This window comes from Lemur catta, chromosome 14, assembly GCF_020740605.2.
Source record: "Lemur catta isolate mLemCat1 chromosome 14, mLemCat1.pri, whole genome shotgun sequence".
NCBI lineage: Eukaryota > Metazoa > Chordata > Mammalia > Primates > Lemuridae > Lemur > Lemur catta.
Window position 1 is genome coordinate 68,241,792 of NC_059141.1, and position 142,931 is coordinate 68,384,722.

At 50.6% G+C, this 142,931-nt stretch overlaps 2 protein-coding genes across 8 annotated transcripts; both read right to left on the bottom strand.

Annotated features, from left to right (window-relative positions):
* Positions 1–1,773: 1,773 nt before the first annotated feature.
* CSGALNACT2 (chondroitin sulfate N-acetylgalactosaminyltransferase 2) lies at positions 1,774–45,606 on the bottom strand. 7 transcript variants are annotated; one of them, XM_045568184.1, is made up of 9 exons: positions 45,484–45,568; positions 40,506–40,603; positions 32,478–33,404; positions 29,781–29,997; positions 28,305–28,406; positions 24,914–25,092; positions 22,307–22,401; positions 11,139–11,220; positions 1,774–3,866 (listed from the first exon to the last, which is right to left on the bottom strand). In XM_045568184.1, the coding sequence occupies exons 3-9, from the start codon at positions 33,136–33,138 to the stop codon at positions 3,574–3,576; spliced, it is 1,629 nt and encodes a 542-aa protein (XP_045424140.1). In that variant the 5' UTR covers positions 33,139–33,404; positions 40,506–40,603; positions 45,484–45,568; the 3' UTR covers positions 1,774–3,573. The 7 variants fall into 7 exon arrangements, with proteins under 7 accessions (XP_045424140.1, XP_045424141.1, XP_045424142.1 ...); XM_045568185.1 differs by lacking the exon at positions 40,506–40,603 and having other exon boundaries at positions 45,484–45,606; XM_045568186.1 differs by lacking the exon at positions 22,307–22,401.
* A 13,777-nt stretch (positions 45,607–59,383) lies between these two features.
* RET (ret proto-oncogene) lies at positions 59,384–87,949 on the bottom strand. Its single transcript, XM_045567935.1, has 20 exons — positions 87,944–87,949; positions 87,288–87,408; positions 84,013–84,276; positions 82,197–82,484; positions 79,973–80,214; positions 78,891–79,086; positions 77,411–77,610; positions 75,299–75,557; positions 74,493–74,618; positions 73,772–73,882; positions 73,097–73,216; positions 72,021–72,277; positions 69,694–69,841; positions 67,964–68,071; positions 66,861–67,075; positions 66,213–66,335; positions 64,422–64,492; positions 62,964–63,101; positions 61,886–61,985; positions 59,384–60,297 (listed from the first exon to the last, which is right to left on the bottom strand). Exons 1-20 carry the CDS (start codon positions 87,947–87,949, stop codon positions 60,118–60,120), a joined length of 3,273 nt encoding a protein of 1,090 aa, XP_045423891.1. The 3' UTR covers positions 59,384–60,117.
* Between the last annotated feature and the right edge of the window lie 54,982 nt (positions 87,950–142,931).

The window sequence follows — 142,931 nt, forward strand, 5'->3', positions numbered from 1 at the left end:
TTCTATTTTAAAGAGAATTAATAAAGAAAAAAGATTGTCACATTAAAGTTAACTTTTATTCATCAAAGAGCACCATCAAGAATGGGAAAAAGACAAGCCACATCTTGGCAGAAGATATCTGCAAACATTTAACCAATAAGAATTGGTATCCAGAATATGTGAGGAATTCCTATGAACTGGTAAAAATGGGCAAAAAGACTAGAAATGCAAATTATAACTACAATTCATGCCTAAAGCCCACTAAATTGGCAAGAATTAATAAGCCTGACAAAATTAAGTATTGCCAAGGATGCAAAGTAAACTCTCACCCAGTGCTGGAAGATGATCCACTTGGAAAGTTAAACATGCACACAACATTTTAGCTCAGCATTTTTACTCCTAGAAAAATTCTGGCACACTTACAAGAGACATACACAGTGGTGTTCATGACAACACTGCTTCTAATAGCAAAAGCAAACAACAAAAAACTACAAATAACCAAAATAGCTACCAAGAATAGAATAACAACAACAAAAAACTACAAACAACCAAAATAGCTACCAGCAGTAGAATTAATAAATATCATAGTATATTCATACTGAAGGGGTTAAAATATGCTATTCTGGCATATTGACTATTTATGTTAAAGACACCTGAGAAACAGCAGGTGCAAAAAAAAAAACTCACTTTGATCTTTGTGCTGTTTCTTAAGAACAGAAGAGGAATGCCCATGTGAAAGATACTCACTCTACTAGGAGAGGCAACATCCTTATCGTCAATGATGAGAAGTTGAGACCAAGAAAATATTGCCCAGACTCTGTTACAGTAACTCTTATTTTTTAAGCCTCCCCACATAATTTAGTCATATTTTTAGTTTACTATTCTTTGTCCAATTCAGTATATAAGTAACTGACTCTAAAGGCTTCTTTGAGTCTTTATTTCTTTTAGAGGGCTCTGTATCAATAAAATTTGTATTAAATAAATCTGTATGCTCTTCTCCTGTTAATCAATCCTATGCCAACTGAATTCTCAGACCCGGCCGGGACCCTAAGAAGATGGAGGGGAGTTTTTCTATCCCTACAATACAATGGAATGAACTGATTTTGAGATTAACATAGGTGATCCTCAAAAATAACACTAAATGAAAGAGAATATATAATGATATAATAATGTATAAAAATTCAAAAACAGCTAAAACCAAACAGTATCTTAGGTAGAGATACATACACACTTGAGAAAACTATGAAGAAAAGCAAGTGAAAAATTATCACAAAAATCAGATAGTGACTACCATGGACAGAATGAGGGTATGTGATGCAGAAGGGGCACATGGGCCTGTCACTGGTAATGTCTCATATTTTAATATGGGCAGTTGGTGCTCTGGTGCATGCTTTATTCTTTAAAGAACACAATTACAGCCAGGCACGATGGCTCACACCTGTAATCCTAGCACTCTGGGAGGCTGAGGCAGGAAGATCACTTGAATTCATGAATTTGAGACCAGCCTGAGCAAGAGCAAGACCCCATCTCTACTAAGAATAGAAAAATGAGCCAGGTGCAGTAACATGCACCTGTAGTCCCAGCTGCTTGGGGTGCTGAGGTCGAAGGATAGCTTGAGCCGAGGCGTATGACACCACTGCACTCCAGCCTGGGTGACAGAGCAAGACTCTGTCTCAAAAATAAAAAAAGAAAGAAAGAAAATGAAAAAGAAAAAAGTACACAATGACATGTTATATACTTTTTCTGTATTTATGGTATTTTACAATATAATGAAATTAATTTATCACATTCTCATTTAACTTTTTGTAATAAAATACTTTATTGGTACCATTTAATGTCAAAAACATAGGAATGTTTGCATTCCTTAGCTTCCAACTTTAAATTAAAAGCTAGTTTAAAAAAAAAAGGAGCAAAATTATCATTTGATTCTCTCAAAAAACAAGCTGCAACTTACCTTTGCAAATAATTAAGTTCTCTCACTTTAAATACTGTAATTCACTGGTCTTCAAAATAAATAATTGTATATAAAAAGAGACAATGGCATGAATTATTTTGCAGAGAACATTTTACATATCTTAAAAAAACCCTAAATACTACCCCAACTTAAAACTTGTAAGAATAATTAGTTAAGAGTTATTATAAAATTGAATTCATGTAGCACCTAGAAATTTGTAATATTTCAGATATTATTTAAAAAAATGTAATGATTTTTCCTCTCTGAATTTCCAGGGGTTTATGTACACACTGAATTCAATATAGGTCCCTTTTAAAAGCCAAAAGTTGAAAACTTTATCCATGTCTTTCATCTTATATCCAATTTCTGGACCTAGCAATTGACCTGATGGTAAAAGGTCCATGTGTGATAAATAATATAGTACAGTCCTATCTGAATATAATTTCTTATTCACCTTGTCTCATTAATATAATTTACATTTCAATTAAAACATTCTATATGCAAGCAATATGTTTCTCTAAAATATTCTGTAATTCAGATTTCCACTCAGACTACCTTCCTCTCCTCCCCTTTTCTCAAATCATAATGATCTGATGGATACCTCATTAAATTGTTTTTTCTCCCCACAGTGAAACTCTTTCAACTCAAAGTATTATAATAATACACATACAGATATAGCATATATTAACATATTAGAAAATAAATGATAATAAATACATATGTATCTATGCTAAATGAGAAAATACAAAGCAAAAAATAAAGAAAACCATGCTATGCTCATTTTTTTTGGACCACCACAGGAATGCCCTGTTGTAGCTGGCTCACATAAACTGATGTTTCCAGACACAACTAGTATCCTGTGCTCCACCATAATTAAATACTCTGTTAAAAATGTTTCCATGTTTTTTTGTTTGTTCAAAACAGTCTACAGCAACTTTGACTGCGAATCCTGAACATGATAATAATGCAATAACACATTCTCTTTTTTAATCAAGCCATCGATTCTATTTTCGACTATTACCCATTTGCTTAAAAACAGACATTCAGGGGTCTAAGCAACATTAAGTTAAGGGGTTTTGATTTCTGCCTTCTTTGATTGAGGATTTCAGATGTGTCATTTAATTATTCCCTGCTTCAGTGAAGAAGGATTTTTCAAGCTATCAACCAAAGCCCTTTATTTAAAAATCAAGCAGGGTGACAGTGGTTGGCAGGTGAAGATACCTGCCCACACACCACGTCCATGACACTCTGTCCCCTCTGCAGGCGTGTGCGGCTCCTGACTCACCATCAGCCCAGTGCATCGCTCCACCCAGACGCAGTCAGGACACTGTGCAACCCCATATGCAGTCAGAACATGGGCACCAGGCAGAAACTTACTCAAAACAACTTTTGGAACAAATACCTGATTTCAATTTGTCAATTATTCCATGGTGCAGTATTCTCACAAAACAGAGGCTTTGTGCTGAAACACTTATTTTTTCTTCTCATATAAAGTTGAAATGCTAAAGTAAAGTAATGCCAGGAAGAATGTGAAAAATAAACACATCTTCTCTGAAGGAGGCACTGCATCTGGAATTGGAATTAAGGCTAAATAAACAGTACTGGTTTGTGGTCCAGACTGTAATGCGTTAATGATTACATCAACCAACAGCTTCACTGTTTGTCCTGTATGCCTGTTTATGAAGGTGCGTCTCTATTTCCTCCCTGAAGACCAGCATTCCCAGGTGGGAGTGAGAGGCCTCATTCATGGCTTTGGACTGAATGCACATGCGGTACTGCTCAGGGGTCAGCTCGTCAGCACAGCGCTTTTCATGCCAGAGGTGGAAAAGACCAGGAACTGGAGTCCGAATCACCATAAGGTCACCATGTAAGTATTTTCGATAAAGATGAACATCTTCTCCACCCCAACCTTTTACTTCCATGTCAAATCCACCTGCAAGATCAACATTGACATTATAAGTAACTGTCTAACAGCCAGAGCACAGAGAAACATCATAAAGATTTACGTTCTGCTTCAGAGGAGATGGCACGGTACAACACAAAGACACCTGTGGAGGAGTGACTTCCCAGTTTGAAGTCCAGTTACAGGCCGACATCTAGACTCTAGGAGCTCAAGGTCAGTCATCAAGCATAGCAAAATGAGATTAAATATTTGAAAACACTTTGTAAATTTCAAAGATCTACAGAATATCTATAGAAAGTCAAATAAAGGAGAAGAAAATATAAATCACCTATAATCTCACCACCATTAATATTTTATTGTATTTTCTTTCTATCCTTCTAGACACAAAGTTTTCTGGGTTACAGAAAACTTACCAGAGGGGAAATCAGAAGAATGCGCCATGCTTGAGATATAAAATTGAGAATGGGCACACAGATGATTTATACCCACGGGAATGAATGAAATTATTGAAGAAGTTTAGAAGGAAAACAGGGCTTAGATCTAAACACTAAGAAATACCAGTTTATAGAAGTTAAACAGAGGCAAAGAAAGATAAGTCAGCAAAAGAGACTGAGAAGTGACCCCAGATGATGGAGAAAATTCTGGAGAAGGTGCCATCACAGTAGTCAAGTGAAAAAAGTGTCTTGAGGAAGAAGTTGTAAGCTGTATCCTACTCAATTAAGAACTTAAAAAGAACTAAGTGGCCCTGGCAGCATAGATGTTACTTACAATCTTACCTAGAACAGTTCTAGCGGGGCCATGGGGCAGAAGGCTAACTAGATGACATGACAGGCGAGGCAGAGGGAGACCACTTCAAACTGGGTGCAAGCTGAGCAACTAACTTTTAAAAGAAGCATGGAGAACACAAACCATTTGGAGTTTTTTAAAGAGCCAGAAAAAAGATTCTTAAAATCTGGAAAAAAATAATTATTTAATTAAGAGCTAGGCTTCTAAATTATGTCTCCTGTCAAATAATTCTGTCCCACTTAATTTCACATTCACAGGATGGACAGTAATCCTAAGATCTCCAAAAAGTATTAAACAATCAGAGCTAAATGCTACGTCTGATTCCTCTCAGCTCTTATTCCCTACAGATATGAACAAGCTCTTCAAATATCAGAGATGGTGTAGGTACTTTAAAAAAAATGGGAGACTCACAGTTTTTGGTCTGGCATGTGAGAAGCTTCGAAGTCATCACTCTATCCTAACAAGTAAAAAGCTGAAAAATCAACAGGTCCTCTTAGATCCCTCAGAGAATTGAGGTCACAGGGCAAACTGTCGCCCTCAAAATTGGAGAGACAGACAGGTAGATATAAAGAATCGTAACTTACTGGAGCAGAAATCTCTGTGGGAACCAATCAGGGTAGGAAAACCTGAATTGTAATTGACAAATTGCTGGAAGCTCAGTGTAGGCAAGTCTGAGAGTTAAGAACTCCAGGGGGACCCAGTCATATTGAGAGCCCTCACACTCTTGTGAGTTTTGCCTCCAGGAGCTCTGTCAGGCTCTCAGTAGTGAAGATTAGGGAAAAAAATGCCCTAATACTTCCAGCAGCAGGGAGGGGGAGGAAAGGCAATCATTTTGAAATATGCCAGAGCATTCATTCCTTATAATAAGGCCTGATCTCAGAAGAAGCTATTTAACTAGAGCCTAACTTGCTGGGTTTCATCACAGCCTAACTGACCTAGAGGAAGGGAAATATCCAGCTCCAGCCCCTCCTAGCCATCCTGTCCAGGAGGGAAAGAGAGGGGACAGGAGATTGAGAAGAATGTGTGAAGTTCACCCCCAGGGGCGTAGGATCACCAAAAGACTGAGACCTTATCACAGGACTGCAGAACACTTACCCTCCCTTCACGCCTTACCACCACATCATCAAAGGCCTATTTACTGCAGTTCCTTCTACCTAGTATATCGAGTCCAGCTTTCAACAAAAAAAATTACAAGGTAAACTAAAAGGCAAAAAACTCCCCCAAACCCCCAAACAAACAAACAATAAAACACAGCTTAAAGACACAGAGCACCAGACCCAGATTCAGATACAGCAGGGATACTGAATTATAAGGTTGGGAATTTAAAACAACTATGGTAAATATGCTAAGGACTCTAATGGAAAAAGCAGACAACACATGAGTAATATAAGTAGAGAGATAAAAATTCTAAGAAGGAATTAGAAAGATACTACAGATAAAAAACACTGTAAAAGAAATGAATGCAGACACAGTGGGGCTCGTGCCTGTAATCCTAGCACTTTGGGAGGCTGAGAGGGGAGGATGGCTTGAGGCCAGAAGTTCAAGGTTGTAGTGAGCTATGATCACACTACTGCACTCTAGCCTTGGTGACGGGGAGAGAGAGAGAGAGAGAGAGAGAGAGAGAGAGAGAGAGAGAGAGAGAGAGAGAGAGAGAGAGAGAGGGAGGAAGGGAGGGAGAGAAGGAGAGACAGACTCTGTCTCAAAATTAAAAAAGAAAAAAAGGAAATGAATGCTTTTTTTTTTGATGGGTTCATTAGTAGACTAGACTTGGCTAAAGAAAGAATCTCTGAGCTTGAGGATATGACAATAGAAATTTCAAAAACTGAAAAGCAAAGAGGAAAAAAAGACTGAAAAAAAAAAAAAAGAACACAATATTCAAGAACCGTGAGACAACTACAAAAGCTGTAACATTTGTAATGGGAATACCAGCAGGAGAGGAAACAGAAAGGAACAGAAGCTCCAAATGAAAGTCCAAACAGGTGCAGCTCCTTTTCTTCTTACCTAGCCCACACTCACAGGGTGGAGGCTCTACTCCAGGTGCAGCAAGGGGAAAATTTGGGGGGCCCTACTGCACCTACCCAGAGCCCTGCTCAAAAAGCAGGGGTGTTACTCTGCTTTATAAGAAGTGTGCCACTGTCCCTGTCCTCAGCTCCAGAGCAGAAGCTCAGAGATTTTTCCCAAAGAGGCAGTCCATAAGACAAAACTGCTGCAAAGCTCTTCCCAAAGGAAGTGACTTTATTTAATAAAGTGTAGAAAAGTTCAAGCCTCTTGAAAATAATGGAAGCCAGGCACAGAAGCTCACTCCTGTAGTCCCAGCTACTCGGGAATTAAGGTGGGATGATTGCTTGAGGTCAGAGGTTTGAGACCAACCTTGGCAATATAGTGAGACTCCATCTCTAAAAAATAAAAATTAAAAAATTTTTTACAAATTAAAAAAAAAGAAGATAATGGAGATTTTTGGTAGTAAGCAATTAAGAGGAGGCTGGTACCTCCATGAGGGCAACAAGCTTAACAGCGGACCAGCTAGTTTACCAGAGAGAATCAGGCAAAGAGACAGCTAAGAAGAGCCCTCCTGGGGTCTGAACAAACCCCAAAGACTTGCCTCAAAAACTACCCCTGCAAAAGGGCCCAATTTAATTGAGTCAGATTGTGGAGCAATTTATGCCCCGGAGCACTGACAACAACGAGACAGCAACTGGTAAGCAATCAGCAGAGCCTAACAGTTGGGAGTGACACCAACAGAGGCCTGGAGACAGGCAGAGAGAGCCCTGCTAAATCCAGCACCATCCCAGCACAGCTATACACGTCCTGAAGAACATCAGAGGCTTCATACTGTCAGAGGGCAGGGGGAGAAAGAACTGACTAAAATAATACAGTCAAGTCAATAAATAAATGAAGAAAAACAACAAGTCCTAGAGGTAGGGGGGAATCAGAATCCAGAGCTGCCACAACATATTACCTAAAATGTCCAGTTTTCAAAAAAGAAATTATGAGGCATGCAAAGAAACAACGTGTGACCCACACATCACAAAAAAAGCACCAAAAACTGCTTGGGTTAGGAAACAGATGTTGGCTTTAATAGACAAAAATTCCAAAGCAGTCATTATAAATATGGTCAAAGAATTAGAAGAAATCATGCTTAACGAAGTAATGAAAGGTAAGATAACAATGTCTCATCAAATAGAGAATATTAATAAAGAGAAAAATTATATGTAAACAACCAAATGGAAATTATGAAGTTAAAAGGTATAATAACTTAAATAAAAAATTCATTGAGCAGCTCACAGTAGATCTGAATTAACAAAAGAAAGAATCAGAGAACTTGAAGACAGATCAGTAGAGATTATGTAATCAGAAGAACAGAGGGGGGAGAAAAGAATGAAGAAAAATGAACAGAGCTTCAGAGAAATAGAGGATACCATTAAGCATCAGCATACACATAATGACAGTATCAGAAGGAGAAAACAATGAGAAAGGAACAGAAAAAATATTCAAAGGAAAAAAGCTAGCCTCTGTATCCGAGGGTTCTGTAAGGCTGGTGGCAGACACCCCTCCCCTCCCCAATGGAAAAAGAAGCCCACGAGACCTGCCGAGAACAACGCCTGCAAGGCCCAGCTAAGTCAAAGGATGACCACACCTGGATGGTCACCCTGATAAGAGTCTCGGTTCCTAGAGTCCACACGTACCATCAGCCCCTCCTATTTCTCAATACCAGCCCTAAAACTGCAACAAAGAAATTCCTCACTCTTCGTGCCAAAACTCTTCATGCCGAAGAAACCCCATCTCCCAACTCTAAAAACATATATAAGCCCACTCAAAACTTCTTGGGCCTCCCTCTCTCTCTGTCTCTCTCTCTCTCTCTCTCTCTGTCTCTCTCTCTCTGGCCGTGAACCTCACCCAGGAGCCTCGTTGCTTAACCCTTTCAATTCTGCTCGTCTTTCTTTCTCTGGTGCCGGCCAATCCAAAAAACCTTATAGGTTCCACATCTGCAGATTTAACCAACCGTGGATTGATAATGTGTGTGTGGTGGGGGGGAACCCCAAAAAGAAAAAAATAAAATAAAAAATAATACAAATTAAAAAACAATAGAGTAAAACCATTTACATAGTATTTATATTGCATTAGGTATTATAAGTAATCTAGAAATGGTTTAAAGTATTTGGAAAAATGTGCGTAGGTTACATGCAAATACTAAACCATTTTATATAGAAGACTTGATCATCTATGGATTTTTTTTTTATTTCAGCATATTATGGTGGTACGAAAGTTTAGGTTACATATATTGCCCTTGCCCCACCCTTCCCCTATCTATGGCTTTTGATATCCACAGGATGTCCTGGATACAGTCTCCCATGGATACTGAAAGATGACTGTAATGTCTGAAACTTCCCAAATGTGATGAAAAACATTCATGTACATGTATTCAAGAAGCCCCCAAAACTCCAATAACCCAATTAAAATGAGCAGAGGATCTGAACAGACATTTCACCAAAGAAGATATACAAATAGCTAATAAACACATGAAAAGATGCTCAACATCCTTAGTCATCAGAGACATTATAATCAAAACTACAATCATATACCACTTCACCCCACTATAATGGCTAGAAACAAAGACAGATAATAACATTTATTAATGAGGATGTGGAGAAACTGGAACTCTCATACACTGCTGGCAGGAATATAAAATGATGTAGCCACTTTGGAAAACCATGTGGCAATTCCTCAGAAGGTCAGACATAGGGTTACAATGTAATTCAGCAATTCTACTCCTAGGTATATAGCCAAAAAAATTGAAAATCTATGTCATCAGCATATTCATAATAGCCAAAAAGTTGAAACAACCCAAATGTCTATAAACTGACAAACAGATAAACAAAATGTGGTATAACCATACAATGAAACATTTTCAGCTATAAAACGGAATGAAATACCTGATACATGCTACAACATGGATGAACCCTAAAAACATGCTGAGTGAAAGAAGCCAGTCACAAAAGACCCCATATTATATAATTCAGTTTATATTAAATGCCCAGAAAAGACAAATCTATAGGAGGTAGATTACTAGATGCCTAGGTTTGGGGGAAATGGGGTGTGGTAGGAAAGCAGGAGAGACTGCTAACAGGTTATAGGGTTTCTTTGTGGGGTGATAACATTCTAAATTATTTTTTTTGAGACAGAGTCTCACTCTGTTGCCCAGGCTAGAGTGCCATGGCATCAGCCTAGCTCACAGCAACCTCAAACTCCTGGGCTTAAGCGATCCTCCTGCCTCAGCCTCCCGAGTAGCTGGGACGACAGGCATGTGCCACGACACCCGGCTAATTAATTTTTTCTATTTTTAGTAGAGATGGGGTCTGCTTTTGCTCAGGCTGGTCTCGAACTCCTGAGCTCAAGCGGTCCTCCCACCTTGGCCTCCCAGAGTGCTAGGATTACAGGCGTGAGCCACTGTGCCTGGTCATAATGTTCTAAATTTGATTGTGGTGATAGGTGCACAACTCAGTGAACTACACATTTAAAGTTAGTAAATTTCATGATATGTGAACTATATTTCAATAAAGTTATATAAAAAAGAGATAAGGAACTGCAAGTATCCATGGCACTGCAGAAAAAAATGTATAAAAATCTGCTTTTGAGGGATAGTGAACGGTCATTGTTTTACTAAGCAAGAAATCAAGGAAAAGAGAATTAGTTTCATTTAATAGTCTTTTTATCATTATTTCCTGATTTTCCACTCTTCAAACATTATAATGATAAAGACATAAGGCAGGGAGATTTCCAATACAATGGTTGATTGTAAAAATGAATATAATATGAAAATATGTTCTATGACCTCTATGCTGTGGAACGGTAGCCAGCACTAAATCAATCAGGAACCATGGAATTAGGTTTCTGCCTGCTTTATTAAACTGTTCTCTGACACTTTTAGTTTTTGCTGGGTAAGACCGAAGCTGGGGTGGAGAAGTATGCTTAGACCAGATTCTTCAAGGGCCATCTTTTGGCTGAGGGGAATGGACAACTGAGCTGTGACTCCAAGTACCAACTCCAACTTTAATCAGAACTAGAAAGAACACCTCGTTTTTCATTTGTCTTAAATACTGGGATTTTGCATAATAGTTTACTAGACAATTAAAGGAGTTTTCATTTCAAGATAAAAAAAATTAAAGCCCTTAGTCTAATCCAAGATTACTCCCAGCTGTAACCACCCCTGAGCACAACAGTAGAGTTACAGAGAAATCTTTTGTAAGAATACTCCAAACAACTGCAAATATGGGTAACAAGTCAAACAGGTGTTTTTAAAAACAGGTGTTTTGATTTTGAAGGAATTATATTATACTTTTATCTTTATGACCTCATTTTTGCTATTCAAAGACATAAACTCACTTGGCCTTTTATATCTCCAGATTCCTCTTTTCAGCTAACCTCAGACACTCAAATCTGAGACCTTTTAGCAAAATCCCATAAGCTCTACAGTAAATATGTAAAGCCCTATCCTTAAATGTAAGGTATACTTACCAATGGTCAGGAAATCTGATCGATATTGACAAGTCATTCCAAAGCCAAAATCTCGCCAAAAGCCAGAATCCTTTTTGTGAACCTAAAAAAAAAAAAAAAAAAAAATCAATTTAATCCCTTAAGAACTAGAAAATATGTTAATCAACAATGAAACAAATTAAAATATTTTCTACAGGATACTTTTTTCCTGTCATGTATGTGACTCATAAAGGATCACACACACTTATTAAATCCTGACGAAACAAACAAAATTATAGTAATCCACATGAGCAAAGGCTTCTTGTCTCTTTCAACGTAACTGAACTCAAGCTGTACAAAGTGCAAGCTGGGTTACTAATAATCACACAGTGTGGGGCCTGACCTCAAGGGCTTACATTCTAGGACAACAGTTGCACGAGCACATACTGTAACACACCGTGATCAACGCTACAGAGTAGGCCTCATTTAGTGCCTACCTAGCATTCACTCCCCAGTGCCCCTTCCTGATTGGTACGGTTTTGTTCTGGTAATCACCTAGCCCCAGGCAGGGTGGGAAGCTCCTGTCACCAGTAGCTTCAGAGTGGGCCATGAGTATACCAGTGAGATAGTCACACCCCACTTACTACAGGAATTGGTTCACTATCAGGTATTAGAAAAAATTCAGGCCAACAATCTAAAAGAGGAGGGTTGTTGGGAACTTTGGAAAACAAAGTCCCCCCATTCTTCTGGGAGAGCCACTAGAAAGGCCACTTGCTCATAGGGAAGGGGTCAAAAAACCACAACCTCAGGCTAAATCTGGTCTGCTGCCTGCTTTTGTAAATAATTTTACTGGAATATAGTCAAGCTCATTTGTTTACAAATTGTCTATCAGTGCTTTCACAGTACAGTGGCAGAGCTAAGTAGCTGCAATAGGAAGGTGTGGTCCACAAAGATTAACATATTTCCTTTCTAGCTCTTTACAGAAAAAGTTTGCCAACTTCTCATGTAGGATGCAATTATGAAGCTTGGGATTGCCAAAGTCCTTTCCTACCATGAAGAAAACCAGCTTTAAAATGAAGCTATCACCATTGAAATCCAAGTATAGAAAGAAATATTAAAACCAGGGCTTTGACAACACTGAGCCTCCAGAAGCTTAGAAGATGAAGCCTGACAAACTTCCTTTATTTTATTCATACTTTCAACAAGTGTTTAATCTGTTAGATATGGTTGTTGAAACTGAGGCTTAGCAGTGAACAGAGGTGACAAAGTTCCTGCCATCATGGAGCTTTTGTTTTGGTGGGAAAATAGCAAATAAATAAATAAATACACATTTTAGGTAGTGATACATGCTAGGAAGAAAAATGCAGCATGATAAGGGGAGAGCCTGACAGAGGAAAGCCTGTCTTGGACGTAACAGCCACAAAGGCTTCTGAGGAGGCCTCCCCCTCTGAGGAGGCAAACGTTGAGCAGGGAACTGACTGAAGTGAGGGAGTGAGCGATGCAAATATCTGGAGGAGATCACTCCAGGCAAGGGGGGCTGCTGCAAAATGGCTCTAAGGACAAACAGCAAGGAAATGATTGCGGTAAGAACAGAAAACATGAGGCCCTGGGGTCAAGACGGGGCTTATAGTATTTCTTTAAGATAAGTGGTATTACAGCATTTTTGTATGCTTGTGGGAAGGAGTTAGAAGAGGCAAAATGTAGTACAAGAGGGTGAAGACTGGCTGGAGGGCATCCCTGTTAAGGCAAGGGCTGAGCTCTAGTTCATTACAAAGGGACCGGCTGGCATCATGAAGGGATGTGGGCAGCTCTTCCACTGGGGATGGAGAGACACTGAGGCAGTGGGGCTGAACTCACGAGAGAAGAATAAGGAAGTGAACTTCTCACTACTTCTCTTTTCCAAATGAAATAGGAAAGCAAAGCAAGTGGAGAGTGGGAAGTGGTGAGGGGTTGCTGGGAGGGGTGAAGAGAGGTCTGTGTGGCCTGTAGGAGGGAGAGTAGGAGGGCCAGGTAAGGGCAGGACTCCGGGGGGCCCAGGAGCCTCGGCCTGTGGTCGCATCTCTAAAGCAACATCCAGTATGTAGTTGGGCTGTGGTGCTCCTGCCCCGGGGCCTGGTGAGAGTCGCCCTTGATCGGGTTGGGGTTCTATAGAGAACACTGGAAGGAGTGAGGGGCAAATGAGGTGAGTGCACAGCAAAGAAGGTGTGGAAAATGACTAGCCATGGAGTCTGGCCGGGCAGGAGGGAAGTCAGGATGTAGACATGAGGAGGGTGAGAGAAGGCGAGAGAGATGCCTCATCCGAACTGCAGCATTCTGAGACAGCTTCCTGGAGGAATAAAGCTGGAGCTGGGATATGACAGATGAGGAGGACTGAGCCAAGTGGTAGAAGATGTGCTGGGGAAAGTTCAGGCGAAAGAACAGTTTGTGCAAAGACCTGCAGATGGAGGGGAGAGTATGGCAAAGGATGGTGAGCCTTGAGTCAGAAGAGGTATCCACAAGGTAGGCCGGGCCTTGCAAACTGTTCCTGTGAAAGGCCACGTAGTAAATATCTTAGGTTCTGCAGAACATATAGTCATTGCCACAACTATTGAACTCTGACACTGTGATGTGAAAGTAGTCATTGATAATAAATACTTAAATGAACTTGCTGTGTTCCAATAAACTTTATTTATGGACACTGAAATTTGAATTTCATATAGTTTTCATGTGCCATGAAATATTATTCTTTAAAAAATATATATATATATATGTTTTGAGATGGGGTCTTGCTATGTTACCCAGGCTGGAGTGCAGTGGCTGTTCACAGGCATGATCACAGTTCACTGCAGCCTTGACCTTCTGCTCAAGTGATTCTCCTGTTTCTGCCTCCTAAGTCGCTGGGACTACCGGCATGTGCCACCGCACCTGGATAAAATATATTTTTATTCATTAAAATTTTCCCATTCTAAACTCATGGGCCATACAAAATGAGATAGAAGGCCAGATTTGGCCCACAGGCCACAGCTGCTGACCACTGGCCTCAAGGGACATGCAGGGCCACATCACAGACAACTGCATGTACCTGTGGTACTTCTTCCTTTTCTAGAATTTAAAGCTCTTTGAGGGCAGGACTTTTGTGGATTTTAATCATGGCTATATCCCTAGCTCCTAGAATAATACCAGGCACTTAGTAGGTAAATATTCAATAAATGTTTGTTAAATAGATAAATAAATAAATGAACTTATAGGGGCATAATTTTAGTGGCAGAACCAAGGCTAGACTCTAATATTCTCTTTAGTCAAATATAACCCTGGTACAAAATATTAAAGCAAACCATCCACTTTGATATCTCTACCCTATGCCAATTCTGCTTTTATAAATACTGTGACTTTGTAACTTAGTTTCCTAAAAATTATTCAAATATTATCAGACTTAGGGAAAGGAATCGTTGGTTGTGTTTGATTTTTAAAGCAACAAATTTTCACTGAGGAAAGTCGAAGGAAATTAAAATCATCTGTAATCTTGACTGTTAATATTTCATTCCAATGTTTTATCTGTCCTCCTAAGCATGTGGGAGACACAGTTATCCACATGTAACCTACATCCTCAGCCGCTGGCCCCTCACAGAATGCCAGGTTTATGAAGCCAACTAGCAACTTGGCACCTTCCCTCGGATATCTAATAAACAACACATGCATACCATGGCTCAAGTTGAAATCCTGATCTCGCCTCTCCCATTCCTTTCTTTCCCTCATTCACCACATCTAATCTACCAGGAAGCTTTGTCAGCTTTGTCTCCCAATCATATCCAAACTTTTCTCTACAATTACCACCCTGGCCCTAGACACAATCACCTCCCCTTGTCTACTGCAAAAGCCTAACTGGCTGCTTCCAGCCGGCGCCACACACAACCCATTCTCCCTCTAAAGGCTTTCTAACACATTGGCATAAAATCCAAACTCCTTCCAGGGGCGTAACAAGCTCTGCACAACCTGGCCTTTGCCTTCTGTGCTCCAGCCACCTTCGGAAATCCAGTAGCTGTTCCTACTGCCTGGAAGCGCCTTCCCCCAATCACTAGCTGGTTCCTTTCTGTCCTTCGGATGGCTCCTCCAACAGCTCCATCTCACAGAGATCTTTCTGACCAAACATGCCACAGAAACCACCAAATGACTCTCCACAGCTCAGCCTGTTTTAATGATTTGCGTGGCATTTGTTATCTGATTTTAATTTCTGTCTCCTCCTACCAGAATAAAGATCCTTGTGAGCAATAAACATATTTGTCAGGGTCAGGTGCCAGTGGTGAATAGTGACTGGCACTGGATGAACCCTCACTATTTGGTGAATTAATATAACAGAGGCAGTTTGTGCAGTGGAGGCTTTGGAGCCACACTGCCTGGGTGCCTGGCCTGACTCCAGCCAGCTGTGTCCTCATCTGTAAAAAGGGGGTAATAATAGCACCTACATCAGAGGTTGTTAGGAGGATTAAACAAGTTAACATGTAGGCAAAACAGAACAGTACCCTGCATACAGTAAATGGTACATAAAAATATTAGCTCTTATCATTAAAATGTCACCTAAAATATACATACACTATTTCCCATTTTTTAGCTTTACATTTTCCTCTACATTTACATTGCTGTTTGCTTTATTTACATTTCACAAACGTTTTCCTCTTGATACACCATATTCACCACAGTATGACCCATAATTCAATTCATCATTTTACTATTAGAGTTTTGCTTGCTTTTAATGTTATTGATTCATGCATATTGCTACTGTACAGCTCTGATTATTTCTCCAGGAGAAACTGCTGGGAATGAAGATTACTGGATTGGGGGATGAACCTGTTTAGTAATAAAACCCTTGACCCAGAGAGCTGCATCCCCACCAGCAGAGACGGAAGAGCTCCCATTCCCCCAGCCTCACTCGCATGACTGTGCTTTTTTAAAGAAGTCATTTAACAGCAGAAGAAAAGTATTGTACTACTGTCTTAATTTATTCCTAGTAAAGTTGACTATTTGAGTATGTTTATTGTGAATTATTGTCAGTTGTCTTTTGCCCTTTTTTTCTATTGGGTGCATTCCTATTTACTTCTAATATATCTTTTTTTTTTTTTTGAGACAGAGTCTCGCTCTGTTGCCTGGGCTAGAGTGCCGTGGCGTCAGCCTAGCTCACAGCAACCTCAAACTCCTGGGCTCAAGCGATCCTCCTGCCTCAGCCTCCCGAGTAGCTGGGACCACAGGCATGTGCCACCGTGCCTGGCTAATTTTTCTATATATAGTTTTAGCTGTCCATATAATTTCTTTCTATTTAGTAGAGATGGGGTCTCGCTCTTGCTCAGGCTGGTCTCGAACTCCTGAGCTCAAACAATCCGCCTGCCTCGGCCTCCTAGAGTGCTAGGATTACAGGCGTGAGCCACCCCGCCCAGCCTACTTCTAATATATCTTTAAACATCAAAGAGGGCAAGCTTTTGTCTTTTAAGTGAGGAGACTGAAGCTTAGAAAGTTAAGCAATTAGCAAAGGTTTACAAGTGATGAAACTAGAACTTGAAGTGCTTATTTTGCTATGCAACATCCAGAATGAATCAGCATTCAAATGATTCTTCCCCCACAACCCTCCAAACCTTTAACCCTTCTATCTATTTGCCACTTTTTTTTTGTTTGTTCTCAATTAATTTTAACACATAAGCTTTAACTTTTGGAATAATTTTAGATATACAGAGAAGTTCTAAAACAGTAAAGCATTCCGATATACTCCTCACCCAGTTTTAGCTTCCCCTAATGTTATCATCTTACATTGTTGTGGTACATTTGTCAAAACTAAGGAACCATCATTGGTATATTACTATTAACTCAGCTCCAGACTTTATTTGTATTTCACCAGTTTTTCCTTTAATATCCTTTTTTCCGTTCCAGGACCCAGTCCAGGGCACCACATTGCAATCAGCTGCCATGTCTCCTTAGTCTCTTCTTGGCTCTGAAAGTTTCTCAGTCTTCCTTGTTTTTTATGATCGTGACAGTCTCATGGACAGGTATTTTGCAGAATGCCCTTCAATGTGTGCTTGCTGGAGCTTTCCCCATGATTAGATTGAGGTTACGGTTTTTGGAAGGAAGACTGCAGGGCTGAAGTGCCCTTGTTACGTCCTCTCAAGGGTACACGACATCAGTGGTGATGTTAACCTTCACCACTTTGGTTAAGGCAGTGTCTGCTGGGTCTCTCCACCAAAAAGTTTGTTTTTCTCTTTCCATACTCTTTGGAAGTGAATCACCTAGTTCTACCTTGTGGAAAAGGGAATATCTACGTAAATTATCTAGGATTTTACAAGGAACATTTGTTTCTTCTTCCCTATCTACTCTAATTTAGCCTATCCATTCACTTATTATTTATCTATTTATTCACTCGCTCATTTATACCACTATACTCATAGATATTTATCTTATGCTTTGGGTTACAATCCAGGTTAAAGCTATTTATTTTGTTGCTCAGGTTGTTCCAGCTTGGGCATTGGGAGCTCTTTCTGTTGGCTTCAACTCCTAGGCTCAAGTGATCCTCCTGCCTCAGCCTCTTGAGTAGCTGAGACTACAGGCGTGCACCACGATACCCAGATAATTTTTCTATTTTTTTGTAGAGACAGGGTCTCACTAGATTGCTCAGGCTGGTCTCAAACTCCTGACCTGAAGCGATCCTCCCACCTTGGCCTCCTAAAGTGCTGGGATTACAGGCATGGGTCACTGTACCCAGGCCCAGGTTCCTTTTGTATATCTCTTGCTCCAGCCCTAGAATCAACCATTTCTCTAGGGAGCCCTGGCTCCTTTGATTGGAAAATGGTATTAGAAACCAAGATTTGGGAGTGGAGTGTGCTTGGGGACTACTGGGTGTCACTAGTTCTAGGCCCTCTCAGACTAGTAAACTAGGTAATACAGATATGTACACCATATATATACCCTTTGACACCTTAATTCCAAATTGCTATTCATTTCTTTTTAATTATGTCAACATAACTATTTATACTATTACATCAACAAATGTTTAGACTTAAATAAAAGTTTTAAGCCAGACATGGTGGCTCATGCCTGTAATCCTAGCACTCTGGGAGGGCAAGGCAGGAGGATAGCTTGAGGTCAGGAGTTCAAGACCAGCCTCAGCAAGAGTGAGAACCTGTCTCTACTAAAAATAGAAAGAAACTGGCCAGAAAACTAAAAATAGAAAAAATTAGCCAGACGTGGTGGCATAGGCCTGTAGTCCCAGCTACTTGGGAGGCTGAGGCAAGAGGATCACTTGAGCCCAGGAGTTTGAGGTTGCTGTGAGCTAGGCTGACACCACGGCACTCTAGCCCAGGCAACAGAGCGAGACTCTGTCTCAAAAAAAAAAAAAAAAAAAAATAGTAATAATAAATAAATAAAAGTTTTACTGCTTATTTTGTTTACCATTATTTTATTCTTAGGTCTTCCTCTCTCAACATGTTCATTTCTCATTTTGCCAAACTAGATAAACAGGTCTGTGAGAATAAACTTTTGAGTCTTTCTTTAAGGGACAGGGTCTTGCTCTGTTGGCCAAGTTGGAGTGCAGCAGTGCAATCAGAGCTCACTGCAGCCTCCAACTCCTGGGTTCAAGTGATCCTCCTGCCTCGGCCTCCTGAGTCAGCTGGGATTACACGCATGAACTACCACACCCAGCCTGAGTCCTTGAATTTTCAAAAATGTCTATTTTGCCTTCGAATAGTAAGTGAAATATAGATTCTAGAATAAGTTACTTTTCTTTATAATTTTCATGGTACTGATTTATTGTCTAGTACCAATATTATAAAAAAGAAGGTGAATGCCAATCTGAATCCTCTTTTTTTGTGGACAAGCTTGGATTTTGCTATTTTTAGTGTCTTTGGAAGCTATTAGGATTAGCCCGTCACTGCCATTCTCAAACACCAGAAGACTTGTCTTTCCTTGGCTATGCAAAGTTTTCATCCATTTCCTGCTCTATTTCTCTCTTTTCTGGAATTCCCATTAAATAATTTTGGAGCTTCTGGATTGATTATCCATGTCTCAATTTTTCTTTCATATTATCTCTTGGTCTTTATGTGTCCAGTTGGCTTGTTTTCTAGTTTACAAATTTGTTTCAACTGTGACTACTCTGCTACTTATATTTTCTTATTCTTGTATTCTTTATTTTTCTTATATTTTCACAATTTCCAAGTTCTGAAATAAATCTTGCTTTAGCAACAAATCTTGTTTTATGAATTTAATGTTTTTTCTGATCTCCCTAACAATATATTTTAAAGTTATTTTCTATCTGGATTCATATTCTCATGTTAATTTTTCTGCTTATTAATAAATTTGTTGCCTTTCTTTCAATAGTGTTGGTTTTCCACAAATGTTTAGTTTTGCTTAATTGCTACTCATTTTTTTTTTTTTTTGAGACAGAGTCTCGGTCTGTCGCCCTGGGTAGAGTGTAGTGGCATCATCGCAGCTCACAGCAACCTCAAACTCCTGGGCTCAAGCGATCCTCCTGTCTCAACTTCCCGAGTAGCTGGGACTACAGGCGTGTGCCACAACACCTGGCTAATTTTTCTATTTTTAGTAGAGATGGGGTCTCACTCTCGTTTAGGCTGGTCTTGAACTCCTGAACTCAACCAAACCTCCTGCCTTAGCCTCCCAGAGTGCTAGGATTATAGGTGTGAGCCACCTCACCCAGCCAATTGCTGCTCATTTTTGTGTTATAAATCATTGTTGAAAAATCCATGGCTATTAGCTATAATTACAGGGGCCTATCCTGAGTCATAGTAGAGTAGCGGCAGAACATGGTTTCAGGGAGAATGTGCCAACAGTAACTCATCTCTGGAGGCTAGGGACTCCCTATCTACCCTGACCTGGCTCTCTAGCTCCAGGGACTACAAGCACTGCCTGTGATGCCTGCTACTCAGCACACCCCCAAGAAGCACATGTGCTCCATGCTCCCTCCACTCCCTGTCCGCTATGAGCTCAGAGAAAGTAGGCAGCCCCATCTTCACTCACTGTTCTCCTAAACATGTTCTAGATTGCTCTCTCCTCCTGTAATCTTATGCCAACTGTTGCCAACTTACAGAAATTTCTGTAAATTGGCAAACTTATGTCTGCTAACAGCTTCCTCATTTTCCAATACTAATGTACCTTTTTCATTTTAATAATTCATTTTTACCAAGCATATGGGGTGTCAGATAAGGCAGATGTAGGTGCTCAGTTTACCATTTTGATCCTGTTTGTGCCTATATTCCTAATACTGGCCTACAGATAAGATAGAGAGGTGTGTATGGGTGTGTGTGTGGATGTACTATGCCAGATGTTGGTATCAAGCTAATGCTATCCTCATAAAATACATTAAGCAGATCATATGGTATTAATATTACCTGCTCTTTGAAAGTTAGAAAAGCTCTTCAGGCCAGATGTGGTGGCTCATGCCTGTAATCCTAGCACTCTGGGAGGCCGAGGTGGGAGGATTGCTTGAACTCAGAATTTCGAGACCAGCCTGAACAAGAACAAGATCCCGTCTCTACTAAAAATAGAAAAATTAGTCAGGCATCATGGTGCGCACCTGTAGTCCCAGCTACTCAGGGGCTGAGGCAGGGGACTGTTTCAGTCCAGCAGCCTGAGGTTGCTGTGAGCTAGGCTGACACCACAGCACTTTTCGCCCGGGCAACAGAACGAGACTCTGTCTCAAAAAAAAAAAAAAAAACGAAAGAAAGAAAGAAAGAAAAAAGAAAAGCTCTTCAATAAAACATTATATTTTTGTACCTACAAGGTAATTTTGAGTAACTATTCTAATTTTTTAAAAGGCTCTTAATTTTTGCAGAGCTTCCATCTCTTTTCTTTATGAAACACTAATATAAATTTAGCTTGTGTTATTTTATAAAATTTCTTTCCTTTTATTCAGAATTTTTTAAACTTACATATAAAATTGATTTCTCTCAATGTTTTTATATTCTAATTTCCAATGTTATGGAAACTGTACAGATTACCCTGAATCTGATCACTTTATTAAGAAAAGATTTTTTGCACATAAATAATAAGCTCCTATATTTGTCAACCTATTTTTGTTTCATTAATTTCTGCCTTTATCTTTACCTCTTTCCGACTTATTTCCTTGGAGTTCTTTTTCATTTTTTTTAACATCTTAAATTGACTTAGCTCATTTTCATTTTTTCTTAATGTTAACAATACAAGATTATGTAAACTGCAATTTGGTATCCTGGACTGGATTTTGAAACAGAAAAAGGACATCAGTAGAAAAACTGGGGAAAACCTAATAAATCTAAAGTGTAGCTAGCAGTAACTTAACAATGTTAATTTCTTAATTTTGACAAATGTACCACAGTTATATAAGATGTTAGCATTAGGGGAAACTGAGTGAAGTATGGGAACTGTCTGTCCTATCTTTGCTACTTTTCCGCAAATCTAAATTATTCCAAAATAGCAACTTTATTTATATATTTTTAAAAGCTTATGTAAGTACAGTTTTGACAATAACTATAAGTTTTGATATATGGCATTTACATTCCATGACTTTCTAAGTAATTTTCCATAGTATAATATTCCCTCTTATTTTGCAGAGCAGTTTTAATTTCTAGTTGGTAGAGGTTTTTTTTTTTTTTTTGGAGACAGAGTGTCACTCCGTTTGTTGCCCTGGCAAGAGTGCCATGACGTCAGCCTACCTCACAGCAACCTCAAACTCCTGGGCTCAAGCAATCCTTCTGCCTCAGCCTCCCGAGTAGCTGAGACTACAGGTATGCACCACCATGCCCGGCTAATTTTTTCTACTTCTGATAGAGACAGGGTCTTGCTCTTGCTCAGGCTGGTCTCGAACTTCTGAGTTCAAGCAATCTTCCCACCTCGGCCTCCCCGAGTGTTAGGATTACAGGCGTGAGCCACCACATCAAGCCAAGTAGAAATGCACCAAGTAGAATTTTAAAATTACATTTTATTTTCAGTATTACTAAAAATAAGTTGGTAGAAATGACTACAATTTCCACATTCTGGAACATGAGGTTTTTCTTTATGACCTAAAGTCCAGCACCCCCAACTTAATTCTGAAGCAATAAATGTCAAAGTATTTTATTGGGGGCATGAAAATAGACTATGGAGAAGTGTTTACAATAACTACAATTTTTTACTAACACTTTGTTTTCTACTTGTACAACAAACATGAAGTAATCTAGGGAAGATCTCTGGAGCTTTGCATAACTGACAATGTAAAATCTCACCAGTTGCTGCTCCACAGGGGGTGGCACGTCCTGGCTGGCATAAACGATGGCAGGGTTGTAAAGACTGAACACCACAGGGTAAAACACCTTCTTACCTATAAATGAAAATATATGTTTGTACCATACAAAGAAGTTACGAAGGATTGCTCTTTATTGTAATATCTATTAAGGCTTTATTAAAGTCTTTCTATTATCACACAGGATGATTTTATTGTATCAATATTGTATTTTATCAATATTCAGACTACAGAACATCATGTCAATTGATGAATATGATGATTTTAACATATGAGTAGGTCAGGCTATGAAACTACAACCTTGTAAAAGAACAGAGAAGAAAAAAGACTAAAAGGTGCTTATGTGTTTATTCCCTTTGACTTTGGGGAGATATACAAAGGTATTCTCTCAGCTACTCATTAGGGGAGCCATTCAATACTCATTATTTCATCTAATCAGCAGTAATAAATGTAGATTACTTCTGACAATCACCAAAGAAACTTAGAAACTTCTGTTAAATCTACCCTTCAAAATCCAAGGAATACTGTACAGTGAATAGATATGTAAAGAATAATTAAAATAGGGCCAGGCATGGTAGCTCACACCTGTAATCCTAGCACTTTGGGAGGCCAAGGCTGGAGAATTGCTTGAAACCAGGAGGTCAAGACCAACCTGGGCAACATAGTGAGATGTCTCTACAAAAAAATTTTAAAAATGAGCCAGGTGTGGTGATGGTGGTGTTCACCTGAGGCTGCTGTGAGCTATGATCACACCACTGCACTCTAGCCTGGGCGACAGAGTGAAACTCTGTCTCTAAAAAAAAAAAAATACACACACACACAAAAAGCAGATTTGAACCAAGATCTGGAAAAGTTGGGAAAACAAGAATTAAAAATACCTGATGTAATAGTCCTTGCAGAAGACCTTGCCTTGCCATTAGTATTCAAACTGATTGCATTCAAGGGACCTTAAAGGCTAGCCCGCCTCCCCTCAACAAAGAAACCCTTGCTGTGACTGGCTTCAATCAAGTAGGATCACATGAAGTGCTAAGTAACTGTCAGGGAGTGTGGGAGCAACATGGTAGCCTTTCCATTATAAGATCCCTAGCAGATGTTCATTCCATCTTCTTTCAAATCCATTTAGGGAGGGGGAGCTTAATTTCCTGCAGGCAAATCTATTTCTGGATGTAAAATATTTCTTTTACACTGAGCAAATATGTCTCCTTTAACTTCTACATTTTGAATTTAATGCTGTCTAGAGTAACAAAAATAAGCCTAACTCTCATTTACTTGTTAGGCTCTAAGAGAGTTCCTGACAACTATTCCTAACCAAACCGATTAATAAGAAGGCAATCATTTGTATGATATGAATAGTTCTACATAAAAAACATTTACTATGAGATTCTTTTTAAAACTTTATTTAAATTGACAAAATTATATATACTTATGGTGTATAACATGTTTTAATATATATATACACTGTGAAATGATTAAACCAAGCTAATTAACATATCTGTTACCTCACATACTTATTTTGTGGTAAGAACATTTAAAATCTCCTCTTTTAGCAATTTCCAAGTATACAATACATTGTTATTAACTATAGTTACCATGTTGTACAGATTTCCTAAAGTTGGTTTGTTCTTCATCCTGTCGAGACTCTTTAAAACAGAAAACTTCCATTTTTTATTTAAAATAAAATTTGACTTATAAAAATGTCATTTGTTCATTTTTAAAAAAATATCCACAACATAAAGCAAAATATACTAATAGTAAATCATCCCAAAATTCACCGTCTGGAGACCAAGTAGTACCTTTCTCTAGCCCTCCGCGTGAGTACGAGTATGTGCGTGCAAGCATGTGTGTACACGTGTATTCGTGCGTGGGGGCCCGCACTATATGCCCGAGGCTGAGTGCTTCTGGCTCTCACATCTCCACCCCATCTGCTTGGCTCTTCTTCTGACCTTCACTGCTTCCTTCTTATCAATTTCAAGACTTCCTATTCCTTTGCATTTCTTCATTTGGCTTCAAATGTAGTCATTGGAATTTGGCCCCAAGAGAACAAAGGATCTGAACTTCAGAGGGTCAAATTTTCAATTTCCTACTTAATATTCCAGTTAAATCAAACTTAATGTAGTTTAAGAGAAAACATATTAGGGTTTAAGTAAGACTTCTTTTTTTTTTTTTTTTTTTTGAGACAGAGTCTCACTTTGTTGCCTGGGCTAGAGTGAGTGCCATGGCGTCAGCCTAGCTCACAGCAATCTCAGACTCCTGGGCTTAAGCGATCCTCCTGCCTCAGCCTCCCGAGTAGCTGGGACTACAGGCATGCACCACCATGCCAGGCTAATTTTTTCTATATATATTTTTAGTTGGTCAGATAATTTCTTTCTATTTTTAGTAGAGACGGGGTCTCGCTCAGGCTGGTCTCGAACTCCTGACCTCGAGCGATCCACCCGCCTCAGCCTCCCAGAGGGCTAGGATTACAGGCGTGAGCCACCGCGCCTGGCCTAAGTAAGACTTCTTTTCCTTCAAGTTAAATGATTCAAAACATAGAACATGCTGACACTGTTCTAAATTCTATACTCAGCTCATCTACCAATGTTGTACGCACCTGGCTCAGCGTTTAACCGGCAGCTGTTAAGGAATTCGGCTGAGAAATATATATCAACATCACAGAAAAACATCAAGACTTCTCCCTTGTCCCAAGCTCGGGCACCCACATTTAGTCCTCGTCCACGATTAAATTCTTCATTCAGTGAGACCAAGGTGTAATTGTGAAAATCAGACTCACTATGAGGAAAGCACATGCAAAAAATGGTAAGTCCCATTTTAAGTTAACTCTTTTCCTTCAACGCAACTTACAAAATATCTTTTGCACTTCAAATATTTTATTATGTTGGTTCTACATTCACACAGGGGAAGAAAATGATCAGCTTCACAAGTATGATCATCAGGGACAGATATTCACTGCATGCCCACATCTGAGGCAGTATGCTGGTGGTGTGAAGTTCAAAAAGTGTTAAGAAGTGGCCACTGCCCTTTGGGATCTTAAAAACCTATTGGAGAGATAAGAAATACACACATGGAAAAATAGCCATAATGTCTGGTAAGAAAATAATGCACCTAAATGAATGACACACACACAGAGTACTCTTCTCTCAAAAAGCATCATTTGGATCTCTGTACAAACGTCCCCTTATCAGAGGGATCCACCCTGATACCACATGTGGAGTAGCTCCGACTTCCCTCTCTTTAATCTCTACCCTCTTCCTCTGGGTGTTTTCCTTAGCACCACCAGACACATTTGTTCGAGTGTCTCCCCTACTCCATGAGAGCAGGTATCTTGTTTTGTTCATTAGTATGGACACAGTGTCCCTCCAATAGGAGTTCAATAAATATTAGCTGAATGAGTGAATGAATAGCAGTTCTGAGAAAAGAGACTGCTTCTATCTGGAGTAGTTAGAGAAGATGTTGGAACTGGAACTTGAGTTACGCCACGGTTAAAATGCTGAATTCAGTGGCAAGGGCAAAGGTCATTTTAAATCATTATTCTCAAAGGCAAAGTGTTGAGAAAGCATAAAGCATTTTAGAAAACAGAGATCAGAAAAATCAGATTAGAACAAAAGGACCCTAAAATTGGAATAATGAGAGAAGGGTCAGACTGAGGAGTGCCTTCTTCCATGCAAGGTTAAAGAACTGGGTCAGCCACCTAAAGGCAAGGAGTGTCAGCAGGGCTTTTCTGCCAGGGCAGTGGTTCTCAAACGCACAGCATCAATTTCCCCTGGCAACGTGTTAGAGATGAAATTCTCAGGCTCCACCTCAGACCCACTGACTCAGATGCTAGGGGTGGAGCTGCACATTTAAATTTTAGTAAGTCCTCTAGGTGACTCTGACAATAAAGTTGGAGAACGACTCACTGCACTAGGGTACAGCCGAATAAAAAAAGTTAACATTTGAGGAAGATTACTCTTGCAATAGTACAGAACAGGTAAGGGAGAGATGGAAGCAAAGGCTCAAACAGTGCATGATGGACTTCGAGTGCTCTGAGTGTCTAGGACTCACCTCCCCATCATATAGGATATATATCTCCCCGATTTATGGAAGAACTGACTATTACCACCTCATATCCCCAGCACCAAGTGGAGGCACTGATCACAGAATCCCCCTCACTTTCTACCCACCCCGACCACAATAATTTCCTAGAGGTGGGGACCAGGCTTAAACTCGGCCAATCCCAATATCCCCCACCCAACCTGGCCATAGTGATTGGCTCAAGAGTGGGCAAAATGTCCTTCCCTGGGATTTTCTCAACTGGAGCTGGGAGAAAGCTCTTTCCTCTCTGATGGCAAAGCTGAGAAGATGTGAGCCCAGAGCCGCCAACAGTCATATCCCTCACCATTGGAGGAAGCCAATCTGCAACAGGAGAATGATGTCAACATGCAGAGAAAAACAGACAAGAGAATGTTGATGGTATTCAAGTCTCTGATTCCAGTTCCTGAGACGCCAAGGTTGCTTTGATTTTCTTCCCCAAATTTGGTTGTAACAATCCCTTTATTTCTGGTAGGTACCCAAGATTCTTCAATACTGCTCCTATTTCCTTAAGCACACTCAAGGCAGGCTTACACCATTTGCCACAGAGGAGTCTTGACAATAGAGGGACAACTTCAGTAGTAACTAGTGTGAGCGCTTGGTACTTAGTGGGTGATCGAAGGGAAGAGAGGAGGGGAAGAAATGGAGGGAGGGGGAACCAGAGTTAGGGTGGTGGCAGCAGCAAGGAGGAGACAGAGACGAGGTCCTGTGAAGTAAGTAGGAACTGACAAATTAGAGGTAATTCAAGGTAAAGGAGGAGTAAAAGACTTTGGCTCTCAGATGTCACGTCCAGGGTATTGTGAAAATGGTCTCACTCTGAAGTAAAAGGGCTGTCAGGAGGAGCTGGTGTAGGGAAGGGGAAGGGATGAGTCATGTTTATACACCTCAGGGCTGTGAGGGTCCCTGCAGGGCAGAAACTGAGACCGCTCAACTATGCCCAGTCTTCTTCCAACTACCCCAGTCAGACTCCCAAGCAGTGTACCTGGAACACAGCAGACAGGACTCAATGAATGTTAGCTGAATGATTCGAGAAGAATGGCTGGCCAAATCTGGACTCTTAGGGAATGGTTACAACTAGCAGAAAGGTAAAGAACTAAAGGACATAGAGTTGGTGTGGTTAGAGAAGGCAATTAACCTAATAATTTACATTTACAAAATATTTACATTTTATAAACATAACATTTTAAGATGAAAGTACTGGTTAAGTCGTCAATGTAAAAAAGCAATTAAAGAGGATAACAGAGAAAAGGCTGAATTTGGCAGTTAGATTGTACCTCTGGGCCCATCTTTTGAAAGGAAAAGGCTGAGAAGCTAAAGAATTAATAATTAAGTATGAAGGAATTACCAATTTATTCATTCAAACCTCTGAGCACCTACGATCTGCCAGGTACTATATGGGTTGCTTAGTTACAGAACTACTATTCCGGGAAGTTTATCTGTGAAAGGACAGAAACACAACAGTAGCTATTGGGTACTGCAGAATCAGGGGGTTTCTTAAGGATATGGGATACCTAAGCATTGTTTATAGGGGAAGAAGAAGGAGCCTGAGGAAATGAAAGGAAAGAAAGGTGACAAGTAAGAGATAAGCTCAGGAGATGATGATATCAAAGTGAAAGAATTCAATTTAGAAAAAGGGAAAGAAGCAAATATATAGAAGATGAGTGAGCCATAGAGGGAGAGCATCCTGATCATACCAGGCTGCCTGCTAGGCGGCGAAGGGAAGTTGAGTCATGTAGGATTGCATGTGAAATGAGGAACTTAATATCACCACTACTCACATGTTCAGCCAACTTTTAAACAGTAGTTATTCAAAATTATTAACTTTTTTAAGTATCTGAAATTCTCACTCTACTAGTACTGTCTATATATATAAATACAATTAAAGGACTTCACTGTGGACATGGCTCACCAACCTTGTGACAGATTCTAGGATAGACTTGACTTTAGACAGTCCTTCTTTACCAAAATACACCACTGTGAGATGAATCCTCTTGTCCTGATGAATACAAACATCCCTAACAGAATTGAGAAATAAAGTTTGTTCAAGAAAATACATGAGGCACTACTCATTCAAAAAGCAATCAAATGAAGCTTTAACAACAACAAAAAAATGAGGCATTACTGATACAGAATGAAGTCACATGAAATAAACATAAGAGTGGCAATATTTCTGAATTACTGAAGCCACCACACAAAGGCACAAAGTCTATGCCTGAATGAGTACACACCTTGGAAGGTCATGGAAGCAGTTCAACATTTTCGCCATATTTCAAAGCATTTTTGGAATATTTGCTGTGGGATTGCTCTCGGATGCAAATTATTAATACAAGATACTCAAGGAAATAAATTCAATCAGTTCATAGCCAAATAAATAATATTCAAGTTTTGGATCAAGAGTTATTTTGTCCTCAGATTGGCTAATTCCAAAAAGTATATCTACCATTAAGGAATAAATATTAGCCATGACTGAGATTACTTACTGTAAAGAACAATGTGCCTCTGAAAGCAACTCCAAGGAAGGCAATTTAAAAAAATGCTTTAGAAAATAATCTCAAGTGAACTGTTGTAACAGTAAAACTCATTTGGAAGTATGACTTTGAACTAATTTCAATATGAGAATAAAGACTAGAATCATAAAGCATTAAAACTTTAGTATATTAAAGTATTAAAAACATTAAAAATATTACAGTATTAAAAACATGGTATTAAAAATATTAAAGTACTAAGAATTTAATTGTTAAATTAAGAAAGCAATATTTTCCTCAAATAGTTATTCTAATGTGTAGTTATTACCTCTTTAACATTTCAACATTTTAAAATATCCAAATTTAACAACATAAAAAAGAAAAACTTTATACGTTCTCTGCTTCCCAAGATAGAATAACTTTTTCCCATCTTTAGTGGAATGTTTGTATTTCTAAATTTATTTCAATTTTAAAACTCAAATCATTCTCAAGGAGATTTCCTTGGAAGATAGCAATGTTCTATATCTCAATTGGGGTAGTGGTTTGTGAGTGTATACATTTGTCAAAAGTCATGAAACCTATATCCTTAATATACGTAGATATTGTTGTATGTAAATTATTACTCAACAAAGTTGATTTTTAAAAATTTAACCTGTACTAAAATGAATTCACACACAATTATAAAGGCAATCAAATTTAGTTTCTAATAGCTGTCACTCTCAATTTATTTCATAGTTCAAATTATCAATAACACAATGTACTACACATGCTTGAAGAAAAAAGAGAATATCAAAAAATAAAGTTACCCTAAAGCCTATAAAAATTATTCCAAAATCCTAAGTAATTATACTCAGTGAAGATAAATTAAGTAAATCTCCATTTTTTTAGGAGCATGTAGCCAAATCATTAAGCCCTGACAGTTACCTGAAGTTCTGCATAAACTGTGCAAACGCTTCAGTTCTTTCAGCAAGTGGCACAATTATATTAATAATCGATCTGGTAATGTCAATCATCTCGCTCTTCACTTTCATGAGAGGTCCAAAAGGGCGGAAGAGGGTCACATGTCTATATTCCATAAGGTCTGCTTTCTTAAAAAAGAGTTCATACTGTGTGCCCTTATCTCTCTCGGTACGATAATAACCTAAAGAAAAGAGTTAGGAACAAAGATGTCTCCATGTCAATGTTTACAAATTCAATGAGAAGATGGATTTTACTCAAAGATCAAACGTATTAAACCAGACTTGTAGGGTTTTTACCTATTTGTGAAAATATTTATCACCACTGCACAGTCAGTAACAACTATCCTTTAAAAGAAAAGGAGAGGTTGAAAAAAAACGTTCACTGCTCTGCTACATTATTCAATCCATAAAATATGTTCTAAATGACAATTATTCATTTTTACATATGACTTTTTTAAATACTACAGCATATCAACACAGTAACCATATGACAAAGAAATTACTTCTAGCAACATTAAATTATGGACTGAAGAGTCAAAACTTCTATTGTTCAGTTCAGCTTAACAAATCTAGTGCCTTTGTATCAGTCACTGGTGATATAAAGAGGGCCACATGGTCCCAGTTTTGAGGAAGGGCTAGTCTGGTGAGGGTGATAGGAAAATAATAACAGTATAGTTTTACACACACACACACACGTATATATGTTTTTACTGAATAGATATAGATTTAAACATAGTGATTTGTGATACCTTTGTGAGAAAAGAATGGAAGTCTACCAGGCAATTTGATTTTTAAGTGTCACACTCAGGAGAGAGACAGTTAGACCTATAGATGTGTAAGTCACTCAGTTAATATCTGGGTATAAAATGGTGAACAAGATTGACTTGGTTCCAACCCACCTGAGGTTAACAGTCTAACAGGAACAACAAACCAGGAAGTGGGCAACATCACATACTGTGACAAGTGCTATGGGTGTACAGGTGACAAGAGCTATCTCAGACTTGAGGTTGGAGATGACTTCTCAGAAGAAGTGATGCTGAGCTAAAGTCTAGAGGAACAGTAATTACTCAGTTGTTGTTAGTAATCATTTTGGGAGAGGGAGAGCAGTAGCCCAGCACAGGAAAAGTGAAAGACTGAATATGTTCCATGCAGAGAAAAATCCTGACAGTAACAGAATCCAAGAGAGTTATAAGATAAACAGAAGCTGCAGATATAAAACAGGCATAGCTCCCCTTCTTTTTAGGCAGAGCTGATGTGAGGACATTTTATATGTTACTTAGTCATCTTATTTCCTCTGCAGTTTTCAATTCTGCCACAAACTACAAACATAGAGTAAGAAGACAAAAAGCTGAGCTGGCAGAAAAAATAGAAGTTTTGAGAAAAACAATCCTTCAAAAATGGCAGGAAGTGATAGCAGAGAAAAGAACAGACTGCAGGGAAAAGGCAGCTGAAATGCCACAACAAACACAATGCCCCCACCCCCCATGGCCTCCAAAGGCCTCAGTTGCATATACTATGGCACAGCAAGTGATAGCCACGAGGATTTGGAGTCAAAAAACCTACATGTGGTTTACTGTTTATAGAATTATGCAAAAAGAACTTTTAAGAAAGATTTATATCCAAAATGGTTTAAAGTCTGCAATTAAATATCTAGCACGGGGTGTTAAGATGGAGATTAGTAGGGATCTATAATTATTCCTGTTTCTATATATCAATTAATAAATATTATCTTAAATTTATAGCAGTGTTCCTTGACCTCTGAGTCATGTCCCATCTTGATATATAAAAATCCTGGCCGGGCACGGTGGCTCACGCCTGTAATCCTAGCACTCTGGGAGGCCGAGGCGGGCAGATTGTTTGAGCTCAGGAGTTTGAGACCAGCCTGAGCAAGAGCGAGACCCCATCTCTACTAAAAATAGAAATTATATGGACAGCTAAAAACATATATATACATATATATATAAAATTAGCCGGGCATGGTGGTACATGCCTGTAGTCCCAGCTACTCCGGAGGCTGAGGCTGAGGCAGGAGGATTGCTCGAGCCAGGAGTCTGAGGTTGCTGTGAGCTAGGCTGATGCCACGGCACTCTAGCCCAGGCAACAGAGTGAGACTCTGTCTCAAAGAAAAAAAAAAAAAAATCCCATACCCTTTCTGCACTCTGTATTAGAAAAATAGGTTATTTTCTTACTTTTCCAAATGCCAAAAATGCTTTTTAAAATCATGTATACCTCCTTGATGTTTAGACATATATTTCTCCTTCCTCTAAAATGGAAAATAACTATTAGCCTACTAAATTAGTTTTTTTCTTTCCTTTATCAAATTTTGAGCCTTAGTGCATACATTTTTAAAAACAGAAAAAAGGAACATCTAGACAAGAGAGTAATGCAAATCACACACACATGCAAATACAAACAGCCCATAAGAGCCCTTCAACCGTAGTAGTTAGTATTCTTCTATATAAGCTGAGATTTATTCTATTTCCCTGGTCCTTATTCTCTATTTTTATTATGATCTCATTATAACTTTTTCCAGAAAGTCACTTAAAATTCTTGGCAGAATGAAGTGGGTAAAAACTTAAATATGTTAATACAGTGGCTAATTTTACCAGGATACATTTTGTCTTACTAACATAACTATTGGCCAACATACTTTTCACATTACCTTCTACGAAGTCATTTTCATTAAATATCAGTTTCTCTCCAAGGGGACCCTCCTCATCGTCCTGTTCATCATCTTCATCAGGATTATTAATGACCTCCAAGCCAGCTTCAATAACTTCTACCAATTCATCTCGCTTGTCTTTTCTAACTGGCTTTTCTTCAGGATGGCGAGTGAGACCCATTTCCAACTGAAATACTTTCATTAAGGTAAAACTTTCAAAGGGAATGACCCCATACTCACTGGGTAGTTTGGCTCCTATGCTAACTTCAGCTTTGTCAATTTGGGAATGAAGAAACTCTAGAAGATCACTAGGTGCTTGCTCTTTGTTGCCTTGATAGCCTATGCCATTAGCCCCTACATTCTTTCTCTCTTGCAATGATCTCATCTTCTCACTCATTTCTTGTAATTCTTGTTTTAGTTGGGCAATTTGGCGTTTCAGACTGGTTGCCCTGGTTTGATAATGTTCTTCTTGCTCTTGTAGGAGGGCTTGATAATACTCTTTACCATAACTTTCCCCAACAACACCAGGAAGAGATGCATTTCCATCAGTCTGGGGGGCACACTCCAAAAGGTACATAAATAATACCAAAGTGCAGAGCAAAGCAAGGCCCAACAGCAGCCAGTGGGTCCGGGTCTGAAGAATTAATCCTCTTCTAGGCATTCTTATTAATGTGTACTTGCCTAAGAATTAGATAAGCTCTTTGCTTGTTCATACTATTAGCAAAAAGTTATCAAAAATTAAAAACAAAATCAGGATTTCCATAAAAGGTACCAAATGAATCCTGCTGTAGCTTAAAAAATTTCTTTCTTCAGCCGTCATGACTACTTGCAGAAATGAAAAATTAAGTATACTTTCTGTATTGTTACCATGATATACAGAATAAAGAAATCTGATCTATAAAATCCATTATATGAGTGGTGATTTTTCTGAAAGAAACAGATCAGAATCAATCAGAATTTTGTTTCCTTAAGTGTATGTATCAAATTGTTTGCAGCTTCAGTAAACTTACCTATGTGACTACTACATGTAGAGAACCATAAGAGATGCTAATATAATTTAGAATATTCAGTAAATACTGGAGAATTTAAAAATACATCACAAAATACTAAAATATTATATATAATACTTGTAACTAGTATGTCTACACACCAATAACCTGAATCAAAGAAACATTAAATTATGTTCAGCATAGTTTGTGTTACATAGATTCTACTGTTCTCTAATTATTTGAAAATTATATTGCTTATAACTCTTTATTAACATAATATTTCAATTAATGCACTATTTCCCAACTAAAGCATATGACCATTTGGGAACTGAGTTTCTATAAACTGCTTCTGTTATAGTAATAATGGTCTACTGGAGAGAGATATTTTCTTCTAGTTTATTCAGTTCAAGCATTCTACCTCATTAATTTCTACTGCTCAACTCAGCCATTCTAGAAGCCTTAAAATTAAGTGGGGGGAAAAACAATTTCAAAAGGTCACAGACATCTGGAAAACACATTAAGAAAACATTTTTATATCCGAAGTCCTCCAGTACATTATTTGCACATTAGGTCACATAATTCTTTCTACTGTATTATACATCAACAGATTTCCTACAAGTCTGGAAAGTTTTGGGGTCTATATAAAAAAACATGAACATATTAATCACGTTTATCTGCAGAGAAAAAAATTCAAAAAACATTTGTAAATTTACAAAATTACATGCTATCTTTCATGCTACAACCAATTGTGTGAGTTCTTCTGAGTCTCTAAACTGAGGATTCTTAACTCCAGAAATAGAGAAGGTTAAACTTAGGAGAGGGAAGGCAGGGAGGCCTCCACTGCAAAGAGAAGTTCCGTTCTTTATGGTTTTTGAGAAGGACAATGTGATATGACAGCAGGTTTTCAACAGTAGTGGTTTTTTTGGCACAGCAGAATTTATGAAAGATCCCTAGGGAGTATCAATCCCAGCCAACTTCTTAGTGATTAGGAAAGCCTGGGTGTCTTCCGTGGAAAATGCTGCAGTGTGTGTTTTTTTGTGACACGTGTCTGTATAAAATGAAGGATAGATTAAAACTTCTTATGGCTAGTAGACCACAAATAGTGGACTAAACTCCCCTTAGCTATTTATTACTTTAGTAAATCAAATGATAACCAAGTATCTTGAAAAATTTAATTTACTACAAGGGAGTCTTTTACTATGACAGCATCTGTCTTACTAATTATAAATTTTGTTTAAGTCATGTAGAAAAAAACAGGAAAAAATTTTAAGAAAAACTATCTAACTAAAAAATAAGAATGCAAAGCTAATATTAGTTCCAGGACTTAATCATGCCTCAAAACCATAATCATTAGCATAAGAAACAACTTGAATTTCATCATTTAAAAGATAAATTTAGAGGCATCTCTTTTAATTATTTATAAGTTGTTACTAGCCCAATTATTAGAGAAAAGAAAGGCTAGAACTGAAAATGTAGACATAATCTCGTATAAATTATTAATAAAGGTATACTTAACCATATTAAAACTGTCTTGAAGTGAAATGTGATAATAGAACTAACAGTAAGTAGTCTAAGTACCATTACCTTTTATTAATATGGTAACTCATATGTTTTTCTTTATATAAACAATTATTTTTTATTTTTATTTTTATTTATTTATTTATTTTTGAGACAGGGTCTTACTCTGTTGGCCTGGCTGGTGCACAGTGGTACTAATGTAGCTCACTGCAACCCCAACCTCCTGGGCTGAAGCGATCTTCCTCTCTTAGCCTTCAGAGTAGCTAAGACTATAGCCACAGGCCCCCACACCCAGCTATTTTTTTTTATTTTTGTAAAGATGAGGGTCTTGCTGAAATACCTTTCACAACAGCAACAAAGAAAATAAAATATTTAGGAATATATTTAACTAAGGAGGTGAAAGACCTCTACAGGGAGAACTGCAAAACACGGAGGAAAGAAATTGCAGAGGATATAAACAGATGGAAAAACATATCATGCTCATGGATATGCAGAATCAACATTGTTAAAATATCTATACTATCCAAAGTGATTTATAGATTCAATGCAATCCCCATTAACATACCATCATTATTTTTTAGCAGACCTTGAAAAAAATAGTTATACACTTCGTATGGAACCAGAAAAGACCTGAATAGCTAATGCAATCTTACATAATAAGAACAAATCAGGAGGCATCACTTTACCAGACTTCAACCTATACTACAAGGCTATAGTAACCGAAACAGCATGGTACTGGCACAAGAACAGAGACATAGATCTATGGATCAGAACAGAGAACACAGAAATAAAACCATCCTCATATAGCCATCTGATCTTTGACAAAGCAAACAAAAACATACACTGGGCTAAAGAAGCCCCATTCAATAAATGGTGCTGGGAAAATTAGATAGCCACAGGCAGAAGGCTGAAACAGGATCCGCAGCTCTCACAAAAATTAATTCATGATGGATAACAGACTTAAACTGAAGGCATGAAACTGTGAGAATTCTAGAAGAAAATGGTGGAAAAACTCTTATAGATACCGGCCTAGGCAAAGAATTTATGAAGAAAACCCCAAAAGCAATTACAGCAACAAGAAGAAATAAATGGGACCTGATCAAATTAAAAGCTTCTGCACAGCCAGGGACACAATCAATACAGCAAATAGACAACCTACAGAGTGGGAGAAAATATTTGCATGCTATACATCCAATAAAGGGCTGATAACCAGAATCTGTATACAAAGAACTCAAGCAAATCAGCATGAAAAAATCAAACAACCCCATTAAAAAGTGGGCAAAAGACATGAACAGAAATTTTTCAAAAGAAGATAGAGTAATGACCAACAAACACATGAAAAAATGCTCAATGTCTTTAATCATCAAGGAAATGCAAATCAAAACCACAATGAGATATCACCTAACTCCAGTGAGAATGGCTTTTATTAAAAAGTCCCAAAACAACAGATGCTGGTGAGGATGCCGAGAGAAAGGTACACTTACACACTGTTAGTGGGACTGCAAACTAGTACAACCTCTATGGAAAGTAGTATGGAGATACCTCAAAGAACTTAAGGTAGACCTATCATTTGATCCAGCAATCCCACCACTAGGTATTTATCCAAAGGAAATAAAGACATTTTATAAAAAAGATACTTGTATTCCAATGTTTATAGTAGCACAAGTCACAATCTCAAAGATGTGGAATCAACCCAGACGCCCATCAATACATGAGCGGATTAATAAAATGTGGTGTATACATATACATGCTATCGAGCACTACTCAGCCATAAAAAAAACGGTGATCTAGTATCTTTTGTAATTACCTGGATGCAACGGGGGGCCATTTTTCTTAGCGAAGCATCACAAGAATAGAAAAACAAACACCATATGTACTCAATACTAAATTAGAACTAACCAATCAACACATATATGCACATCTGGAAGTAAAACTCAAGGGAAATCAGGTAGGTGGGAGGGGAGAGGAGGAGATGGGTAAATTCACACCTAACAGGTACAATGCACACTAACTGGGTGAAGGATACAGTTATAACTTTGACTCAAACTGTACAAAAGCAAATTATGTAACCAAAACATGTGTACCTCTATAAAATTCTGAAACATAATCAATTAATTAATTAAAAAGATGGGAGTCTTGCTATGTTGCCCAGGCTGGTCTCAAACTCTTGGCTTCAGGCCATCCTCCCCTCTCAGCCTCCCAGTACTGGGATTATAGGCATGAGCCACTGTTCCCAGCTGACAAAGTATTTTAAACTATGAAATGTGATTCATAAATGGGTCACTACTAAAGGTTTACTTTTCAATGAAATAGAATAGAAAATAACAATATCAATTAGCCCAGAGCCCAACCAACCTTCTAAACATAAATGCAGATTTAGTTAAGTGTTCTGAGGTCAGAAAGGGATAATGTGAAAATGAACTGTTAAAAGTTATATAATGCAAAATCAAAGATTTCAGAGTTGAAAGAAACCTTAGAAGCCATCAATTCTAACTCTGTAAAATGACTAAAGTGACTTCCTCTTATACCCAAGATGGACTAACAGAGGTCAGATTTACTCGCATGCTTGAATGAACAAAAAACAAAAACAAATATCCTCCCCGCCAAAACCCTAAAATATGAAACAACAGTTTTTTCAAGATACTCAACATCAGGTAACAAAGAACACTGATCCCCAGAGAAGCAAGAAACAAGTGGTTGCCTAGCTTACTGCCTTAGTTTCTAAGCCATACAGGGAGGGAAAGCTAAGTAGAGCCCAGCAGATTCCCTGAGTTGATACGATGGAGGTGATAGTCTGAGGAAATTAACGCAGCCAGGGTTCAAAGGATATAGTACCAGAGAGGAGAGAGCTGTACAGAGAGAGATCTCCAGAGATCTGAAGAAGACACCCTCTAGGTATTCAGCAGAGCACTGATTAGCGAAGGCTTATGAGGAAACTAACAGGTTAAGGAAAGGACCACACAAAAAATTTAGAGGGTACAGAACCAAGCATTCACACAGGGCCAGGAATAGTGCATGTTTCCACCAGACAGACTGAAAAACCTCAAATTCATGGGACACTGGGTAGAGTACTCAAAAAAAGTGTTGGTTCAGAGTGGGAAATAATTAGCTCTAGACTAAACATGGCTCTGGTCCTGCCAACAAATCGTAAAAGCAAGACCTAAAAGGATCAAATTGTTTCCAAGTAACAGCACAATAATCCTCAAGAATATTAACAGGAATACAAAAATATCCAGTACTCAGGAAAATAAAATTCACAATATCTGACATTCAAACAAAAATTACCAGGCATAAAGAAAAACATGATCCATAATGAGAAAAATGAATAATTAAAACTGACCTAGAACTGACATAGATGTGAGAATTTGCAGATTAATTAAAACAGTCATTTATAACTATATTAAAAAATTCATATTCAAAAGACTAAGTAGAGGCATGAATAACATCAAAAAGATCAAAATTCGCCGGGTGCAGTGGCTCACACCTGTAATCCTAGCACTCTAAGAGGCCGAGGTGGGAGGATTGCTTGAGCTCAGGAGTTTGAGACCAGCCTGAATAAGAGTGAGACCCCGTCTCCACTAAAAACAGAAAAATTAGCCATCGTGGCACATGCCTATAGTACCACCTACTCAGGATTCTGAGGTAGAAGGATCACTTGAGCCCAGGAGTTTGAGGTTGCAGTGAGCTATGATGACACCACTGCACTCTACTCAGGGCAACAGAGCGAGACTCTTGTCTTTAAAAAAAACAAAAAAAAAAAAAAACAAAAAAAAAAAATCCAAATTAAACTTCAGGAAATAAAAATTTCAATGTCTGAGATGAAAAATATACTTAATGAGATTGATAGCAGATTAGATATTTCAGAAAAACATATTACTGAAGACATAGCAATAGAAACTATGAAAAATGTGGAAAGAAGAATGAAAAATATGAACAGAGCTGTGTGATAACTTCAAACAACCTAATAAACATGGGATTAGAGTCCTCAAAGAAGAGGGAGAGGATTAAAAGAAATACTTAAAGAAATAAGGCTGAAAATTTCCCAAATTTGATGAAAACTATAAACACATAAATTTAAGATGCTCAACCAATCCCAAATACAAGAGCCATAAAGAAAATTATAGCAAGGCACATGCTATTTAAATTGCTCAAACCCAATGATAGAAGAATCTTAAAAGTGGCCAGAAGAACAACGTACATCACCTACAAGGAGGAGAAGATTACTCCTTGAAAACAATGCAAGTGAGAAGACAGTAGAGCAGTGTCTTTAAAGAACTGAAAGGAAAAATATGCCAAACTAGAATTCTATATCTAGAAAAGTTATCTTTGAAAAAGGCAAAATAGTTTTTCAGACATAAAAAATGAAAAGAATTCATCACCATCAGATCTGTACTACAAGTCCTTTGGGAAGGGGAACATAACACTAGATAGAACTATGGATCTGCACAGAGCAATGAAGAACTCCAGAAATGTTAACTACATTAGTAACACAAGATTTTTTAAATTATCTAAATCCCTTTTAAAGATAACTGAATGAAATGGAAAAATTCCAATAAAGATACAAACTAACAAAACTGACTTAAGAAGAAACACTAAATATGAATAGACCTATATGAAAAGAGATTGAATTAATAATAAAAAACAAAGTCCAGGCCCCAAAGTAGAGTACTGCATATTACTCTAAAGGTCTCCTGTTAAAATCTTTTCTATTTGCCTTGTGACTTTGAGAGAACCAGAAATGTTAAAAGATAGTTAATTCCACAGCACTGACCCCTTACATAATAATATGACTTTTAAGCAGTTTTTAATCTTTTGATTCCACAAGTTTTGGTACTGCAGTGTGCCAAACTAACCTGCAATAAGAATAACCTCTACCCTCTGAAAAGCACAATCCATTTGGATCAGTCAATCTATCTATTTGTTTAGAGACAGTCTTGCTCTGTTGCCCCAGCTAGAGTGCAGTGGCGTGATCATAGCTCACTGCAACCTCAAACTCCTGGCTCAAGCAATCCTCCTACCCCAGCCTCCTGAGTGTGGGTCTACAGGTGCACACCACCACATCTTGTTAATTTTTCTATTTTTTTGTAGAGGCAGGGTCTTGCTCTTGCTCAGACTGGTCTCAAACTCCTGACCTCAAGCGATCCTCCAGCCTTGGCCTCCCAGAGTGTTAGGATTACCGGCATGAACCACGGTACCCTTCCTGAGTCTATTTAAAGTTATATTTTGTATAATCTTTCCAAATTTTCTGCATAGAATAATATCTTATTGAAGTCTTCAAAAGCTATTAATAAATTTATAATTTTAAGTTCATTTTTTTACACAGCAAAAACAAAGCCACAAAATGATTTGAAAAACAACCACTGTCAGAAAACTAAAACTAAAATATTATGAATCTTGATTACTTAATGAGTATTACAGTGACACACTGATTCTTCAACATGTTATTGATAAGTGGCAAGTAATTAGAAATAAAAGTACTGATCACCAGAAAGCAGCACTTACTCAACAAATACTTGATTACCTGCTGTGTGTCAGGCACTGTGTTGGGTACCAAGGACAAGTAATACCAGATGGATCCTTTTGATAAGGTGTTTCTGGGGAAAAATATACTCCTGGTACCTGGGTTTCAGCAAGACAAATTAATATTCATGATATCATCATAGGTAAAGCAGAAAAATGTGCCAGCCTATGGCACAGTAAAAACAACCTGAAGAGTCAAGAGTAACAGCTATTGAATAGCTATGTAATCTTGGGCACAACACATAACCTTTCTGGGCTTCCTCTATAAAATGAGGCAGTTTCCCTGGATAGCCAATGTTCCTTCCAAGATGTTACGATTCCTTTAATTTACGTTAAACTAACCATACACACAAACTTCTGGAGGGCAAATTTGATTTAAATGCACATGCCCGTTAATACAGCAATTCACAATTCTACTTTTAAGATTCTATACCTCAGAAATATCCACACTAGTATAGTATATAAAGTTGCATGCATAGGATGTTTATTAGTGTTATAGGTAACACCAAAATAAAAATAAAAGCAATTTAAAATCCATCAAGAGGAGAAAGGTTAAATAAACTGCAGACATTTATACAACAGATTTAAAAAGGAATGAGGTAGATCCTTACGTGCTAATGTGGATAATACCTACAAAATGGTGCTAATATGTTGCAAATACTTTGTTTTCTTGTCTATGTAATAGGCTTGGGAACCAGATGGCCTAAATTCAAATATCTGCTCAATCATTTCCTAATTCTTCATCACAGACAAGTTCTTCAATGTATGTAAACTTCAGTTTCCTCACCTGTTAAGTGGGGATAATTACAGAACCTACCTTGGGGTGTAATTTTAACAATTAATCACGTACAACCTGTTAAGCATTAAGTGCTCAGTAAGAGTCAGGTATTATTTCCCATTAAGAAAACTTTTGTGTTGTTGTTAATAGAGTCAAATCTATCACTCTCTTCCTGTATGACTACTCAATTTTAGCTTCCCTACCTGAAGTAATCCTAATATAAGAAATTTTTTTCCTTAAATAGATAGCTAATTCTTACCATTTATTATGCAATTCACGCTCTTGCTACTAATTTGAAATGTTACCTTTATCATAAGCAAAATTCCTATATATGTATAGGTTTATTTCTGGCCTCTAAACCAGAGGTCAGCAAACATTTTAGGTCAGATAGTAAATGTCACAACCAATCAACACTGCCTTTGTGGCATAAAAGCAGCCACAAACAACACGTACGTGAAAGAGCATAGCTGTGTTCCAAGGGACACTGAGATATGAACTTCATATAGTTTTCATGTGTCATAAAGTGTTATTTTCTCCCCTCCACCCCTACATGCATTTAAAAATGTAAAAGCCACTGTTAGGTCACAGGTCATACTAAAATAGGTAGCCAGCCAGAAATGGCAACCCTTGCTCTAAACCCTTAAATTTCTTTTACTACATGTGATAAAAAGATATAAAGGCATATAGTAAAAAGGCTCCCTTTAACCCAGAGGCCCAGTTTCCTTCTCCAGTTTTTGTGTATCTTTCCAAAGCTAATGACACTATATACTGAACTGCCTTAGTATAAATAACTTTGAACATGTTATTTCATTTATAGGATAAGTTCCTGGAAGTGGAACTGTTGTCTGAATTTCCTTATTCACTATAACATGTAATTGGTCGGTATCTATAGCTTCTCTCTTGATAAGTGCCCAGTATGAGTTTACCTACTTCCCAACCAACTTTAAAATCACAGTAAATTTTTGCTCCAGATTATTATAGACTTTAAAATTATGCCTACTCTGGTTTATGAATCCTTCCTTAACACTGCATTAAATTTCTTAGCTATCGTTATCAATGACTTGGGTTAAGAAATAAATTTTATTGTTTTCTTTGATTACTACTAATTGAATTCTACATCTATTTTTCTTGGATTAATTTTTCATTTTGGTATAGTACATCCTGGGTATTCCTAGTGGGTATGGGTGAAGATGGCTTTAGTTTGCCCCCAGTCTGAATGACAGTTTGACTAGACATAAGATTCTAAGTTCAAAATACGTCCCACAAACACTTTTAAAACATTATTCTGTCATCTAACATTTCATATTCCAAATTGGAAATCTATTTTCAAGTCTGATTTCCATTCCTTTATAGGTAACCATATATTTATTTTTGGAAGTTTATGCATTGTGTATTTATCCATGAAGTTCATAAGTTTCACCGGAATTCATCTAGATATATCTTTATCAACATTCTTTTAAGACTCTCAGTATATCTATTCCATTCATAAACTCACATAATTCTGCTCAAAGAAATATCCTTGTTCTCTTGATACAATATTTTAATTGTTTCCATTCTACTGTGAGATGGAAATGGGAAATCTGGCATCTGTGAGTTGGTAGGGGAGGAGAGTGGGAAACAGGAGCTGTCGCACATCTAACATGTCTTTCCACAGCTCTCTGAAAAGACATAGTTCCTGATCATCCCCATTGCACGGATGAAGAAACAAAGACCAGAGAGGGAAGGGTTGATCTATATTTGCCAGTACTTTGTCCCCTGATACTTATTTTTGTCTGGCTTAGGCTGCCCAAGACTTTGCCTTGATATTCCTACCCTCAGGATCTCTGTTATCTCTGTGGTTATTTCTTCTCTTTCAATTTCTATTCCCTCCTGGAACTCCTATTAGATATACATGGGCTCTTCTAGATCTACTTTCCATATCATGGTAATTCTATCCTACTTCCCATGTTTCAATATTCAAGAACTGATTGCTTTTTTTGAAGCAGCCTGTATGTGTTCAAAAGGCATGATACCCTACCAAATATGAGGATACTAATATTTATTTTAAAGCTTTCTTCTGTTTCTTATATGAACTCCATTGCTTCAGGGCCCAGTTCGTGTTTGTTCAATATTGGCTTCTCTTACATGCTACTGATTTCTCATAAGTGTTTAGTGATTTTTGTTGTCTGTTCACAGTACAAATATACTAGTATTTCAGTCCATGTGGAAATCACTATATTCCTGCAGTAAATTCACATTTGTAACTAACCCTATAATTCAGTTTTACATTTATACCTAGTGCTTATGTAGCATGACACTAACAATGTAAGTTCTTTGACTTGTAGTCCCATGATTCTTTAATTCATTTTTAGTCATATCCTTTTGGTATTTCGTTTCCCCTAACAACCACTAACTTGAGCAACACAGTTCTTATGTAAGTGTTACACCAAACTTCAGAGTCAGATGATCACCAGCTCTAACAGACTTGTCTAACAGTTAAACGAGTAACGACAGTCTCACAGAAGGCTGTCCTAGATGTGCAATCCAAAGGGTAAATAATGTGGTAATGAATGAATCACTTAAGTCTTGAACTCATAATAGTTACGCCTTTTACCAACCTTTATCATCATATTAGTTAAAATAACAAAATCTATTATATTAGAAAAAAGACTCATTAGTTAAAATGCAATTTTCTGCCTACCTTATGACTCAGTCATTCTACAGCTGACAGAAATGCATATAGATCCTCACCAAGACATTTACAAAAATGTTCACAGCGTTTTTAATATGCAAAATACATCATATACAAAAATTGGGAACCCAAGTGTCCATCAACAGAATAGTCACAGATCATACAATGGAATATTACACATCATTAAAAAGAAAGAACTACTGATACCATACCATGATATGCATAAATGATACCAAACCACGAAGTATGGGTAAATCCCACAAGCAATATGCTGAGCATACTGTATAATTCCACTAATATGAAGCTCGAAATAGACAAAACTGAAAGCTGATGAGAGAAACCAGAATACAGATTGGACAGCAGGGGTGTAACTGCCTTGGAAGAAGCAGTGGGAAACTCTTGGGATAATGGAAATGCTCCACAGCTATAATTTGATCTATCTGGTGGTCACACAAAGTAATACGTAAAAAATTCATTGAGCTGTACAATTAAGATTTATGCACTTGTTGACTTCATATGTATTTTATACATCAATAAAAAAGTTAAAAAAGAGAAAAATGTAATTTCCAAACTGGAACTAAAACTGTGCCTATTTAGGTCAAAATTCTCTGAGCCATACATATTGGAAATCCAACATCCTTTCTGCATTTTTTTAGTCACATGACAGTTTTAAACAAATGGTAGCAGAATAACGATACAAAATGAATGTTAACATTCAGTCATAAAATATTTGGTTTCTCACTTCCAAGATCGAAGCTACTATTTTAATACATTAAAAAATATTAATTCCACCAGAAATTAAGGCCCAGCTCCTGTGAACCTTGAATGATGGTGAAATTGCACATCTCATCTATATCTCAAAAGCAAGCGAGAAAATGCCTCCAACTTTAACAAGTCAGGGGCTTAGGAAGCTTCAGATTATAGTCAAATTGTCATTCTGTCAACACCATCATCACAAACAGAAGTGTCACTATCGTGTTTTATAAATTACTGCTCAGCCACGTGTTCGGGAATAAAGTAATTTTCGAGATGAATTCTCTGACAGCTGCCAGAGGCTCCCCGTCCCATCTCCTCGGCCCCACAGATTGCTCCACAAACGGGCATCTTTTAAAGGCGTCCGTTCTGCTGTCTGTCAGATAAAGAGGGGCTGCTGTCAGGGAAAACTATTTTAAAGCAATAAAGACTAACTAAAAAGTTTATCCACTGAGGGGAGGAGAGACGGTGGTGAGTTGGCTTAAAAAAAAACAAACACTGACACGCAAACCAACAGTCTCTGGCAGCACCTTTCTCAGAAAAAAACCGCGGCTTTCCCCAAAACCGGAGCGGACTCGAGGGCTCGTCCGTAAGGCGGCCCGTGGGGACGCGGCCCCTGGGGACAGGGCCCCGAAGCGCTCGTCCGCGGGGCGACCCCCAGGGACAGAGCTCCCGCGGGCTCGTCCGCGAGGCTACCCGAGCCCGACGGCCCCCGCAGCCCTGGCCCGCGCCTGCGGTAGCCGCGGACGAGCGAGGCCGGGTGGGCCGGGTACTCACCGCGCTTGCCCGCTCTGCGCTCCGCGGCTGCCGCCTGCTCCCGGCCGCGGGCACGCCCGGGGAGCGCCCTTCGCCGGGGCCGCCGCCGCCCCAGCCGCCCAGCCTCCGGCGCGCAGCCGCGCCCAGAACGGCCGCTTCCGGCGCGCGCGAGGAAGTGAGGCGGCCGCGCGCCCCGCCCCTCCCCAGGCCCCGCCCACCCCGCGCGCGCCCGGTGCCCGGCGTGCGTCCCCCGGAGCCTGGCACGTTCGTACGCTTTAACCACTTCATCTGTTAAAAAATGTGTGTGTGTATCCCCGCACGATCGGTGGAGCCCGCGCCCGCGGGAAAGAGCCCGGCCGCAGGCTGGCCTTGAGGACGCCGCTGCCGCGCGGGCCGGCCCGGGGCCCTGAGCCCGGAGCCCGACGGGCCGAGAGCGCCCGCGTGCGCGCCGAGTTCGGGCCGCCGGGTCCGGGGAGTGCGAGCATGCTCGGCGCGCCGGGCCGGCGGTGGCCTGCGGGCTGGCCTCTCCATGCCTTAGGACCTGGGTGTCCTCACATGTGAAATGACGGAGTTGAGGGGACGTGCTGGAGACTGCCTTCGAGGCCGGGCACTGGACGATTTCAGGGCGTGGGGGGAGGAGAGAAGCCCTTTCCCTCAGCCCCCTGCTCAACCCACGGTCCCAGGGACGTCCCCAAGGCCCCTCGCCGAGGGCTGCCACCCGAATTCAAAACCGCCTCGCTCCCTAACGTGGCAGCGCGTGCTAGAGCCACTCCCCTCCACGCCAGGCACTTTCTCCTATCTTTGCCCTCTCCCGGTTCCTTGCTCTCCCGCGGCGTGTGTTTCCTGCCTTCGTCCCGGCTCCGACGGCCGCCGAGCAGCCCCGCGCCCGCGCTCCACCGTCCCGGGAACAGCGGAGAAAACCCAAACCCCGAGAGGAGGCCGCGGGGGCTCTTCCGGGCCGGATCTGCCCTGAAATCCAAGCAGCAGGGTTAGGGGTAGTTGTCACATGTTTTAAACTATTTGACTCCTCCATTAGACTTGTTTTTAAAGTAACTTAGGTTTCCCCATCAATGGGCTTAAATTGTTAGCTTTTTATCAGTTTTAAAAGTAGTCAAATCAAATACTGAATGTGTGCAGTGTTAATTTGGAGAGAAGGTAATATGTGATTCAAATTCTGTGTTAGCTCTTCGGTGATAGAGTGAGGTTTCTAAAATAAGTATTTCCCAGCAGGGCCGGTGGCCCACGCCTGTAATCCTAGCACTCTGGGAGGTCGAGGCGAGAGGATCGCTTTAGCTCCGGAGTTTGAGACCAGCCTGAGCAAGAGCAAACCTGCTAAAAATAGAAAAAATTACCCGGGCATGGTGGCGCACGCCTGTAGTCCCAGTGGAGGCTGAGGCAGGAGGATTGCTTGAGCCCAGGAGTTTGAGGTTGCTGTGAGCTAGGCTGACGCCATGACATTCTAGCCTGGGCAACAGAGTGAGGCTCTGTCTCAAAAAAAAAAAAAAAAATGCTTCCCTAAAAATTCCCTGGTCAAAGCTAATGAGCAATTTGGCAAATTTAAGCAGCAATGAATGGGACTCCTGTTCCTAGTAAATCCTCCCCTACTTGCCTCCCCAAATCCTGCTCTCCCTATTCTCTCTTATCTTTCTGACCTCTCTCCTTCCACACATTTGTCCACTCCTCCCTTCTCTCCCCCTGTCCAGATCCAACAACCCTCCTAAGACCTGAAAATGCCAGTTGCCTCTGTAAAGACCCTTCCCTCCCATAAGCCCTATGCAGGCAACTGTAGAATTTAAACCTTAGACCCAAGCTGAATTAAGAACCGTAATTAAGGACTTCCCAAACCCAAACAAGATCAGCAACTATGCATAGAATAATCAAAAATATTTTGAGGGGCGTGCAAGCCAGGGTTACCTGACCTATATCAACTTGTACACATATTGATCAGAACCTCAAATGCTAAATCTTGAATGGCAAAAGCAAACTGGACTCACCGGGAAAGAGACCTCTAGGATTCCACTGTCCACAATAAACCTGAGAATCCACAAAAAGGCTCAAAACACAAGGCAAAGTCTCCTAAAAGTCATATCTAAAATATTTCCAATTAAAAGATTGGACCATAACTCAGTCATGCAAACAGAGAAAAGAGGAATCTGTAGGAGATTTTTGGGATAGGTTAGAAAATACATCGCAACATTTGGGAGTCTAGGAAGCAGCCCTTTCATCTCATTTTGTCAAGGAATTAAACTTAAAATTGGAGACTTCATTTGAAAACAGAAATTAGAATGGGAAATAACACCTTTACCTGAACTACAACACATGGCAGACATTTTGAAAGGGATTTAGAACAAAAAGACAGGACCCAAATTAAACTTATGGCCCTGTAGATCAAACAGCTAGGTGTCGGCCCACTCCCCAACCAGGCAGCTACTGACAAGGACACTTGTGGATATGGTAAACAGAAGGGGCACTAGAAAAGAAGATTGTCTCATCTTATGAAAGGAAAACCAAGAGAAAAAGAAAAGACCCTCATTTCAGATCAGTAGGGTGATCTGAGGAAGGGAAAAGTGCCAATATCCTGCAATACCTGTAAGCACTCAAGGGGCATTAACATGTGCACAGACAGTGTGTTAGTTTCCCAGGGATGCTGTAACAAATTGCCACAAACTGTGTGAACTGAAACTATAGAAATTCTCTCACAATTCTGGGTACTAGAAATCTGAAATCAAGGTGTCAGGAGGGCCATGCTCGTCTGAAGGCTCTAGGGAAGGATCGTTCCTGGCCTCTTCCTAGCTCCTGGTGGTTGACAACAGTCCTTGATATTCCTTGGCTTGTCAGTGTATCACTCCAATCTCTGCCTGTCTTCACACAGCGTTCTTACCTGTGTCTTCCCTGTGTCCAAATTTCTCTCTTTTTCTAAGGAAACCAGTCACTGAATTAGGACTCACCCTAATCCCACATGACCTAATTTTAACTTGATTACATCTACGAATACCCTATTTCCAAATAGGCTTAAATTCACAGGTTCCACAGGTGAGGACTTGAACATATGTTTTCAGGGGACACAATTCTACTTATACAGATGGCAGCCTCATCAGTTTCTGGCACTAGGTACAGGCACTACTGTTTCTACATTAAACCCTGCCACCTGTACTCAACCTTTTCCTTGGTGTAAACACACAACACAGGTGGTAAGCCTTGCAGATAACCCACAGATTTCCTCCATTCCCCAGCCCTTAACTGCAAGCCTTGAGCCATTGACTGCAAAACATCCCTACCTGCTCTGTGACACCACCCCTGCAAGTTTAATGGAGAGAGACTTACTTTTCAAATGGAATGTAATAGTAAATGCAGACCGGAGCCTCTGGGGCTATTTGGCAGGTCCCTGAGGACTCCTCCACCCATAAGCAAGCTGAGTCTGCTTTGGACAGACTGTTGCCTTCTCCATTACCTTTGACACGTGCTCCCCCCGATGAGGAGCATAATGCTCTACCTGGTACTCCCATGGGACGCAAAATTCTACTAATATGGGAAAAGTGATTGGAGCAGAACCTATTAAAGATCAGATAGATCCTACCAAATCATTAACCAAATCCCCCAACATCCCTTGAAGCCAGGGCCAGGGAAAGGATTACACCTGCAGCTGAAAGCCTTATATCCAAAGGCCTCCTCACACCCTTGCAACACCCCGTTCTGCCAGTACAGAAACCAAGCGGACAGGAATATCTATTTGTTCAGGACCCAAGAGACATCCGCAGAATTGTTCTCCCTCACTTCCTGGTAGTACCTGCCCCAAATGCCATCGTGCCTTTCATTCCACCAGAAGCCACCTGCTTCATTGCAGTGGCTCTTTGCTTTGCCTTTCTCAGTGTGCTTCTAGACTAGAACAGTCAGTATTTTTTATTGGAGTAAAATATACACAAAATAAAATTTACCATTTAAACCATTTAAAAGTGTACAGATCAGGGTCATTAAGTATATTCACCTTTTTGTGCAATCATCGCCACCATCCATCTCCAGAAGTTTTCATCATTCCAAGCTGAACCTCTGTACTCTCTAAACAACTCTTCATTCTCCCCTCCCCACAGCCCCAAGCAACCTCCGTTCTGCTTCCTGTCTCTATGAATGTGACTACTCCAGGAACCTCATATAAGTGGAATCGTACAGTACCTGTCCTTTTGTGACTGGCTTATTTCACTTGGCATGAAGTCTCCAAGGTTCATCCATGTTGTGGTATCTGTCAAAATTTCCTTCCTTTTTAAGGCTGAATAAAGACAGTCAATACCGTTTTGCCTTCATCTGGGGAGGACAAAATACACTGGGGCACTCGTGCCCTAGGGGGTCACTGAAGGCCTTGCTATTTTTCCCAGGTCTTTAATCAAGACTTAAAAGATCTCAATTTCACTATTCAGTTCTGACGTAATATGTAGATGATCTACTTTGTTCAGAGAAAAAGGATTCTATTTACTTGTTCTCAGCCTTAGCAGAAAAGGGACATAAAGTTTCAAAAGATAAATTACAGTTTTTCTAAGACACAGTCCATTATTTAGGGTATGATCTAACTAAGGCAGGGAAAACTCTTTCCTGATAGAACAGAAACCATCTGTATCTATCCTAAACCCCTTACAAAACAACAGTTGAGAAGATTTCTGAGTCTAAATGGATACTGTAGATAATGGGGGCCACATTGTTCTGAAATTGTGACATCTGTTTATGAATTGACTGAGTTCTCAGTAAGAGATTCTCTCCTCAGAGAACTGAGATGTGAACAGGCTTCCTGGAACCCGCAGAAGGCTCCTCAATGGCTTCCTTCCCTAGACTATGTCACAGCAGAAAGCCTTTTGTCTCTCTGTGAGTGAGTGATCTGGGCAAACTCTTGGAGTTTCATGGGAACCATCTAAACCCATCACTTACTATAGCTTTACCTTTGACCTGAGTGCAAAGGTTAGCCCCTTCTCTTAGGGCATGCTATGGTTTGAATGTCCGCTCCAAAACTTGTGCTGAAACTGAATCCCCAATGTGGCAATATTGAGAGGTGGGGCCTTTAAGAAGCAACTGGATCACGAGGGCTCTGCTCTCTTGAATGGATTAATTCATTCATGGATTAATGGGTTATTATGGGAGTGGGGCTGGTAGCTTTATAAGAGAGAGGCCTGGGCTGGCAGGCTCAGCCCCCTCGCTGTGATATCCTGTGTCACCTCAGGACTCTGCAGAGTCCCCCCAGTAAGAATGCTCTTAGCAGACATGGCCCCTTGACCTTACGTAACTGTAAGACACACCCCTTCTTAGCCTCCATAACTGTAATAAATAAATTTCTTTTCTTTATAAATTACCCAGTTTCAGGTATTCAATTATAAGCAACAGAAAACGGACTAATACAGGCTATTAGCTCTGCTGCAGAATTTGTTGATGCTTCTGCTGAACCACTTGTAGGCTCCCTGCTCAGCCGCACGCTTCCTGGTGCAACACAGACATCACCACTGATGGAGCACACTTTTCAACCAGCTCGTTCATCTCTTACAAGATCCTGTCACTGTACTCTGTTCGTCTCACACTACTGTTCACCACTGCAGCACTGAATCCTGCCACTCTCCCACCCCAACAGCAGGGGAACCGCATGCTTGTCCTATCTCAGGGAACTCTCTGCACCTGCTCAGGTTTATTAGTGACTCCTACTGAGAACCCTGACCTAATACTATTTGTTGATGAATCGTATCTTGAAGCAGAAGCTGGAAGTTACCAGTGTGAGGAGGGAGCTCTGTGGCTGGCGCGTGCTCCAGTGCAGGCTTTGGAAACTGGAAGAAAAGGTGAGTGGCAGCAGGCAGGTGAGACGTGCTCTTTATTGTCGGGGGGGATAGAACAGCGGTGAAAAGCATGGCCGAGAACATGTCGAGGGCTTATATATGGCTCTGAACAATAGTGGCAACATGCCATGGGAAAGCGCGAGTCCATGGGTTCACATAGGAGATAACACCTTGGTTACGCGAGTGTGCTGACTGATGCCTCCCCAGAAGGCCGGCTAGCCAGAGGGCCGGGCCGGAAAAAGCACTGCGGCAGTCATCTTAGTTTGGCCTCAGAAACCTATACAAATGCATTTTCTCTTACAACCAGGCAGGATTTGCTATCACTAACTGAAATAGTCCTTTAGAATACAGTCCTCTACCTCAGCTAAAACCAGTCCGGATGACTGCTTGCATGTACTGCAGCTTGTCAGCTAAGCCAAAGACCAGAAAGCAAACATCTAAACATAGGAAGTACGCTTTTGGAGTAGAACATGACTTTGGGATGCTAGAACCCCCACTAGAATGGACAGCGTTGGGCAACTTTTAGATGCACTTCTGCTCCTTGAGAGGAGACTGTTACAAAGGCGAACATCTTGCAGAACGACATAAGATTCATGCTGAAGGACATGTTCCAGCAGCAAAATATAGAAAGAAATTAGCTGGACAACTAAAAATATATATAGAAAAAATTAGCTGGGCATGGTGGTGCATGCCTGTAGTCCCAGCTACTCGGGAGGCTGAGGCAGGAGGATCGCTTGAGCCCAGGAGTTTGAGGTTGCTGTGAGCTAGGCTGATGCCACGGCACTCACTCTAGCCCGGGCAACAGAGTGAGACTCTGTCTCAAAAAACAAACCAACAACAAAAAACAAAACAACAACAACAAAAACAACAGGATGTGGGGGTAGTGGGCAAGCATTCAAAACATGCCACTACCCTTGATTATTCAGCACTCTACCTGGGGGAATTACTGACTCAGTGTTTACGCAACCAATCAGAGCAGTGTCCTCGTCTCTGGGAATCATTGTAAGAAACTTACCACTAACCCTCCAGAAGTCGTTAACACTGTTCCCCAGGTGGAACACATTATCAGTCTCACCTCACTGGTATGAGTAGGGAAGGACAGTCACATTGCTCAAGATTTCTTTTGGTTAGTGATGGTCTTTGCCATTCCTAATACCGCACCTGGATCAGTGAAACAGGGAAAGGTAAAGCAGGCCACATGTCCCCTTGAGACAAAAGCTATTTGGTTCTCTGAGGTTGGTCCCCATGGCCTATATGGGATTTGTTCTTGGCTCGCATTGGTCAGTTGAAGTTTTTGGTTCAAAGCATCTTACAGGGACTATTAACTGCTCTTGTTTCTGTCATAGTGGTCATGATGCTGTTCCACTGCGTCCTATTCTTGTCAAATGAACACCATCATGTTACAAAAACAGAAAGATCAAGATCTCACCATACAGTTGACCAGGGAGATATGACTAAATAATCTCTGAGTGGTGAGGGTCTGGATCTCTAGCCTTCCTTGAATTGGTCAACCTTTTACAAGCAAAAACTGACCACAAGTGGGGCTGAGAGACTGAACATCCAAACAGACAATGGCCAGTCCATGTACGACCAAAGGACTCAGACCACAGTCTCTGTAGTGAGCAGCCAAGGAAACCAAACCATGATCTCTGCAACAATTACCCCAGAATGGTCAGGACTTGGTCAGTAACTGCCAGCTTCCCTACTTTTTGCCCTCTGTTTCCAACTCAGAACCAACCAGAGAAAGCCAAGGATGTTCCCCAAACCAATCACATAAAGATGCCCTGCTGCTGGTTGGCTGCCTCCAGCTTACTCTGGCCAAGAACCCCCAATCACAGCATCCCTGAAGCCTTCCCTCTGCCCGCCCCCCTTTTACTATGAAGCTCTCCCGCTCCTCTGCCTACCTTTAAGTCTCTGCCAAAAGCAAGTGATGCTGGTTGACTCCCTTATAAAGCAAGTTCAGAATAAATAGTGTCTGCATATTCTCATATGGGTGGCCTTTGTTTATTTCTACAAAGTTAAATATGCTAGGTAAGTTTTGGACATCTCTTTAAAAATACAATTTTCTATGGGCCGGGCACGGTGGCTCACACCTGTAATCCTAGCACTCTGGGAGGCTGAGGCGGGGGGATCGCTTGAGGTCAGGAGTTCGAGACCAGACTGAGGAAGAGCAAGACCCCGTCTCTACTAAAAATAGAAACAAATTAGCTGGCCAACTAAAACATATATAGAAAAAATTAGCCGGGCATGGTGGCACATGCCTGTAGTCCCAGCTACTCGGGAGGCTGAGGCAGGAGGATTGCTTAAGTCCAGGAGTTTGAGGTTGCTGTGAGCTAGGCTGACGCCACGGCACTCACTCTAGCCTGGGCAATAGAGCGAGACTCTGTCTCAAAAAAAAAAAAAAAATACAATTTTCTACAACACGCCACTTTTCTAGTGACTTTCTTGTGAGGCACCAGAATTCTTCTATCTTTGGTGTCATTCCTATTCCTAGAAATCACTTGCTATTACCTCACTTTTCTTTCCAGACACTAATGAAGTCCCCCAAACCCTTGGTGTGCTCCTTTACCCTACGTCTGAGCGATCCAAGAGCTTCAGTTTTTCAGCCCTGTGGCCACAGCGTCTCCAGGAAAATTCTCAAGCTCTTTAAAATTCCCAGAAGAAAAGCACAAAATGCGGAGTAAGTCATGTGTCTTGGTGAGAGAGGGGCCCTAGGACATGGGCCCCCAGGCGCCGCCCAGCTCCCTGTAGTCCCGGGCCACAGTGCCGTGCCTCAGGGTGCAAAGGCAGCCATGTGTTCTTCCTTCACTTGGACTAGACCCTTCCGGACACCCAGAGACTCCTTCCCCAAGGGAAGTACAGAAAAGGATGGCAGTGCAGGTGAGACGTGTCCTGCTTATGACACTGACAAAGATCCACAAAAACCTGGGCACTTAACACGAACTTCATATTTTTACTCAAGAAATGGAAAGTTCACATAGTAATATTGTCTGCATATGAAATATCAAAACTGTTTCCTTCTCAAAAATGAAAAATGATTTATTTCAGCTTTAGAATTCACTTACCTTACTTGCCAAGACCAATTTCTACCTTGAATGGCTCAATGTCATCAGAGAGGATGAAGATTTATGAGCTCTCCCAGTGTGCTAGTCAGTGGTTGGGTGGTCTCAGGCCTTGGGCTCCCTCCGCGCTTGCTGGCCCAGTTCCCTGCCACGTTGACGTCCCCACAGCCCCACAGCGGGATCCCCTCCCCCTCTGCTATAAAGTTCTAGTCAAGGCAGCTGCCACAGACACACGGCAGGCAGCCCCAGTGGAGAGGGTGCTTCTGCTGTGGATGCACAGGCAGAGAATACACCCCTCATGCTGAAGACCAGAGGGGTACCTGCCCGCTGCTGCATGGCCATACGCACTCCTATACCTTTGTCAGGGCCAGAGAGGTAAGGATTCCTTTCTTTTTTTGGAGACAGAGTCTCGCTCTGTTGCCTGAGCTAGAGTGCCATGGCGTCAGCCTAGCTCACAGCAACCTCAAACTCCTGGGCTCAAGCGATCCTCCTGCCTCAGCCTCCCAAGTAGCTGGGACAATAGGTGTGCACCATCTCGCCCGGTTAATTTTTCTATTTTTAGTAGAGACAGGGGTCTTGCTCTTGCTCAGGCTGGTCTTGAACTCTTGAGCTCAGGTGATCCTCCTACCTCGGCTCCCAGAGTGCTAGGATTACAGGCGTGAGTCCCGCGCCCGACTGGTAAGGATTTCTTAGGACTTCCTAGAACCACCCTCCAGCTGCGAGGGCAGCTAAAGACGGTCATAGCTCAGAGAGATTGTGAGTTCCATTCGAGACAACCTCAACAAAGTGAATATCACAAATGAGTGAATCACATGAATTTTTTGGTTTCCCAGTACATATAGAAGTTATGTTTACACTATCCTGTAGTCTATTACGTATACAATAGCATTATGTCTAAAAAACAACACATATACCTTAATTTAAAATTATTTTATTGCTAAAAAAAAGCTGACACAAAGACACACAGTGAGTACATGCTGTTGGAAAATGGCACTGATTGACTTGCTTGACACAAGGTTGCCACAAACCTACAATTTGTTAAAAAAAAAAAAAAAAAGCAATAAAACGAAGCACAAGAAAACGTGGGGTGTCTGTATACTATGCATGAATCTGCTCCAAGGAAGGAGGAGAACTGCTCACTGCTCCGCCTGCCTTGGGGAGAGGGGAAGGCTTTCTTTATATTGGTGGAAATTATGTTTTGCCTTCCAGGTTTCTTTTATATAGTAAGCACTTATTCAAGCCCTGCTCCCAGACACATGTAACTAGATTTCCACCCAGATAAGCTGGCCTCATGGTGGGAAAGAATTCTTCGTGGAGGTTGGTGGAAAATGTGTTTTTTAGGGGGAAAAAAACCAACAAACATATACACACAAATACTCCTAAAGGAGAGTCTATGCTCTTGAAAAAGGGACTTTTAGTATTAGCTTCTCTTGCCATGGGTTTCTAAACATTCAGAGGTAGAGGCTAAAGCAAACAACTGGTCCTGGAGATTACGGTGACTCCCAGCCACTGCAAAGTGTGGGGCAGCCGTGGGCAGCAGGGACACCCAAGGCCAGGAGGTGTGGCCTCAAAGGCCTGGGGCAGCCACTGGGTGAAGCACGCACAGGCCTGTGTGTACACATGTGTATGTATGCCCCCGAGATGACACCAGCCCTCAGTGCCTAGTGCACAATTCCTGTCTGCCAGGTGACTCACCTGCTCTGTGCCAGGCACTTGAGGAGGGCTCAGAGAATTCCCACACAATCCGAGAGGAAGATACAAACAGTTAGCATGTTAAGCTTACAGTAGTTCAGGACTATGTTTTTTCCTGCAACTTCTAATGGAACTTCATTCAGGACTCTGCATTTTGTTACACATTCTGTCTCCCACAACTCCAATGTCAGGTTCCAGAAACCACAGCAAGCAAATTGCTAGAGAACTGCGAAGACCTAAACTCCCTGTTGGCTGTGCTTTGTTCTAGGTAAGGGCACCTGAAGGGAGGAATTCCTGGAACAGGTAGCTGAGTTGTTAACAGTTATCATCATGTGCCTATTCACATGGCAATCGTGCAAGATAAGCCAGTAACCTCGCCAGAGCTCCAGTCCTCACTACTGATCCCCAGTGGTTATCATGAGAGATTCCCCTGTGGCATTTTAATTCTTGTATGGAAACTTCAAAATCAGAAATCTGATGTTTCCAACTAGGAAGTTAAAAAGAAAAAAAAGTTTACACATTTTATGATACATGATTTTATTTATACAACTGAAATTATTTTCTTAGTCACCTTGATTACAAAAAAATTAACATGGTATGACTTAATAACCTTTCACAAATAGATTTTACAAATTTTACTAACTGACAGATTGCTACTTGATACTCAGTAATACTTAGTATTTAGTAACTTCTGCATATATGTCTATGAAAATTCTGATAGGACTACTAAGTATGGGTACTTTTATAACTCAGGAATAGGCAATTAGATTATTAGTTAAAGGTTAATTCCCCATCACTGGCTCAGCTGCTTAGACTCGGAGTTCTTACCCTGCTGAGAACGAACCTGTTGTAGCAATTCATACTTACTGTGTAGGCTTTTTCTTAACAATTTGAGAGAGTTTATCCTTATGTATGCATTTAATAACACTATCATTAAACACATCTGAAAATCAAAAGTTTACCATGTCTATTGATATCTGTAGAACTTATCACAGTGTATCTGAAAAATGGCCCAAACTAAAGCCACGTTACACGTCCAGGAAGCATTTTTCCAGCTCCCTCTCTGGATGTGTGTGCTCACATGTGCAAACACACACTATAAGGCTCCGTCACATGCTCATCCAAGCCTTCTTGGCCACACAAAATACCACAATTTTACTGCTTTTGTGAAATGCCTATAAAATACAGTATTTTAATGAGGCTGTTTTAAGTCCCATCACAGTGCTTTGAGTCTGAGGACCAGGCAGTGTTTTGGTAATCTGACCCTTTTCTGCAAAGTTACAGTGCTGAGACAGCCAGAAGAGCTGCCACGACTTCCCAAACGCCACCCCCACAAGACAGGAGGGGTGCTGAGTGTCTGTGTCCACAAGCAGTGAAGAATGACAAGAAGCTTATGAGTTATGGTCAGAATCTAAGAAACACAGATGTCTTGCTATAGCAGCATTAAATCACAAACCCAGGAAGAGTTGATATATGTGCCTTTTCACCCAAGCTCTACGAGAGCCAAAACATCGTCTTTTCCACGTCAGAATTGTGATCGGAGGTGTAGCCATCCTTGGTCATTGTCGTTGGCGATGCTACTTCTAACACAGCTAGCTGAACTGTCCCTTTGTGAGGAAGTTGATATGGTTTGAATGAATGTGAGCACAGGTCCCACCTACTCCTACCGTGTAGGATGAGCCGCTGCTCTGGGCTCTGCTGGCTGTTGGTGCGATGAAGGTTGGTGGCGGGTGGGATTCGCAGCAGCAAAGCCTCTGCCATCAGCAGTCCTGGGAATGGGGGTCACTCCACTCCAGAAGCCCCCTTTCTTCACGCTGTTCTGGTCAGGGTTAGTGGTCACTCAGCACTGAACATGTGAGGCTGATATGGTGGGCCCAGTGGAGACAAATGTGTCTTGTGAGCCCTCTTCCCTCACGTCACTATCGACATAGTAAATATGACATCGAATCTCTCTATTGTGCTAAATCTAAGAATCATCTTAATCATGATAAAAACCAAATGTCTTCCTAAGAAAAGGTTACATGATTTTAAAAAACCATTCTCAGGATCTTGAACACTGAGCCAAGGCCCATCCTGAGGTCCCCTCTTCCCCTCTAGCCCTAGTGGGGCTTTGACACCACCACCAGGCCCCATGGGGCTCTCATTCTGAACAAGGACAGGTCACTTTGGCCATTTTTCTCCCTACTGCCTTTGTGTGCATGTGCTTCATGTTTAGATCTTGTTGCCTTATTTGGTGGCAATCAGAAAAATCAAGTTCAGGTACAGTGTCGTATACAAGGAAGTGAGTGGTGGACCCACACATGTGAACACAGAACTGTGGTGGTCACTGATGGGGACACAGACCAACACTGGGTGCTGCTGGGTGCAGAAGAGAAAGGAATATTTAACCCCTAAGACTCAGAACTCTTACCCAGTGTGGCATGTCTGCTAGGAGGGAAAATCACTGGCTATTGGAAATAAAACCACTTTGGAAAGCAGTTGAAACGAACTACCAAAAAGGAGTCTGCCACCTGGGAACAGAACTTGGCTTGGCCAGTGTGATGTGCACAAAGAAAGGGGCAGTGGACTTTCCATTCTTGGCATGTTTCTTCCCCTTGTGAGTCCATTACCTTTCACAAAGAAATGTTAACTATCAAACGTGTCCATTAATTTTGCCGCTGAGGGTGAAACCATCCAGTTAGCATATACACTATCATTTGCATATCTTGGAAACCCAGTGTTAGTGCCATCGGCTCTCGTGAGTGGTACCGGACTCTCTCCAGGCCAGTTCGGGTCTGACATGCCTAAAAATGAAAACAGATAATTTGTTCTGCACTGAAGAACCAAAACTTCATGTGCAGACAGTAAGGCCTTGGCAAAACTCCCTTTGATGTTCAAACCAAACTCATGGTTTCTGTGCCAATTACATTAATGGTTTTGTGCTCCAGGTTTCCAAAACATCGTTACATTTAGGGGAAACATCATGTGCTCTCTTGGTAAATGTAACTTAACAGACACTACCAATTTTGACTTTCACGAGCTTTAGACTCTCAGATCTGATGTCCAGTTGTTGAACTGTTTAACTCTTTTTCTATGGCTGTGTAAAGCGGCTCACCGCAGCAGAACGTTCTATAAAACATTCTCTACCGTAAAGGAGGCACTCGACTGTCATCCAAGCCTACAGCGGGGAAGAGGACCTTCCAAATCGAGGGCACACACAGGCCAGCCCCACAGCACTGTCAGCACACATGGAGTGTAGCACCAGACCCAAAGCCAGCGGGGAGTCAGTGAGTCGGGAGGCATGCAAAAGGAACAATCTCAGCTTGAAAAATGCTTCAGACTCCAAGAGTTCACAACAATCAATGAGGAAGTTAGGAAACAGAAAAAATTTCAAGTATTTAATCGAAGACAAAAGAAGGAGTTTTGGCAAGAACCATATTTACTGTCCAGTGCAAGACCACAACACCACAGACTACGTTCTTTCAAAAAGCACTCGCTCCAGCTTTTAGCACTTTGTAAGTGACAACAGTCCTGACAGCGGGTAATGCAAAGGATGTGAAAACAGCAGTCTGGGTGTGTCCTCCCAGGCCTGCCCGGCTCCTGCCGCCTCCCTGCCCCTGCCGGTGGACACGCAGCTGGGACAAGGGCCAAAGCTGGGCCAACCTCCACTCCCAGCCCTGGGCAGCCTCCGAGGCCCCCGCCCACCCAGGATGGGGGGCCTGGCTGTGCTCCCAGTGTGGGCCGGTGGGTGCTGGCTGCTTCTTTCTCAATTAAATACCTCCCCAGATTGGGTAAATTTATCCAAGTAGTTAAATTAGAAGTACTGAGACTTGATTTCTATCCTGGAAATGACTCATTCGTCAAGTTCTCCATCTCCCCTGAAAGTTCTGCCCTAGGTGTTTTCTCCTCTATCATCATAAATCGCTGGGCGGTGTGGTAATTACACTTATTTTCACATCCTTTTAGAAAAACAGTTGCAAAAATGCCTGAATGTAAACTGGATGCGAAGTCAGACATTTACAAATAAAAAGGTTCAGAGCAGACTTTGGTTTCGTTCAGATCAGAAACACCTTAAAAAGCATCACCAAGACTAAGGATAGAGCAGGGGAACAATGGTGCTAGAATCTAGTAAATGCATGGGAAATTCTACCATAGAGTTTGTTTTCAATCCATGTGGAAGGGAGGGCTCGAGGGAGGGGAGCGCTATTACAGTCCACCAGGGGCGTCTCCTCTTCCGACAGGCCGTCGTCGTAAAGCAGGGAGTCGGACGGGGTGGACGCAGCAAGGTCCAAGTAGTCCTGAAAGAGACAGGTGGCTCGTCAGCCCCTACCATGGGCCACCACTAGACACACCTTGGTCCCCTTGCCGCTCGAAGAGGGGCAGAGGTCCTGGATGTGCCCCCACTCTGCACTGGTCTCTTGGTTTCTCTGAGCTCCTGTGGCTGCTGCGTCATCTGGTCCTGCTCAGGGATCCTCATCACTCCCCTCAGGTGTCATCTACTCTGTCTCTCCCCCTAGAAAGTCACCTCCCTGGGGACAGAAATGTGCTCCCTCAGCATCCTATCTCCAGGGCCTGGCATGCAGCAGGTGCCACGCCCACCTCGAGAAGAGCACGGGAACCGGAACCGTCTGTTGACAGCTCTCAGGCTCCGGGCGAGCTTGCTGCAGCCACGTTACCCACACAGAAGCAACAAGAACCAGGAAGCAGCCCCAACCTATAGGACGCTTTTCAGCTTCCTTCCAGGGACCCCTGCCATCTAGAACACCCCGTCAGGGCTCAGACATCTGAAATATGGCACTGTGGTCAGGTCTGTGCAGGACTGCTACAGGCTGCAGCCCCCAAGCACGAGGGTTCCCATGTGCCTGCTACTTCCGCTGCCCTGGCTAAATGTGTACGGAAGAGCTCTGGCGTTTTTCTGGCTGCTTCTCAGCACTGTTCCAGGAAGGCCAGCTCTCCTTGCATCAGCCATCGCTTCTGTTCAGGACAACCCTGCATTCACAGGACTCAGAGGCTTTCGCCCAAGCGATACAGTGACGTCAAGTTTTATTACAGGCAGCCTAGATCCTGCATCCTGCTTTTTGTGTCAGAAGAAGTCACAACTCTTAGTAAATGTGCCAATGTTAAGGTGAAGCCTCTACATAAACACCCTGAGGGCAGGGCCAGGAGGTCTTGCTTACTTGCATTTCCAAAACCTGAGACAGAATATGGTTCCTCACAGTTGCTTGATAAGTATCAGCTGAGAATTTGGTGACCTTCGCATGCTCTGGACTTACAGAGCTGCACACTGAAGGTGCACAGGCTGACTCTGGCCCCTCAGATAAGTTCTGTTTGGCCCAAGTTGGGCTTTTGAACATTTAAATGAGTTGTTAACAATAAAAACTGGGAGACTTCACATAAGCCACGGAGAGTTCAGAAGACCTGGCACATTCCTGGATCATCTTCCTGCAGGCCACCCCTGGGCACAGCGAGGAACCTTGTGAGGGCAGCGTGCTCCTGTGTGCCACAGTCCCCACCACTCCCTAGTCTCTGCCCACCCCCAGCAGCACCCTGTGAGCATCTGCATTTAGGACATCTGACTCAACTCTACTTCCTCAGGTCCCATTACTGAACATGGTTTCCTTTGGCTTTGGAATATTTTCCTCCCTCGCCTGTCTGTGGAGAACTGTTCCTAAGTGTCAGGCTAAGAATCTTGGATTTTTCATGATTTGAAAGGAAGCCCGAGGGGCTGGCTCAAGCAGAGTTCGGTCCGTTGCCTGCCCTCAGGGGACAGCATGACCTTCTGCATGGCCCCAGTCTGGCCCCACACTGGGAACTCTGAGGGCTGTGGGGTGAGGCTGGAACCCCCATGCCACGTCCCGCCTGTGGGAACCAGCTCTGGGCACTCACTCTGCTCTTAACCATCATCTTCTCCAGCTCTTTGCTGATGTCGGCAAATACTGGTCTCTTGTCCGCTTCCTGCTTCCAGCACTGCAGCATCAAGCGGTACCTGGTGGGAAGAGCAGACGGGCCATGACTACCTGGCAAAGCCAGGCCTCGATAGCCTGTCACAGCACCGTGCCCAGCGCTGTGCCTGGGCTGAGGGTGCTCTGTACCCAAGCCTCAAAGCTGTTTCTGCATCACTGACATCTTATCTGAGCCTTGCTGGGAGCTGGGGTACAGCCTCCCTGCAGGACCCCCGCCTTCAGGGCCACTGTGGGCTCAGGCACCTAGCACCACAATCCAGGATCCTGTAGGCTTCCCTTCCCTCTGGGAGGGATTTATTTTTACTTCCTTCGCAAAGACACTAGTACACAGCTGGTCAGATGCTACACGGCTGTGGCAACCGAGCAGGAAGTTCCAGTCCTCGAAACTCTTAGGAAGGATGAACTGACTGATGGCTTTAAGGTGTGGAGACAAATAAAAACCTTTGGCAATCACACCTCTGTCTTGCACCTCTCCTGCTTCCTTGGGTGCCCAGGTGGCCCACCTGGCCCTGGCACACCCCAGCTTGCCCCAAGCTCTGTGGAGTGAACGGACCAGTGCGTCTCCACCTCTGGACGGCCCCTTCCCATCTGTTCTTGACCTGGCCTCGTAGGACCATCTCATCCAACGGCCCAGTGTGAGGTGTGAAGGCTCCAGTGCACCTACACTTGGACACTCCCCACCCCACACCCCTGGGCCTTTCTGGATGACGCACCCCTCCCCAGGCGCCATGCGCCTCAAGGTCTCCAGGTCCTGAGCTTGCACTGTTCCAGGCCCTGCTTCCACTTCTTCTAGTAAGGCCCCCCAGGAACCCCCATACCCCGCAGCTGGATCAGGGGCCCAGTGTCTGCCACCACACCAAGGGTGGCCCTCTGACCTCCACCCTGCCATTCCCCACCACCCACCTCTCCCAGGGCAGCAGGCTGCTCAAGAGTGGGAGGGAATGGGTGCACATGTGCCCTCCCCTCCCAAGCCAGGCTGGGCCAAAGCAAACCCCACTCACATCTCCTCGCTGCAGTTGTCGGGCCTCTCCATCCGGTGGCCAGTCTTCAGAAGGTTGAAGAGCCGCTCGGGAGGAATCCCAGGGTAGGGGTTGCCCCCCAGGGTCACGATCTCCCACAGCAGGACTCCAAAGGACCACCTGCAGCAATCGAGTGGGCCACTGAGGGGCTTTACCTGGTTCACTGGTGAGCGCCCCCGAGGCGCCCTCTGCGGAGCCCAGACGTCCGTCCCCCAGCACCTGCTGACCCCGTTGGCCCCCGGTGTAGAGAGGGGCTCCCACGGATGCTGCCTACCTGGCCCCCACCCCCGTCATGCTGAAGTTCCCACCCCAGAGAAGCCACTCCCACAAGGGGGACAGGCAGCTGGCACCTAAAGGGGTGAGAACCTATGCGACGGGACTTGGGCGCCCTGGGCAATTCTTTCACTTTTTCTGTGTGCTTGGAAATCTTCATAAAATCTTAGAAGAAAAAGAGCTATAGAAAAAATATATATTTTTTATTTTTTTTAATTTTACAACTTTTTTTAAGCTAGTCAAATTTAGCAGTGGGGGGTTGTATACCAACTTTAGTGACATTAATGTTAATAAGTTCTGATAGCACACTATTATCGGACCAGCCAGAAAAATAACTGTGAAGGAAAATTCACTGTGAAGTGGGAACAATGTCATGTCACAAAACAGCATCATCACACGGGCCCACTAGGGCAATATATACATATGTATACCATGGAACACACGAGAAGGCTGGCAGGGGCCACCGGGCGTGTGTCAGGGACTTCCAGCCTCTACCTCATGCTTTTCTCTGCGTTTTCCAATCATCCTACAGGCAGCTTATGCAATCAGAAAACTGTTGTCTAAAATTACTTTGAACTTCTTTCTCACAGCTGACATTATTCAAAATATGCAGGTCTGTTGATAGCTGAATCCTTCAGAACCAAGTGTGCTGTGTTCTTAAAAACTATCAGGTCTTGTAATTTGACCTGGAAGAACAAGTTTTAGCTCCCGCCTTGCAGCAGTTTGGGGCACACCAGCCTACAAACTCACACGAGGACACCTCCCTCGGGGACCCCAATCCCCACCTGTGGGTGGGGGCACAGTCACAGAGTGTCTTGCCTGAACCGACCCCTGCTCAGGACCCACAGGAAGGCAACTGTTGGCTGGGCCTGTGAGTCACCAGAGGCCCAGAGACGGGGACGGGGTGTGGGGGCGGCAGGTGGGTTCTCGGCCACCTGCTCTGCTCTCACACGGTCCATCCAGGTTTCAGAACCACTGCCTGGGCCTGGCCACTTGCTGAACAAATATGTTGTGAAGGCCGCTCAGCGTGGGGGTCAGTGCAGGTGGCAGCATTGCAAATAGGTGTTCAGGGACAGCACTGTTCCCTGCTGAGCTCCACAGACAAGCACCGTGGCCCTCCATGCATGTAAGGAACCCCCACCCCAGGCAGGCAACACCCACACTTACACATCACTTTGGGTGGTGTAGATATGATCAAAAAGGGACTCGATTGCCATCCATTTGACTGGAATCCGACCCTGAAGAGGGGGAGAGAGAAAGGCACTGTAATTACTCTGATGCCCAGGGGAGCCGGGGTGAGGCAGGTCAGGCTGTGTCCCTGAGCTTCCAGGTCTAGAAGGAGTGTCGTGGATGCTCCTGGCACACAGCTGGCTGTGCACAGCCTCAAGGGGCCGGGGCCCCAGCCGGCACCTCCCAGGCCTTGCTGAGATGCTGGCAGGCATCAGCGTCCACCCACAGCCACACAGGGCCAGCTTGTCAGGTGCCACCTGCCTGCTGGGTGGTACAGAGCAGTGCTTCTCTACACATGGGCCAAAGATCCCTAGAGCAAGATCGCTCTGGATGTTCTCAGGGCAAATGTGTTGGGGAAACCAACATCCAGTGTCTCCATCTGGGGAATGTCTGACACTAGCTGACACACTACAGGCTCCTCTGAAGAGCACTGAGGGACGGAACCTGTTTAGGTGTCTTGAGGCTGGTTTTTCCCTCCTATTGAATCCCAGGGGCCTTTCAGCACCTCTGAATAAGTGCACAGACAGGCATTTCCCAGAGGCCCTGCTGGGGTCTGACCTAACAAATCCTCTCCAACGCAACTTGAGAAATAGCTGTTCCACAGGTAAGTCTTAAGGCACAAAACAATTTAAAAAATGCATGTCTTGGATTGTAACACAACATTTACTATAATTTCTTTTTCTTAAAAGTATTCTTAAGGATGTATGTCCTTAATGAAGTGTGACCTGTCTTGGGACTGTGTGAGTGACAATGTGTCTGCAGTCTAGCACCCTGTGCTCTGCTTCCCGCCAGGACTCAGGCCTCCCTGGAGGACCAGGGTGTCAACAGGGAGGCTCTGCCCACACCCTCCACTGGGAGGGGGAGCAGCCCCTTCCACTTCCCCTTCAGCAGTCCTGAGATCTGCTGTCACAACGGAAACCCCAGAAGAAACGAAACCTTGTCCTCACAAACCATGGCAACACAAATGGCTTCTCTAGATCCCTCAGAGTAAAGCTGTATTGTTTTTTTTTTCTTTTTTTGAGCAAGTTTGTTCTGAATGTCTGGTCAGTTGTGACCCTTAAACGGCTCCTGAACGCACCCCGCCTCGGCTGTCACTTGGAGGCTGCAGGACAGGGGCAGGCTGAGATGGGTGACCAAACTAAGACGACCAAGGAAGTTGCACAGGAATAGGACCATGTTATGAAACCAGATGTCTCCAGAAGGGCACTGACCACCTGTTTCATGGACTGGGACAATGGGAGACCCCTGAGCTGCATCTCTGGATCTCATCTCCAGGAGGATCCTGCGTGGCCCCCAAACTCACCCAGCCCAGGAGTCCCAGGCCCTGCAGGGAGAACCCCCACTTGTAAAGCAAAAGCAGTTCATTCCTTTCTGAAAAGAATGACAGCCACGTTCCTGCTTATTTCATTTCACTCTCCTTTGAGCAAAGAGCTAAACTTACACAAAATGGTGACCTTTTATTCTGCAGACCCGAGAGGAACAACGACGAAGGGGGCTGTACTTGTGCAGCACTAGGCGGCCTTGGAAAGTGAGTTGAAAGCGGGGGACCGCCTGCGCGGAAGGCGCACACGCTGGGGGTCCCGAACTGGGTCTCTGGGGACTCAGGATGCAGAGGGATTGGGGATGAGGACCAGAAAAAGTGTAGCTCTCCAAAAAATGTGCCTTATCTTTTACAGACACCCCCACCACTGCGCCAGGAGCCCCGCATCACACCCTGGGCCTGGGCACCTTGCTCCTCTTCACGTAGGAATCCTCTTCGTACACATCTCGCGACAGCCCAAAATCCGAAATCTTCATCTTCCTCCCCTCGGCTACCAGGATGTTTCTGGCAGCCAAGTCCCGATGGACGAGCTTCGAGAAAGAAAACAGAAGACTCCTTAGGCTGGGACCGGGCGTGGGCGCGGCCAGGGCCGGGCAGCGTGGGCGGGGCGTGGGCGGGGCCAGGGCTGGGAGGCGTGGGCGGGGCGGGGCCAGTGCCGGGCAGCGTGGGCGGGGAGCGGGCGGGGCGCGGCCAGGGCTGGGCGGCGTGGGCGGGGCGCGGCCAGTGCCGGGCAGCGTGGGCGGGGAGCGGGCGGGGCGCGGCCAGGGCTGGGAGGCGTGGGCGGGGCGCGGCCGGGGCCTGGCGGCGTGGGCGGGGCGTGGGCGGGGAGCGGGCGGGGCGGGGCCAGTGCCGGGCAGCGTGGGCGGGGAGCGGGCGGGGCGCGGCCAGGGCTGGGAGGCGTGGGCGGGGCGCGGCCGGGGCCGGGCAGCGTGGGCGGGGCGGGGCCGGGGCCTGGCGGCGTGGGCGGGGCGCGGTCAGGCGGCGCTGGCGTGGGCAGGACGCGTGGGCGGGGAGTGGGCACGGCGGGAGGAGCGGCGCCGCCCCGCGGCACACACCTTCATCTCGGCCAGGTACTGCATTCCCCGCGAGATCTGCCAGGCGAACGAGATGAGGTCGCCCATGGTCAGGGCGCGCTCGTCCGGGTGGTCCAGGGAGCTGGAGTTGCGGCTGCCTCCGCTGCCCACGTAGCCGGGCCCCACCTTGCGGCTCTCGCGCAGGAAACCCCGCAGGGAGCCGTACTTGGCGTACTCCACGATGAGGAGCAGCGGCCCTGGGGGCAGAGAGGGGCCTGGGCGTGCGGAAGGAGCGAGGGGCAGGCGGACCCGGGCGAGGCTGGTGCGCGCGGGGCCGAGTCATGTGCCTCCAGCTGCCGTGTAGATGCCGCCCTCTGGGGGTGCCCGAGGCAGGCGACCCCTGCGCTCAGCCTTACCTGGGAGGCACCCCGCGCTGCCGGGACCTCCCGCATCCCGCACCCCCGCATCTCTGCGGCAGCGCGGGCTGAGGAGCAATGACGCAGGCAGAGGCCGGCAGCAGATGCCGCGGCTCAGCACACAGCCTGTCCCCAGCAGCCCCCCGGGCTGCACTCCTGCCTAAGCCCTGCTGGTGCTGACCAGGGTGCCTGCTGCCTCTCCCTGTTGTTCCCTGAGCCCCTCATCCCCCGCCCACGCGGCCCCTGAACAGCACAGCGGGTTTGGATGGTTTGGAAAACTACTAGACCAGGCCCATCTTCTGTGTCCTTATCTGAGAAATGGTGACAATGCTCCTGCCATGTAGGGCTGAAGTTGGGGTCACCTGGAGGTCATGGCACACCTTGTGTCTGTGGGTACCCAGGATGCATCTTCCATTCCTAGAGCTCCCTGCCCTGAGAGCTCGGCCCAGAACGGGGTGCTGACAACTGGGATGTCACACTGGAGCCCTCTGAGCAACCCCAGCAGGCCCAAAGAGTGCCACTCGCAGGTGCTCCCTCTGACAGGAGATGCCTGCTTGGTCAGTGGAGAGCTAGACACAAGCTCCAGGCTGAGACTGGAGCCAGAAGCCCAGGCCTCCAGGAGGGAGAACAAGGGACAGGGAAAGAGAGGACAGGAAAGCAGGGAAGAGGGAAAATAGGGCTGCCCAGAGCCTCCGGCGTGTGCCTGCCCCACCCCACGGCCAGCCTTACCATCCTGGCTGCAGGCCCCATACAGCTTGATGACGTGAGGGTGGTTGACCTGCTTCAAGAGGTTGAATTCTGACAGCAGGTCCCGCAGCTCACTCGGGGAGGCATTCTCTGAAATGAAGCACAAACAGCAGGTTGCAAACGGTCCCTCCTGGAAGCCCCTCTGTGGCCATGCTGGGTCAGGAATGGACCCGTCATCTCCTTCACAAACGTTCTGCCCAGGTCCAGACAGAAGCCCGAAAGGACTCCAATGCTCAAGGCTTCTCCTGGCCCCTGGGGTCAGTGGACAGGGGCCTCATCTGCCCTGGGGAATAAGCGCCCGAGGACCCAGCATCCACAACAGCAGGATCTTTCCTTGGAAGGTGTCCCAGGGCTGTGCTGCACATGTGAGTGGCATTATGTCCCTGCAGTTGCCATCTTTAGAAGATAGCAGTCTATAGAGAACCCCCTCATTAATCCTCCTGGGAAGGTGAAGGGACTCCTCAATGTCCTCACACACCTGCTTAAGGGGAGAGGCCCACAAGGCAGGACGCCACACATGGAGATCAGCTCCCTTGCTGTCCGCTCCCGCCTGAGACCGTGGTGGCCTGGTGCCCTTCTAATGTGCTATGACACATGTGCCAGCAGCTCATGCTCCGCTAGTTGTCACAGAAAACCCATGTTAGCGCACCTCAGATAAAGCAGTATTGTTTCACTGCACACCTGACATTTTGGCTTGGGACTTCTTAATGACTGCCACAATGCCCTATGAGAGTCCTGTGTTTGGCGCATCATAAAGGCAAGACTTCGCAGAAGTGGCCTGAGGGCAGCCAGAGCTGGGCTCAGGCTCCCACCAGGTGCCTGGGTGTGAAGGTGTTTTAAGAGTCAGGAGATGTGGCTAAGCTGTCCCTCCTGGGTTGGCCCACTGCCCAGCTGTGCCGTGCCACCTCCTCTGTCCTACAGACTTGTCTGGAAGGGAGAGAACAGCTAGGAGTTGGGGCATCAAGACCCCTCAGACCAGGCGTGAGCGACCCAGAGCTGTGCTTGGCTGCACCAGGAATCCAAGGGGCTCACTTGCCCCCTTACAGCTTAGGGTCTTACTGGCTTGGGGGCAAACCCAGTCTGAGGATCTGGGTAAGCATCTGGAAGCACCTGTGCCATGTGGCCCCCGACTGCTGTAGAGACCTCTCATGCACACCAATGACTCTTGCTCACTGCCACACAGCCAGGCTGCCCCTGGGCCCCAGGAACCCACCCACCCAGTGCAGTCACCAGCCTCTGCTCAGAGGCACGCATGCGTGTGCAGGCAGGCACTCCTGCCCGTGGAGCCAAACTCAGGGCATGACTGGTTATGGGGTGGGGCAGGCCAACAGGGGTCTGCCTGAGATTGAGGGCCAGTCTTTACAGGTGGTCTCTTCACCAGGACCCCAGGGGACACCTGGCTGAGAGGAACGAATGGGGCAGATTGGGGGAGGCAGCAACTGTCAGCTCAAAACCAAAGGGCTTTTTAAAATTTAAAATCCCTGGGTCTTTAACACTGCTGCAGCAGCAGCACCACTAGAGCCTTCCAAAGACGGCCAAGTCCTCATTCTGCCTCTCCAGGACCAGCCCGTGCGCCCACGATGGGGGTCCCCAGATTGCAGCCACTCAAGAACAGCCCTGGGGCTCTTTAGGAGGTCCCGAGCCGGGTGGGAGAGGTCTTGCCCACCCTGGGAGCTCCCACGGGCGCTCTGTGCAAGTGCCTGGACGGGTACCTTTCAGCATCTTCACAGCCACTGTGGTGTACCCTGCTCTGCCTTTCAGGCGGAAGGCTGTTGCCTTGACCACTTTTCCAAATTCGCCTTCTCCCAGAGTTTTTCCAAGAACCAAGTTCTTCCGAGGGAATTCCCACTTTGGATCCTCCTATGTCAGGGTTGAGGGAAGGGAGAGAGGGGAGAAAAGTGTGAGAGGAAGAAGGCAAACCCAGGAGGCAGCACGCCCCACCCCTGGACAAGACCCAGTGTGCAGAGAACTGGCCATCACCTAAACCAGAGGCAGCGACGCCTACCTCCACCAAGGGCGGGACCCACAGCCAAGGCCCTGGGAGCCACTGCAATCCCCTCCCTGGGGGAAGGCAGGCAGTGGCACAGATGGCCTGAACTCGGTGCCCTGACCCTTGCCAGCCCCTGGCATATGGTCTGCCCTGACCCCCCAGAGGACTGAGTGGGCACCAGCCTGCCTTCCAGCCCAGGACCCCCACTACGATGGGCGTATCCAAGGCAACTTCCCTGCACGGCCACCCCCCAAAAGACAGACAGGTGCCACCATGCTCCTGTCTACTCCTCTCAGGGCTTGCTGCCCATCCTGCACACACCAGCTTGCTGTGCCCCCGCTCAGGCTCTGGCTGGTGCACCACCCTCCTGCCCTCTCACCAAAGTCCCACCTCCACATCAGGCTTATTCAGAACCGATCTGGACGCCCTCCCAGCGCCCCCAGCCCTCTGTACTTGAACTCCGACCGGGGAAGCCAAAGGCTGCCAGGAACCCTGCCCTCCTGTGCTGGCACCGGGCGTTCATCACCCCAGGTCTCCCGCAGCTGGGTGTGGGTGCAGCCTCGGGGTCCTGCTCACAATGGCCCCGCCAGGCTCGCCCAACCACAGAGATGATACTGATGGGGACCTGCTGCCCCAGGCCAGGGGCCACCCTCTCTGACGTGTGTGCACTTGGGAACGGCTTCCTCGCAGCGGCATAGCCAGGCCTTCCAGCGAGCTCCTGGGCCCTCAGTCAGGGTCAGTGCCAACAACATCGCCATGGCTGCCCCCATCATCACCGCCACTGCTGGTGCTGCAAGCCCCTCTCCTGCGTTCTGGAGACTGCACTAAGCATGTGCAGACAGCATCAATTCGATTCTCTCAAAGATGTGAGAAAAATCATTCTCCCCACTTTATATAAGAGAAAACAAGCTGAGCGGTTGCGTCACGTGTCCGAGACTTGGAGCTGGTGTATGTGGGCATGGAGCCAGCTCAAGAGCTGCCTAGGGCTGAGAGTGGTCTGTCTCCACTGGCAGGGGCACCCGCCACCCCGGCCTTCCCGTGTGGCCTCGCTGCAAACCGAATGGGTTTGTGAAGCACTCTGGTGGCTCATTCCAGAGCCCTGCTGTGAGGCTGATTCCCATCAGGATGGGGTCACAGACCAGGGAAGCCAGAGGGAGGTGGCAGTGGCCACACCTGGGAAGGGCCACCTTGGCCTATGCCCTCACCAAGGTTTTGGGCTGGATGTCACCCAAACCAGGCCCCGGGGCCGAGGCCCCAAGGCTGAGCTGCCCTGTGAGATGTGGCACCTCCTAAGAGAATCCCAGCCCACCTCCCAGCCTGAGTTGGGAGCTGCAGGTGCTGTGTAGCCACCGAGTGCCGAGCTTCCTGCCTGGCATTGCCACCTAAGCCTGGTGGTTCTCTGTTCACACACACCCTCGACTCTGAGCACTTTCCTTGGTTCCTCCTAGAACCTGGCTTGGCTTCCAGCTCCTCGGATAGTGCTCTCAGGAATGCCGCAGGGGCAGGCCTACTGGCCAGCACAGCAGCCAGGGGAGGCCCGGCCGGGACGGAGAGCCCTGGCGCCCTGCCATAGCCCGGGGCTCTGAGCAGCAAATGCCAACCTGCGGGCTGGGGAGGCCTGCTGGCTCTGGCTGGCACCCTCCTCTATGTCAGTGCCCTTCCCCCTGCTGCCAGCCTGGCTGTCCCCTGCCCCCCATTGTCTCTCACCTGGAGGGGGACAGCCCCCACCCCACAGACTGACTCCCCCCAAAAGAGTGCCTGCAGAAATGAAGGCAGAACACTGGCCTCCTCTGCCCAGCGCCTACCCCTAGAGCTCTGAGAATGAAATCCTATGCCTCCCCCAGTCCCTGGGGCCCTTGCACGTGGTCCTCTGGCAGCTGCCTGGCCCACCCTGCCCGTGGCCCTCAGGGCCCAAGCCCCGTGCGCGGAGGTCAGCACCATCAGCTGCCACCCACGTGACACTGGAAGAACCGTCTCCACACCCTGCCTGCTGCTGGAGCCCGCTGGGCTGCACAGGGCAGGGGTCTTCTGGCCCACAGGGACCCTCACCGGGATCTTGAAGGCGTCCACAGAGACTTGGTTCTCCATGGAGTCAAGCGAGGGCCGGCGGGCACTGGACGAGGAGTAGCTGACAGGGAAGGCCTGGGCAGGCCGGCGGAAGGTCATCTCTGCCGAGGGGACGGGCGGCTTGTGTGCGTTCCTGTGGCAGCGGTGGATGCAGAAGGTGGACAGCAGCACCGACACGATGAAGGAGAAGAGGACGGCTGCTGCGATCACGGTGCGGCACAGCTCATCGCACAGGGGCTCTGCAGGCAGGGGCGTGTGAGGCACCACCAGGCAGGGCTGGGCATGCTCCCCTGCCGCCCCTCCAGCCCCTGTGTCCGTGCCAGCCGGGCAGTGGCCATGAAGGCGAGAGAAGCCCTGAGAACACGCCAAAGAGGCATGGTCGTTGCCATGTGTGCTTCCCCTTCTAGACTGCCATCGCCCTTTTACAGATGGAGACAGAGGATCAGAGAAGGTGAGCAGCCTGCTGAGGTCACACAGCAGAGGCCATGTGCCTGCTGCATCAGCAGGCCCCAGAGGGCAGGCAGGGCAGCACAAGATTTTCTGCTGTTCCAAATGCCTTTGGTATTTTCTTTGTGAAAAACGAAAGTGGCCTGGGAGCTAGGGCCATCTAATGGCTCAAATACCAGAAAAACATCCCTGGGCTCAAGCAGGACAGTTCCCCCCCACCATGGTCAGTGTGGCTCCCTTGAGCCACCCACTGCACCTGCTGCCCCCCGAAGGTGTGCCTGGTAGGGTGGGTCGCAGGTGGATGCTGCCTGGGCCCCATATGGGGACAGGCTGATCAGCCCAACAAGTCATCTGGTGGAAGAACTGCTTTTTTTGGCTCATCCTTCATCACAGAACTTGGGGCCAGAGAACACTTCATAGGCGCCCTTGGTTCCTCTCCCCGGCTGCACCGTTGGGGAAACTGAGGCCCAGAGGGAAGGGGGAGTGTCTCATGGGGCATACTTGCTTCCCTTCCATTTCCTCCCTGCTGGGACCTCAGAAGTGTGGCTGAAACCTCACTGGGGTTCAAGGAGGTGTGGGGAGCCCTGGGCGGTCCTGGCCCGCCCACTCACCCGGGCTGTCTTCGGGCTCGCAGAAACATTTCTTCTCCTCGGGGAAGCAGCTGCAGATGCCGTAGCCGGCTTTAATGCCCCGGCGCTCCCCTGGCTCATGCCCCCCAACGATGCTGCCCCCTGAGGACAGACACGCCCACTCAGCCTGCTGGAATGCCTAACAACCCAAGGCCCCCAGACTGCAGGGCAGTGTGCCAGGGAGGTGAGAGCCCCTGCTTCACCCAGGGGAAGTGAGCTCTGAAACCCCCGGAGCCATGCAGTAAGCCCAGCCCTCTCCTGACGTTTCATCTGAACAAAGGGCTCTGCACCGGCCCGTCCTTGAAGACCGCGGAGCCTGGGGCCCGACCCACACATTCCAGCCTCCGCCAGCTCTGGGGCACAGCCCCCTTCTGCTGGCCTGTTCAGAGCCACACCTTCCTTTTCAGCTGCCCCCGAAGAGTGACCTTGTGGGGCACTTTCTGGGGCCTCAGCAAGGGCTCTGGCCAGTCTGGGTCTCCCCAGCCCATGGCCAGGGGGACGTGGGAATGTGCGGGAGGCTCCGCTTGATGCACAAAGCTGACGCACACATGGCAGCTCTGGCTGAAGTACAAGGGGCGTCTGGCCTCGCCCTCTCTGCCCCCACGGGTTCCTGCACCCTGATTAAATGCCGCCATGGCAGGTCAAGCGGCTGCTTACGGAGGCAATCCTGGGGGCAGATGTGGGCGTCACGGCTCTCCACGGCGTCGCAGTGGCCATCGGGGCAGGTCTTGGTGCTGGGGGAGCAGGTGGAGAAGTTCCTGGTGATCCCTGCACAGGACGCACGGCAGGCTGTCACCCACGGGGCAGCCCCGCCAGACTCCCCATGGCCACGTAGGCCAGGCCCGCCCCTCTGGGGAGGGGCATACTAAGCCAGAGCAGGAAAACACTGCACACGAAGCCCTGCCAGCCGGAGCACCCCACTCCAGGGAGCTGGGGGGGCCTGAGTGCACACGCCAGGTAGCAGGTGAGGGGCTGGCAGTCCCTGCATGGAGGAGGCCAGGTGAGGCCAGAGCCTCTCAAGCCTGCAAAGTGAGTGGGGGCCCTCATGGTAGCTGAAGCAGACAATGGGCCCTCCTGCCTGGGGCCACATCCCCTGACCTTGACTCCCAGGAAGAGCCGCTCTGTCCCCTGCACATCCCAACTTTGACCTAGACCCTCTGGGGCCCAGAGTGAGTCCGGCCCGGCAGACCATTCACTGGGCTCCTGGCCTGGTGCCCTGCATCCCCTTCTCCTGCCCACTCTCCCAGCACTGGGCGCTACACGAAGGGCAACGTGCTGGGAAGCTTATGTGGAGTGGGCAGGGCCACCCGGGGACAAGACCCTGTTTTTCCCCGGCACCCTCACCCCTGGGCATCCCTTGGGCTCGCGGGGGGCCTACCTTTGCCATCTCCCTGCCTCCACTCACACCTGCCTGTCGGCGATCCCAGGCCGCCACACTCCTCGCACTCGGGTCGCCTCTTGCTGACCGCACAGGACAGGGGGCAGCCCGCCTCTTCGGCCACATCTGGGGGTAGCAGACAGGCAGGTCACAGGAGGCAGGCCTGGGGTTGGGCCTGGAGGGGCAGGGGTGACTCAGCCCCAGGGCAGCAGAGCCTGGCCGGGAGCACAGGGATGGGACGCCATGGTCCCAAAGTGGGGGCAGCCCCTGGGCTGGGGTGAGTGTGAGGGAAGGATGTGAGTGCAGCCGGACTCGGCAAATGACAACTGGAACGCCCACTTAGACCTGAGACTCTGATGATGAAGAGCTGTTCTGTGCAAGTCTGTTCCTAATGGTGCCTGGATGCACTTGGAGGTTTGTCTCCCAAGAGCCTCTGCAAATGTTTTTTTTTTTAATTTCAGCACATTATGGGGGTACAAGTGTTTAGGTGACATACATTGCCTTTGCCCCACGGAGTCAGAGCTTCAAGCCTGTCCATCCCCCAGACGGTGAGACTCTGCAAAGGTTGTGTGGGACATACTTATACCAAAAAACTGCCTGTTGTTTGCCTGAAGTTAGAACTTAGCCAGGGTCCTGTACCTTATCTGTACACGTACAAGGTGTGTTGCCAGGTGCTGGCAGTGGTGACTGCTTACTGCTGGGCTGCTCTGGTTGAGCTGGTGCACGCTCTTCCCTCCCCCGCTGGGCTGTGCAGGCTCAGGGAAGCCCCCAGCCCCCGCCCATCCCTCCCTGGAGCCAGCACTCACACGACCCCTCCATCCTGACGAGCAGCGGGGCCTGGGCCTGCCTGCGGGTCTGCCGGTCGGCGGCCACCACTGTGTACTGGAGCTCCGCACATGCCGGGCGCCGCAGGGTCTCTGTGTCGTTCACGAACAGGGTCCCCGAGGTGTCCTCGGCTGAGGTGACCACGCCCAGGGCACTGCAGTTGGCGCTGGCGGGCTGCAGCCTGTACTGGATGTGAACACCGCTGAGCTCCTGGCAGTTTTCTACACAGACTCTCCCGATCTAGGCAAGGGGCACAGGGAACACCTCAGCCAGGCAGCTGGACCTGCCTGCGACAGCTGCTGGAGGCAGCCGAGTCTTGTAGGGGCCCCCAGCTTGGCCTGGGGATGGCAGCCCTCCAAACACCCTCCTCTGTCCCCTGGGAACCTGCAGACCTGCCCACCAGCCCTGGCCTTGGCCTGACCAGTTCTGCTCAGGCCACCACATCCCTGGCCACCCCTGTTCTTGGGAGCTCAGAAGGTTTGGTCTAGTGGCAGGAAAACACCCCAGGCAGGCCGGGGGTGGGGGAGTGCTGACTCACTGCCTTACTTGTCACTCACTGGGCACAAAGGCTGACTCACTGTCCCCCATGTACCTCCCTGGCTGCTTCTGGTGGCTCCAGCATTGCTCTGGGGACCACTTGTTCTTGTTCTCAGGGCATGGGGCTTGGTGGACCACTACCTACCCCAGTCACCTGCTTGGTCAGAGTGCTGTACCCCAGCCACATGATCTAGGCAGTGAGGTCACTCAGTCCAGGCGGGACCAAGGGGCCTCCCTGGGACTTTGGCTGGAACCCCTGGTAAAGAGCGGCCTCTTCTCCTGGGGATGCTGGGAGAAGGATGGTCCAGGCTGGTGCAGGTGGGCCCAGCCTGCAGGCAGAGCACACCCTTCTCAGGCCCTCACCTGATGCCACAGCAAAACTGGCCTCCCGGCCTCCTCATCTCCCCTACAAGCCTGCTCACTTCCACAGCCTCATGTGATCCTCAACTGTCCCAGATCCCTGTCCCCAGTTTATAACTTCAAAACCTGGGAGGGAGTGGGAGAGCACAGCACCTCCAAGGTGGGACCGGGCCCCAGGCCTCTGTGATCTCTGCCAGAGTCTGACAGAGTGCAGGGGACCCACCTGCCTCCAGCAATGCCTGCTCCCACCCAGCCCCCTGTGAGACCCCCCCATGCCTCTCTGCCTTGTCACCCCTCCATCTCGGACCCCTCCCCCATAAAAGGCCAACAGGGCAGCAAGTCAGGGAGCTCGGATATGTCCAAGGATTTGTCCCTTGTGTGCTGGACCAGGTGGCTGCCAGAAGTGGATGGGGGCACAGAACCAACCACAGGAACCAGCAAAACCACTGGGACAACGGGACTGCACTTAACCTGACATTCTGAAGAGGAGGTGCCCCCTGCAGCTCCGTTAGGAGAGTACAGTGTGTGATATACACACTGCAGTTTCCTTAAGAAAAACATGCGAGAAAGTCACCAACATGCCAACACGTGGGGTGCATGTGGACAAAGGGATCACTCCTCCACGTTCCTTATTCTCTCTAATGAGTATTTACTGCTTTTGTTTTTCTCCGTGTCTAATCGTTACTTTCCAAAAACATACGTAAGTTCTATAAACAGAAAGCAGAAAGTAGAAGCGCCCCCTCCCTTCCCCCAGAGGGCGCCACTGCTAAGCGTCTCGGTTTGCACACTTGCAAATTCCTGTCAGTGAAGATTTGCTTTTGCACAAATGGAGTCACGTGAGACCAACAATTCTGCCAACCACTCTTTCACATAGTCCACCAGGAACATCCTTCCAAGTCAGCATATGTAGATGTACCCAGCATTGCTCTTATATTAGTGCAGAAAATGTTTTAAGGACACCAAGAAGCGAGGAGAAAAAAGAGGGGCCCAGGGAGCCCCCAGCCCTGCCTGCTGTGAGCACTCTCAGGCCTCCCTTGCCTACGCTGGTGGCTCCACTGGGCAACTCTGTGCTGCTTGGGCCAGGGAGGGGGTGTCATCACCCCCAGCGTTGACTCAACCTGCTAAAAGTGTGCCCTACCCTGGAGGTCCCCTGGCACCTCCGTCCCTCCTCAGGCACGCAGCAGGCCTGGGCTCACCTGGGCAAAACGGCGGGCCCTCCTGCTCACGGAGAAGGCATAGGCGCTGGGCAGGCGCAGGCTGACGGGCAGCACGGACACATTGAAGTGGAGGAGGAGGACGCCCGGCCCAGGGCCCTGAAAGTCCGAGTCGTTGACCAGCACAGCCAGCTGCAGGACCCGGCTCTCGGAGATGGGGAGGCTTCGGTTGAGAACTAGCCCTGCGGGTAGGGGCACAGCGAGGACAACTGAGCTGTTCCTCCCAGACACACAGCCCTGCGTGCACGAGTGTGCAAACACGTGCTTTCACACCTCCGGGGCCCTGTAACAGGCCTGGGGTCTGGCCCTGTGTTAGAACTGACATTTAAATGTTGGCCATTGTGCTAAGCTGGAGATACAGAGAATCCTTCTCAGCCGGGGGTAGCCTGTGTGTGTGTGTGTGTGTGTGTGTGTGTGTGTCATGTATGGGGTGTGTGGTCTGTTTGTCGGGTGTTGGTGTATAGGGGGTGTGTGTGGTGTTTGTGTATTGGGTATTTCTGTGGGTACGGGACATGTGTGACGTGTGGGCACATGGGAAATAAAAAGCTGCACCTCCTCCGAGGCCCTGGGAGGAATGTGCCAGAGCCCTCCAGACAGCTCCCCCAGAGAATGGCAGAACTCTCCTCCATAGCAGCAGCCTCCAGCGGACCCAAGGACCCCTGAAGCCTGGACCCTGAACTTGTGCCTTCTGTATACCCACGATGTGTGCAGCTGCAGTTCTAGTTTAGCAGACACAGAACGGTGGGAAGGGTGTGCTGGCACACAGGTGTTCACAGTGCCATGGCAAGGACAGGTGGGGACCCGCAAAAGGCTTGTAGGGTGAGGAGGGCTGAGGAACGAACAGGACCTGGCCAAGCAGAAAGGGGTAAAGGCACCTGTGACTCTGGGTCCCTGATGTAGACCCCAAGTGCAAGTGGTTTATTCAGAAGGTGATCCCAGGACATGTGGGTGGGAGGTGGGGAGGGAGGCAGGGAAACAAGGCAGCTGCACAAAGGTGTCCCACAAGAAGGTGAGTACTGTGGCACATCCCAGGAGCTGGCAGGACAAGGGTTTCTGAACCCCCCACCTGGCTCCGGGCTGCTGTACACCAACCCATTTGTAGAGAGCTGCTGGGGCAAGCAACAATCCCTGCCCGCTTGGGTCACCCCAGGGGCAGCTAAGCAGGCGCCAGGGGCTGGAGGAAGGCCTCAGGTGACAGGTATTCCCAGTCAGTGGCGAGACCTAGCAAGGGTGGGGTGTGGTACGGCCCTGCTAGAGTCGCCCACGGGCAGTTCCAGTAGAGAGGACAGGCTGTGAAAGCCCAGCTGGGGGGCCCAGGGTAAGCCCAGAGGACACAGGAAGGTCTGGGCAGAGGGTGAAGGGAAGGTGGCCTGGGCTGCAGAAGGCCACTCCAGAGGGGTGTGTGTGGGAGGGTGCTGCCCACCCAAGAGCCAGCGCTTGGTTTCCTGGGGGCCCCTCTTACTGTAGTCGTGCACGGTTGCCCGCACCAAGCTGCCATTGGCCTGGGCCAGGGTCTCGTTGGGCCAGTGCTCCACGCGGAAGGTCTGCTGGGCCCAGGTGTCCCCGGGGAGCAGCGTGCTTGTGTACCGCCTCACCAGCTCCCCAGACGCCGGCACTACATCTGCGTCAAAGACACGCAGTGTAGCCACCACGGTGCCCTGCAGGGTGCAGAGGGCACTGGTCAGAGCGGGTAGGAGGGGCCCCTTGGAGACCCCAAAGGCCTTGGGAGGGTGCATGCCTGGCACAGCCCACAGATGGGCCAGGTGTCAAAGCCAGCTCTGGGTTCGAGCCCCTGTGGAGTCACTCGCCAGACTGAGCCACTTGCCAGTCACCTTCCCTGAGCCACTGTGCCTCACCTGTGCCTCAGCAGGTGTGAAAAGCATCTCCAGAATTCCCACAGGCGAACTGGGGCGGATGCGCAGACACGCTGCTGGCAGGATCCAGATCCCCACAGAGCAGAACAAACACCCCCACTCTCCCCTGAGGAAGCCACAGTGACAGGGGGCAGAACAGAGACCCAACCCAGGTGTACCTCAGCAGGCTCTCCAAGCACCTTCTTACACCGAGTGGATGGGGGGTGTGGGCAAAGCCACCAGGCCCCTCCGATGGCTCTGCTCGCCAGGCCCCTGCTGCCACCGCCGGACGGCTCAGCCAGGCTCACCGGCCTTTGCCCCCAGACGTGCCTTTCTCTCAGCCTCACCCCAACCCTTCCCAAGCCGGCACCTGGGCTGCCCAGAGAAGCGGGAAATGGCAACGCCCCGCTCCTGCCGCCCGCCTGTCCCGCCGCGCCCTCGGCCTGGCGTCGCAGGGAGGCCGCCCGGCTCCCCAACCCCGGGCCATTCCCCTTCGGCCTGGCGCGCCCCGACGCGCTCCCGGTCAGACCGGGCCGGGCCCGAGGAAGGCCCGCAGGTGCGGGCGGGACAGGCCTCCTCCCCTCCGCCACGGCCACACGGGCAGCCACACGGACAGCCACACGGACCAAGGACTAAGCCGCGGACCGAGACACACGCCGAACAGGCACGGACGAGGGCCGCGGACAAGCACCTCCTTCCGCTTGAACTCCACCTCGGCGCTGGCGGTGTCCACGCCCCCGGGGCAGGTGGGCGGCGAGTCGTCCTCGTCGTACACGGTCACCGGGAAGGGCACCATCACCGCCTCCTCGCGCGCGCCGGCGCGCACGGTGCACTGGGCCACCAGCTCGTACCTCTCGCGCCGCTCGCGGTCCAGCGCCCGGCGCGTGCTCACCTCCAGGCTGTCCGGGGCGCAGCGGAAGGGCAGGCTCTCACCTGCGCGGCAAGCGACCAGGGGCCCCGTGAGCGCCGCAGGGACGCGGTGGCCCGGCAGGGGCGGCAGCATGACCGGGCTGTGCCGGCTCCACAGGGGCCCAGGACTCCAGGCACCACTTGTGCTTTTCTGTGGCTGCGGCCCTCACTCGTGCTGGCGGGGAAGAGACTGACCGCCCAGGGAGGGCCCGGGCACCCCTGCGCCCACCTAGCCTCCCTCTGGAGTGGGCTTGTGTGGGGAAGAGGGGCTTCAGCTGAGCCCAGGCTGCAGGGCCAGGGAGCCAGCTTCCGGCTTCGCTGGTTTTAAAAAAATGTTAGGATTTTTTGTTTCATTTTGAAAGCAGTATGTGCTCATTTTAGAGAATATGAGAAATAAAGCCACAGTTCTACCATTTGAAAACAAACACGGTGGACATCTAGTGGATGATTTGACATTAACACAAATATTTCAGACTGCCTGGTGTGCATCCCTGCTCTACATGAGGCAGGTGCCTCGGTTTCCTCCCCCAAGGTGGGGTGATGAGACTAAAGAGCTTGCTCTGCGCCTGGCACTGTGGCAGGTGCCCCACAACACCCGCGAGGCAGGCCCAGGAGCCACACACTTCACCCTGAGCCCGGCCTGGCATTTGCCCTCCAGGAACACCCCAGAAAACGGGCCATGCTGAAGGTCACTCTGAAGACCCCCACAGCCAACCACAGGGAGGTGAGGGCCACTCCGCCCACTTCCCAGTCAGAACCGTGAGTTACATGTGAATTACACACATGGGAAATGCTTATTCTATGACCTTTCCCTTTATTGTTTGTGATTACAAGAAAACACACTAAACAAAATTGAATTATATAATTTTTAGTGAAAAAGGGCAGCATGAAAAAATCCATGTGCTTTGCCAACCATCTGGTTCAAAGATATCTATCCCTGTATGGAAAATGGAAGGACGATGCTGAGGGACAGTGAGTGATGGCTTTTCTTCCTCTCGAGAGTTTCTTTAACATCAATACCCTGTTTGTGTGCGAGAAGCCTGGTGAACGCAGGCTGCACTTTCTAGCAGTGTAGCCTCTGCAGCCCTTTGAAATGGTTGAGTGCGCCTCCCTGGGGCGGTGTGCTGCCTTCTCTCATCTCTGCCCCACGCCCACTCCGGCCTCCCAGGGCCGCCTCCTGGCTAGGTGGGCCATCCCTACTGCTGCCCCGTTGGCCCCTGGGAACCACAGTTGGTGCCCGCTTTTCCTCAACACCCCACATCAGCCCACGAGGAAATCCTGCTCATCTGCCGCCCAGGCGTGCCCAGGGCTGCCTGCTGCCGGCCGCTGTGCTTCCGCCCTCATCCTCACCCCTGTTCTCTCTGGAGGGGGTTCTCTTGTAGCTTTCTAATTGTCTTCCTGCTTCCCCAAACTCCCCCAACCCAAATCATGCCTAACACAGCAGTGCGACTAGTCCTTAAAGGTAAGTCAGGTCCTGTCAACAGCCCCCACCAAGCCTTCCATGGCTCCCCACCTCCCTCGGCAAATCCCTGAAAGTCTCCCAGACCTGCCCCCTCCCCAGGAACTATTCCGCTCCCTTTGGCCTCAGCTCTCCCCAGGGGCTCACTGCATTCCAGCCACACGGGGTCCTCCCTAGACCTGCATGCCTGGCACCCTCCTGCCTTTGCTCTGGTGGCCCCTGCCCTGCCAGTGGTCTCTACTTCTCCTTCCCAGCTATCTCCTCCCAGAAGGCACCCAATTTCCTTGGCGCATGCTGCTCTCCTTCCTCCACAGGAATGGAAGCTCCAGGCAGGCAGGATTCCAGGCTGGTTTTATTCACTGTTACGTTCTTAGCTACTGCAACAGTACCTGGCCCATGGCAGGTACAAGAGAGATATTGCTGTAATATTAAATGAGCAGATGGCATGGTAGTGAGGAGTAAACCAGAGGGCTCATGCCAGGGCTCACAGAGCCATGCTGGGCTTACAGCAGGCACTGAGGGACGGCCCCATGAGGCTGGCACTCACCTTCCAGGAGCCTGTAGGTCACGCTGATGTTGGGGCAGAGGAACTGCACGGGCAGCAGGCGGAACTGGTGGAAGGTGCCTGGGGGCCGGTTCTCCCGAATGCGAAAGGAGAGGCCTGTCTCTGGGAAGCAGAGCTCCCGGGGTTTCAGGGAGCTGCAAGCCGGGAAGGAGGCATTGATGAAGGAGAAGTACACACGGGCACAGCCTGGCCACTGGCACTCGCCCTCACGCAGGGACATGGGCAACAGGAAGACCTGGAGGTAGACCGTGAGCAGGGGGAAGCCGCCGTCTGCAGAGAGAGAAGTCAGGCCCATGGGGGCATTGCCACGCCCACCAGACTGAGCTCCAGGATTGGTGTAAAACCCTGTCCTCACCCTGGTCTGCGGGCTCCCTCCACTGGGCCCCCTAGTCCTGCCCACCACCCCCTCCCCGCCCCCACAGGCCTCAGCTCAAATGCCCCCTCCTCAGGGAGGGGCCCAGAGCACAGGTCGAACACCCCCGTTCCTGGGCTGCCTTCTGCCCACCACACCCTGCCCCAGGTGATATTGTCACAGAGTGTCCCTGCAGAGAAACACCAGGAAGACAGAGTTCCCCAGCACCTAGGGGAACATTTCCAGCAAGTTCCATCACTAAGGCGCCACAGCAATGTCAGCGAGGTCTGGATCCCAGCTGGAGTGGGGGCTTTTCCTGGGCCTCCATCTCAGCCCCGGGGGAGGGCTGCTCCTCACACCTGCTTTCCTGTACTGTTAGTGTTCCGTTTGCGCCTCACTAGCCTGGCCTTCACTGCTCCAATCCGTTATGGTTAAGAATTCTTTGCACAAACTTTCCCTGTTCAAATCACTGTGTGGTTCCTTCCGCCTGGACCCGGCCAGTGCAAGAGGCCTCCCTCCAGTCGCAATGGCTCAGGCCTCCCAGGAAGCCGGCCCGAGGCAGACTCCACGCTGGCGACCCCCTCCCTCCCACGGATTCCAGTTCCTCAGGCCCCCCATGAGGGCTCAGGATGAAGCCTGTGGAACTAAGACCCTGCTCAATGTCACCTTCTCCAGAACCGTCTGGGCTGCCCTGGGAGGGAGCTACCCACCCAAGCCCCTTCCCTGTCTTGTGGCCCTGGCTTTCCCTGGCAGTCGGGTCAGTGTGCCCGTGGCCTCCCTCTTGTCTGCAGATGGGGCTCAGGGCCGTTTTGAGGGCAAGTGAGGCTGTGCCGCTGGAGGGGTGCTCGTCACCGTTTTCTGTCCCAGGTGCTCTGTTCCACCCCCACCCCATCCAGTACCAGCGTCACACGTGACCCTGATCCCGAATCTGTGCAGCTGGCCACGGGCTCCACCTCCCTACCAGGCCGAGCCCCTACCAGGTACAAGGGCAGCTTGCTGCCAATGGGCAGTCGGCTCTCCTGGGAGCTGCTTCTTCTCCAGCAAGTTCCAGGTCATTTGCTAAATCAAAACTTTGGGATTTTTTTCCTGCTCCTCTTAATCCTTCTCTTGAAACCTCCAAATCCTTGCTAATCCCACTGGCAAAGGCATCTGGGTCCAGCATGGAGAGAGTACCCAAATCATTCACATGGGTCTCCAAAATCCCAACAGCCTCAGGAAGCCCAAGTGTCATTTATGGCCCCCAAACTCGTCCTGGCTCCCTCACCAGGCTGGACACAGAGGCAGGCTGCTCTCACCTCGACCCTTATCTCTTCTACACCAGGTGTCGTGGGGAAGCCACGCTCTGAGCCTGTGATGAGGGTGTGATGAGGCTGTGTGAGCCTGTGACGGCCGCTGTGGCGAGGCTGACCTGAGGATGAGGTGGGGGTGTTGGGGCTACTCCCTTACTGTGGATGCTGAGCGTCTCCCAGGAGCTGTGGTCCAGGCTCTGGTTGAGGTAGAGAAGGCCAGTGTCCTCCTGGACGCGGATCCAGTAGTTCTCGTGCAGCCGTGTGCGGTAGGCGCCGTACAGGTACAGGCCTAGGCGGAAGCTGGGCACCTCCTCGGGGGCGTCCCGCAGGGCATGCACATACAGCAGGGGCGTGCCGGCCGGCTGGTCCACGTACAACTTCTCCCAGTAAGCATCCCTTGAGAAGTAAAGGCCCAGAGGGGCTGCAGGAAGCAGGCAATTGTGTGAGGGAGAGTGGAGATAAAGGCTTTCTCATGGATACAAAAAATAGCATTAGTTCAAAATTCCAATCTTAGCAGAAATTTCTCATCTCTAGTCCTGAGAACGTGAATACACCAGTATTTGTATAGCTACATTCTGGTTGAACATGCACTGCTTTAAAACAGAAGAAAAAGGAGGGAGGGGGGGAGGCAGAACAGAGCAGCTGCAAACCCCTTCTCCATTACCCAAGTTTGGTGACACCTGAGCCACACCTGAGCCGCCAGTTCACGCGGGCTCCAAACAACTCACCCAGAGCCAGAGTGTTCAAGGGCATGAGACTGTTGCGCCAGACAAGCAGGGCAGGCAACAATCCTCAAAATGGAGAAAGCACTTTGTGAGAAAGTCATAAATCTTTATCTAAACATACTGCTGTCACCTGACCCTGATATTCCCTCCATTCATCCAAGAGAAATGAAAACCCACGTCCATCAAGTCACTTAATCTAAACCACAACAGCCAAGAGTTGGAAACAGCCTAGATGCCCTTCTACAGGGGGACAGACTGGCAAACTGTGGTCCAGCTACACCACAGAATCTTACCCAGCAATAAAAAGGGGTGATCTATTGACACACACACAACCCACATTGATTGCACAGACATCATGCCAAGTTGAAGAAGGCAGGCAGAAATGAACACACAGCATCGTTCTGCACTGATTTTAGGTGATAACTCAGGCTGGCTGCCTGTGGGTGGGGTGGGAGACAGACTGGGAAGAACAGGAGGGCACGTTCTGGGGAAAGAAGGTCCCGTATCCCAACAGGGAGCGGGTCACGTGGGCGTATCCACTTGTCAACATCGCACAGCTAAGATCCAGCTTTTCAACCTTTGTAAATTTTACCCAAAAAACTGCAAAACTAATCACCGAAGGAGCAGTGGGCAGAGATGTAGCTTCCTCGAGGAGGGCAAAATGCTGGCCTTCCACTTAGGAGCACAGCACACTACCCTGCTGACTTTGTGAATGGCCAACATTCTTCATAATAAAAAGTTTTTTAAATTGCAAGAAGTTTCTGGAACACTTTGTGCACTGTTGGTGGGAATGTAAAAGGATACAACCGCTGTGGAAAACAGGAAGGCAGTTCCTCAAAAAGTTGAAATTGAATTACCATATGACCCAGCAATCCCACTTCTAGGTGTATAACCAAAGAATAGAAACCCGGGTCTCAGAGGGATATCTGCACGCCATGTTCACAGAGCGCTATTCACAACAGACAAGAGGTAGAAGCAGCCCTAGTGCCCATCGATGGATGAATGGATAATCAAAACCTGATTATACACACAATGGGATGTTATCTGGCCTTAAAAAGGAAGGAAATTCTGACACATTCTACAACATGGATGAACCTTGAGGACATAGTGCTAAGTGAAATCAGCCAGCCACAAAAGGACAAATACTGCCCAATTCCACTTATCTGAGGTATCTAGAGCAGTGAAACTCATAGAGACGGAAAGTAGGATGGTGGCTGGGGAGGGGGTGGGGCGTCCGTGTTTAACAGGGACAGAGTTTCAGTTTGGGGCAATGACAAAGTTTTGGAGATGGAAGGTGCTGATGGTTGCACAACAGTGTGAATGCACTTAATGCCATTAGATTGTACACTTAAAAACAGTTAAACTGTAAATTTTATTTTATGTGTATTTTTCCACAATAAAAAATAGTAAGAATTTTAAAAAAGACGAATAGGCAAAAAATGCTTAAAGCCCATTAAAAACCTGCAAATTACTCTATAACACACAAAATACACTGAGATCCAAAGCAGACATCAGCAAACACTGCTCGTGTACAACTGATTTCTTTCTGATCAGTTTGTTCCATCTGGATCCCGCTTCCCTCCAGCCACGGGTCGTCACCGAGGGCAGGACAGAGGCATCAGCAGAGGATGCCCCTCGAGCCATCTGGGTCCTCCAGGACATCCTTGGGTTTGGAAAACTATCAAGTGCCAACTGGAGTCAGTAGAAGAGAATGGGTAAGACCGTTTGGAGTCCCAAAGTGGGAAAACAACTGGAAAAGGAGAGGCTTCTCTTGAAGTGCTGTCCTTTGGGCAGCTTTTGTTTCTGGCCACACAGAGGATGAGGGACTGTAACCCACACGGCCTCGCAGGGTGGTGGCCCTGGGGCAGCCCAGGCGCCAGGCCCCGGTGAGCCCTTCCCCACCGGGTGTGGGGCCCCGTGCCGGGGTCTCCCTGGGGTGTGCCTACAGGACGTGCCTCCACGCGGTGGGTCTACACGGCTGCCCGAGAGCACTGGCGAGGGGATGCTCCGGGATGACTGAGCTCAGACAGCTCTTGTTCTCTCCAGGGACACACACCTCTGGCCCTGGTCTTCCCAGTAAGAACTAGGTGCCCTTGGGAAGGTCTTGTGGGCTGGCTCTGGTGATGCCAGGACTGCAGAAGAGTGGACAGGGCACTGCCCACCCCGGCCGTAGTGGCAGAGCCAGCCTGGGAATCCTGTGAGGTACCTGCTCTGGGGGTCTTCGTGGTGCACATGCACCTCAGTGGCCCAGGGGCTGGGAGGTGGGGCGGGGCTGAGTTCCCCAAAGCCCCCACAGCGGAGACCACGCGCAGGGAGAATGGGCCTTTCCCACCCTCGCCTGGCGGAGCCCAGCCCTACAGGATCGTGAGGGGCCCATCTCACTCAGTCTCGCTGCTGCCAAAGGAATTTATGGGTCGGGCAAAGATTATGACCAGAAGCAGATTTAAATGCACTTAAAATGCCTCCCGGGTGGTCCCTGCAGCAGGGCACGGCTGTCTTAATGCTTCTCCGTGTCACAGACACTTCTAGATGGAAAAACACATGGTTTGAGGTGGGGAACTGAAGAGGTGGGTGCAGAGCCAGCCTCAGGGTGGGTACAACCTGGGCAGTCCCAGTGAGTCCCCACTAAGAGGGCTCACTCGCGGTTTAATGCTCTGATGTCACAGTTGTGAAATTCCTCGTAAGTTTTAGAACAAGGGCCACAAACGATACAGCCAATCTCGGTGTGCCACTGGGGAGAGCTGCTGGCAGCCAGTGCCACTGGGCTCTGCAGAGCACTGGCCTCCTCTGGGCCTCAGTTTCTCCAACTGTGAAGTGGAGAAGGCATGCTGCGGAGAGAAGGAGCGGCCAGTGCAGGTGCAGACAGATGCTCACCTCTGCACAGGTGTGTATTCTTATGAACTTCTCCCTGCAGACTCATAGGCACAGATCCCTTCACTGACCCCTCACAGGTAAGAACACTGAGGCTGAGAGGTGAGAAGCCTGACCGAGGTCACACAGCTGGGCACACCTCGAGGCTCTGCATCTAGGGGTCGGGTGCAATGGCTAAGAAAGAGAAGGTGGGGTTAAGCACAGGCAGATGTGGAGCCCATGAGGAGCCCAGGGCCTTGTGGGCCAGATGTTCCTCATTGCTGTCACCTTTCTGCCCAGAAGGGCTACCCGGCCTGTCCGCTAAGAACTGCCTCTGGTGCAAGCTGCCCTTGGCACTGTGGGCAGGTCACTAGCAGGACTTGCAAAGCCTTTTCCATTCCATACCTTCAACTCCCAAATGCCATGTGGTGACAGAATCCTTCCCCAATCCTAGGGCACAGGTTACTGCCTCAACAGGTTTGGCTGCCAGGGCTTGACCCACCCTGCACTCACTTCCATGGCCCGGCACACACCACACCCATTGACAGTGCAAGATGGTGGTGTTGCTTGTCTGGGAAACCAAAAGGATTCCCACATCATCCTCCAATGACCAGCCTGAGCCCAACCCGCCACACAGAACAGGTGGGTCCCACCTGCTCACAGCACGCCTGCCAAAGACCCAAGTCATTGTTCACATTGGAAGAGGCCCTGGGAACCTTCACGGCCTATGTATGTGTGTGTGTCATGCATGTGTGTAATGTGTGCACGCACACACACACAGGTGTTCAGGAGACAGACAAAAAGGGAGATGGAGGTACACTCCCCCGAGACCCCACCTGCTCCCACGCTGGCCCACCCTGAGCAGAGAAAAAACTGCCCTACCTTTCCACAGGGCGAGGCACTGTCTGTGCCAGGGCAGGGCCTCATCTGAAATCACCCTTCACAGGTAAACCCTGCGCCATGCCGGCAGCACATGCTGCTGGCTTCATCTGGTGCATGCAGTCACCCAGCCACAGTTTTGCTTCTAACTTGTTTTCGGCCTGGTAAGACCACTACAGAGCTCCACACTTGGCTGGGATGTTTAATTTATTTGTATTTGGATCTTGATGGAACCAGTCCCGAGCCCTCTCCTCCCACAGGCGTGCACACAAGTGCACTTGCACTCTTGCACACCTCATCATATGCACTCTGTCCACATGTGCACATTCTCAGGCCATGCTGGCCCTGAGCATCCTCCTTTGCAGGCAGCAAGGTGCTGCCTTGTCGGTGGAGGATGCAGGGGTGATGCTGTGGAGAGACTAGGCTGCTCCTACTTCTGGTCATTACATCTTGCCTTTCCTGTCTCCTGCTGCCCAGCAGCCAGTGGGGCAGGGGTGTGGGGACGCCCAGCGTGCCCTGCCCCCCTGCGTGCCCAAGGCATGCATTCCCGCAGCACCTGCACAGCCCACACCCAGGGTGAGGAGAGCTTCCTGCAGCCCCCAGACAGCCTCCTCTGCATGCCCAGCCCCAGCCTTGGCTCCTGTGACCCAACGGTTACTCCCTGACAGCCCCGGGCTGTAGACCAGCCCTGGCCCTGGCACCCATCTCCTCCCACAAGCTCTGACCCCAGCTGGGGAGGGGAATACCTCCCTGGTGCCTGCCCTCGGCTGCAGCGGCCCCACAGAACTCTTCCCACCTCCGGTTGCTCTTTCATCAGAGTTCAGTACCTCTCGAGTTAACTGCTCCTGTTCTCAAAGACTGCGGGGCTGGCTCCTAATCAGACCCAGACGCACACACGTTCTTTCTCCCACACACTCATTCTCTCCCATGCATGCCATTACACACCACTGCCACACACATGGTTACACACGTGTTCTCACCCCCAAGCACACGTATGCTCACGCATTTCCCACACTGCCAGTCTTGCTCCAACAAACACGGGCATTCTCAGACTGGGGCACATCGGCATCACACAAGCATGCGGCTCTCACTGTTGCACACGTGTGAACACGAGCACACCTTCTCACACGCTCTGCACATGCACTAAGTGGTGCAGGCGCTGTGTGGCCTGGCGCTACTGCCCCCGCGGCTGGGGCTCTCCGACGGCTGCTCTGTGGTGGACGGGCTGCTCTCTACACCACGCAAGCCCGGGGCAGGCCCTTCCTGGCCGTCATCTTTGCTTTCTCACTCCCTCTCTGCCAGCCACCTGCCTGCTCTGATGGGCACAGTGACCCTGACACAGAAACACAAATGGAGCTCCGGACAACTAAAAAGTCTCCCCAGGACCAGCAATATGAAAGCTGAAATTCGGGAATTCCATGAAAGAAAAAAAAGTTATAGGCCAGGCGTGGTGGCTCACACCTGGAATCCCAGCACTCTGGGGGCCTGAGGCAGGAGGATCACTTGAGCTCATGAGTTTCAGCCCAGCCTGAGCAAGAGCGAGACCCCATCTCTACTAAAAACAGAAAAATTAGCCGGGCATGGTGGCGCATGCCTGAAGTCCCAGCTACTAGGGAGGCTGAGGCAGGAGGATCCTTTGAGCCCAGGAGTTTGAGGTTGCTGTGAGCTAGGTTAATGACACTGCACTCTAGCCTGGGTGACAGAGCAAGACTCTGTCTCCAAAAGAAAAAGAGTTATAATGACAGTACGATCCAAGAACTGCAGGAATTAGTAGCGGCAGCATCTCTGTAGGGCAGAATCCCTCACGGGCATCAGCCCCTCACCTATCCTTGGTGGGTGGCAGATGATGCAGATGACAGTTTTATCAGGACCCAGCAGAATCTCCTTAACAGACGATTTCCTGATGCAATAATTTTCCTGGGACTGGGAACCAGACCCCAGTGGCTCCTCATGGGGGCTGGGGCAGGGAGAGGCGGTCCTGCCACCGCAGGCCAGCTGTCTCTGCAGGTCCCACCAGCCAGCACCTCTCAGGATGTGACCCATTAGACCCATGGCTCGCCTCCCACTTCCCACTCATGTTTTCTGTTATTATAGTTGAATATCTGACACACACAAAGAATACATTTTATAGAGCGTGTATGCTGGACGAACGCCCACAAGACCGTGGCCCAGCTGAACTGGACAACTGGCAACGTGGCCGCCTGTCCCCACCTGCTCCTCTGCCTCCCGTGCACGGCAACTGGGCCTTGCTACGCCCTCACCTTGTTCTTTTAAACAGTTTGATGTGTTCCTGGAAGGCACCTTTTGCTGGGTGGAGACTCCGTATGGACGGGTGTTTCCTCCCAGGCTCCCGTCCTGCTCCCTGTCCGTGCTCATGCCGGCAGCCCTCCCTGGGCGCCCCACCTCCTCCCGGCTGCTGTCAGGCCCGCCTCCGTCTCTGGCGCTCTCCAGCGATATGAGGATTCTACCAGCAGAGCTGCCCACCCCTGGGCTGACTCCCCCCCCAAGGCCTGTCCTCTAGAGGGTGGTGGCATCCGGCACCGCTGTCTGTATCCTCCCCACAGCTTTTGATCCCGTCACTGCGCTGGGGGCTGCGACATGCTGATCGCCAGCCCCGATCCCGTCTGGGCAGCCCCACGTCTCCACAGCCTGCTCTGTGCACACCTGCGTCCCAGTTTGGCCCGCAGGAGGAGCCAGCCTCCCCACACACCTGACCCCCATTCTGTCACAGTACTGCCCCACCTGCCCGCTCCCACCACACCCCTGGGTCTCAGAGCCCGGCCCCACACCAGCCCCTGGCGCAGACCACACACTGCTCAACCTGACTCCCAGAGCCCACGCTCAACCCCATGGGCCACCTGCCACAGTGCAGCCAGGGCCCAGGTGTGGTGGCAGCTTCTGTGCAGGGCCCTGTCTTAACTGTTTCTTGCAGAAGGAACCACAGCTCCTCCCCGGGCCCTCACCTGCCGACTCGCCTCCTCCCCACCCCCACCAGGTGCCCACCTTCACTACACCTGCCCACTCCCCACCTGTGGGCTGAGAGAACGAGCGACGTGTGAACCAGGGGACGGATCAACAAACGGGCCTGCTAACAAACCAATGGTTTACGGACAGGGCTGGGCACGTTTGGGAAGTGGCCAGAATTTGGGACGGAGGGAGCAGCGGGGGACAGGGCCAGGGAGGTGGGTGTGACACACTTGAGTGAGATAATCCGGTGTCGTCTCATGGGCGCTGAGAGCCCCAGGAGGCTGTTGGTGGCAAGACAGAGCTGCAGGCCACCCTCCGTGTTCACACGCAGTGCCGTCTCATGCGCCAGCGGGGACAACGCCAGTAGCCAGGGCAAACACACCACTGGCCTCCAGCTCCGGGCGCGTCCTGTCGAGGGGGCAGCCCTGCCCGCGGGCAGCCGGCGGCACACCAGGCAGACTGCGCCTGCGGCCCCGTCCCAGCTGGAGGCTGCCTTTGCACGGGTCTGTAACCTAACTTTGCTTTTAGGAAAAAAGCATGGATCTGGGAGGCTCTCTGGTAAATAAATTTGGAGGAGGGTATAAAGAGAGATCCTAGTTTTTAAAAGTTATTTTAAACTGTGGTAAAATACACATAACATGAAATTTATCGTCTTAACCATCTTAAAGTGCACAGTTCAGTGGCATTAAGTCCATTCACACTGTTGTATAACCGTCACCACCCTCCACCCACAGCACTCCCTTCACCTTATAAAACTGAAACTCTGAACCCACAAAATAATCGTTCCCTCTCCCCTCCTTCCCCAGCCCCTGGAATCTTGCATTCTACTTTCTGTCTCTGAATTTGATGACTCCAGGCACCTCATACAAGTGGAACCACACAGTATTTGCCCCACTGTGACTGGCTTATGCACTCAGCATAGCGTCTTCCAGGTTCGTTCATGCTGTGGGCTGTGTCAGAATCTCCTTCATTTTAAAGGCCAATCTCCCACTGCATGGGAATACTGCATCTTGCTCATCCGTTCATCGGTGGCTGGACACCGGGGTAACTTCCACCTCGTGGTGGTTGTGAAAATGCTGCTCTGAATGAGGAAGTACAAATACATCTAAAGCCCCTGCTTCCAATTCCTTTGTGTATGTGCCCAGAAGTAGGATTGCTGGATCATATGATAATTCTATGCTAAAAAAACAGGAACCACCAAACTGTTTTCCATAGTGGCTGCACCACCTTACATTTCCACCAAGAGTGCGTAAAAATTCTGATTTCTCCACATCCTCACCAACACTTATTATTTTCTGGGGTTTTTTGACAGTAGACATCCTAACTGGTGTCAGGTAGTATCACGCTGTGGTTCTGATTTGCATTTCCCTAACGATGAATGTGCTGAGAATCTTTTCATGTGGTTTTTGGCCATTTGTGTGTTTTTTTTTTTTTTTTTGGAGAAATGTCCATTCAAGTCCTTTGCCCAGTTCTGAATGGGTGTTTTTTGTTGTTCAGTTTTAGAAGTTCTTTGTAGATTCTGGATATTAACCCTCATCAGATATATGAACTGTAAATTTCCCTCCCATTCCATGGGATGTGTTTTCACTCTTTTGATTATGTCCTCGATTCACAGAAGTTTTAAATTTTGATGTTGTCCAATTCATCTATATTTTGTTGCCTGTGCTTTTGGTGCCTTATAGGGGATCCCAGTTTTAAAGATGTGCCCACAGCGAAATCTTCAGCCAAAACCAAGGCCAAACAGAAGCAGGAAGCTCTTGGCCCCATTTGGCACCCCATCCCTCCGCTGCCCTGGCCACTTGCCCAGGGCAGGTACACACCTGGGCATGGCTGATTTCTGCTACAGCTCCCACCTCAGCTGCTGGGTGCTCACAAGAGCACAGGCACAGGAGAGACATGAATGGCTTGGGAGCGTACCGTCCCCAGGTGAGGGCAGGGCATACACAGGCCAGCCTACTTGTGCCAACCCTTGGTGCCAGGAGCCTGCAGAGGAGGAGGCCTCTGCTCCCAACAGACACTGGTGCTGGGGCACTCCTCACTGCCCCCCAGCAGGGGCCATGGCACAGTGCCTGAGGCCCAACAAAAATGTTTTAGTTTTATTTTAAAACCAAAAAGAAGAAATAAATATAACAATAAGGAATATATACTAATAACATGGCCTGGATTATATTTGTCTTGTACCCATACAATAATAAAATACAACTTTATTTTTTGCTGGGGGAAGGGACCCACAGCTCATGACGTGGCCCTGGCTGGAGAGCCACTTGGGTGGGTGCCTGGGACCCCAGCAGGGCAAAGCTTGGCATGGAGCAGGTGGCCTTGGGGAAGGCAGGGACCCTCTGAGGTCCCAGCAGAGAATGCAGAGCCAGGCTCAGGCCAGCCTCGGACACCTGCTGAAAAGGAGCCCTTCCCTTTGGCATGACACATCTTCACATGCGCCAAGGTGCCAACCCAGTAGCCTCTCAGGCAGCCATTAGGCACTGGTTTCCCATGCAATGACTAACTGCACCCTACCAAGAATCCTACCCTCTTCCCCAATTCCCTGTGTCATAAAAGTTCAGGGGCCTCTCCTGCCCCTCACACCTGCCCGAGCAGCCACCAAACACAGCTGTTCCCAGGTGTCTTTCTGAGCCCTCTGCACTGCCTGGGCCTGCTCACAGGCGTTCAGTACCCCCTGCCCACCCACCTCCCACACAGAGCGGGCATCTGCAGCTGTGGCCTGCATGCCGCCCACCCCCCAGCAGCCCCTCAGCTCTGGGCCACGGCACTCACTCTGCCCAGCCCTGCCCAGAGCTTCCGGGTACATGGCACTTCCCGTCCTCTCCATCTGCTGAGTCTGGCCTGCTGTCCCCAGCAGGCCCCTGACCCAGCCTGACCTTTGCCCCAGACCCTGATTTTGCTGGCCTTTGCTCCCTTAACTCTCAGGGCATTTGTCTGATGATAACGGAGTATGGGGCAGACAGAATCCCCACGTGCCCAACCTGCTCTCGGCTCAGACATCCAAACCTCCCAGGCACTCTCACTAGCCCAGCGGTGAGGAAGCTGAGGCCAGAGGGCTCAGGGACCTGCCTGTGCCACGCAGCCTGGGAGTGGCAGGACCAGCCTCTGTCCTGGTGTGAGCCACTGTGGCAGGGGCTACTTCCTCTGGACACGCTGCCCATGAGCCAGAGGACACAGCTGGCCGGCTATGACCCCGTGCTCGGTGCCTCCCAGCGTGTGCGGGATGTCCAAGTGGCCGGGTGGACTCCCCGACGAGATGCTCTCGGCCCTGGCACATGCCAAGAGTACCATGAGGGGATCCTGGCTCTACCTCTTGACTATGTCCCTTAGGGTCCTGAGGATTGCCCTACAGAAAGAACCAGCACCCACTCCGCACACTGCCTGCCTTGGGAGAAGTGACAGTGAATAGGTCCCGAATGATTCCTTGAGCAGCAAAGGGAACGGCCCTCCTGGCAGCCCCCAAGCCAGGCAGGACAGACAGACGTGCCGACTGCCCCTAGCCACACACAGCCCTGGGCACACAGGCAGGGCGCTTGCTGGCCAAGAAAACGGGCAGCTAGTCCGCCCTTCCCTGACACGCAGTCATTGGTTCTGCAGAGATGGATGTTCTAGATCTTATGGCTGGAGATGCTGGGACACTCACTGCCCCTGGCAGTGACAGGAGTGCTGATGGGGGTGTGTGTGCCCTCCCTTGGTGTCACCCTGGCTAGAGTCAGCAGGGCTGCATCGTCACGTGCCTTCCTGCTGAGCCGCCCCTGGGTGGAGGAGAGTGAGGACGGTGAGGGGGGCCCTGCCCGAGTACCCTGAGGACACACCTGGGGAGACAGTAGCAGCCTCCCGACGGCCCCGCATGCAGGACGCGGCCTGCAAGGGTGCGGGACACCCCCCTGATGCATCTTCTCACACAGGCCGCTCTGGGCTGGCCAAGTCGGGGGCGGCGGTGGCCTGAGGCAGGGACGCTTGGCTCCCGGAGCCCTGGGGGACCTGTGTGTGGGAAGCATGTGTCTGTGGTGGCCGGGACACGTGGGGGGTTCATGGCGCATGTGCACATGGCGTGTGGTGTGACGGGTGCTCCCCGCCTGGTTGGCTCTGTCGGCTCTGCTGCCTGTGTTATCAGTTGCTCTGGCACAGTTTAAAAATAATCCTATTCCTCAGGGGCTCTGGCAGAACTAAACTGCCCGTTCTGAAAAAATACCTGCTGGGGAGACAGGGAGGAGGGCCAGGTGCTGCGGATGGGCAGAGGCTGGAGGCAAGGGGCTGTCGGGGGTGGCAGCCACGAGCAGGAGACAGTGCCCAGGCAGGACGCGGGGAGGAGGTGGCCGGGGGTGGCGTGGCCTGGGGTGGAGGGCAGGGAAAGCAGCAGGAGGCGGGGGCGGGCAGGCAGGGAGCAGTGTCAGCACAGAGCTGGAAGCGCAGATGCTGGCCGGAGACAGGAACTCCAGCTCCGCCGGCGACGAGGTCATGGACTTAGGAAACCTGGCAGTAGAGGTGAGTTGAGCCGGCTTGTGGATGCCAGGCAGGACTGTGGACTTGGCCTGGGGTGACAGAGAGCACTCTGCATTTGCAGTGGTGGGGCGAGGGGCACCAGCCTGGGCAAGGGACATATGTTCAGTGTCTCAGTTATCTCCTCTGTATCACAGAGACTCAGGGTTCCCACCTTGTAGGGGTGCTGGGAACTAAAATAAGTTAATGCACGTGAAGTTCTCAGAGCAATGACTGACACCCAGTAAATGCTCACTAGAGGTGGCTGCATCACTATCACCACCACCTCCACCATACCTCTACCCCCACCTCCATCACCTCCACCACCTCCATCACCTCCATCACCACCACCACCTCCACCACCTCCATCACCTCCACCACCTCCATCACCTCCATCACCTCCATCACCACCACCACCTCCACCACCTCCATCACCTCCACCACCTCCACCACCTCCATCACCTCCACCACCTCCCTCACCTCCATCACCTCCACCACCTCCATCATCACCACCACCTCCACCACCTCCATCACCTCCACCACCACCTCCACCTCCATCACCTCCACCACCTCCATCACCTCCACCACCTCCATCACCACCACCTCCACCTCCACCACCTCCACCACCTCCATCACCTCCACCACCTCCACCACCTCCATCACCTCCACCACCTCCATCACCACCACCTCCACCTCCACCACCTCCATCACCTCCACCACCTCCACCACCTCCATCACCACCACCACCTCCACCACCTCCATCACCACCACCTCCACCTCCACCACCTCCACCACCTCCATCACCACCACCTCCACCTCCACCACCTCCACCACCTCCACCACCTCCATCACCTCCACCATCACCTCCACCACCTCCATCACCTCCACCACCTCCATCACCTCCACCACCACCTCCACCTCCATCACCTCCACCACCTCCACCACCTCCACCACCTCCATCACCTCCACCACCACCTCCACCACCACCACCACCTCCACCACCTCCATCACCTCCACCACCACCTCCACCACCACCACCACCTCCATCACCTCCATCACCTCCACCACCACCTCCACCACCACCACCACCTCCACCACCTCCATCACCTCCACCACCACCTCCACCACCACCACCACCTCCATCACCTCCATCACCTCCACCAGCTCCATCACCACCACCACCACCACCTCCATCACCTCCACCACCTCCATCACCTCCACCATCATCGCCACCACCACCTCCACCACCTCCATCACCTCCACCACCTCCATCACCTCCACCACCTCCATCACCTCCACCATCATCACCACCACCACCTCCACCACCTCCATCACCTCCACCACCTCCATCACCTCCACCATCATCGCCACCACCACCTCCATCACCTCCACCACCTCCATCACCTCCACCACCTCCACCTCCATCACCCCACCATCACCACCACCACCTCCACCTCCACCACCTCCATCACCTCCACCACCTCCACCTCCACCACCACCTCCACTATCTCCATCACCTCCACCACCTCCATCACCTCCACCACCTCCATCACCTCCACCACCTCCACCACCACCACCTCCACTTCCATCACTACCATCTCCACCGCTGCCATCACTCTACTGGCATCCCGAGGCTTCCAGACGAAAGCAGCTTTGTCAGGTCTGACCCACCCTAACTGTGAGAGGAAAGCTGGGCTGTGAAGATCCACAGGGCCAGCACTGGCCCTGTCTTGCCCACTGTTGTATCCTGAACCCTTCCTGACGCCTGGCACAGAGCAGGTGTGAAGGAAAGTCCAGGGCAGGCTCTAGTAATCTGATGGCCCACAAGAGCCTCACTTTGGGAGCCAGCTGCCTCAGTGCTTCAGCACATGGCTCCTTGGCCCAGATGTACTCACTGATAAGCCAATGTCTCCTTTGTGGAAAATCTGACAGCTTGTCCCATTCCTAGTGCCCTGCGTTTAAGCATATCTCTGTAAAACCATCAAGAAAACCCTGGCCTCTGCAGATGGATGGACAGGTACATACACTGGGCACCCAATAAATGCCAAGGGTTGCTACTTTCCTGGTGTCCAATGAGCATACTGTCAGCATCATGGCAGTGCACCCTCAGTTCCAGACTGAAATTCCTTCTTCCTAAAATGCTGGGCAGGGTAGCCAGTGTGGGGTGCAGTGCCTCACAGACACCTGTCCTCTTGGGCCCCCAGCTGGGCAGGGTGCCTGGTGGCCTGGAAGAGCAGCTGGATGGAGAAGGAGAGAGGGGGTTGGCCCTGATCTCAGAGGCACCACTGTCCCTACATGCACAGGCACAGCCCTCTCATCCTCTCATCCTCTCATCCTCTTCCTCGCACACCTGGCTGAGCTCCTGCTGTAGGGCAGAGACACCAGTCTCCCCATTCTGTGCTGGGAAATGGAGGCCCAGAATTCACCGCTCACATTCATGGTAGACTGCAACCAGGGCCCAAGTCTCCCGACACCCTAAAGTATCATGCAGCCCGCTGCCATGGGTGGGGAAGGGATCCAGGCTCGGCTGAGGTTTGGGGAAAGGTCAGTAACTGGCACTGGGAAGCCCGGGCGCCACGCTGCACCACAGCACCACCCATACTTCCACACCCACCCAGACCAGCTGCAGCAGCCTGGTCAGGCTGATGGACACTCCTGCCCAAATGTGATTTCCCAGCTGCTGCCGAGTTAATCACCGGCCTTGCTGGCAGTTCCTTCCGCCTTCTATGCAAAGGAAACTGCCAATTACGTTATAATTAATTTCTTTCCTAGGGCAAGGCCTGGCTGGACAAGCACAGGCCACCCAAGTGGCCTGTTGATGACCGCGTAAGGGTCACCAGGTCCCCTCTGCTCCAGGGCTCTAGAGTTCATGGCCTAGCCAGCTGCATTGTGCAGTGGCCCCAGCCAGGGCAATGGGGCCAAGGCATCACTGGCTTTGACCCTGGTGCCTCTGGCGAGGCAACTGTCCGCCATGCACTCAGCAAGGCACAGTGACTCAGAGCACGTCCACATGCTAATTTAAACGGATCTGTCAGCCCATGTATCTCAAACTGAAATGGTCTTGCCTGTTTCTGCCCAGCCCCCAGTGCCCTTCTCATCTGTGTTCAACATGAACCAAAGAGATTTCTACAGCGTGTTCTTCGTGAGTGGGCCTGACCTAAGCATTCCACTTGCATCATGTCACTTCAAACACCTGTCAGAGGCAGGGACTACCAGGATTCCTGTCCCACACAGAGGAAACTGAGGCAGAGAGAGGCTAAATATCTTGTCCAAGGCCAAACAGAGAATGAGCAAGTACTTAAGCCGGTGTCTGTCCCAGGCTTCTCTGCTCAGTGACAGCCAAGCAGAGAAACTGGAGCACTGTGACCTGGGACCCCTGGGCCACCTGCCCACCTGCTCGCAGCCCCAGGCTAAAAATAACCATAAATAACCATCCACAGCTTCCGCCAGCCTCCTCTAAGAGGCAGGTGCCCCTAGAAGTTTCCTCACACAGGCTCTTTAACGTTTCAGTGAAACGTGAACGGGGAAAGGAGCCGGGAAATGGGGCCGGAGTTTGCTCAGGCAGTGCCCACCCGCCAGAAGGCACAGTAATGGCTGTCTGCTCAGAGGGAGCTCCTGCAGGTGCCCGCCCGGTGCTAGGGGCCTCACTCGCCCATCCCGGCCGGACACGGGAGAACTGATGCTCCAGGCTCCTTCCCTCTGCCCCGCCAGGTCCTGCTACCGCCACACACTTAAGAAGGGGTGGACGTGGAAAAGTCAGTTATGGAACTAAGAGCTGCCTGTGGGTGACATGGGACTTGTACCTGGGTAGGGCGGGGGGTCTGGGCAGCTCTGGGTGGAGCAGTTCCCGTGTGTGGCACCCCTCCAGCTGACGGGTCAGATGTATCTCCATGTGCCCGAGGCAGCCTATTGGGCAGAGCTGGGTCTCTCTGGGAATTGCTGCAGCTGTAGGGATGGGGGAGGGGACTGGAAGGCCAGCTGTAGTCCCCATGCGTCCTTCTTGTGGCAGGCTGAGAGCAACAGTGGGGGCCAGGGTGGCAGCCAGGGTCCCCAGGCGGGGCCGCCTTGAACTCTGGAGCAGAAGCTGGGTTCACAAAAGGCCTGTGGGTCTGCTCTGGCAGAGGGTGAGGAAAGAGAGCCGGGAGCTTCTGAGAGGGCAGATTCTGGCCCTGCACGGACCTGGGGCCTGACAGGTCGTCTAGTCCTGAGGCCCCGTGGCACAGCCGGGCAGACCATGCTGCTTGCGTCTAACCGCTGCTGTCCAGCCCGGGGTGCAAAGACCTCAAAGACTTCAACTTCAGGAGTAGAAAGGAATCCAAACCCAAGGCTGGGGTGTCTGTGTGGAGAAGGGGACGACCAGGCTTGTGGTACCAAGTCTTCAACGGATGCCACCCCCAGGTATGACAACTCATGCCTCCCTCAGTTTTCCCATCTGTAAGAGCAGAGGTTTGCACCTGATGCCAAGGCTCCTCTCAGTTTAAATGCTGATTCCCTTTGAGTCCATGTGACGCACGAGAATTCAGGGAACAAACCCCTGACCAGAGGCCAAGAGGCAGGATGGTGGGCACGATGGAAATCGGGGTGGGCTCTCGCCGAGGTGGCTTTGGGGTATGAGGGACATTAGGCAGAAACAGGATTAGGATCCCAAGCGTCCTCCTAGGCCACTGATAAGGCAAGAAGACACGAGCCTAGTCCAAAGGAGAGGGTTTGGCTGGACAGGAGGGGCAGAGGACAGGGCAGAGCGCCCAGCGCACGACCCCACACTGCTTTGCTGTGTGGCCGGCTCAGTCTCCAGCTGTGAATGGGGACAGGAACTTCTCCCCGGGGGCACAGCGCCTGCCCACAGATGCCAGTTCTCCACCAGCACCCCTGGCAACCAATCAGATGTGCCGGGCCCACACAGGCTTCCTGCCACCCCTGGGTCAAGGCCTTCCGCCCAGTGCTGGCCCCCAGAGCTGCCTGGGCACATGTCTGTCCCAGGAAAACGGCTCCAGGGCTGACAGCATGACATCACACCACTGCAATTGCAGTAATCAACTTACCCGCATCTGCCCGGGTATTTTTAGAGTCTGGACTCAGGATGAGCAACAGAGGGCAGCCCTGGGTTCCGGGTTACCGAGTCCTTCTCCTGCTGCCATCCTTCACGGGGGGGTTCCTAGGTGTCCCCTTCTCACACATGAGCAGTGACACCGCTGCTTCTGGGGTGTTTGCCCTCAAGGCGGCCTCAGAGCCCAGGTCTTCCAAGATCGTCCTCAGGTTGACGAGGGTGGTGGTGACTCAGTGCCCACATGGGGACATCAGGTGAACCCATGTGTACCTCACAGGGGACCTGGGGCTTAGGCACTGACAGAGACACCACTGGACAAAGCCACTTCTCAGCAATACTTGGTGGAGATATGACAGCAAAGTAAACCGTAAGACAAGACAGCCACCCGAGTAAACAACAGGCAAAGGGCTTGAAGAGAGACTTCTCCAAAGGAGACAGACATACAGCTGGCCAGTAAGCACATGAAAACATGCTACACATCACTGGTCACGAGGGAAATGCAAACCAAGACCACAGCGAGATGCCACTTTGTACCCACTAGGATGGGTAGAATTAAAACACTTAAAACACACGCACATACCAGAAAATAACAAGTGTTGGTGAGGATGTGGGTAAACTGTAACCCTTGAGCACTGCTGATGGGAATGTAAAATGATTCAGCCACTGTGGAAAACAATTTGGCAGTACTTAAAAAAATGAAACATGGAATTATCTAGCAATTGCACTTGTAGGTATATACCTCACAGAACTGAAAACAGGGACTCAGGCAGATATTTGTAACAGGAATATTCATAGCAACATTATTTGTTGTAGCCAAAAGGTAGAAAACACCCAAGTGCTTCCAAGAGAACACCAGATGAATGGACGAGCAAATGTGGCGTATCTGCAGAAGGGAATGTTATTCACCCTTACGCAGGAGCGAGGTCCTCACGCATGCTACCATGTGGACGGACCTGAAAACATCATGCTAAGTGAAAGAGGCGGGTCACAGAGGTCCATTTACGTGAAATACCCGGAATAGGTAAATGCACAGAGACAGAACACAGACTGCGGGGAGGGGAACAGGGAGCAAGTGTTTAGTGAGTACGGGGTTTCCTTCTGGCGCGGTGGAAACGCTTTTACCTACATAGAGGTGATGTCTATGCTGTGCAACACTACGAATGTGCTAAATGTCATGGAATTATTTGCTTAAAAATGATGGCTGTTATTTATGTGAATTTCATCTGGATAAAAAGAGTAAACTGTAATTATTTGCCACCCGTTGTTCCTCCCCTCTCCCGCTGCTGGGCCCACCACAGGCCCCCGCGGTGCCGGCCAGGACGACGGACACAAGGGCTGACCTGGAAGAGCCGATGAGCAGGTGGGCGTGTGCAGGGCACCCCAGCATGCGCCCCCCCAGACTGCCACAGCGGAACACAGGCAAAATTATACAGCCCCCACCACCTCCTGGCCTCAAAGCTCTGTGCCCTGCACACACACAGCGGGGCACGGGCTCAGAGGGGGCGTGGCTGAAGAGAGGGGGCCATTCCCGGGGCCAGAGCCAGGCCAGGCTGTGCCACAAGCAGGACACAAGTGGACTCTGTTAAGCCATTGAGATTGGGGGCTTCTGTCACGAAGTACAGTCTCACCTGCCCTTCCAAGATTGTGGGGGCATGGCTGGGGAAGCAAAGAAGATTCATGGCATCCCTTGGTCACTTTTCAAGGCTCCGGGGAGTCCTGTCTGTGGACATGCAGGCTGCACATGTGTGCTGGGTCACGGAACCAGGCTGTCCCCCTCATGATGACAGAGCGCATTCCTACATCGCTAAACGCATGTAAGCCCCGGTTCCACGGGGGAGAAGGGCCGTGTCGCTCCTGGGCTCGGGGCCTCAGCAGACACCCCCCCAGGCAGGGGTGGGAGGGAGGATGGGGAGCAAACAAGGAGGAAGCCCCTGGCCCTCCCAGGACCAGCCCCAGCCTCCATGTCTTTGCCTGTTTCACTGGCAAGAAAAGTTTGAGGAAGAACCCAGTAGGCGCCCGCCCGCGGGCTGCACCCCAGCTCACCCCGCCCTCAGGGACTGGCAGCCGGAGCACACATCTGCCCCAGCACTTCCCAGAACATTACTGAAATTTTAGGAAACTACATTTTTCCTTTTGCCCTTTCTGGAACACAAAGGTGAGAATTTTCTGGAGTCACAGAGGCACATGTGGGAATGGGCAACAGTCCTGATGGCCACTGCCTGCGGCTCCAGGGCCACACTGCCCCTCAGGCACCTCTATGGAGCCCTGGCCTTCGGCAGAACCCACACGCCAGCCCCAGTCACAGAGGAGCAGAGGGCAGCATCTGAATCTGGGAGGGTGCTTGTGTCCCCCAGGACCACAGGCATCCTGCAAGGCCACAAGCGTCTCCCCGGTCAGGTCCCAGCCCCAGCCCCTCCAGGTATTGCTGGTATCAAGGAGGAAAGCCTGCATCAGCCAGCCCACCAGGCAGGTGGGCACACACCTGTCCAGACGCCCAGGTGACCTTTCTGTGGTGGTGCCTGGGCTGCTGTGCTTTGTGGAGCCACTCACGAGGCAAAAGCAAACAGAGGCGTTTGCTCAGGGCTGGCCACCTGCTCTCTCCAAGGCCCAGGTGCTGCCTGAACTGCCGCCCTCAAGGCCCCCGCAGCATCGCCTGCCCCACAACCAGGCTCTCTAGCGGGCACAAGCCCCAGCCAGAGTGGCTAAAGGAACAACAGTGCCCAGCTGCCCTCTCGCCCCACCTCTGCCTTGCTCAGGGTCTCAGAGTGGACCACTCAGGGGGCCACTGGCTTCGCAGCCTCCAGCCTCAGGGCAGAGGGGGGGAGGTCCCTGAGGCAGCCCACAATCACACAGCTGTGCAGCCAGAGCTTGACGGAGGTCTAGAGCCCACCCACATGACCTGGCCTGGCCCTAGAGCTCAGAGAAGGTGGACAATGGGGACAAGGCGAGGAGGAAGGCAGGAGAAGGCCCACGCCAAGGTCCTCCGAGGGGAGGTGAAGTCCTGCCTCGGGGGCACAGCACTGCCGTCCTACCCCTGCACGGGCCTTGGCCGCTGCACAGCGCGGGGAGCCAGGCAGACTCCGGGCGGCCTGGGGCCTTCTCACCCTCCACGCCCGCCCAGGGATGCAGTGCCCACAGGAGCAGCATCCAGTCCCGGTCCTGCAGGGACCCCACGAGCTTGACCTGAGTCACACTGACCCCACAGCCTCCCAGGGGCTAAAGACCCCAGACCCAGGCGCAGATGGGCAGGGAGAGATGGGCCAACTGCTGTCCCCTCCCCTGCAGCCAGGGTCAGGGTGCGCCCCCCGCCTGGCGGACCACTACCCCTCCCACCCTGCCCCATCTGACATCACCCCCCACAGACACACGCGTGTGCGAGAGGAGTAACCGCCCCAAGTGCACCACCAGCCCCAGAACAGCCCAAGGCAGAGCTGAGCCTCCCTCAGGAGTGTGTGGGGCCGCTCACTGTTACTATTATTGCTACTGTTAAGTCCCTCATATGGAAAGCACTCTGCGGGGGTGGGGGGCGCGGCTGGGCGGAGGGCAGCACGGCACCGACAAGGAAGTGGGCTCCGCAGTGGAGACGGGGCCACCTCCGCAGACGAGGCTGTGCTGGCGGGAGGGCTGGGCTGCCCCTCCGGCTCGGCCCTATTTCCCTGGACGCCCGGCTGACGGCTTTCTCCTCCCAGCCCCTCCTGGGGCACCGGGGAGGACTCCGAACTGGACGAGGAAACACAGGGGCACCCACGTCCCTGACACCCAGCCTTCCCACCCCTGTACCCCTTCCGCTCAGCACAGCAGCTTCTGGCAGATGCAGGTGCCCAGGCAGACACTGGGTGCAAGGGCACTTCCTGGGCATCCTGGCCACACGCTGCACCACCAGCAGCACAGAGATGTCTTCCTGCCATGCCCGCAGCACACAGGGTCCTTCCCCTAGGCCACCTCTGCCAGGGCCGTGCCTGTGCTGGCCCCAGACCCTCTGGACTCCCAAACATTAGCTGAAGCAACTGAGAGGGCTCCTGGTTCAGGTGTCTGGGCACAGTGCCACACGTCACTCCCCTATCTGGGCCAGGCTGTCCTCAGAGCACCTGGAGGCCAAGGTGAGTGACTCACCGGTGGGTAGGCAGGCTCAGAGCCACTTCCCTCTCCTGGGACCCCTCCTCACCCCCAGCCCTGGTATCCACCACCACTGGCCCAGAAAAGGGGCTTGCAGAAAGTCAGAGGACCAAGGGTGGGGAGTTCCTAAATCCCCTCTACCAGCTCCTATGGGAGCCTCAGTTTCCTCACCTGTGAAATGGGCAAACAAGGCCACAACCCTTGCAGGCTTGTTGGGACGATAAAGTGAGCTAGCAAAGATGCAGCTCGAAGCACAGGACCAGCATGCTGTGAGGTCCCTGTGGGGTGGCTATTGCCGGTAAATCAGCCTTATCCAGTCAAGACAGGGGGACTTAGAGGGTCCTCTATCAGGCTGCAGAGGAGGAGGGCCTCAGGGGAGATTGCAGCTTCTGGCCCTCCCTTCCCCTTGGCACCCCAGGCTCCATTCTAACAGATATCATAATTTTTAATTCATTTTCTCCTCCCCTGGCTAAAAGGCCATTAGCTCCCCATTAGGTGAGCGCATCCCATTTTCTTCACACCAGTGAGGAAACGGTGATTTACTTAGCCTATCCCTAAAGCAGTTCTGTAGAATAAAGGCAGCTCCATAAACTTTCCCATTCGTTCTCTCATGGGCCCCACACACTCAGGTGCCTCCCGGCTGGCCCAGCCCCCTAGTGAGGGGTGAGGGCTGCCCCTAAAGGCCAGAGGGGCTCAGCAGTCTGCAGTAGAGAAAGTGGGAGGCCCAGTGAGTCTGGAGGCAGAACAAGCCTTCCACTGGCCCCTGGACAAAGCGGGGAGGGGGCAAAAGAGAAAAGAAGTAGGTGGAGCCACGTCCCCTCTGGCCCTAGGTGCCTGCTTTGGCACCTGGTGGAGCACAGAGACGGGTACCACCCAGGCACTCCACAGAGGGGCAGCCTGACCCTGTCATGTCATGGTGCCTGGCCCTTTGGTGCTGGGAGCAGAAGGTCCTGGGGTCCACGGGCCTCTGTGGACGGGGCCTTCCTTGCAGCTGGAGGTGCTGAGCAAAGCGGGACCCAAGAAGCCAAGCCTGGGGGATGAGAGATAAGAGGCTTGCTGAAGAGCTGCGGGCCAGCCTGGCACCTGCAGGGGGAGCCCCAGATGCTGGGACTCAGTTTCCTCATCCCTGCAATGGGGGTAGCTGTGCCTGTGCTGAGCTGTGAGATGTCAGAAACTTCTAAGAACAACTTTTAGATGAAGGTTTTCTAGCTCTGGTTCCAAGATACCTGGGGCATGTGTCCCTGTATGTACATGTGGGGTCCCCATGTGTGTGTGAGTGGTAAGAGAAGGGCTGGGGCTTCTGTGTACACCTGGGTGAGGGTGCATGAAGAAGCCAGGTCACACTGTAGGAGCACGTGTGTCCACAGGCCTCGTGAGCATCTCTCCGGGAGAAAGGGCAGAGTGTGTCTTGGCGATGACAGAGCATGAGTGAGAGTGTGAGCTGGGGAAGGACCCTCATCCCTGGAGACCCAGCCCATCCCACCTCCAACCCCACCCGCCACAGGCCCAGCCACTAGAGCGCTGCATCCGCAAGAGGGCGCCCGAGGCCGACTGTCCCCACTGGGTGGGTCAGGGGAGAGCGCCCAGAGCTCACTCGTGACAGCTCATGGAAGCTGGTCAGCTCGAGGTTGCTGCTGCTGGTGAAGAGCCGCCTAGGCCTCTCCAAAGACCCCATCGGTCTCCTCCTGGGTGTGGGGCTGCTACTCCACTCCCAGTGCCACCAACTGTGGTTTCTTGGCCATCCCAGGGGACGGGGGGCTCATGTTCTCTAGATTGGGGAGGCTGTCTGCAGCCACCCAACTCTGTGGGCCAGGGGTCTGGGCACAGAAAGCTACCTGCATTCCCGCCAAGTGCCACAGGCTGGCCCCAGGAGCCTGGGCACCCAGGCTAAGCACAAAGCTATGGGAGGGTGTGGGAAAGCCCCACTGCCCAGCACACGGGCTTCTGGCTCAACCTGACCACATGCCCACAACTACGAAGTTGCAACCCAGAGTCCCAAGAGAGCTTCAGAACACCTTGCTTACCTCTGCCCTGTGTCCTCCCCGGCAGCACTGTGACCCCAGAGTCCCAACGATGGGAACAGACTCCCCATCCCCATTCTTCCAGGTGGGAAGGCAAAGGCTTCTCCCCACGCCCCTACGATGGACTGGGGAACCATTCTGGCCTCAGCATATGCTGAACTGGGGAGCCAGTCACACAGGCAGGCCTGTGAACTCAGTCTGTGCAGGACCTGGGGCAAGAGGCAGGGTGACCACAGCCTCTTCTGTTACCAAAGGCTCTAGGGAGAGAAAACCCTTTGTAGGGAGTGGGGGAGGGTGGCCAGAGCGCCTTCCCTCTCAAAGGGAAACTTGGTTCATACAGAAGTACTGGGAGGAGATCAAGTCAGGGTGGGTTTCAGTGCGCAGCCAAAAGGGTCAAAGATTCTCCAGCCTTGAGGCTCCTTCCCTCAGGGTTTGGGTGGGGGCGGTGACCAGTCGCTGCTAGGCCACACCTAATGCTGGGATCCCATACGGCCGGCGACTTCACAAGGCACAGCACCCACGCGGGCGGCACATCCACCCTCCTTACCTTAGCCCGACCTGGTCAAAGGCACTCAGTAAAGCTGGCCCTGAGCCGTCCTATGGCCCAAAGGCCGCATCTTCAGGGGCCCCTGCCGGGCAGCAGCACACCACCCCAAGCCTGCCGCGCGGGCCTCGGACCGCGGCGGGCCCTCAAGGGAAGCCACTTCAGAAACCACAGGCTTTTAGGTTTTTAAAGACCAGGGCGGCCAAAAAGCACAAGGGAAAAGCAGCCGTTTATAAAAGAGCCTCCGCACCCCTCGGCTGGAGGAGGAACGCACGGACGTGGTGCAGGAGAAGGAAACCAGGGCCGAGCGGACTTCTGCAGAAACAGAACTCCCCGCGCAAGTCGCGGGTTTTCCGGGGCTGCCCGACCCGTCCGCCCACGCCTGTACCGAAACGCTGTCCTGTTCGCGCCAGGACGCGGCTTTCGCGCGAGGCGCAGCCAGGTTGGGACGCGCGGCTGCGGCTCGGGCTCTGGGCACCGACCGCCGCCGCCGGCCCGTGTCCCACTCCTGCCGGAGACCCGCCCCGCCTGAGGCCCGGGGCGCCCTGCCCGCCGCCCACCGCGGCCACTTCGCCCGCAGCTGAAGCAGAGGAGCCGGCCAGGGCGCAGCCCGCTGCCCACCACAAACGGAGAGGCGTTTCCGAACGCGTCCGCTCCGCCGCTCGGCGCGCGGCGCCAACTTCGCCCTGGCCGCTGCGGGAAGCGGCGGACGGCAGGACTCACCTTCGCCGAGCAGCGGCAGCAGCAGCAGCAGCCGCAGCCCCGCGGCACCGGACGTCGCCTTCGCCATCGCCCGTGCGCGCCGGGCCCGCGGCTAGAGGGAGGGCGGCGCGGGCCGGCGGGTCTCGGCGGTGGGGTTCGGCGCTCAGTCGGGCCGCCCCATGCCCGCCCGGCGCGCGGCGGTAGCTGCGGGATCCGCGCGTCGGGGCGCCGACTCCCGCGCACGTTGCGCTGCTGCGCGCCCTGCTTGGGTGGCCGGACTGAGGCTAGGCGAGCGCCGTCTGCGACGGAGGAGCGGGCAGGGGCGGGCCGGGGCGGCGCGGGGGGCGGGACCTGGGTGCGGGCGGGGTGCGGGGAAGGGGCGGGGCTCTGGACACCCGCCCGGGCTGCGCGAGGTGCGGATAGGAGACGGGTGCGGGACGTGCGCTGCTGGCCAGGAGGGGCGCGGGTAGGAGGGGGGTGCGAAAGCTGGGTGCGGCCGGGCGGAGCGCGGGTAGGAGCGGGGTGCGGGCCGGGGTGGGGGCGTGGTGCGGATAGGCCAGCTGTAGCCGCGGTCCGCGCACCTCTGCAGGCTCAGCCACTCTTTCTCCCCGGATGCGGCCGCTTGCGGTCCCTGCGTTTCGCCCTTTCCGCTGCGTAGAGAGAGCAGAGAAGCCACGCCAGGATGCAAGATCTGGCTGACTGGCCAGGGGTGCGACCGAGCGGACTCGGAGAAGGGCGCCCCGCCTCCGTGCTCTCCGCACCGAGCGCACCCTCCGCCATTTCTCAGAGGGGGGGGGCGCGGGGGGAGCGCGGCCTTTTCGGGGACCAGAGGCTGGAGGAGGGGAAGAGCCTGCCTGCGAAGCGGGCAAGGGAGCCTTCCGCGTCCTTCTGGGCGAGCCCAGCTTGCAGCTCACCGTGTCCTCGGTGGCGCTGGTGGAGAGCGTGGGCGTCCCGTAGGGCCAGTTTGCGACTTCCCCTCTCCAGTACTGGTCCAACCAATGGGAACGGAAAACTTGCTCCGGGGCCCACCTTTGAAAGAGACGTGGTGCTGGAGGGCGGGTGCCTTTTCTCCCTCCAAACAGAACTCTTAGGATGTGGGGCTGACAAGGTAGGAGAGCGAGTAGCAGGGAGGAACTGGAGCCCCAAAGAATCTAATTTTCCCCCAAAGAATGATGCCTATTAACACATTCACCGCTAAAAAGGGGTGGCCTCTGGAGCTGTAATGGGGAGTCCTGGGGTGAGGTTGGATGACAGTTCTAGGCCTCTGTTCTCTCCCCACCCTCGATCTGCCTTTTGAGGTCTGGCTTCCACCTAGGTTCAGAGGGATGGGGGGAATGGAAACCCATGGGGCCTTGGTGTGGAGGGTCCAGGAACCTGGGCTTGGGGTCCCCCTGGGACAGCCGCTCCTCTTTCTGCTGTTTGCGGAGCCCCGCCCCCTTGCCTGGCTGAGCGCAGGGCTGAGTAAGCCATCTGCACCTCACCCTGCAGATATGAAGTCAAAGTGAAGTCACCCTCTCAGGCAGCAGAAGGAGCTGCCAAGACAGGCTGGCTTGGATTTGGCCAACGGAGATGTCCAGGGCAGGGCTGCTGAAGGGTGGGCGGCTGGGGTGCAGGCCTGCCAGCCCAGGAGAGCAACCCAGGGCCACTGGAGCCTTGCTGACTGCCACACCCTCCCAGGGTTTATGGAGCTGGAGTTGGCTGTGGGGGCTCCCTTGGGTGCAGACAGGCCCCATTTCTGGTGCTGCTGGCTGCCCACACTGCACACTCAGGCCTATGCCCAGGGAGGGGACCTAGTAGGAAGGGAGGGGCTAGGGGATCTTTTTGGCTGCAGACAAGCTCCTGTGGACTTCCTTCTAGGAGAATGAAGAGGGAAAGGGGTGGGCCTAAATAGGCCCACCCTTCCAGCCAGCCGCACCCTACACCTCCCAGGGACCACCCTGGCTAGGCCTTAGCTGACACTGGACCGGATGGACGTCTGGCTGGGCTCTGTGTGACTGTCTCAAGGGCCCATCTGGGGCTGCGCTCCTGCCTGGCCTCCCTCAGGCCCCTCCACCCTCTCTCCCCACCCCCACCCTTGGGGGTCCTGGGCAGACACCTGATACTGTGGTGGGGGTATTGCCTTCTCCTTGGAAACAGTTTGGGAGACCTCACATGTGTGTACCCCTGTACGCATGGGTACATACACACACGCATACACGTGGGCCTCAGTTTCCCCAGCGGTAAACATCTCCCTCTCGAAAGGGTGAGGATACAAAAGGCCATACATGTGAGGTGGAGCCTAGCACCAGGCACACAGGAAACGCTCGCTAGGTCGCAGCCGTTGTCTTGCACAGGCCTCCCTGAGCCTGGGCTCAGACACTCTTGCCCACCACCCTGCTGAGAGGTGTGGGCTCTCTGGGAGCTGGAGCAATGTGCGTCCCAGTGTGGCTGGTGCGCCCCACCTGCCCACAGGTCCCCTTGGAGAATCGCCAGGGAAGCTTTTACAAATACGCAGATTCCTGGGCCCACCTCTATAACAACCCACATTAAAAAAATGTTCCTCAAGAGGTTCTGATGCTTTGGAGTGATCAGACTTGAACTTGAATTTTGCCACTTATATTCTTGTGGATATCACACAAGTCGCTTTACTTCTGAGCTTCAGTTTTGTCATCTGTCAAATGGGGGCTGAAATAGCATTCCCTGCTGTGGTGGCTGTGAGGAGTGACTAAGATGGTGGTTTTGAGGCCCTTCCCTGGCACAGGGTCAGGTGCTCCGTGGGCAGGTGGCGCCACCGTCTCCCTGCAGCTAGTGGGGATTGAAGGTAATTCACTGCTTTTGAGCAGGGGAGGGCTACCTGAAGCTGCTCAGGTCCGGCCCCAAAGCATCAAACACAGCACAGAAGGGAGGGTGGAGGCCAAGCCAGCATGGATGCGGATGGAACCACCCCTGTGCAGGCTTGCAGGCCGGAGGAGCTATGGCTGGGGCAGGAGGGGGGCAGTGTGCATTGGGCCCGTGGACCCAGGGTGGTGTGTGTGTGTCCAGCAGTGTGGAGTGAGGCTGAGGGCAGGGAACCCTGGCCCTGGGGGGGCCTTGCAGGGAGAGGGTAGCAAATCCAGAGCACAGCCCAGTCCTGGGGACGCTGGAAGGCTGGGCAGCATGGGGCAGCTGACAGAGGCCCCTCAGAGTGGGTGTGGGCAGGCATCCAAGTCTCTTCTGCAGGCAGCATGACATGCAGGTTGGAAGCAAAGACTCTGAGGCCAGCTGTGTGCACGGTTAGTGAACTGCTCAGTGCCTCAATTTTCCCATCTGCCTACCATGCACTCTGTACTCCAGTGGAGTGTTGAGGAGGGGCCATGTCTACTGCTCCCGTGTTTGCCTCCCTGACCCTGCTGTTGGTCCTCCTGCAGGGCAGCTGCAAGGAGAAAGCCAGTGCCTACCAGCCAGCTCTGAGGGCACCCAGTGGGGGCTCCTCAGTCAGCCCACCCCCACTTCAAATACGCAGTCCCCACTAACATACTCACAGAACACCAGCTTGGTGAGCTTCCAGGGTGTGGCCCAGGGATAGGCTTTACCTAACTGTGTGCAGGTCCTGCCTGCCTGTCGGCTTTGGATGCTCATAGCGGCATTTGCAGACAGGCCCTCGGCCTGCCCTGTGGAAGACCCTCCCATTCACCCTCCCTGGGACCTGACCAGGAGCTGAGGCCTGAGGCCTGAGGCCTGCATGTCCTTACACGGCCCTGGGGCTCAGAGAAAGCCCACCTCCACCCAGCTGGCCTGTCCTTGTCTCCTCACCCCAGACTCGGTTCTCTTCTGAGTCCCCTCCCCTCCCCCTTTCCTCCTCCCCCTCCCTCCTTCCTCCTCCCCCTTTTCCCCTCCTCCCTTTCCCCTTCTTTTGGAGGAAGCTGTCCCCATTCCTTTCACCCAGCACAAGAACAAGGGTAGAACGTCACTCAGCAGCTTCTGTAGTCCTTTCTGGGCCTCAGTTTCTTCATCTGTAACTTGGGAATAAAAACATGGGGCCCGCCTTGCAGTGTGGTTCTGAAGATAAAGCCCAGTGGTGCCTCAGTATGCTTGGCAGACAAAGGGCATTTTCCTGCTGCTCTTCTGGGTTCTCTCTCCTCCGGAAAGCTGCCTAGGTGTGGGCCCAGGGCAGTGACCTGGTGGGAAGGCTGCAGGGGGTTTCTGGATGTGTCCCGGCTGTGTCTCTTGTCCGTGCAGTCTTGGCGTGTTACCCAGAGACTCTGGGCCTCAGAGGGAAAGCAGAGTTCCTTCTCCCCAGGTTGCCTGGGCATCAAGCCTGTCGGTCCCTGGGGAACCTTCAGCCCAGAGCCTGCACAGGCAGTGTGGCCCGTCACTGTTGTTGTCCTTTATCCCCATCAGCTGTAGAAGCCCAGGCCATGAAGCCAAAGCAGTGGATGTTGCCAAGGTGGCACAGAGAGCCAGGAGGCCCCTGTACCCAAATGCTCTGCTTCCCTCTGCTCTGGGCTTCCCACATGCACGGTAACAACTCGGCCCTGGGTGCTGTGTGGTGGCCAAACACGAGACTGGTCTGCTCAAGCCCACACCCGTCTTCCACCGTCCCGGCTCAGCCACAGACTGCAAGCTCTCCCTGCACGACCCGCAGCCTTCTCAGCGCTGGAAGCCCCAGAGCCTCAGAGCCCTCTCTGCCGCACTTATCTGTAATTGCACGCTGGGGAGTGGTGGGTTGAGTGATGCCTGCGCTCCTGGGGGCTCTGCTCACACTAGGTGTCCCCAGACCGAGGGCATTGCTGGCTAGAGGCTGGCTGGGGAGGGCTGGGGCCCCAGGCCTGACTGTGCCTGCATCAGCTGGAGCCAGAGAAGCCCTTCCCGGCTCACGGCCCAAGAGCAGACCATGGAGAGAGGAGAAGCCTGAGCTGCATGTCCAGCAGATACGGCTTGAATGCTTTTTAGACCAAACATCTCCCAAGGCAGTTTCATAATCTGCCTTGTAATGCAGATTTAGACAACTTTTTACGAACGCACTTTTTAAAATAGGTCTTAATGGATTTTTGCAGTAGTTACAGTCCATTGTGTAAATGCAAACAGAAGGCTTTTTGAAAACATGTATTATTGATCAGAAAGGCAGCAGCAATTAGAAGCAGTGTGTCGTATTGTTCAATACGCACTTCCTATACAGCCCTGCTGGTGCTCGCTCATAACTTTCTGACAAATCGTCTTGTCACCAGGAAGCCCTTTGTTTTCCTTTTTGTTTCTGTAAGTGAAGGAGGGCCTCCCCACTAGTTATTATCTGGAAGAGAATGAAAAATTAAGCTTACCTTTACCTTGGCAAAACCTATTTACGACTTCTCCTCTGGTGCCCAGACTAAGGCGGATGACGCGCCTGGATCGGCCCACGGTGCACAGTGGGGACAGGGTGAGAAGGTGTTGTGCCTGAGGGGCCGGGCTGGAGGGCCACAAAGGAGTGGGCTCCCTTGGCGGGATGCTGAGGCAGGAGAGGCCACACAGAGGGGTCCCAGGGGAGGGTGGGCTCCCCCGCTGGGTGCCCAGGGTCCTAAGTAACCCCCTCAGTCACCAAACCTGAGATGAGCAGCTGAGGGTAAGGCTGAGACTTGTCTTTGCTCAAACACTCATATGTGAGTCTGTATTTCACCCAGTCTGCACTACGCCATTTGCCCTTCTTGAAAAGTTCATTTATTTATTTAGCAGACATTTATTGGGCACTTACTATAACCCAGGCACCATTTTCGGAAACAGAGACGCTCCAGTGAATAAAACAGAGCCGCTCCCCTCCTGGTGCTCCTTGTGCAATCACCGAAACACAGGACGCAAATGCAGGGCTGAGACGGGAGGGCACAGGCGGTGGCTGTCGGGCCTGGGCACCCTCAGGAGCTGACATGGGGCAAAGAGGATGGTGCTGGGGACGGGGCTGCCCTGGAGATGCCAGAGGCAGGCAGGAGGGCTGGTGGCCCTGGAACCGCCCCCACGCACCCCCAACCTAGCATGGACAGAAGCTCCCCTAGGAGAGCGCCCGTCCCCAAAGCTTGGGTGTTCCATCTCACTCTCAGAGAGGTGCCACACCTGCAGGGTCTGCAGAGCGCCTACTCTGGCCTGGGAGGTCTTCCGGATCATAAACCCTGCTGTTTGTGGAATGCTGGCACATAGGAAGTCCTTTGACTTAGTGTCCCCAAAACTTCTGCAGGCTGCCCTTGCTCGGGATCCAGGGGGTGGCAGCTTGGGTGCGGTGGGTGTGGCTGGGGCCTGTGAGTGCAGAGGCCCCACCTGCCCTGATCCATGCGCAGCAGCTGCACGAGCTGGAGGGTTGGGGCGCACGCTGCCTGCAGGTGGCCTCCTTCCTTCCCATCTGCCTGCCCTCAGGTGCAGAGTGTGGGGGCACTTTGGGTGGTTCCCAGTCCCCTGTGCTGCAGACAGGCCCGGGAGCCTGGCACCTGCTTGCCGGGGCAGCAGCTCCCCTGCAGACCTCATCATCTCTCTTGGAGGCCCTGGGGCTGGTTGCAGGCGGAGCCCTCATTGTTTCCGCTCCAGCACCAGGGCCACCCAGAGTTGCCGCCTGAGCCAAAGCCTGCGGGGCCCTGCCACGCCCCAGACCCCTCATAAGGCCAGATGGGTCCCCTCCCCGCCTACTCTGTCTGTCCAGTGGAAGGTTCTGCAATAAGGGACCTATTCCACTCTATGCTATCTGAGCACTTGAAATGTGGCCAGTGTGACTGAGGAACTGAATATTTAATTTTATTACATTTAAAATAATGTAAAATTAAACAGCCACATGTGGCTAGTATACTTATTGGGCAGCACAGCTCTAAAAAACATCTCCCAGTCTCTCCCTGGCGTGCCTGGGGGGCTCCTGGCAGCGCTTCTCCATTGGAACGAGAACAGAGACACAGCCAGCCCTGGGGGTGCTGCCATGGCCCCAGGGGACTCTGCTCCCACAGCTTTCCTTCTGTGCTCTGACTTCCTGATGGCTTGAAGATGCCACAGCCTGAGGACAAGGGTGACACTGTGGGGGCATATCCTGGGCACCCACCTCCTGGGGATCTTCTGCCCCTCCAGGCCCAGCCCAGGCCTCCCTTCCCACTGCGGGCAGAGCCAGCGAGCACAGCACAGCGCAGCTTGGCCTGGCAGGGCCCTGCCCCCAGGGGCCTCTTTGTAAAGGGGTTGATGAGCTCGTGCATATTAAGATGTGTGATGAAGGGCTGTCTGGGGACTCTGCTCCTGCAGCCTGAGGCGCCAGGGCCTGCGCCATACAGGGATCTCTGTGCCCAGCCCTCTTCCTTCTGCTCCCAGAGCCCCCAGACTCCCAGGTGCTCCCTGCTCAGGCCCTCACCTCCCTGGGAAGTTCCTCCTGCTCTACTGGCCCCTCCGTTGTCCAGCTCCCACTCATCACTCAGAAGTCCCCTCTTCCCACCCCCTGCTCAGATGCTGGGTGTGGACGTGAGGCCGGGACCTGGTGTGCCTCCTGCTCTGGCTGTGCTGAGTTTATCTGCGGCCCGGTGGACAACCTCGCAATGCCTGTGGCCCCAGACCCTCAATGTCACTGCATGTCACCCTCGCCGTTGTCCCTTCTCCGGTCTGTTTCATCTGCCTGTGGTGGGGACAGTGGCGCTGACTGCTGACCTCCCAGCATCTAATGCTGCTGGGGCCTGGTGAGAATTCACAGCTGCTAGTCCAGTGTCTGCCCGGAGAACGGCCCTCCCGCAGCGGGGCTGGCGGCACGGGCCAGGCATGCTCAGGACAGAGGTGAGGGCTCAGGTCTGCTGCGGGCGTCTGTCCGCACTGCCCCCCCACTCTGCAGCCCCCCACTGCCCGCTCACGCCGTCTTCCTCTGCACGCCCCCCCCAGGATCGACACCTATAAACGTGTCAGTGGAAGGAGGACCCGACCAGGGGCTCCAGCTGAACACAACCAGCGGGGAGGGAACGAGCCGCCCAAATAAATCACCTGGGGCCTGACATTTGCAGAATTTGCGTTGGAGACCAAACACAGATGCCCTTTAGATAAATACATTTTTGAAAAGCGTTCGCAGGAAAGTTTATGACTTTAATAGGTTTTTAGTGTCAGACAAGCATCAGGAAGTGTTTTGTGGAGAGACTTTCTCTGGAAAGCTCAGAAACACGCTTTTCCCCTTGGCCCTTTAAACATAAGGATGTGATGATCCCAGCAAGGGGAGGAGCCTCCTCCTCAGGTTCCCCTGGGATTTGCCCAGGGCTGGCATTGCTCAACTGAGGAATGTTCTGGAAGGTTCTGAAGACCTCAGTGCTCCAGGCCAGCAGGGGGTGAGGGGGGTCTCCCCAGAACCTGGTTTAGAAGCTTGAAAGCATCCTGCTTGCCCAGAGCAGCTCCCCTCTCCTCCCCTCCGCAGCCCAGCTCCCCGAGAGGAGCCTGGGCCGTGGTCCTTAGGGATGCAGGGCTCCTCGTGGGTCTCCTGAGCTTGCCAGAGGGCGGTGATTTTCTGTGGGTTGGGAACTTTACAGAGTTCCCCACGACGAAGCCCAGGAGCACGGAGCTGAGCTCACCATGGGCCCTGCGCCAGGGAGAAGAGATGCAAGGAGAAGGTCAGATGCAATCATGTCTGGAAGCATCTCCCTTCCGGCTTAGAGACAGGCTCCCACCTGCCCGTTCTGGGCTCAGACTGGGTCCTGCAGCTGCCTCTGTCCAGCTCAGGCCTGGATGCCAAGCGGCCACTTGTGGGGCTGGCCCCACCCCTCCTGGCTGCTCTGCTCTCAGGCTGTCTTGCCCTGGACATGGGTGCATGGGGAGTGGGTGGGCACCGTCCTCGAATTGCAGCCCAGGTGGTAGCTCATCCTGCATTCTCATCCTGCTAGTGAGCTAGCACCAAAGCACTACACACCACGGCGTCTGTGCCGTGGCTCTGGCCCGCTTTGCGGGATGGGGAGCTCCTGCCAGGCGGGGCCGATGCCAGGCTACTCTTTGCAGCACTGTGAGTGTGGGTGGGGTGGGGGCACAGAGCTCTGGCTGGAGGGGCACCCATGGGCCCAGCACCTGGTTCACAGAAAACAGGCAGATGGAAATGAGAGACGAGAGGAAGCCCAGGTGGGTTTTGTGGTGCTGGGGCTTGGAGGACCCAGGCAGGATACCTCCTAGCTGGGCGCGAGGGCCGGGGGGACAGGAGAGAAGGGACGGGGTGTAATTCTATTCTCCAAGACCCTCCTGAGGGTGGCAGGAACGTTCCAAGACTCCAGAAAGCTCACGTTCCGCCAAGGTGACTTCTGTACCCACCTGGGACCGCGTTTTGCAGCCGAGAGGAAGTTGGCCTCAGAGTTTCCATTTCCCTCGACATGCTGCCTTCCAAGCCCCGGCCTTCAGCGGCTGCCTCAGAACCTCAGCTTGCCCCAGGCCCCCACTGGTAAGTGGGGAGCTTGGCACCTTCCCGGACAGGAGGTGGGGTGTAAACAGGATCTCACATGGTCAGCAGTCCTGGTCATTTTGCCCTAGGCTGTCCCAGATCGTAAATGAGGGGGTGGGTGCTGAGAGGCCCAGACTGGGCAGGGAGCTGGCCCCCAAGGGGGTTGGCCCTTTCCCGCTCCCTTCTAGGGGCCCCAAATTCACCTCCTCAGCCCTTGGGACTTGCCAGGAACCTCATGCGGAGACCACCTAATGGATGTGTGTGAGGAAGCGCCCATGATCTTCTAAAGCTTTGTTCCTGCCTCATACTTTATTTCCTTGCAGAATCTGGACACTCGGATGCAGTTGATATCTTAGCCACCACTCACAGCAACCTTTTTTGTCTTTTCACAGTTGTGTCCTGGAAGCAGCTTCGAACAAAATAAAAGCAGCTCCCTAAACGACATGTCATCTTTGGGGCTCTCAAACGTGTGCTGGGGGAGGGAGTGACCTCTGTTTTATTTCCCAGTGCTGAGACCTGGCTTGGGGGCGGGTGTTGCATTCTCCAAGTCCTAAAGGTTTGGGGTTTAATTATGCACGGCTGACCCCTGGAAGAAAGGCCAAGTGAGGTCACTCTGAGAGGTAAATCTTTGGGGCCTGAATCGTCTCTTCTAGGGAAAGAGGCAGGCCCCGGTGGCTGTGGGTGAGAACCGTGGAGACCTGCCTGCATGTGGGTGAGTGGGCAGCCCAGGACGGGAGCCTGGAACTCACTCAGGTTCACAGCACCTCCTGGGGGCAGCAGCGTCCCCGTCTTATGGGTGAGATAACTGAGGGGCAAGCCCAGTGCTCCTTCTCTGCAGCCCTCACTCCACACTGCTCGCGGAGGGTAACAGCCCCCAGGTTAGGACTCTGGGTGCAGGCTGGGGCCAGAGCGTGCACTTGCCACGAGCTCCTGGGGGCTGGGGCGTTGCTGGTTCTGGGCCCACATTTGGGATCCACTGCTCTAGAGCCAGGTGGGATGGCAGAGGAACAGGTGAGGGTCTCAGGATGGAGGCACCTGCCCGTTCCCCCCACCTCCAGCCACCCAGCCCAGCTTCTCAGCACGTCCAGCTTGGCCAGACATCCCCAGTGGTGCAGAGCCCACCCGTTCGCCCCACTCTCCTCCTGGTTCCCTGCCTCAGTCCCCCTGACTTACGCCCACTGCCTGGCCTTGCTTGGAGGCCCTCCCACCCCGGAACATGCCTGCCTCACACTCTGCCAGCATCCGCATTTGCAGGCCGTGCTTGGCCGCCTGGCACCCGCTTCTTCAGCTAAGCCCCTTCGTGTGGCCCAGGCCTTTCAGAACCCCCCAGTGCTTGTGCCCCCACCGTGCCAGCAGAAAGGGTGGTCACTTCTGTGATCTGGGCCCAGATCCCACCCAAGTTCCATGAGCCCAAAATGTACTGAGCATCATTCCCTCGTCTGCAAAATGGCTACAGCGACAGTCCTGCCTCATCTCTGAGGAGAAAGTGTCGACTGAGTGAGCTGTGCCGGGCGTGGGCCCAGAGCAAGGCTGATGACCTGGGGGCGCCTCTGCCCAGTGCGGCCACTTGGTAAAAGCTGACTCAGAACCTGTGTGTGGCCAACGCCGGGCCTGGGGAAGCTGAGGGGAGCTGGGGGACCAGGGCACCCTGTGCCTCGGGTGGGAGCCCCCCGGCAGCTCCAGATCCCACTCACGGGTGACAGCAGCGGGGGGAGTGATTCCAGTCGGCTTTTGCATTGTTATGTCCAAGGACTGCGTCTTTGCAGCAAAGGAATTTTCATTCTTTAATGAAACCCTGCAGCCAGGGTGGCACCCTACTAGATGGCTGATACTCAACAAGATATGCACTTCTCAGAAATGCCTCCTAGTCAATGAAGAAGAGATAACAGTCAGTGGAATAAAAATTAATCTGGCCACTATAGGAATTAATATAAAAACATCAGATGCAGGACTTATAAGGGATGCCACCTCCAACTAACCCTCCCTGGGTTAAATACCCTGGGGACACTGATTTATGTTCCGTGCTGCAGGTCTCTGCCACCGTGATCGATAGGGATGAGAAATGGGGTCGTGCCCGGGTGGGGCAGGGGTGGGGAGGAGGGGCGTGCACAGGTTGCCTGTCGGGGAAGCTGTCGGAGCAGGGACCACCCAGCTGTCCCCCTTTCCCCTGCCTGCCTGGCGAGCTCCCGGCCCAGCTGGGGTTCTAGAGGCCTGGCCCGGGGTACCTCTCACTAACCCTCTCTAGGGGCCGTGGGAGGTGGCGGAGGCGCGGGCAGGGTGGGCCAGGCAAGTGCTGCTGCGGCCGGTGCAGCGAGACCCCTCCCAGGGGTCTCATCCACTCCTGACGTTGATGCAGCACCCACCCATCTTGCCTCTGTGCGAATTACGGGCCGCATTCTTCCCCTCCGTGAAGCTTGCCTAAGCAGCTGTCCGTTCTGCCGTCCCCAGTCCAGGTTCTGCTGTGTCCTTCAAGGGGTTGTAAACCCAAGCCCTCTTTGGCCGTCCCTGGACGGCCTCTCTGCCTTCTTCCCCTGCTGAGACCTCTAAGCTGGCCTGGGCGTGGGGGATAGCTGTCCTCGCCGCAGCTGCGGGCCTGCTGGGTTGGGCGGTGAGCGGCCCTCACTCCTGGGTGGGAACATGCTTGGTCAGCTCGGAGACCTCCTGGGCACACACCAACTGGGGCAGATGGGGGCACAGGTGGGAGAACGAGCCAGTGTCATTCCTCCCTCCACCTGGAGGCCCTGGGGAGACCAGTGAGGGGAGGAGCAAGTGTTTACCCCCAGCCCCTCCCTCCCAAGGCCCAGTTCCCCCAAGTCCTTCTCCCTCAGCCACGGCTCTACCAGGTCCTGAGGTCTGGCAGCCGCCTGGACCCTGAGCCCCTGCTGTGCCAGCCCCTCTCCATGCCCTGTGGGCTTCCACATTAGGCCCTAGTCACTGCCCCATCAGGTGTGCCCGGTGCTTCTGCTGGACTCCAGCCACACGGCCCAAGCAAAATTCCTGCAGGACTGGACAGCATGGGAAGGCCCAGTGCTTTGTTCTTGGTCGTGCCAGAACCTGGCCTTCCCGGTGAGTCTCCTGGAGAGCCTCCTCTGTGTGCCTTGCCCTGAGCAGCCAGGAGAGCAGCCCGAGTGACCTCCACTGCCACTGCCCACCCCGGGCTGAGCCAGGACAGTCCCCACGGCATATGCTGACGTCCTAACACCCAGGGCATTTGGAGATAAGGTTATTAAAGAGGTGATCAAGTTAAGATGAGGTTATTAGTGTGGGCCTTGATCCAATGTGACTGGTGTTTTTATAAAAGGGGATTTTGGACACAGAAAGAGACATGCACAGAGGGACAACCATGTGGAGGGACACAGGGAGCAGACAGTGTCTGCACAAGGAGAGAGGCTGGAGTACGTCCTTCCGCGGCACCTGCAGAGGGCAGACGGCCCCGTGGACGCCCTGATCTGGGGCCCCAGCGCCCAGACCTGTGAGCCGATGAGCTCCTGTTCTTGCCCACTCAGCCCATGGGTAGTCCCTTACCACAGCCCTGCAGACTCACGCGCCTGCAGAGGCATTCATTATAGTGTACTTGGAGCACTAATAGTTTCGTTTTGTATTTTTCAGGGGAGTCGGGGTCTTAGGTATTTTTTTGTTTACTTTGTTTTGTTTTCATGGCTTCACAAATGGGAGTTTATTTAACAACAGTCAGAGGTTTGAAGGGATCTGCTGACAGGGAAGTCTGCCTGGTGCCACCCACAGGCAGCGGCCCTAGTGGCGGCTGGTGCCAAGGTTGCTGGGGTGGAGGGTGTGGGCCACAGTGTAGGAGGGCGGTCCCACGAGGACCACGGCATAACAGGAACCACACTGCTGCCCTCAGCCTGTCACTGTCTTGGGGATGATTTCTGTGCCCATCAGTGGCAGTGACGAGGGTCAGGAGGCCCCATAATAGGCTCAACAGGGGCATCGCCATCCAGCCCTAGAGGGGGCGCGGCTGTGCGTGGGTTGTTTGTCCTTCCGTATAATAACAGTCAGTGTTGTTTTCATAGAAAGGACTTGTGAGCTTGGCTTGCTCAGAGGTAATCATACAATATGTGTTTGAAATAAAATCAAAGACCACTCACCTGGGCGAACTTATCCTGGAGAATTCCGGTGTTGCTTAACGCCGCGGGGACTCAACCCGCCCAGGGTCAGGCTGTGCTCGCAGGACGTCTGGTGACTCCTGCTGTTGGGTACAGGCTTAAACAAACGCGCTGTCTCTATGTTGGCTCTACAAAATGCCTTGTCCCTACACCGCAGAGTGCAGCTTGCTGCAGATCCACAGGAGGGGTTCAGAGACCTCACAACCTTTGGGAAAATGGACAAATATCTAATTCTGAAGATTAATATCTAATTTTTTGCTACGATGAAAACACTTCCTATTAAACAGAAAACCTAGACAGTGTTCCCAGCCTGGGGCACTTCCCCCTCCCACAGACCCCCGACTCCCACTTCCAGGACCGTGGCTCCTAGAGTCCTGTCCCCCGGGCCACAAGGAGCCAGTCCTGACCCATGGGAGCTTGCCCAGAATGCAGAATCAGCATCGCTGACAGGCTCTGGCCCTCTGCCCATCTGGGAGCTGCATGCAGTTATCAGCAGACACAGAACTGCCAGGGACGGCTGAGGAATCACCTTGAGCGCTGTTCTCCTTGTCTGTTGCTGAGTAATAAACCACCTCCAAACTGTGTCTTAAAACAATGCCGTCATTTCCTTTGCTCGTTAGTCTGCAATTTGGGCAGTGCTCATGGGGGTGGCTTGTCTCTGCTCAACTCTGCCTTGCTTAGGACAGGTGGTTTGAGGGCTGGGGCTGGGCTGGGATTACCTGAAGACCCCTCGTGCAGCCGCTGGTTGGTGGTTGGTGTTGGCCGAGGCCTTTGCTGCAGCTGTTGGCTTGGACACCTGGGCTTCCTTCCAACATGGTGGCCAAAGTCACATCACCTTCTGTGACCTGGCCTCAGAAGTCATCTGCATTCCTTTCTATTTGTCTCAGCAATCATGAAGGCCAGCCCAGTTTCAGAGACAGGGGAAAGTCTCTGCCTCTTGATGTGGGGGTTGGGGGGTGGATGGCAAGATCCCAGAGGAAAACACAGGGCAGAAATATTGCTGTGGTTGTTTTTGGAAAATGCGATCTGCTATGCCATAGGCTAGAGTTCAGTCACTCCAGGGAGTAAGGGTCAAGGGGGCAGGTCCCAAAGATGATTCACCACCAGGAGTTGGGGACAAAGTCCAAAATGCTTCTGCACTGCATGGAAAACAAGTATGAGTCGGTAACCCCTGAGGACATCTGTGTCCTCTCTGGCCCCAGGGGCCCATTGGCACAGAGGGACACCAGACATAGTCATAGCTCAAGGCTTCTCAGCTCTGACCTCCTGCAACACCAGGACACTCTTATCTATAAAACGAACCATCCTGGAATCTCCTTCAAGAAGTGACCCATTCAAAGGGAGGCTTTGTCATGCCTGGGGCATTGTATAAATCTTGTGGAGCCACCAGGCAAGCTGAGATTCTGTGAGTAACTGCAGGCAGCATGAGGCCATGTTGACAGGCAGATGCTTTGTTGGAGAGGGACGTATGGCCTGGGTACAGCCACCTCTCCTGTAGTGGCCCCCAGAGCTCACTTGCCCCAGAGGGAACTCTGGGTGGTCAGCCCTTACCTGCCAGGACATTCAGTTTGGGGTGAGGGGTCTGGGTGCCTTTCGAGTTTGGATTTCTGCATCTATGACACCTTGTGCAAGTGACAGAACTCCCTGAGACAGGGTCCCCTGGGCTTACCGAGGAGGAGCCCGTGGGGGCAGGGACAGCTGTTTGGCACATGAGGTGTGATGCAGAATCGTAGACCCTGTCCTCCACTGCCTCGTGTGGGCCACCTGGGGCCTCTGCCATCACCCGTCACGCTCACGGTGCCCAGCCTGCAGCAACGTGCACCGAGGGCCCAGAGCCTGGGTGTGAGGGCGTCGGGGCTCCTCTCCCCCAGAGGCCCAGACGAGCCTGTGGGCAGTGCCTGGGCTCACAGCACAGGACCTGAGGCCTCCCTCTGGCTCTGACTCTTCTCAGAACCGGGGCTGACCTGTGGCCGGTGGGGACTTGGGGAGCACCCAGCACCTCTGGGTCTCTGCCCTGGGGCGGAGGGGACTGTGGCCAAGGGCTGGGCAGGGCCACTGTGAGGACCCCAGTGAGGGTGGGGGCTGCTTTCCTGAGTCTGGGGGAGTTCTGTCCGAATGTGCATGTTCTGGATCAGAACCACCGGATTGGAGACTTGGAAGGGACTTCAGCATCTCCAAGGTCTACGAAAGGGAGGGAAAGATCAGGTGGTTCATTCACTCTGGAAACCATTTCTGAAGCTGTGTGTGGACCATCTCAGAGTGCTCCTGGACCCCTCAGCATCTCCCACTCTGCCCGGCCCCCACGCTTATCTGCGGCTTGGCCCCCTTGTCAATCCCTAGGCTCCTCGCAGAGAAGTCTGCCCAGCTTCACCGTGTGAGAGCCGGTCCCGGGGCTCTGCCTGCAGCGAGGCTCCGGAGGGCAGGGCTGCGGCTCCGGCCTCCCTGTGCCTAGAACAACGTGTTTGAGGAACTAGCTGTCAACAACTGTCCGCTGGTTGGTGAGTAGGTGGGAAGGCGTTGCAGGTACCACGGCTCCGCCTTAGTCTCCCGATTGGTGTAGTGGTCCCCTGAGAGGACGTGCCATGGTCGTCTACCCACCCCTACTTGGGGACATTTAGCTTTTCTATAGTTTGCTTCTGTGATCGAAGTTGCCCTGCACCTCTCTGCACACCTGTCTTCACATTCATGTGTGAATAGAGTAAGACATCAATAGTTCCAGGCTTGACTAGCCGGGTCAAGGAGTGAGTACATTTAACACTTTGGTGGGTAGTGCCAAACTGCTACCTCAAAGAGTATTCTTAACAGTTTATGATTTTAAACAATATTTGAACAATATTTGAACACATATACTTAAAAGACTGAACCCAGCACCACCCCCTTACAGAATCCCCAAGACTGAGGTCAGGCCCTGGGACCCGTCCGCCTCCTCAGGCATGAGGCTGAGTCTGGGGAGGGCAGTGATTTGCTGGCCTCCAGGCCCTGGTGACCGGGACAGCCCCAGCTTTGGGGTCCCCAGCCCCGGGCTTCTTCACGCCTGCGGAAGGCGGCCTCCAGTGCACAGGGAAGCACGCGGGAAGAGGGAAGTCTCGGGCAGGGTGGCTGCTTTCATCCTGTATCTGAGGACCCTGTGAGGTTCGAGAGTGTCCACTCAGCACCTGTAGGGGGGCGTGCTGTGCCCACGCTGGGGCAGCTGTGAGGGCACAGCCTGCAGCCCCAGGGGAGGCCCCGCCCAAGTGCCCATGTTCTCCTCGGGAGAGGGCGACGAGGCAGGTGCACAAACAGCCCGCGCAGGACTTCGGATGGGAAGAGACACTCCGGCAAGGCACAGCCGGAAGGGAAGGCTCTGTGCCCTCACCGCCAGGGGCCGCAGCCCTGTGCTGTCCCGACCCTTTGAGGGTGGTCTGAGACCTGATTCTAGTGAATGGAAAAGGCAGAAGGGACGGTGGTCACCTCCAAGATCCTGATCTTACAGATGCCTGTGTGTCTCCGGGGCTCACTCCCTCCCTCTGCCCTCCTCGCTCTCTTCCACGTCCTGAGCAGCCCAACGGGGGCCCGTGTGCTGGGGGCTTGGGGCAGCCTCGGCGACAGCTCAGGAGGAGCCGATTCCTGTCCACAGCCTCGTGAGGGAGCCTGCAGCGGATCTGGCCCGAGACAGCCTTGGCCCAGTTGGCACCTGGGGCCAGAGGAGCAACTAAGCCACACCAGGACTCCTGACCCACAGGAACTGAGATGGCAAATGTTGTTTTTAAGTCACTAAGTGTGGGGCTTATTTGTTACTCAACAATAGCTAACCAATACAAGGGTAGGGGTGCAGTTTGAAAAAGGGTGGCAGGGAAGGAGTTACTTGAGAAAAGAAGAATGGAGAGAGGGAGCCATGGGCCCGGGGGTGGGGGGGGCAGGGCTGGATTTGGAGACCTGGGTTCGAGGGTGCTCAGGAGACCAGGGCAGCTGGAGCAGAGCAAAGGGGCTGAGAGGCAGCAGGAGGGACGGCAGGGAGAGGAGGGCTCGTGCCAGCATTTGGGCCTCAACTCTGAGTTCAGGAAAAAGGGTCTTTAAGATTTTGAGCAGCTGACCCTGTAACAGGTCCAGTGGGCGTCAAGAGTGGTGTGGGTGGGGGTGGGTGGTGGTGGAGACAGCCAGAGATGTGGGGGTCATCTTCAGGGTAGACCATAGGATTAGCTCTAGGGGTGTGAGGGAAGAGAGCCATTTTGCATCAAAGAGAGGGTGGTAGCTGGCAGGTTTGGGGGAGACCTGGAGGTTGGGGTTCATAGGTGAAACTCAGGAGGCCCGTCCAAACTTAAGGTGGAGGTCTGGGGAGGTGGTGGAGTGTGGCAGCATGCACAGTCTTCCCTGGGCACCCCGCGGGAAGACAGGGTGGGGAAGAGTGGGGAGGCCTCCGGGGAGGGGCCTGGCTCCGGGGTGGGAGGACGATGTCTCCAGGAGGAGGGATGCACCGCTGAGGCATCTCTGTGGCTACGCGCTGACTCAGCTTAGCAAGGCAAGGTCAGGGGCCACGTGTCACGGAGCCTTTGCGGAGCACTCAAGAGACCACGAGGGGTGAACCCAGATGGGGCCACATCTTCGAAGCAGTTTTACTGTCAAGGGGAGTAAAGAAATGGGCAAAGAGTCAAACAGAGGGCTGGCTTAGAGCTGGGGAAGTAACGGTGTATTCAGATGCAGACGGGCAGGATGTGGCTTGAGGGGCAAACCCCAGGACACAAGAGTACTAGAGTGAGGGATGGTGGCTGGGACAGGGACCCCACGAGACAGAGGGAAGTGACCAGGCTGGTGCCGGTTGGGAAATCAGAGCGTCTGGTCCTCAGGAAGTTCTGGAGGTCACAGGTGCCCCTGAGTGTGCACTGGTCCCCTGCACACGCCACTGTGACCCTGGGGGTGACCCACGGGAGCCAGAGCCGAGCTGGAGGCTGCACTTGGAATTTCCTGACCCGGACAAGGTTCAGCTTTTAATCTTATGTTGCATCTACAGCATTGTTTCATGTGGTTTGTGAGCAGCTAAACAGGTGAGGGCTGAGAAGATTTGCGGTGGGGAGGAGAGGCCAGCCCGGGGCATCCTTGACTGGCCCTCTGAGGTCCCGGGCCAGGACAAATGCTCTCCGCTGCTGCCGGGGGTGCAGCTGGATGGCCAGAGCCCTGGGCTGTGAGACCAGGCTCAGGCCCAAGCTCCAGCTGTGGTTTCAAGCAAGGGATGGCTTTTCTGAGCCTCGGTTTCCCCATTTGGAAAACGCAGTATGAGAACACAGCCTCAAAGCCTGTGTGAGGCCTGTCGTGGGCAGTGACAGTGTCTGGATGAGGAACGAGATGTGCCACCAGGGAAGTGATCAAGCCGGCACTAACAGCACAGGAAGGGCCTCAATAGTCCAAGTATTTCTCCGTGTGGGGCCGTGACCGCTCCGACAGCACAGACCCGCCACTGCAGGAGGAAAAGACCCCGGCACTGGATGTCTTGGCAAATTGAATTTTCTTTCTTTTCTGGCCTCTTGGGAGACAGATTATTTCCTCCACTGATGCAAATGTGTTCGAAGTGCATTTCCCACAAACTCAGAAAAAAACGAACCGCTTTTGTTCTGGGACTGTATGCTCTGCCCGCCCGAGTCCCAAGTGCCATGTGTGAGACTGTGGCCACGCACCTCCTGCCAAAGGTGGCCCGTGGCTGGCCAGGGCAGTGCAGAGCCCAGTGCCCCCCGAGTGAACCGGGAGCCCAGGCAGCCCGGAGGGTCCCCTGCAGAGGGCCAGCCTGCCTGGACCAGGTATGTTCAGAGCAGAGCAACTCCAGGAGGCATCCGATCCGGCTCTCCATTCACTGATGAGGACCCGGATCCAGAGAGAGCAGTAAGGGCTCGTGGGCACCAGGCCCGCTTTCCCCTCATCCGCTTCAGACCAGGCTGTTTCTCGGAAGCAGCGAGGCGTTTTCAGCCGGGAGCTGGTATCCGGCTTAGGAGTCTGGGTTCCAGCCAGGAGCTGGTATTTGTTAAAAAGAGATGAGGAAGGTGAAGTTGTTATCAAGAGAGAGTATCTGGGGTCTGAGTTCACTGCAGGGTCTCAGGAACTAGATACCATCAGCCCGGCCTGCTGGCGGATGTGAAGGGGGGCTGTGCCTGTCACACGAGGGAGCTGCCTGACCCCCAGCCACGCTGCTCAGCGCTCCCGAGAGCCTGGAAGATGGAAAACAGGCTGAATAAACCGGGAGGAAATGACCAGAGGTGCCCTTGTGGCCCAGGGCTGGATCCAGCAAACGGCCGGCCTGGAGCAGGCAGCGGTGGGCTGTCCTGGTGAGGAGGTGGCTTGGGGGCGGCAGTGCTGAGCCCTGGCCTGCAGGGCTTGCCGGTTGGCTATGCCCTGGAGGGAGGTGAGCTCCCAGCTGGCCCCCATAGCAGCACTCTCCCCCGCTGCTTCACAGCAGGTGGGCCTCTGTTTAGTCAGACCCTGGGTGCAGGAGAAGGGTAGGGACACCGGGTGGTCCCACTGCTGAGAAAACGCTTGGTGAACTCTACCAGGCAGTCCTGATTCTCTCAGAAACGGGCTGCACGAATTTTTTAAATTGGATTAAGACAATAGTGGTAGCCCCTCGAGGCCATTCCCAATCTCCTTTCCCTTTCCATCTGCACTATTGAGGCTAAAAAGCTAAACATGTTCCTAGCCACTTTGAGCTAAGTATGGCCAAATGACACAGTTCTGGTAAATAAGGCATAGTCAGCCGGGAGGTTTTGGGAAGACTTGCTTTTTTGTTAAAAGAGCCAAATGTGGCTGGTATTTCCAATTTTCTATCCATTTCTCTTCTTCCTACATTGAAGGTGGATGTGACACCAGGCACTAGGGCAGCCATTTCACAACCTTGAGGCAGAATGCATGAAAGAGAGACAAAGCCCTGACATGGTGAACTGCTGAGCCCGGGCCAGCAGCTGTCTACTTGCAGGCCTCTTGTAAGGGGAGGCAAAACAAAACCTTATTTGTTTAAGCTGCTGTGTTTGGAATTCTTGCAGCTGAAAGCATTCCTAGCAGATGCACAGCACTATGGCAAAACACCAGCTGACATCACGCTTGAGAGTGAAGCCCCAGCTTCATTCTCGTCACACTCTGAAAGAAGATCAGGGCATGGCCCACCGTGACTGCTGAGAATGACAATAGTACAAACAATGACGCTTGAGTGCCTACATGCCAGCTACTGTCCTAAGCATATTTGCTTATTTGATCTTCCCAATCCTCTGAGGACGTTTTACAGATGTTGAGACTGAGGCATAGAGAGGTTGAGGGCACTTGCCCAGGTGGGTAAGCAGTGAGCAGGGATGTGAATCAGGAGGTCTGGCTCCTGACACCATCCTCCTGGTCGCGTGCATCGTGTAGTGACTATTTCCATTCTGTCATTTGTCTTTTTATGTCTATAGGGGCTTTAGCCACGTAGATGTTTTGCATTTTATCTAGTCAAAACTATCATCTTTTCTTCTAGGCATCTTGGTGTCTTATTTTCCTTAGGAATAACTTCCCCCTGCAAGAATATTTCTTATACAGTAAAATCTCTAGTAATTAATATTTTTACATGGTAAAATCTCTAGTAAATAAACAGAATAGCTAGGACTCAAGTCTGTTTCATCATTATATTTTTAAAATTAAAAATTTTATTTTGAGATAATTGTAGATTCACAAGCAGTTGTAATAAGTAGTACAGAGAGATCCCTGTACCCCTGACCTAGTTTCCCCCAGTGGTAACATTTTACAAAACCACAATGCAGTGTCACAACCAGGACTTAACACCGACAGGGTGGAGATGCGCAACGCCGGGCACTGCCAGGATCGCTGGCGTTGCCCTTTGCTAGCCACACCCACTTCCCTCCTGCCCCAGCCCTTCATTAACCCCTGGCAGCCGCTACTCAGGGCTCCAGGTCTGTGGTCATTTCAAGAAGAATCACACAATATGTAAGCGTTGGGACTGGCTTTCATCACTCAGTGGAATTCTCTGGAGAGTCACCCAAGTTGTCACCTGTATCGAAAGCTTGTTTCTATCTACTGCTGAGTAGTATTTCATGGTGTGGATGCACCACAGTTTGTTCGACCATTCACCTACAAAGGACATCTGGTTCTTTCCAGTTTTTGGCTATTACAAATAAAACTGCTATAAATTTTTGTGAACATGTTTTTGTATGAATATAAGTTTCATTTTTCTGGGATAACAATTGCTGGGTTGGGTCATATGGTAGTTGCATGGTTAGTTTATTTTTTTTTGGGAAACTGTAAAACCATTCTCCAGAGTTACCCATGTTAGAGCCCCACCAGCAATACATGAGTAATCCAGTTTCCCCACATTCTCATCAGCATTTGATATTGTCACTAGTTTTAATTTTATCTATTCTGATAGTGATATCTCATTATGATTTTAATTTGCATTTGCCTAATAGCTTACTTAGCTTAAGATGTTGAATATCTTTTCAAATGCTTGTTTGCTACCTGCATACCAACTTCGGTGAAATGTCCGTTCCTGTCTTTTACCAACTTGCTAATTGATTTTTTTTCTTATTGTTGAGTTTTCTTCCTAAATTCTAGATATCAATTTGTTGTTGGATGTGTGGTTTACAAATATTTTCTTCCACTCTGCAGCTTGTCTTAATACTAGTCTTAAGAATTCTGATCTTTTTGGAACTCACTGGAAACTTCTTTTATTATACGATACTTGTGCATGAAAAAATATGAATTATCTGCTTTTTGGTAAAATTTTTATCATATATACAATTAAGTTTATTATAATTCAAGTTTTCTATGTTTTTTCTCTTTGTTGTTTTTTATCTGTGAATTTCTGAAAAATATGTCCTAAAATTTCCCACTGTGATTGTGAATTTCACAAGTTCCCTCGTATTACTATGTACATGAACATTTGTAACTACTATATTTTCCTGATGGATTATAATTTTTATGGCTATGAATGTCATCACTTCTGGTTCCTTCTAATGCTTTTTGCCTAAATTGCTGTTTTGTCTGAAATTCACTTGGGAATACCTACCTTTTTGAAAGTATTTGTCTAGTGTACTTCACCTCCATTCCTGTATTTTTAATCTTTTGTGTAATATTTTTTTGTGTGTGTGTCTCTTGTAAACAACATATAGATGGAATTTGTTTTAACTCAGTCTGAGTGCACTTCTTAATAGTGGAATTTAATCCATTTGCATTTATTGTGAAATTCAATATGATTTGACTTATTCCTGCCATCTTATTTTTGTTTTCTATTTATTATGTTTCTTATCTCCTTTCCTCCATCCCTTTTGTTTCACAGTTTTTGTCCAACTTTGCCAGGACCTAAAATCCAGTGGGATTATCCATTTTTCACTGTCCCTCCACTGCTCATGTCCTCATTTCTTTCCTATGCCCTTGCTCATGGCAAAGTCCCCAGCCTGGTTAAATCTACCTCTGCTTACCTGTGTCTGCACCTTCACAGCCTAACAGGTTGGAGAAAAGCCCACAACCATGTAGCTGGTTTCACTTCAAATCCACGGTCCCTCCCCTCCAGGGGCGCACAAAATTGCCCCTAGTCACGCTCTAGTCTCTGGCTTGGTCCCTCCAGACCTCCAGACCGCTTGCCTATACCTTCTCCCTCGCTTGAAACACCATCCTCTCAACAGACACGGTAGACCTCCTTGCTTTATACATATTTATATTTCACAGAGAAAACATAAGCCATAAGGAGAGTGGTCCGCAAGGGCCACTCACAGCTACCCACTTACCAGTGTTGGCCCCAAACACCCTCCACATTTGCTTGGATAAACTGTCTTTGCTCCCAGTGAGACCCCTGTGCATTCAATCCCAGCATCTCATCCCTACTCAGGGACATTGCTCTGCTTACTCCTCAATTTTTCCCTTCTCACTGGGTATTTTCCCCCAAAACATACAGTTATTTCTTCCATCTTAAAAACCAAAACCCTTTCTTGACTTCCCTTAGATTTCTAGGTACTATCCAAATTCTCTTCTTCCTTTTAGAGTAGGATTCCTTAAAATCACCACATTTGCTTCCACCTCCCACTGTCACATCAAAGGTCACCAATGGTCCAGGTCTCCTGGTCCTTATCTATGTGACCCCTCCGCATCTGACACTTCCTCCTCCTTGAAACCCTCACTTGGTTTTCTTCCTCCCTCACTGGCTGCCCCCTCACCTCCCCACCTCCTAAAGTGGCCGTGCCCCAGGGCTCCATGGTGGGCCCTTCTCCTTTCTACCTGCACTTCCTGCCTTGGTGATTTCGTCCACTCCCAGGGCTTTAAATACAGACTGCACGCTAATGATTCCCAAAGATGTATTTCCAGCCCGGACTTTCCTCCTAAACTCCAGTCTCATATGCCCACTGCTTAATTGACTTGCAGTATCTAAAAGCATCACAAATTTAACATGTTCAAAGTTGCATTCTTTCTCCCTAATTCCCACATTCTTCCCCATTTCAGTAAATAGCAATTCCATTTGTCCAGTTGCTCAAGTCAAACATTGACTCCATCCTTTCTTTCACAGCATGTATTAGTTATCTATTGCTGTGTAACAAGTTATCCTGCAAAAAGTAGCTTATGATAGCAAGCATTTATTATCTCACCATTTCTGTGGACCAGGGGTGGCTTAGCTGGAGCTTCTGGCTCAAGGTCTCTCATGAGGATGCAGTTGAGTGGTTGGCTGGGGCTGAAGTCTCATGAGGAGACTTGACTGAAGGTGGATTGCTTCCAAGCTCACGCACTCGGTAGGTCTCAGTTCCTTGCAGGCTGCCGACCAGAGACTTCGATTGTCACTTGGGCCTCTCCATAAACTGCCTTAGTGTCCTCAGGACATGATAGCTGGTTCCTCCCGGATGAATGATTCAAGAGAGTCAAAGTGAGAACATCTAAGACAGAAGTCACAGTCTTTTAATAACCTCATCTTGGGAGTGATGTTTCATCGCTTCTGCCATATTCTATCATCTGGAAGTGAGTCAGAGCCCAGCCTATGCTCGAGGGGAAGGATCACACAAGGGCGTGAATGCAGGACACAGGGGTCCCTGGGGACCATCTCAGGGCTGCCGACCCAGCCTGTTAGCAAACCCTGCCCCTTTATTTCCTCTTTGGCCTCACATCCTGTGCTACCTCTCAGTCACTCCACGTCAGCCACTCTGGCACCCTGGCTGCACCAACCAAGCCCCAGCCAAGCCCCAGCCACAGCGTTTTTGTACTTGTGGTTCCCTCTACCTGGGCTTCTCTTCCCTCTGGTTGCAAACTGCCTCGGGCACATGCTTACTCCTTTCCCTGTGTGTTTCCACAGCATTTATTACCAGCTAATATGCTATATACTTACTTGCTTGTTTTGATTATTTTCTGCTTTCCTCACAAGGATGTAAATTCCACGAAGGCGGGAATTTCTGCCTGTCCACTGCTGTGCCTAGAACATTACTGATGCCTGGGACATTAGTAATCTCCCCAAAAATATTCAGATAGATGACCGAATCAAATTTTCTTTGCTTTAATGTTTTATGTTACTGAAAGCTACCCAGTCTATTTTTATTTTTCTGGTAGTCACTCTTAAATTTTTAATGTGCATAGTTATATTTATCCATCAGTCAATTTAATCAGCAGCTATATTTTCCTCTATCAAGAAACAAGGGTCTTTATGTGCTTCCTCCCCTACCCCCCACACCTCCCACGTTGGCAATGATCTGGGATTTTCATTTCATTCTCTTATATTCATTCATTCATCCTCCTTTCATTCAGCCAATATTTATCGAACATTTAAGCTTCCAGGTTTTTTTAGCAATTGCAAACAATTTGAACCTTGTCTGATACCATGTCAGGCATACATGTTGCCTGGGTGTACCCATTTATCAAAACTGTACAACTAATATGTGTACATCTCTATTGAGAGACTGAATATACCAATGAACAATGGCCAGACCATCTATAAAAATAGGACTTTGACTCATAATCTGCAGCAACCTGCCCAAGAAATCTACAATAAACAGCCTAGATGGCCAACCTGCTGGAAGTCAGACCATCCAGGGAGCTAAACAGTAACTTCTGTAACAACTGGCCAGGGCCAGGAGCAGTGGCTCATACCTGTAACCCACTTTGGGAGGCTGAGGTGGGAGGATCGCTTGAGCACAGGAATTCAGGACCTACCTGAATAACACAGGGAGACATTATCTCTACAAAAAAATATAAAACTTAGCTGGGCATGGTGGTGCGTATAGTCCCTGCTACTTGGGAGGCTGAACCCAGGATTTGGAGGCTGCAGTGAGCCATGATGACGCCATGGCACTCTAGCCCGGGCAATAGAGTGAGACCCTGTCTCAAAATAAATAAATAAATAAAATAAAATAAAATTGGACCAGGCCTTGATTAATAGCTTCACTAATTTTTGTCCCCACTTCCAATTTAGGGCCAACCAGAAAAAGCCAAGTGTTTCCCTCAGTTGATCCTGTAGGATGCCTGCTTCTAGCTGGCCAACTCCAGCTTCCCCAGGCCAACAGCCTCTGATCAGGCCATTCCCGAAGCTGTCCCCTTGCTCCCCTAGGAAGCTCTCCTGCACCTGCGCCTGCTTTTGAGCCTCTGCCAAATGCAAGGGATGGTGGCCGACTCGCTCGCCATAGCGAGCTCTGAGTTAAAAGGCTTTAATTTTCTCATTTGATTGGTCTTTGTTTTCACATAATGTCTGTAAATTTTACCAGTAAGGAGAACTGCAGTAATCGAGTACAGGTGAGGAGTCGATGGAGGCCCAGAGGTTGGTGATTGTTGACGGTGGGTGAGGGCACATGGAGATTCATTGCACTATTCTGTTTGCTTTCTAGCTGTTTGAATTTTTTCCATAATAAGTGTTTAAAAAGTACTTACCAGTGACCACCATTGTTTCTCTTATTCTACATCTTTCCTTTGGACCCACTTTCCATTTTGCTGGAACTGATTCCCTTGTCCAATCAAAAGAGAGGTATGACTGTGTCTTGTGTGCCGGGCTGTGCTGGCCACAGGGGCAGCAAACGGAACAGCACGTCTTGCTGTGTGCACAGCTTGTGTCCTGGTGGGTGAGACGGTAACCAAACCAGACATAAACGTGTACGTACTACCTCAGGAGGCGATGAGAGCTGCTGTCACCTCCTCACTTCTGCAGGAGGGGGCCCTAGAGGGTGGGGAGATGGGGCCACTGCACAGGGGCCCAGGGACGTCTCTGGACTGTAACTTTGGCCCAGGATTTGAAGGAAGCGATCTAGGAGTGTGTCCTGGGGGAGGAAGAACAGGCCAAGCCAGGCCCTGAGAGAACATGCAGGCAGCAAAGGCCTCGGTGCTGCAGCTGGCAGCCCGTCTCCACTCTCCGCAGCGGTCAGTTCTGCGCCCTAAGACTCGCCTCCCGCCCACGGTGTCCCGGCTCTCGCTGCTCTCAGGCCTCCCAGAGGCCAGGAGTGCCAGGCTCCAGTGCAGACTGGAGGTGCAGGGAGATAAGGCCTGGACTCTCAAGCTCACGTCCTCCCAGTGAACGATTCTGAAAGCTTCTGTGGGGTCCCAGCGCCTGCAACTCCCGCTGAGGACGCCCCTGCACCGGCTTCCCGCCCCTCTCTCCCTCCCGCCTCGGGGCAGCCTCCCCGTTCCTTCCGCTGGGCTCGAGCCCTGGCTCAGGTTCTGCTTTGGGGACGGCGTGCCTGCTGGGCTGCAGGAGCAGGGGCAGGAGGGGCCGGCTCTGTGGCAGGGACGGGGCTTCCCTGGGGGCCGAGGGCGGCGGGCGGGGGTCGGGACGGCAGCGGCGAGGGGAGGCCTTCGTGACCGCGACCCGGTCTGCTCTCCGATGACGGCCTTCAAATCTCGGGCGGAGGAGCGGGGAGAGGGCCCGGCTGGGGCCACTGCGGGGACTGGGAGCCCGGCTGGGGCCACTGCGGGGACTGGGAGCCCGGGTGGGGCCACTGCGGGGACTGGGAGCCCGGGTGGGGCCACTGCGGGGACTGGGAGCCCGGGTGGGGCCACTGCGGGGACTGGGAGCCCGGGTGGGGCGGGCCGTTCACCGACCAGAGTTTGGAACCGAGGCCTGGAAGATGAGTCTGCCACCTGCCGCGGTGCGAGGGCCGCCTGAGAGGCCAGGTGTGCGCTGGGGACGGAGCAGGGGACCTTGAGGTGCCTTTCAGGGGGTCACAGCGCGGTCGCTGTGTGGTGTCAGCCCGCAGACGGAGGCGGGGGGCGGGATGAGCGGGCGAGCCGGGCAGGTCGGGGCGCCGGGCGGGAGGGACCGCGGCAGCCAGGCGCCCGGGTGCCCTGAGGGTCCCCACGTTTGCTTCCAGTGTCATTAGCTCTACGGGGAATGGGAGAAGTGACTTTTTCTTCCCCTTATGGTTTTCTATTTCTCAGTTTTTGGCTGTGAGCAAATGTTATTTTTTGTGTAAGAAAGTAACTCTGGTGAATTTTATTTTAGTTAAAAATAGAATTAGGTTACCTAGACATTCTGGATCTCACAGTGTGGGTGGTGGGTTTGGGGCAGACCCCTGACCCTGTGGGTCTGGGAGCCTAACAGAAGGCTGAGGGCAGGTCACAGCAAAGGAATCCGCAGTTTTGAGCCTCCAGGTGGTCCCAAGAAGTGTCCCCCGGGGAGAGCGGATGGTCTGTTTTGGGCAGGCTGTGGAGCCTGGGAGTCTCATGGCCCCTCTGTTTTCCAGGGCTCAGTGGTGGCCGCTGTGCACATGGCTGGCATGAGATGACCTCAGGGTGTGCCACAGGGAGAGGTCCCAAGACAGGCTACTCTGGAGCCATTTACAAACACATCTTTAAAGGTCACTGTAAGTCAAGGTACATCCTCAAACCAGACCTATAGTAGGATACCAATCTGGTAAAAAGAAAACACACAAAAAAAACCAGAAAGCTGAGCAGTTTGCCCTGGGTGAAGGGTGCATATCTGGATTGTTTTATAGCCACGGTTCGTTGGGGCCTTGGACCCTTGGGAAATCGGAAGTCAGCCCTGCAGCTTCTTAGAGTGTCACCATCACCTGCCCCACGGGTCACCAGCTGGGAAATCCTTTTTTATTATTTTGTTAGATTTGCCTGTCTTTTCCAAACTATGCACAAAGAATGAGTTGCTTTTATAATTTAAAGCCCAATACTTTTGCTAAAATGCAAAGGAGAGTTTACAGTTCACTTTTTAAAATGATGGAAGCAGCTGGCGGTTGGGTAGAGCGAGTCCCCAGGCTACCCACCAGGCCCCGGGCACCCCCGGCCAGCGCCTGGCTCTCTGCCGGCGCCACTGGGTGTTTGCCGGGGACACAGTGATGGGCTCTGACTGATTTGTCACGGTCTCTCAGTTTGGCTGCGGCTTCCCCTTGTCTCTGCTGCATCCCATTTTTCTTCTTCCAAAATAACCAAAGAAATACAACTTCCTATTTAGGTGGAAAAAATTCATCCAAGCCTTTTAAGCCTTTTAATAAAAACAGAGGCTCTCCCTGATGGAAAAATCAATTAGTTGGTGGAGAATTTTATTAGTCAATCATGTAAGTAATTAAAAATATTGATTGATGGGGCAGCCATGTCTGAGAGCTGCTGCTCCCCCAGCAGGGTGGCAATGGCTGGCACGGGGCATAAGGAAGGGACCTAGAGTGGGGCCTTTTAAATCATTTCTGTGTGCCTCCTCCAAGGTCAAGTGAGGACATGTTAGACAGAGACTCAGCCCATCCTGGGGCCTCAGTTTTCTCCTATGGAAAATAACACTCCTGGCCTCATGGGGTTCTCTGTGGGTTAAACGAGAGGTTTCAACAGGGAGAGGCACAGCGTCTGCTCGTGGCAGGGGCTGTATTCCTGAGCGTCCATGGATTCTGGATTCCGAGTCTAGCCCTGCGGCGGGGGCTTTGGGCTGGGAGGGACAGGACGGTCCAAAAGAAAACCACCCCAAAGCTCAGCAGCTTAACTGACAACATTGATTTTTCTCCTGAAATGGCAAATTGGGCGGGGTGTGGTGGGGACAGTTTGTCTGCTTCACCTGTGTCAGCTGGGCTGGTGGGAGTCACCTGCAGAGTCCTCACCCACAGGTGCCATTAGAGGCTGCCGCTGAGACCTTCGCTGGGCCCGTCGGGCAGGACGCCTCCACGTGGCCTCTCCAGGAGCCCTGGGCGTCCTCAGGACAGGGAGGCAGGGCTCCAAGGGTGAGCCCCCTGAGAGGGAGAACCAGGCAGAGACGGGTCACCTTATTGACCTCACCTGTGATTTCGCTCGGCATCACTTCTGCAGACTTCTGCTACCCAGCGGTCCCACGGCCCTGCCCTCCACCCCCGACCCTGCGCTGGGATCCAGCGGACGGGAACCAGACTCCCTCTTGGTGGGGGAGTGGCAAGGCTCTGAGAGAGTGTGGGGACCAGAAATACTTTTGTGGCCATTTTGGGAAAATGCCATCTGCCACCCAGACGCCCAAGGGTAGTGTCCTCTGGGGCGGCACTGCTTCGGGGGCCCTGTGAGGAGGGAGAGGGACCTCCACGCACCGAGCGCCCAGCCCCAGCCCGCACCGGCTCATCATCCTCTCTCTCCTCCTAACACCACGTGGGAGGCGGAAATCACTTCCCCATTTCGCAGATGAGGAAACGGGGCCTCGGGAAGGTCCTGTGACTCCCTTGGCTGTTATATCAGGCTCAGAGCTGGGCGCCCAGCCGGCCCACAGGACCCAGAGCCTGTGCCCTTCTCGGCCCTGCAGGCCCTGCCGTGGCGCAGAGCTGACCGCAGGCGTCTGCTGAGCCTGCGTCCTGCCCGTTGTGGGCCAGGCCTGGCGCCTGGACGCGCAGCCTCATTCTCCCGATGGCCCTGACAGTGTCAGCTCTCCTCGCTCGTGTGGCTCCTGCCTGCACACCCCATCCACGGAAGCTGAACCCACACAGGGCCCAGCACCCTGAAAACCTCTCCAGCTGTGGAGGCAGCCAGGCCCTGGGCACCCCGTTCCTGCACGTGGCTGGGACTGGACCAGCCCTGCCCAGGAGGAGTGTGGTGCCCACGCCTGCTGTTCATGCAGGAAGATATGGGGACGCCCGCTGAACCCTGAAGGGATTCACGTCCCCGTATGCTGCTGGGGGCTGCGCTGCGAGTCTCTCCTCTGTCCCCATCCTGCCACTGGCCAGGCCCAGGCTCCAGTTTGTCAGGCGCGGGGCTGCAAATTCTCCCCGACGCTGAACTTCCCACCTCCCTCTGGCAGGCCCCTCAGGTCACACCCCAAGCAGGGGCCTCCCCTAACAGAGATTATGGACAAGGAGGAAGATGGGGCTTCAGGAAGTGGCCCCGTGCGTGGGGAGGGAGGGAGGAGAGAGCCCTCTTCTGATGGGACCCTGGCTCCACAGGGACCTGCGACAGCCACCCTGCATCAGGCCTCGGGTCCACCTGCCCCTTCCTCCCAAGGGACCTGCAACCCCTGCCTCTCTAGGCTCAGTCATCATGACCCTAGATGCTCACCCCACTAAAAAGGAGTCTGTGCTTCTTTTCTGGCGTAAAATTTCCCAGGGCCACCTCCAAAAGTAGGCCCTGGAGGTGCCTGTAGCAGGCTGCTCTCCTCTGTAAAACTTGGCTATTTGTTTAGACTGGCTGACATTTCCGTGTCTTTTATTAAAGAAAATATCTTAGGGAGAAGGCGGGATGTTTGCACAGAGCTTATGCCCTCTGCCTCTGGCCCCAGCGTCCCAGGGCTGTGAGGAGTGAGGCTCCCTGAAGCCAGGGGGAGGCGGGGGTGCTGGCGGGCTGAGGAGGCAGGGCCACTCCCCTCCCCTCCTGCCCAGAGGGCTGGGTGCAGCACCGGCCCACCGTCCCGGCAGAGACAGCAGGCAGCCCCTGGCAGGGCTGGGCTGGACTGAGGGGCCGGACAGGTAGAGGGTGAGGGGAGGCCCCCAGCTCTGCCAGCTGTGCATCCAGAGGCTGTTCCTCCCGTGCGTCTTTGTGTCAGCATCTGCCAGGGGACCTGGCAGCAGTGGGTGGGGTGGCTGAGGCTGTCATTTTGAACTAACAATCATAATTTTTCACTGGGATCCACTCAACAGCCACGCCCCTCCTGAAGCATCCCGGCCAGGCTCCCCTGAGGCCTGGGGCGCGCTCACCTCCCTCGCCCCTCACAGGGCGCTGCTGAGGAGGAGGCGACCCGCTCACCTCCCTAGGCCTGCTCTTGGAGCACACACTGCAGGTTTGAGCCTCCCCAGGGGGGCCCTGCAGGTGTCTCCCCCTCCCCGTGGGCCGGGCCATGGCGTAGGGGCAGGGACACGGTCTCAGTGGGGCCTGGAGTGGGGGCAGGGACGGGTCCTGTGGGGGGTCTGGAGTGTGGGGAGTGCGGGGAGGGTCAGGGGCCCGGCAGGCAGAGGCAGGATCAGTGCAGCCCGAGGCTGGTCTGACCTCGGTGGTTCTGGGAAGGGGAGAAGGCCCCGCCACCCAGGGAGGCTCAGGGAGAGCCAAAGGCTGTGGCTGATTTGGCCTTAATGAAATCACCCGCAGGCCCCTGAGAGTAATCGCTGCGCATTATCTCTGCACGTCTGTGTAAACATCCCCACATCCTCCACTTCAGCTCCCACTGGTACATCACGGGCTGGGGGGGCCCCGGCAGAGAGGCATTTCCATTTTAATTGGCACAAGGCTCCTGTTAAGACCACCACTGACAGTCAGTCACCATCCTCCTCAGCCGGGAAAGGGCTGCCTGGCACGGCTTCGGAGAGGCCGTGGCATGGGTCTCATCGGCCTCCTTCCCGAGGGCGAGCCAGGCTGGGCACCCGGGCGCTGAGGTCAGGCCTTCGGCAGGTGGGGCGAGGATGCTGCAGCCCAGATCCCACCCTGCCTCTCCCCTCCCGCGCTCCTTCCCCAAGGAAGCCTGGGAACCACGGAAGTCTCTGGACCCGGGAGCCCCTCACCCCCTACAGCACCTCACTGCACGCACGGGGGGGCCGTGGCCATTTCCCCACTGCTCTCTGGCCCCTGGGCCAGGTCTCGGACTCCCTACGGCAGGAGGACGGAGGGCCAGGAGAGAGGCCAGCCCGAAGACACAGACACCTGCCGGGCAGAGGCGTCCGCCCCCAGGTCGCAGGGCCTGTGTCTGCGAGGAGAGAGACAGATTGCTCTGGGCACACCCAGGGCAGAACCAGGACTCCAAGCAGAGGGAACAAGACACATATGACCGGGGAGGGCTTTGCACAGCCGGCGCTGAGCACCCCTGCCCTGTCCCATGGGCGTGGGACCAGAGCCCAGTGCAGCCCCTGCCTGGGGAATAGAACCCATCCTGGCAGGGACCTTTGGAGTCTGGAGATGAGCTGATTGGACAGAGCTTTGTTTCTGGGCCCCAATTTCCTCTTTAGGGTGATTTGTTGTCAAAGGCCGTCAGGGGCAGGGCTGAGGTGTCTCCTGGCACATGCTGAGGCCCCTGAGGGCCCCAGGCCAGCCAGACAGAGCACCCTGTGGTGTGGAGGGGGAGGCAGAAGGGAAGAGGGCAGGGTCAGGTCCCCGAGAGCTGGGCGACTCTTGACCCCATGGCATGGTACCAGTCCTGAGAGTGTCCTGGTCCCAGGCGCCAGCAGGAGTCACTCTACCAGAGTAGGGAGTTGCTGGGTCTGGCCCCTCCATGCGCAGTCAAGGACCACACTAGGAGACAGGGAGGGTCCCCACCCCGCTGTGACACAGCCGGTCAGACGCCCTCCTGGGTGGGGAGCAGGGACATGAATGAGTGGATGTGGGCTGCACGGACAGCTTGGGGTGGGTGTGGGAAGCCACCTACAACCACTTCAAATGGTCTCTTGGCCTTTAAATATTGCTTAGACTGAGGAAAAATGTAACTGTGCTCTCTTCCCAGGACAGAGAGAACCATACCTGTTGATTGGTCCCATCTCTAAAAGTGACCCCTAATTTCCCTGCCCACCTACATTCACTCGGGCTCTGCCCTTGGTGACGGGGCCATGGCCTGGGCCAAGGGCAGAGGACCCTGCACTTCCTAGTCCCCTCTGGGGCAGCCCCCAGGACTGTGGTGGTCTCAGTCAGGCAGAGCCGGAAGGCTATGAAGACCCCCTGGCAGAGCCCAGCAGGGCTTGGGCCGTCTCTCTGTTACAGGGAAGGGGCTGCCGAGTCCCCCAGAAGGGGAGGAGCTCATTCCTGGCAGGTCCTCATCCTGCCGAGGGCCCCAAGGCTGGCAGCTGGGGTGGGCCCCCCAGGTGCTCCAGAGAAGCGCAGGATCAGGGGGTAGAAGGCAGGGCTCTCTCTAACCTTTGAGAATTGCTGGGTGGGGCGGTCTCCAGGCTGCCTGGGCACCGGCTCAAGAATGCTACACAGGGATTCCTGGTGGGAGCCACCACAAGGTCCCCTCAGTCCCCAGGCTGCACAGACACAGCAGCCAGCTGCTGGTGGAAGCCAGCGCTCACCCCTGGGACCCCTCTGGCCGTGAACAGCCTGGTGCTGCCCTGCCTGCCTTGGGCTTGGGGAGCCTGCCCCTGACAGGGCTTCCAGCACTGGGGGTGGGGGCGACCGGGGACTGAGGGGGAGGCGTGGCCCTCCCCAGCACGCTCTTCTAGGCTGCTTTCTGCCTGGGAAGATCAAGGGGCTGAGGGGAACCTGCTGCGCTGGGGGGTGCTGACCCTTAGGGAGTGTGCCCAAGGGGACGGAGGAGAAGCAGCTGGTCACAGAGACAGAGACAGAGACAGAGACAGAGACAGAGACAGAGACAGGAAGTGCTCCGTGAGGGCAGCCCCGCGGCAGGACTCACTCCGACAGGTAAGCCAGCTCTGGGCTGGCCTGATGTCCTAGAACAGCCCTTGCTCTGAGTGCCTGGTTCTGGGCCACCCCCTAGCCTACTCCAGGGTTCTCGAAGTGTGTTCCATGGAGCCCAGCGGTTCCCTGGCGGGTGCTTTAGGGCTTACAGAGGGGCAGGTTCAAGTGTATGCGGGGTGGAGGCTGATTCTGGCCTCTGATTCCACTTCAAGAGATTGAGAGCCACAGATCCTTTTCCACTAAACTTCCTGAGATTCTTTGATTCTGACCCTCCCCAGAACCACTGCTCCTTTCCTTCTGTTGGTAACTCCCTGCCCTAGGCCAGCGCCTCGGCTCTTGCCTGGACTGCTTCCCCCACTGCTCTGCTCCACTCTGCTCCCTCTGCCTTCCCCCAGCACAGCAAATGCTGTCAGCCCCCCGTCCCCGGCACAGCAGGTCCCCCGGCACAGCAGGTCCCCCAGCACAGCAGGTCCCCCCGGCACAGCAGGTCCCCCCGGCACAGCAGGTCCCCCAGCACAGCAAATGCTGTCAGCCCCCCGTCCCCCGGCACAGCAGGTCCCCCCAGCACAGCAGGTCCCCCAGCACAGCAGGTCCCCCAGTACA

What these genes read in the sequence shown, in the direction of transcription:
- CSGALNACT2 (XM_045568185.1), bottom strand. Translation starts at nt 33,138, where the DNA reads ATGCCTAGAAGAGGATTAATTCTTCAGACCCGGACCCACTGGCTGCTG. An exon ending in TGAAAATGACTTCGTAGAAG is followed by an intron (nt 29,998 to 32,477) that starts GTAATGTGAAAA and finishes TCTTTTCTTTAG; the next exon opens with GTTATTATCGTACCGAGAGA. An exon ending in CCGGTTAAACGCTGAGCCAG is followed by an intron (nt 22,402 to 24,913) that starts GTGCGTACAACA and finishes TTTCATTTATAG; the next exon opens with GTAAGAAGGTGTTTTACCCT.
- RET (XM_045567935.1), bottom strand. An exon ending in GACAACTGCAGCGAGGAGAT is followed by an intron (nt 61,986 to 62,963) that starts GTGAGTGGGGTT and finishes TCTTCCCACCAG; the next exon opens with GTACCGCTTGATGCTGCAGT. An exon ending in AGATGATGGTTAAGAGCAGA is followed by an intron (nt 60,298 to 61,885) that starts GTGAGTGCCCAG and finishes TGTCTCTTTCAG; the next exon opens with GACTACTTGGACCTTGCTGC.